Below are 144,179 nucleotides of genomic sequence, written 5' to 3' on the forward strand. Positions count from 1 at the left end.
AACTGAACACAGATCAATTGAGAAAACAGGAAGAAGTTGTGTGGAACTGTGAAAAAAGAAGCAAAATATACAAACTGAGTAGTTGATGGGAACATATGCAACATTAAGGACAATAGGCTCGGAGGAGCGCCATGGTCTCGTGGCAACGTTAGCAGCTGCGGAACGAAAGTCCTTGGTTCAAATCTTCTATTGAGTGAAAATTTTTATTTTTTATTTTCAGTTTATGTCACAAACTCTTATGTTTTCAACACTTTTTTGGGAGTGATTATCACATCCACAAGAGAACCTAAATCGGGCAAGGTAGAAGAATCGCCAAGTGTACAAGTTAGGTGGGTCAACAACATACTCCTGTCACGTGACGCACATGCCGTCACCAGTGTCGTATAGAATATATCAGACGTGTTTTCCTGTGGAGGAATCGGTTGACCTATGACCTTGCAATCAAATGTTTTCGGTTCCCATTGGAGAGGCACGTCCTTTCGTCTACTAATCGCACGGTTTTGCGATGCGGTCGCAAAACACAGACACTAAACTTATTACAGTGAACAGAGACGTCAATGAACGAACAGACAGATAATAACTATGCAAAAATAAATAAAGTAAAATTTTCACTCCAGGGAAGACTTGAACCAAGGACCTCTCGATCTGGAGCTGCTCACGCTACCACGGGACCACAGTGCTCCTGAGTTCACATTGTGCATGATGTTGCCTATGTTGCCCATGGACTACTCAGTTTGTATATTTTGCTTATTTTTTCACAGTTCCACATAACTTCTTCCTGTTTTCTCAATTGATCTGTGTTCAGTTTATCAAGGCCTATCCACTGTGCCAACTTATAACTAAATCTGAGGGGGGTGCGATGGGGAGGTTCCCTTGTTAGTTCAGCCACCGTCCAAGAGGCTCTCTGTGTCTTAGGGTGTACGTCGTCAGCTTCTGAACAAAGGAACCCATTCTTATAAAAATGATGCGCGCCAACATGTTTTTCTTACTCTCGTTAAACATACATTAACGTATCTCATTTACGTCATTAGCGTGAAACTGAAGCAGTGTAAAATGGCGCAATCGGATTCTGTTCGTCTGATTACCTCAACAAGCATGGCTTGTATAAAACCATTGTTCCACACTAGCGCATTCCTTAAGAGAAATAATACTTACATAACAGTGAGAGTTAATTTACAGAGATAGACATAAGAACAAAAACTTGTATTTTAACATAACAGGAAATCGCTTACCTCTTAGAACCTAGAGATCAAATATTAGAAGAAATAAAGACAAAATACACTCTTCCTTATTGTGCCGAATCTGGCAAGTAACGGTTTCTGCGTTCTGTATGCATATCTGTATAACTGAGCTTCAGATGGCAGCACCGATCAAAAAGACTAGCTCTCGCAGTTAGACATACTGACGTGCGCCATTTTTCCCGCTGCGCCAAATTCTCTCACTTGTAACGCCGGAAATGCATATCCTCCTAATTCCATCTATTGTACTATAAATTTTTTTCCTTATTTTGTTACCTGAAGATATGACATTTCTGTGTCTTTATATATTGTAATTGTTTTACTATTTGTATATATATATATATATATACATATATTCATGTATTTATGTTGGTTTGTTTCGTAAATACTATTTGAATTTTTACGCTGGGTCTTGCCTAGGGAAAACTATGCTATCGAACGAATAAATCGATAGGTCGTGTGGAGAACCAAAGTGTTTAGGATCTTTGGTAGTGTGAACTCGGCCGCGTGGAGCTCGGGCAGAGCGGGGTCTGGCGGGAGTAGTGCGGTTGGGCAGGTGTGTTGTGTGACGCTCCCGCGAGTTGCCGCGCTTTCGGGGTTTGGCAGCATGTAATTGCTCGACTTGTTATGATAGTTTCTGACACGGTCTCGCGGACGGGAAGCATTAGCTGGCGCACATCAAGAGCCCGTTTCGCCTGGTGACCGTGTCGAGAAGAAGGCGCGCCAACATCCAGCTTCTGCAACAGCGGCGGCCGACAATGAGTGACTGTCGCCACCTCCTCGATCGACGGCTTCAAATCGTCAGTCAACCAACAAGGAAGACTGGAAGCACGTAAAGTTTTAGAACTGTATGGCAGACCTCAGCTTTTAAAACTGTTGCATCCCAAAAATACAGCAACTTAGCATGAACCTTTGTTGCTCATAGTCCCAATTGCATTACCAAGCAGGGTCCCTTCCTTTTCCGGAATGAACCCGAGTATCGTTGAAATTCAAACGCCAGCATTAAAGTAATATCATTCGATTTCACTGCTTTAATTTCAAAGATCAGTTAAAGTATTCGTAGCTGGCTACAATATTTAGATTACACAAGCACAAATTAAAAGTGCGAGTTTTGTTACCATATTTTAGCTTACCTGTGACTGCAGCTCAGCTTGGTACGTACTAAATTTTACTACTGTTAATTGTTCAGAATCATTTAATTCAAGTTCAAAGTTAAATCTCTTATTTCTAAACTGCGTAGATTCAAGTAGCTTTTGAAATGATTGTTGAGGTAGCCCAAGACTAACCGTATTTTACTGAATTTCGAAGTGCTTCAGAAACAAAGCTCACTATTAATTTCAGTCACTAAATTAACTTTCAATTTTCCGGTTTTATTAATTCTTTTGCTATATTAAGTCAGAGTGTAGCGAAATTTATTACTTCTGACAAACATTCAGTTTTCACACTACACGTGTCAACCTTCAGTTGCCACGCTTCTAGTGCTAATTATATGTGCAATAACCTTTCTTTTCCAGTTACTATAGTAATTGTCCATAGGATTGGCGACCGTAATTTTCCCCGAATCTCAAATATCTAATTACCGCTAGTTAATTGTTAACGTAACGGCCGCACATTTACTTTCTTTATTAACTTTACCCCTTCTCAAAATTAATTTCCGCCAGTTTCATTTGCATTTTTCCTTTCATTTAGATGTAACCCTTTCCTCCTCCTTTACCGACAGATAAACTTCGGTGACGATTGCTTTTCCCAAATTCCCATTAGATACACGCGGTTTAATTTTTCACTGTCATTAAGGTCGATAAGTGAGGGGGAGGTTACACGTTGCGACATGGTGACAGGACAATCTTCAGATTTGAGGTTGTTCTGGACACGAATTTTGTATGGTGCAAATCTCGTAACAAAGTATTGGTTACGAACAGGTCGTTATGTCAGCGAGATTAAGTAGTGGGAGGAATCCTAATTAGATTTGAGATCTGTCATTTATATTGAAAATTATTAAAATGAGTGAAGGCAACAAAATGGTTCAAATGGCTCTGAGCACTATGGGACTTAACATCTAAGGTCATCAGTCCCCTAGAACTTAGAACTACTTAAACCTAACTAACCTAAGGACGTCACACAACACCCAGCCATCACGAGGCAGAGAAAATCCCTGACCCCGCCGGGAATCGAATCCGGGAACCCGGGCGTGGGAAGCGAGAACGCTACCGCACGACCACGAGATGCGGGCAAGAAGGCAACAATTACCAAAATTTGGTAGACTTGGATACGGAACAATCGGTCGAACAGTGGGAAACGCGCACCGCGGTACCCATTGTTCAGGGGCAGGCGGCATGCATGTGAGACGCGACCGCCTAAACGCAACAAAGAGCAGAAACGGAATTCAAAACTTTAGAAAATGTTTTGGAATCGGAAGTGAAAACCAAATCTGAAACCCTTGATGACGAATACGGGGAACAATTAAAGAGGAAGCCGCTACGGAAGTAAAACCGGTAGTTTCCGGGAATTTAACTGATTTATTGAATGTTTTGATTAACGAAATCAAGAGTCAATCGGCAGAAATTAAAGCTCAGGCTGCCAAGCAAGAAGCTCAGTCTGCCAAGCAAGAAGCTCAGTCTGAAAAAATTGAACGGAAGCTAGACAATCAGAACAAAGCTATTAATGTTGTTAACAACAATGTTGGAGTTGTTAACACAAAGTTGATAAAATCAAAGAAGATATTATTGTAATTAATACCGAAATCGGCAATCTTAAACAGGAAATGATAGGCGTTCAGGCGGAAATTGCGAGCATAAATACTCGTTTTAATTCCGAAATTAGCAGAATCGAGAAAAGTGTAGGAAAAGCACTTGCTCGTACCATCGAGAATAAGGTGACGGAACAAATTCAATTAGTGAAAAAAGAGGATCAACAGAAGATGGAAACTTTAAAGGCTTTAGTGTCCGAAGTAGATATTAAAGTGAGGAAGCAGGCTAATACGTGCGAAGAGAAAAAGAGGGAAGTGGAAACGCTTGCGACAACCACTTGCCAAGTAATTACGAGAGTGTCGGAATTAGAAAAGAAACTTGATGAAAAACAGAGCTATGTGCCAATCTGTGCACATAGTTCGGAATTGTTGACGAAAGAGGAGCGCTTCGAACCCTTGAAAAAAGGCGGTATACACGCGACGGATTTCATTAAAAATTGTAAAAGAGTTTTACCCAGATCGTGGACTAATGAGAGAAAAATTAATGCGGTTATTGATGTGTTGGCTGCTGATGCCAAGCGTTGGGGCTTAAACCTCAACATTACGAACCTGCCTTTTGACGAGTTTAAAAATTTGTCTCTGGCTGAATACTGGTCAGAGCAAAAACAACAAAGTGTCTGGCGCGAATTTGTCGTATCGAGGGCTTTCGATGCGATTAAGGTCGATATGTGAGGGGGATGTTACACACTCTCCCCTGTATATGAGAGAGAAAATTGGTTTACGAAATCAAATTTTTCGTCTTCTGCAAAATGTGTCACAAGTAAAAGTTGTGTATATGTCAAAGTCCCTCGACATTTAGCGTGATGTTTGGCGAGCTATGGGAGCAGATCAGTGAAATGGCCGTTTAGTTCAATAACTGCAGCGTTTTTGTAAAGGTCGGTTTGGACTAACTTCTGGCAACATGAAGAACTGCCCGCATTCGTAAGCTGGCGTTTAGCGTACACTTCTCATACGTTAGATTTGTCACACTTTTAGCAGGAGAACCTAAAGCCCGGCATTGAATTATTTGATACATGTAGGATCTGAAGGCCACATTTCAGACATCAGTTTCCGAAAGCAATGTCATGATTTTCTCAACAACACTCGAAATAGTCAACTTCGAAATTTGAAAATTAGAGCGTCGTTTACGATGTATGACTTCGAGCCTTGCATTATACGACCTGCTTATAGATCGTTTTTCTTTATAAAAAATTTGAACAGATCATTCATATCATCAACAGAGCTATCGCTTGTTCATTCTCGTAACGCAGTGGAAATTCTTAATTTAGGATAAAAGTAAAATCCTGTAGCAATTTTTGTAGTTTTGCTGTTTAATTTCTCTGAACTACATTTAAAAGAAGCTCAAATAATATTCAACAAAGCATAAAGAAAATGTTTTGGATGAAAGACTAAAAACGTTTTATGATGTTTAAAACAAATGCTCCTGTGGATACAAAATGTTCACTGTTATAGTCTTCCATTTAATCGTCATATAAGTATTACTATTAATTCCACGTTTAATATAAGTAGTTTGAAGGATATATTGACGATGGTTAAGCTATGCACCAACATACTTAAAATCTTCTAATGCTTGTATTTAAATTCAATAAATGATTCAGTCTAAAAAAAATAGCTGTATGAATAGCGTTCACACTTCCTAATCGTGAGCTCACTGGTTCGATTCTGACTAAATACAATCATTTTCCTTTTGTTTAAATTCTATGTTTATTACTAAATTAAAATATTTATTGACAAATACAACCACAAATCACCAATAAAAATTATAATATTTTTAATTACTAATTACATGAAGAAGCGAATCTTCATAGTACATTAAAATCTGGTACAAAACTGCGAAACATTAGACACAAAATAATTTTTATTCCTAGAGACGAAAAATAAAGGTAAACATGATATGAAGTATTACTGACGTATAGATTTTTCCATTTAACAATAAGATATTCCACATTTTTGTAAAAAATTTTAATTTATTCTGAATACACGCATTTTCCTGCTATTAGTAACTAAAAGTAAACGAAGGTTTTTGATTAGAAAATAGTTCAATAGTTGTTAGTTATCATTTCAATAACATCATTCTATAAATTAAAGTTCCCCAGCGGGTCTTTGTGTCTGTATGTGAATGCTAATCTCAGAGACTATCCAAAGAGTTTTGAGACATCTTTGAATACTAGTAGATACACTATGTGATCAAATGTATCCGGACACCTGGCTGAAAATTACTTAAAAGTTCGTGGCGTCCTCCTTCCATAATGCTGGAATTCAATATGGTGTTGGCCCACCCTTAGCCTTGATGACAGCTTCCACTCTCGCAGGCACACATTCAATCAGGTGCTGGAAAGTTTCTTGGGGAATGGCAGCCCATTCTTCAAGGAGTGCTGCAACTGACGAGACGTATCGATGTCGGTCGGTGAGTCCCCATTCTGCTCTCTCACCATGTCTAATGATTACTGAGGTCGCTGATATGGAGTACCTGCCAGTAGGTGGCTGCACAATGGACGTAATATGAAAAACGTATTTTTCGGGGGGTGTCCGGCTACTTTTGATCACATAGTGTATACTGATTCACGTGGAAGGTTTGTATGCATAATTTATAAATATTTTGTGCAAAGTGGATGAACTATGATGATGAGTGTCGGTTAAGTCGTACCTCATGAGAACTTTCCTGGCGGGGGCTTCTTAAATCATTTCAGTTATACTAGAATTTGTGATTAATATTCACTTAAGAATGGAGAAATTGGTAGAAGCCGACCTCAGGGAAGATCAGTTTCAATTTTGGAGAAATGTAGGAACATGTGAGGTAATACTGACACTAAAACTTATCTTAGAAGGTAGGTTAAGGATTGGCAAACTTACCTTTTTAGCATTTGTAGACTTAGTGAAAGCTTTTGACAACGTTGACTGGAATCCTCTCTTTCTAATTCTGAAGGTAGCAGGGGTAAAACACAGGGAGCAAAAGGCTATTTTCTATCTGTTTATTACTTGTGTAGAAACCAAAGAGGAGTCGAGGGGTACGAAGGGAGTGATACAGTGTTGTAGCTTACCACCGATGTTATTCAATCCGTATAATGAGCAAGCAGTAAAGGAAACCAAAGAAAAATTTGGAGTAGTAGTTAAAGTTGAGGAGGAAGAAGTAAAAACGTTGAGGTTTGCCGATGACATTGTAATTCTGTCAGAGACAGCATAGGCTTGTAAGAGCAGCTGAATGGAGTGGGCAGTGTCTTGGAAGGAGGATCTAAGATGAATATAAACAATAGCAAAACGAGGATAATGGAATACAGTCGAATTAAGTCAGAGCTAAGGGAATTAGTCTAGGAAACGAGAAACCTGTAGTAGATGAGTTTTTGTATTCGAATAACAAAATAACTGATGATGGTCGAGGTAGCAAAGATATAAAATGTAGACCGTCAATGGCAAGAAAAGCGTTTATGAAGAACAGAAATTTGTTAACATCGAGTATAGATTTAAGTGCCAGGAAGTTGTTTCTGAAAGTTTTTGTACGGAGTGTAGCCATGTATGGAACTGAAACGCGGAAGATAAACATCTTTGACAAGAAAGGAATAGAAGCTTTTGAAATGTCGTGCTACAGAAGAATGCAAAGGATTAGATGGGTAGGTCGCGCATTTAATGTAAAGTACTGAATAGCATTGGGGAGAAAAGAAATTTGCAGCAAAACTTACTAGAAGAAGGAATGAGACGTCAAAGGATCACGAACTTAGTATTGGAAGGAAGCGTGGAGGATGAAAAATCGTAGTGGGAGACCAAGAAATGAATACATTTAGAAGATTCAGAAAGATGTAAGCTGCATTTGTCATTCCGAAATGACGAGGCCTGCACAGGATAGAGTAGTATCTAGAGTTGCATCAAACGAGTCTTAGGACTGAAGACAACAACAACATTCAGTTACCTATGTTGTTTCTGAATTTTAATCATAAACACTACACAGTGGCCTGCAGCTGCTGATAATGCTATGAGAACCCGATGCGGGTCACGATTATGATAATAAACAGAAAAATAAAATAAAAATAAAAAAATTATGTTCCAGTTTGTGAGATTGGAACTAGTGACCTTACGACTACAAGAAGGGATCGCTGTTCGATCATCTTCTAGATGCTCCTCATAAGTACGAGTAGTTGAAATCGTTAATAATTAGAGGCTGAAACACCCCCGATTAAGTTCCTTTATTGGGTATTGAGTAATTTGCCGAAGCCGCCAAACAGTTAATTATTATATGACCGTGTGCTTAATGGAAGAAAGGCTATCGGTTTTTCTGCTGTGGTTTCGGGAGTATTTCAACTGAGTGCGGCTGTTTTGCAACTGAATAGTGGAATGATTGAAAGTTTGTCTATTGTAAAGGACCACAAAGGTTGCGATGTACAAACTGCATTGTATTTTCTACGAACACACAAATTCTGAGGCAGTTGCTACCTTCGCCTTACACATCTAATTACGGTTCTATCTCTTATTGGTTGCTGATTTTAGGTATTTCGTCACACGCAATGATGATGGTTAACATCCACAACAATCCTCACTGCAATCCATGGTTGTTGCTGGCCGACGCGGTTGACGCGAAACACGAAATTCGGCACTTGTCACTTTTGGTTTCATATCACTCGCGAATCGGTATCGATGAGGGTCCACCCCACGACGATCAGGGGGACGCGCTCACTCGTCATACTCCGGTGAATTTACTCGACCACCATTTTTGCCCGTCACTCCAGCACTACCGCTTGCTCGACACTCTCCAGTGCTACTCCGCACTCAACATTCGTCTCACTGCCTCCTGCAGCGGTCGACAATCGACTCCTGTCTACTATCGACCTGGGCGTCGGATACTAGCATCTATGTTCGTGGGATCACGGATCCCTTACAAGGCACTCGTATCTTCAGATGTTTCGCAAGTCATATTTTTTGAGAGTGTTCTTAGAGTTGCATCGTTCAGATTTAGAACCAGATCGTTGACATCTCGTAAGTATGAAGGAAAGCTGAGAGGAAACTTCGTGAAGTTCCCCTGGTAAGACGCTTCCAGCGCGGCGTTGCGCGACAGCCACCGGTTAAACGGATGTATAGAGACTGAATTGGTCGACACTGGACGCCAAGCGCGCGCACGCCCCCACACAGTCACCTGAGTCCACCTGGTTCTGACGACCCAGGTGATTGCTTAAGGCAGCTACTGGCCCAGCTGCCCGCCGTAACCCAATTAGCGCCGCTCCACGCTTTTAATCCGATCGATGAAGCCGCCCAGTGTGCTCATGGCCTGCAGAGCATCGCAACGGACTGGGCCTTAACAGCTCCCATCCCCGACTCGAGTGACAGCCAGGCTATTATGCGAGTGCCTTCACTTCCTATGTAGTTTTCAATCATCTAGTCAACACGGGTTTCATCCATACACTGCACCGAAGATACCATGTATGAGGTGAACCGAGTATCAATGCTCGATGTTTCCGGAGCCCATGATAAGAAGAGATAAATTTTTAGTTTGTAGTTGTTGTTGTTGTGGTCTTCATTCCAGAGATTGGTTTGATGCAGCTCTCCATGCTACTCTATCCTGTGCAAGCCTCTTCATCTCCCAGTACGTACTGCAGCCTACATCCTTCTGAATCTGCTTACTGTGTTCATCTCTTGGTCTTCCTCTACGATCTTTACCCTCCACGCTGCGCTCCAGTACAAAACTGGTGATACCTTGGTGCCTCAGAACATGTCCTACCAACCGATCCATTCTTCTAGGCCAATTGTGCCACAAATTTCCCTTCTCCCCAATTCTGTTCAGTACCTCCTCATTAGTTATGTGATCTATGCATCTAACACTCAGCATTCTTCTGTAGCACCACATTTCGAAAGCTTCTATTCTATTCTTGTCAAAACCATTTAACGTCGATGTTTCACTTCCATACATGGCTACGCTCCATACAAACACTTTCAGAAACGGATTCCGGACACGTAAATCTGTACTCGATGTTAACAAATTTCTATTCTTTAGAAACACTTTCCTTACCATTACCAGTCTAAATTTCACATCCTCTCTACTTCGACCATCATCTGTTATTTTGCTCCCCAAATAGCAAAACTCATCTACTACTGTGTCTCATTTCCTAATCTTATTCCCTCAGCATCACCCGACTTAATTCGACTACATTCCATTATCCTCGTTTTGCTTTTGTTGATGTTCATCTTGTATACTCCTTTCAAGACACTGTCCATTCCGTTCAGCTGCTCTTCCATAATGAATGAGATTTTCACTTTGCAGCGGATTGTGTGCTGATATCACACTTCCTAGCAGATTAAAACTGTGTGCCGGACAGAGACTCGAACTCGGGACTTTTTCCTTTCGCGGGAAACTGCTATTTCAACTGAGTTACTACCTGCAGAACTAGTAGCTCAGTTGGTAGAGCACTTGCCCGCGAAAGGCAAAGGTCCCGGCGCCGGCATGGCGCTGGCACACTACCGATTATTTCTACGTGACCTGGACGCTCAGCCGCCCGCCCCTTAGACCCAGAGGGAACGCAGCACGATTAAGGCACAAATTGTAACGTTGATACGCCGTAGATTGCATCCCACCATGCATCATATCACCTCCGATACGAAAATCCGACGACAACTACTCATCACCGAGATCTACACCTGTCGCGCCCAGCAAGACACTTGCCAGGCCGAAATCGTCAATGCCTTTGTAGTCCACAACCGCACAATGTACCAGGAGGAGACTACCAACAACCGCGCTGACGAGTTTGTGTTACCACACGTAACTCGCACCCTCGCCAGCGACGAAGCGGACGAGCTGATGGAGCCACTTAAGCGTGACGAAGCCGGCCACGGTGGCCGAGCGGTTCTAGGCGCTTCAGTCCGGAACCGCGGGATCGCTACGGTCGCAGGTTCGAATCCTGCTTCGGGCATGGATGTGTTTGATGTCCTTAGGTTAGTTAGGTTTAAGTAGTTCTAAGTTTAGGGGACTGATGACCTCAGCTGTTAAGTCCCATAGAGCTTAAAGCCATTTGAACCATAAGCGCGACGAAGTCAACGATGCACCCGACAAAGGTGCTCTGAATAAGCCAACTGGTGTCGACGGTTGCCGATAGAATTTTGTCGCGCTTTCCTTGGCCTAATGGCGTCACGGTGGACGACGATCTTTCATGAACTGATGAGGATGGAGAACGCCGAACCGCCGTCCTTTGTCACGGGAATTATTATACCCATCCACAAACCGACACCAGGAGTGACGACAGCAATTACCGCCCCATGACTCTGCTTAACGCAGACTAAAAAATTTTTACAGGACTCCTGGCGATGCGATGCAGTAAGATTCTGCCTAGAATTCTATCCCCGGAACAGAGAACTCCGGGTGGCTCAGTTAATATACAAACAGCCACAGGAGAATGTCGTGATTTAATTGCACTGGCAGCGGCGTGCAGACTCCGCGCCGCGGTGGTTGCCATTGATTTTAACAGCTCATTCGACAAGGTGCGGTATCGTTATCTGTTATCAGTGATGAGCCGAATGGGTTTTCCACCCGCCTTTATCGATGCCATCCGGCGCCTTTACGGCACTGCAGAATCGCTGATTCAGGTCAATGGCCGTGTGACGGGACCGGTGAAGATCCGGCGATCCGTAAGGCAACGTTACCCACTTTCGACCGTAGTCTATGCCATAAACCTGGATCCTCTCATCGGGAGTCTGACGAGCCACCTTTCTGGTCTCACTTTACGACAGCACGGTTTTTGGTGTCGTGCGTATGCGGACGACCTCCCCCACTTGGTCCGCTCACGCAATGAAACACGAACGGTGCTTGATTTGCTATCAACGTACGAACTGCAGCGGGCAGTAACATGAATGTGGCTAAATCTACGTGAGATGTTCATTGGACGCGGCCTCCCACACGATGACTTAGCACCTCTCCTGTGTGTACAGAAACAACAATGCCCTGGTATCATTTCCACCTCCACCGTGCGCCGCTCGGCTGCCATCAATTTTCGGCGTGCACTCCAGATTACCCGCTCGGCGTCGCGACAAAATTTCCTCCGCCGACTCGATTCTTTACAATGTTTCAGATGCCTCAATCAACATGTGGCGTCCACAGGTACTCCCGCTCGCTGCCATCAACTATTGGACGCAGCCTCCAGGCTGCTTTCGGATACATTCTTACGGCCGGTACGCTCTTCAAGGTCCGCTAAGACGCGCTCCCGTCTCCCAACCGCTAGAGAGAGGCCTCGGCCTTGTTAATGTGAAACTCCGAGCGGCGTCCTGGTACATGTCCACCACGCACAAGCAGTGGAACGCGGGCACCTTCATTAGGCGGAGCTTGCTGGAAATTCTTGTGCCCGTGACCGTAACGCCACCAGTATCAGTAGGACATATCGCATTTCTGATTTCATCGTCGACTTCAGTTATGCTCACACACGCTTACCAAACACGTGTTCTCCTCGACCTAAAGGTCTTTACACCCCACTACTTCGTTACATATCCAGCAACAACATCGAACTCAGACATCTATCCACTCGGCGACCCACGGTTTGGCGCCATACCCACCAGCTTTTCCTTCCCTCCAACGTCTGGGCAACATGGAACCACATCGGATGTGGAAAATTCGCCACAAATCAACGTCTTCACGCCATCGGACTAATTGACTCTTCGATTTGTTCCATTTGCCACCTCATGGGTGACGATATCCACTAACTAACTTGTGCTCCCACCAGTGACGTCTGGAAATGTGGTCGACAGTTCGTTACCTGTTACCTCCGTGTTCCGCCGGATTCGATTGATCCATCGACTTTTATCCATCCTCAGGACACTCATTTCCCCGCCACAAAAAAATAATGCGATTGTATGGGTCCAGGGGTGGACGATCACCTGCATGTATACTGACGGTGACACATCACGCTTTGACTTCTGGCAGAACTTACAAAGCGACCACAGCGAAGCGAGCACCGACAGCGGTACCGCGCCTTCTTCGTCAATTACCTATACGCGATCTTCACGTCACCCCCGCTCAGCTAGACGGTGCCACACGCCGACGACACTCCCGTCCCTCCTGCTGAGATCAGAACCTCTCCGCGCTATTTTCTTTACCGTAATCCACAGTGGGGTAGGTGCATGGACACGCGTTTGAAAAGTCCGTGCAAAGTCCGAGAGATGGCGCCACCGGCGCGTAACGAGGTCACATTTAGTTAGTAGCATCTGTGTAAAGGACGCACACCATGTTTCAGCCATAATGATCTATTTCTTTGTGTTTGGCATTCATGTGAATCGAGGAAGTCGAGTGATTGTCAAAAAAATCGACGAAAAAGAATTTCGTGTGGTGATTAAACATTACTTTATGAAAGGAGACTACAGAGAAGCTTGATAAACATTATGGTGACTCTGCACCTTCGATTACAACAGTTTATATGTGCTTTCAAAATTTTCGGAGTGGTCATATGGGCACAAGTGATGCCGAATCTTCTGGACGCCCTGTAGAGGTTACGACTCCAGAAATCATTGATAAAATCCGTGATATGGTGATGGATGACAAAAGAGTTACTATGTGTGAGATTGCTAGTGCTGTGGGCATCTCGAATGAACTGTACATAATATTTTGCATAAACATTTGGACATGAGAAAGCTATCCGAAAGATGGGTTGCAGTTGCTCACGGTTAACCAAAAACGGAATCGTGTGAAGTGTTGCAAGGATGGTTTGCAGCTGTTCAGCTAGAATACGCAGGACTTCAAGCGTCGTTTCGTCACTGTGGATGAAACATGGATACATTACTATACTTCTGATACCAAACAACAATCTAAACAATGGGTGACCAAGGGAGAATCTGCACCAAAAAAGGCGAAGACCATTCCTTCGGTCGGAAGGGCTATGGCGACTGTCTTTTGGGATTCGCATGGGAAAATCCTCATCGACTATCTGGAAAAGGGTAAAACTATTACAGGTGCATATTATTCATCGTTATTGGGCCGTTTGAAACCGGAACTCCAAGAAAAACGCTGGCGATTGGACCGCAAAAAAGTCCTCTTCCATCACGACAATGCACCAGCACACACCTCAGCAGTTGTGGTCGCAAAATTAATGGAAATAGGATTCCAACTCGTTTCACATCCCCCCTATTCTCCAGGCTTGGCTCCCTCGGACTACTATTTGTTCTCAGACTTGAAGAAATGTCTGGCGGCACAAAGATTTTATTCAAACGAGGAGGTGATTGTGGCAACTAACAGCTATTTTACAGACTTGGACAATTCCTATTATTTGGAAGGGATCAACAAATTAGAACAGCGTTGGACGAAGTGCATAAGTCTAAAAGGAGACTATATCGAAAAATAAAAAAGGTTTACCCCAAACACGTAAGTAGTTTTTATTTTTGCACGGACTTTTCAAACGCCCTCGTGTATCGGAGCACGCTGGTCACTCTCCCAAACTCTACTGTCTATTGCTTCACACCTCTTAGCTTACTTCAGTATTATTGTTCTTATTTTTTTCGGACACCTTGTTAATAAAGACTTCTGCTAGCACTGTTCGAGTGTAATGTCTCGTGTTGATTCCGCCGGAAGGATGGAAATTCTGTTGCATTTATGCATGTACAAATAAAGATATTTTGTTCATTTGCCCTGTTCCCGGTAAAAAGAAACTAGAGGGGAGTGATTCAGGCATGGGAAGGGGCAGGCATTGTGGCCAGGCCTCGGGTTATGACTCCTGCCCGTCTTGTCTCCACCAGCTCAGAACTGACCACTCTACTCCTTTACATAAAAAAAGTGTATGAAGCGACTTTTGGACTCCTGCTCAGTACTTTATTTTTGAAGAAGTGTAAATTCTGCAAAAAAGAAAAACAAAGAGCTCTAATGCGCTGCTTCTTGGACTCGGGTAGGCGCGCCGGCCCCAGCGGATTAACGACGAGGGCCAGTCTGCTTTCTCGCTTCCCACGCCCTGGTTCCCGGGTTCTATTCCCGGTGGGGTCAGGATTTTCTCTGCCTCGTGATGACTGGGTGTTGTGTGATGTCCTTAGGTTAGTTAGGTTTAAGTAGTTTTAAGTTCTAGGGAACTGATGACCATAGATGTTAAGTCCCATAGTGCTCAGAACCAATTGAACCAATTGAATTGAGCCAGCCTGCTGGCCAGCCTGGATGTGGATTTTAGCAACCAACCGGTCTGCATGCTAACGCACTGGACCTATACTGGATTTTAGGCAGGTTTCGTCATCCTGCTAGTTGAATACTGGGCTGGTCCCCACGTTCTGCTCCATTTACACTACTCAGACACTTGAAAACGTACGCACTATTTCATGGCTTACACTAGACACAGACAACTGGGATACACTACGTACGTCCCAGGGGGTTCGGGGAGGTGGCAGGTAGGGCGTCCGGCCACCCTCTGCAACTAACACTGACAAATCTGTAGTAACAAGGTTGGAGCGGGACAAGGCCCAAAGAAATAAAGAAATAGATAAGGGGAAAGTGTCAATATCTGAAAAGAATTTTCTCGGTATACTTTAACGTAATTCCGCACTGCTGGACGATCTTTCTCGTACTGAGTCCTCAAACGCTTCTCAACTTTCAATGTTGCTGGAAGACTTACCAGGCGTCTTCCGTGGTCGGACACGACTGTGCACCTCTAGGGGAGCTTGACGCATTCAATTACTGGGTCGTCAAAAGATCTCTGACAGCTGTTCAAAATGTTTAAATGTGTGTGAAATCTTATGGGACTTAACTGCTAAGGTCATCAGTCCCTAAGCTTACACACTACTTAACCAAAATTATCCTAAGGACAAACACACACACCCATGCCCGAGGGAGGACTCGAACCTCCGCCAGGACCAGCCGCACAGTCCATAACTGCAGCGCCTCAGACCACTCGGCTAATCCCGCGGCTATGGCAGTTATTTTCCGAGCTTTCAACTCCGTAGCGCTAACGGCTGCAGGAGAAACAATATTCATCTATAGAGCTGCGCCGGCCGCGGTGATATAGCGGTTCTAGGCACTCAATCTGGAACCGCGCGACTGCTACGGTCGCAGGATCGAATCCTGCCTCGGGCATGGATGTGTGTGATGTCCTTAGGTTACTTAGGTTTAAGTAGTTCTAAGTTCTAGGGGACTGATGGTCACAGATGTTACGTCCCATAGTGCTCAGACCCATTTGAACCATTTTTTTTTTATATAGAGCTGCGACAACACTGTTATTCGTTTACAAAGCTGTGAGAACATTGAAATATCACACCAATGTAACTTTTCATGTGCGAAACATAGAACTTGAAGAGATGAACATTTTGACACACAATACGTCTTCCTAGTGCCTTCTGTGGTCGAAATATTATAAATTTAGTACTTCATTCGATGAAAGCGTTTTTATCAGTTGGATATCACACCAATGCTACTACTTATGTGCAAAATAGCAGGTCTTGAAGAGGCGAACTATTTGACACTGTTCGTGAATTATTTCACTTTCCCCTCAAATCACTAACTAATTTTATCTTCAGTACCCTGACTTCTTTCAAGCTATTAAATCTTATTTTGCAGGACTAGATCATGTGCTTCTGTATTTGATACATTTGTCCATTTCACCACTCTCCGTTTGGCTTTGAAAATGCGGAAAAAATCCATTTCGTAATTTACAGGAAATTGTATTTTCACTTCGCTCAGACACTTGACTAAAGAGGGAATAACAATAAAAATTACTGCAGGCAAACGCCAAATGCCCATACAAATTCATTAATGGCTAAATCAGTTTAAACTGATAGATCATTTTCAGTTATCCCAAAATGGTGAAGAAAGATTGCTAAACATTCCGTCACGTGCTTACAGAAACTTAGATCTGATTACTGTGTTATGCACTATAAGCCACGTAAAGTTTCAAAAATATTTGAAATCTATGCACGAGATTAGGAAAATGCTTAAAATAATACGATGAACACAATCAACCGTGAAATACCATAGAAATCAAGAATATTTTGTAAAAGCTTCCACTTTACATTTCTTACGGTTTACGACGGGTAGTTACGTGTTGCGGATTGTGATATGGAAGACACTATAGCTCCAGACACTACCGAGGAGCAGAATCGTTATGTACGTAATGTAGCTACGTATCAGGCAAAGAAATAAAAAAAAATCCCTGATTTGTCCAGGCCTTAGCAAATTAAATGAAAAGTACATCTGACAACATGCGCAGTACAGTTGCTTTCTTGACAACTGGGTACTGAATTTTAAAGGCACGTTACCTTCTTTTTGTACATTTTGGAAGAGAAATGAAAATGTTGTCACCAACAACAGTCGACAAAAAATTATGCAGTCTACTATATTGGTGAAGTGGATTACCGCAAAGATTGTGGAAATCGTCACTACGTGTTTTAATTCTTTGAAATCGTATGTTTATGGCACACAGCAGGTTGCAAGTAACTGTACTTACAACATGAAGCAAATGATGCCCGTACAGTGGGTAGTCTATCAGGGGTTGCACGAACCTGAAAAAGAAACAAGGCTAGCTAAGAACATTGTTATAATGCCATAGACGAATGTGGCTAACCCTTACACATTTAAAATTAACTGCGAAGGTAAATACAACACACCGACCATTTGTTTGCTAGGCACACGTGGATTATTATTCATGAGTGGTAACAGACAGTCCTTAGTTACAGGTGGTTGCACGCGGAGGGTCAACCGGAGTCCATCAGAGGAGTCCGTACTGTGGCTGTTTCACACACACACTCGTACTGTAAGCACGCAGTCACCTTTGCTCTTCAGTTTCTTTACCTCTTTGAATGTGCACACTGATGGCGTTGAGACAATATCTTTGACAAAGTTTTGGAAATACGAATTCCGACAAAAATAGAAGTAAGGATGAAAGAACAATAACTTGAGTCCAAAAGTAGGAAGGTCGATAGTAGACCCAAATTTCGGTGTAAGACAGCTACGCTCAAACATATGACCACAAAACGAGCAGCAGGAACGATCGCTAAAGTGTGACATAACAATTATTATGTGGTTTGCACGAACCATACTGACCTATAAAGTAGAACAACATAAAGGAACAAAGTGAAAACCCACCATAGTGTAGTGAAGGCCGAAGTGGCGTTAGATGGGACTCGCGGTGACGTGAGCTGCCTGCTTCTGCGACAGCAACTACACAATGCGATTCAGCTGCCCCTATTGTTGGGTTTTATGCAGCCCGCAGTATCTTCAAATATCACATGCAAGATTTTCATACTCTCTGACTAGATGCAAATTATTAGTCCTACAGAAAAAGTGACAGGACCTTTTGGAGTAAATTTAGTTTAGTTAAATGTTGTTCTGGTATACGTTTCCGTTGGAGGCCATGGTTTTTTAGATACTTAAGAAAAGCATTTTTTAAGATCACTTTCGTACGTTTTTCTTGAATAATTAGAAAACTATGGCCTCTAGTAAAAACGCTTTCCAGTACAAAATTTAACTAAATTAAATTTCTCGCAAAAAGGTCCTGTTCATTTTCTGTAGGAGTAATAGTTTTCAAGTAGCAAGCGAGGGAATTTAGCAGGACGGTAAGAACAGTGAAGCAACTCAGAAATGCAGTACGTGAAGAAAAACCACTTAAAGACGTCTATAAAACTTAAACTGAAATAGTATAAGCTTTCTTCAAATTTTAGGTAAGTATTTTTGCCAGCAAATTCCATTATATTCTATACAACAGTAACATGGATACGTACTTCTGTTTCTGTCGAATGTGAGGTATTATCAGGTAATTATTAATAGTTGATTACATTATGCTACTTTTCTAAGTTTTCAAACATTTCGTTGTTTTGTTACCACTCACATAATACACTTGTCCCTTCTGCACCAAAAAGAATATTTATATAACACGTTTCTTATTTTGTAACTTAAGTACATATTTTGCCTGATGCAATATGTATCACGCAAAATTAGTACTTAAGATAAAAAATGAAAAACATGTTGAAATCGTTTTATTAGAAAAATACATAATTAAAAATTATAGTTTATGTCAATTAATACAATTTAATAAAGAACATCAATTAGGTAAAATGTAAGGAAATTAATTTATGAAAACATGGAGTCACAAATGGGCTTATGTAATGTAGGAATACTTTTCACTGAGAAGAGAGATTCAGTATGAACTTCCGTCATAGGAGAAATTTTTTCTTGTACAATGCAACACACGAAATTTCGTAATATTTACAAAAGCTGTAATCGTCAAAACAGTGTCTATTCAAAAAAAAAATGGTTCAAATGGCTCTGAGCACTATGGGACTTAACATCTGAGGTCATCAGTCCCCTAGAACTTAAACCTAACTAATCTAAGGACATCACTCACATCCGTGCCCGAGGCAGGATTCGAACCTGCGACCTTAGCAGTCGCGCGGTTCCAGACTGTAGCGTCTAGAACCGCTCGGCCACTCCGGCTGGCTGTGTCTGTTCTTTCACACATACTCTCAGTTCGCAAGAACACTGTAATGTAACATAGAGACGCTGTATAAGTACACACGTTGTAATAACCAATGACATTAAAAAAATTACATTTAACTTTCCTTATAGATTAAAAAAAAATTACATTTAACGTTCCTTATAGATTAAAAAAATTACATTTAATTTCCTTATAAATGAAGTGTCACAACTCAGAATGTGCTACTCTTCTCGAATGACCCACGCACACCTCCGAGCAGCAGCGCCGTAGTGACACTGTTCTCGCCTTAACGAATCGTGAAGTTGTTGTTGTTGTTGTTGTTGTGGTCTTCGGTCCACAGACTGGTTTGATGCAGCTCTCCATGCTACTCTTTCCTGTGCAAGCTTCTTCATCTCCCAGTACCTACTGCAACCTACATCCTTCTGAATCTGTTTAGTGTATTCATCTCTTGGTCTCCCTCTACGATTTTTACCCTCCACGCTGCCCTCCAATACTAAATTGGTGATCCCTCGATGCCTCAGAACATGTCCTACCAACCGGTCCCTTCTTCTTGTCAAGTTGTGCCACAAACTCCTCTTCTCCCCAATTCTATTCAATACCTCCTCATTAGTTATGTGATCTACCCATCTAATCTTAAGCATTCTTCTGTAGCACCACGTTTCGACAGCTTCTATTCTCTTCTTGTCTAAACTATTTATCGTCCACGTTTCACTTCCATACATGGCTACACTCCATACAAATACTTTAAGAAACGACTTCCTGACATTTAAATCAATACTCGATGTTAACAAATCTTTCTTCTTCAGAAACGCTTTCCTTGCCAAGTCCAGTCAACATTTTATATCCTCTCTACTTCGACCATCATCAGTTATTTTGCTCCCCAAACATCAAAACTCCTTCACTACTTTAAATGTCTCATTTCCTAATCTAATTCCCTCAGCATCACCCGACATAATTCGACTACATTCCATTATCCTCGTTTTGCGTTTGTTGATGTTCATCTTATTCCCTCCTTTCAAGACACTGTCCATTCCGTTCAACTGCTCTTCCAAGTCCCTTGCTGTCTCTGACAGAATTACAATGTCATCGGCAAACCTCAAAGTTTTTATTTCTTCTCCATGGATTTTAATACCTACTCCGAACTTTCTTTTGTTTCCTTCACTGCTTGCTCAATATACAGATTGAATAACATCGGGGAAAGTCTACAACCCTGTCTCACTCCCTTCCCAACCACTGCTTCCCTTTCACACGCCTCGACTCTTATAACTGCCATCTGGTTTCTGTACAAATTGTAAATAGCCTTTCGCTCCCTGTATTTTACCCCTGCCACCTTCAGAATTTGAAAGAGTATTCCAATCAACATTGTCAAAAGCTTTCTCTAAGTCTGAAGTGAAGTAGCCTACAGCAAAACTGACAGGTGCCTTCAAGTAGACAAATTGCTAGTTAGAGATGTAACTTTCTTCGTGCACGATTAGTCATTTCATACAAATGTTTCAAGTGATATAGACTACAAATTTCCTTTTTTGACTTTCGTGACTTTTCTTGCCGGGGTGCCATATTATAATCATGCGCGTGGTATTTCAGGGCTTTGCGGGTTGCTTAAAACCCATCGGTAGGGGCGGCTGAACCACCCTATATCACAACAAGCACATGGAGCCATATTTTCCCCTCTGCTGTATCTTGTTTATGACGTAATACATGAACTGAAAATAAGGTCACAGACCGCACGTGAGCGAAAGTAAGAGATACAAGAACGAACTGCTGTGTGGAACTGAAGAGCTGTCTCCAGCTTCCACAGCACGTCAACAACCACGAAGAGGAAACGTGACGAATGCCCTACGCTCAGACAGTCGCGGACTCTCTCGTTTCAAGTCGTCGGGGAATATTAAATGCCAATTTGTTTGTTGCAGCAACGCCGTAATTCACGCTGAGGAAAACAACAGGTAGTAAAGGCAGAGTGGGTACCAGGCGGTGCACGTAAAGCGGAGGCCTTTATGAAGGGTGCGTCGGCGGGCAGCGCAGCAGGAGGCGTAAAGCCCGCAGCAGTGTGGCACCGGCGACCCGTCGTTAGCTGAGGGGCTTTAGTGCCGCTGCTGCGCCGAGTCCAGATAGCGGCGTGAATTGCTGCTAGCAGCACGTTTCACGCTTTACGACACTTCCTCAGTGCTGCGATGCAGCGGACACGCCACGTAGAGCTATGCACGAAAAGAAACAATGCGCACTTTTGCAACACTGCTTCTGACGTAAATGTAGATGCATAGTCCTAATCTGAGTAATGAAACTGCGCGTGAGGAGCTAGAAAGGATTTAGCATACCCTAGGAAAATCTGGGGAAAATCTAGATAGCCGTACAGAAATTTGAGTTTTTTTTTTTCCTCCTTGTTGTTGTGGTCTTCAATCCTTAGACTGGTTTGATGCAGCTCTCAATGCTACTCTATCGCAAGCACGCCTCTTCCGGAGACAGGTCTGATGCAGCTCTCTGTGTTACTCAAGCCTCTTCATGTCCGAATAACTACTGCAACGCACTTCCTTCTGAAGCTGCTTGCTGCATTCATCACTTAGTCTCCCTCTACGATTTTTACCCCCAGACCCTTCCCTCCAGTACTAAATTGGTGTCCTCTTGGTGTCTCAGAATGTGTCCTACCAACCTTCCCCTTTTTATAGTCAGATTGTGCCATAAACTTGTATTCACCCCAATAGTAATCAGTAACTCCTCACTAGTTATGTGATCTACACATCTCATTTTCAGCATTCTTTTGTACCACCATAATTCAAAAGCTTCTATTCTCTCCTCGTCTAAGCTGTTTATCGTCCATTTTTCACTTCTATACATGCAAATACTCCATGCAAATACTATCAGAAGAGAATTCCTGACACTTAAATCTACACTCGATGTTAACAAAATTTCCTTTCTTCAGAAACACTTTTCTTGCCGTTGCCAGTCAACATTTTATATCCTCCCTTCTTCAGTCATCACTAGTTATTTTACTACCACTTTGTGTCTCGTTTCCTAATACAGGGTGTTTCAAAACGGACATCACAATTTTAAAAATTCATATAAATTTATCGAAAGAAGATGCAGATCTGGGTTTAGTGTTGTTTTGTAGGGAAACACATCAAGCTTGTTTTCTACCTTAAACTAAAGACGTTGTATGTAGCTACTGTTGGTTATCCAGCACACATCCCATTGGAAGTCAATTTCTTCCCAAACGCGCTGCAGCATTCCAGTTGTAACTTGCTCAGTCGCGGGGTAAATTCTTGCTCTAAGTTCAGGTAGAGAAGCCGGCACCTGAGGTACAAACACGATATCCTTGATGAATCCCCATAAAAAAATAGTGTTGTCAGGTCTGGGGAACGTGGAGGCCTTGCTAATGGCCAATCCACTGACCTGGAACGCGGTCACTGAGAGAATGCCGGACGTCAGCCCGGTAGTGGGGTGGTGCACCATCTTGCATGAAGTAAAACATTTTGTTCTTGGTCATCCTCATCGATCTGTGGTATCAAAAAACATATCCAGGTACACTATCCTGTTGATGGTTCTCTCACGAAAAAAAAGGCCGTACACTTTGTTCTTGCTCAATGCACGTAAAACTTTCAGTTTACGACTATCACAAACATAATTGTAATTTTTTATGTGGATTTTCACTCTGCCAAATCCTACAGTCATGTGTGTTAACCTTGCCCTTAAGTGAAAAGTCGACTCGGTAGAAAAGATGATTTTATTGTAGACATGTTCATCCTCATGTAATCGATTTACACAGAAGTTCTTGCGAGCAATTTTATCAGTGTCTTTTATTGCTTATACGATCGTCAATCTGTACGGTTTCAAATGCAAACGATATCTCAACACTCGAAACAGTCGTATGTGGGATATGCTCGCGAGATGCACGCCGGATCGTTTTCGTAGGGCTCTTGACAAAACGTCCTCTCACTCGCTCAAAGACGTCGTCAGGTGTGCTTGACGACCTGATGATTTCCCATGTCTTACCGAACACCCTGTTTCTATGAAACATTTATGCCACTCATAAATTGTAGGCCTACTTGGAGGATCTTGGTATGGAAATTACGCTGAACTGTTGTCGCCGACTTCGATTCTTCTAACCAAAAACACACAGCTAACATGCTCGGGTCCTTTTGAGGCAACTATCTTTAACGTGACTGCCGCTAGCGCTCCTTACGGTGCGATTCGGCACTAGCGAACTGCATGACACAAAATTTGATGTATTTCCCTACAAATTGACACTACAATCATCTCTGTAAGTACTATGAATTAATTTACATGAATTTTCAAAGCTGTAAACTCCTTTTTGAAACACCTTGTATAATTGCCTCAGCATGACTTGATTTAATTCAAATAAATTCCATTGTCATGTTTTGCTTTTGTTGATCTTATATCCTGTTTTCGAGACACTGCCCATTTCGTTCAACTGCTCTTCTAAGTCCTTTGCTGTCTATGACAGAATTACAATGTCACTGTCAAACCTCAGAGCTATTTTTTCTTCTTCCTGAAATACGCCAAGTTTTTTTGTTTCCCTTCCTTAAAAAAAAATAAAAAATTAATTAAAATGAAGTGGACCTTAATCTTCATACACCATATTTTAATAATTCTGTGCTTCCGCAAGTGATGGCACAAGTAACGGTTTTAACAACTAATTCATCACTCTATTATTTTTTGGTTCGGTCGAATGAAACAACCAAATGACAGTAGTCTCTGTGGCCACATCAGCTGTGAGGATGTTTTCATTCTCCGAGTTTGAGTGGTTTCACTCAATGCGAAACGTAGGACTGTTTCACTCAATCTCCTCGTTCAGTTACACATGTACCATGACTAGGATTCTTAACTTTTTGTAGACAAAAAACATAACTTATTTCAAGCGGAGGTGGATAAAAAGTTCGTTTCTAAAAATGAGGTATTTTCAGAATTTATGTATCTGCTTACTTAAATACATTTTATCGTACTTCTGACAAATATGGATTTTTTGTTGCTTTTAAAAGACTAACAAATGTTGTTAGATTATAAATTTATGTTTAAACAAAGGAACAAACTACTCCTTTATTTAAATTTATGGCAGCTCTGTCTGTCGTTTCTCGCTGGTTTGCATCCATCACCAATAAATGTATTTTGCTAAATGCTTAAGTGTCAGGAACAGAAGACTTATAAGCTACATTTTTTTGATTGTTTGCTGACTGACTCAGTTGATTTTTAAGCGTATTCTGTCACTTGTCTGTAGTATATTTTGCGAGAAATTTTTGACAACATTTTTTTTAATTTTCTTCGAATTTCCTTAACTGATATAATTTTATAACATGCAGATTGTTAATATCGCACTGAATTTATCTTGAGGATTATTTATTCTTTATTCTAATGATTTCTTCTAATCCCTCGCCACAGAGAGTTTCGATATTCTATTCCAGACACAAAGTACACTATTTAAAAAACGACAGTTTATAAACATGGACGATGAACTGAACTAAAAGTTACTTACTGGCACTCAGTAAAAGGAAGTTATCGGAATGACTAAAACCATCGCGACTTGAGATAAAGCGCAGTAAACAGTAATGATTTGACAACAGCAAAACAATCGAATATTTCCGTTCAGAACTGAATGCACCAAACTCCTTCGGTACTTCTAATTTGGCTGCTCCCACAGACCGGTTTCACCCAAGGAACATGGATAAATGCTCCAACTCATACGTAAAGCTGAAACCGACTAGATCGATTGTTTACATGCGGTAGTTCCCATCGCTAGACTCCCACACTGGAAAGGCTTTTACGTTTTTGAGGAAGTAGAGGTGAAGTGATTGACATGCAGATCATCTTACAGGTCACTTCAAAAAGATTCATCCGATTTCACAGAACGGTTATCTTCTACGTGAATGACTATAAAAACATTGGATAATTTTTAACTTAACGAATCTAAAAGCTTAACTTGGGATTTTTAACTTAACGAATCTAAAAGTTTACATCGGTGCCAGTTGTAAGTATCCATTCATGTGATACCAGCTAGCCCACACGCTCACTGTGTTTCGACCACAGATATCCATACAACACAAACAGGAAGCGTTTTGCATTCGCCGTTTCAACAGGCGCTGTTCAGTTGGAACTGTGCTGAGTTCTTTCCCTTGAGACAGCAGCACTTCACGGGTGAACCCAAAGTCTCAGCAAGCTAATGCTGTATGTAAGGGGAAACACAGAAGTCGCCTCCATGTGCTACTTTAACATGCAGAGCGCATTCAACAGATCTTGGAATGCAGTTTACACAAGTCTACTCATCGCGCCGGCCGGGAGTCAGCCAAACCTCACGATTTTATCCAGCTCGTTTTGCAGTGAGTTTCGTGTGCAAATTACACAGGATTTATTGCGACAACCTCTTCTTGATGGTGGTAAACAACAACACGAAGATGGTGTGGAGATAGAAGATTGCAATTTTCTTTCGTGTTTAGCGTGCAGGGACGAAACTACATTCTGTTCAAGAGCAAAAGTGAACTGCCATAGCGTAAGAACGTGGGGAACACAAGAGCCACGTGCCACAATCGAGCATAAGAGACATTCCAAACATTCGTGTTTTCTTTGTTTTTCGGAGAACATTTTTTCAATAGAACGGATTACCAGCGCCCTGCCAACTGCATGTAAGGGCAGATCTTGACAATGAGAAACGCGAACGATAGATCGGCCGTAAGATGCATACAGATGTCGCAGTACACGATTCACCTTTCAGGGTACATGACTTTGTTTTCGTACCCTTTTTAGTTCAGTAAGGACGCTAATGATCTCACTGATGAGGGTCCTTACAAACCACCACAACCAACTGATTTTTTTGCCTTTTTTCGTTGCTTCTGAAGACTCTGTCCATATGCCACAGCAGTAGGGTGTTGGCGATTGTAAGACACTTTTGATATCAAATTGCCACGCAAATTAATTAAATTGATCAATTAATCATCTTCACCCTCGCCCCGACCACCCCCAGCCCCACCCCCGCCAGCGGATGACGTTACGTGTTTTCTCAGCTGCACGTGTGCCTTAGACCCCTCCTCCCCGCCTGCCTCCATCACTCCCCAAACTATCCTATTGGTGGGAATTTCAAATTTCGGCAGGAAATTAAAATTGGCGGATCCTTTCTGGTACTCGAACCCTGGTTCTCCTGGGTGGAAAACCCAAGAGTACCCCCTTAACACAATTAAACCGCCAAAGGTTCTTGGAATTGTCGGGAAATTAAAAATGACTGTGCACTTTTCGAGACTCGAACCATGGCCCTCCTGGGTGGAAAGCCCAAGTGCACCCCCCCTAACGTAATTAAATCACTAGAGGTGCTTGGAACTGACGGGAAATTAAAAATGGCTCTGCCCTTTCCAGGATTCGAAACTTGATTCTACTGGATTGAAAGCTCAAGTGCACCGCCTAGCACATGGGAACTGTCGAGATGCAGGAGAGGAAGGTTAGGTTAGTGTACTTCATTTATTTTTGGTCGGGAAACTGACGCAAAGATCGATCGTAATTATGTAATTAATCACAAAGATTGAGCCTATTACACAACTATATGCATAGCGTTACACAAGGGCGGCATAATAATGCAATAAATCTCAAAATATGATGATACCATACCACTGGTGTTATGCTGCTGGAAAAAAATTCGCAGTACCACTCGAAACTAACGACAGACAATCAAACTTTATCCTACACTTGCAATCTGATGGGAATAAGGCATGAGTATAAGGTACTATCTTTATTTTTTTGGTGGGAAACACGTTCAACTGACGACATGCTGGTGTTGGACAGACAGGCAGCAGCCCGCCGTTCGGCGATGGAGAACAGTTGTATTTGACGTCAACGCATCTATAATCAAGCTTCTCTTATAAAAAAGCAAAACATATTTGGGACCATACTAAATGTCCCCTTTCCACGAAAATAGGTAAAACCCATTTTCTTTTAGTTTTATGAGCAAAATCGGTATAGTTTTATGTCGACTGCACTCGCAACACATTATTTTGTAATGTCCAGCTAAGTGTACCGCCACCGATCACAAATCATCAGCAGAAACATGCCCACCCTGCGTAAAATCAGGAAAAAAAAACTTCGACTATATTGATACAAGAACTACCGATCACCGCAGAATAACCTTGTTATTTCGAAACTGTCATCAGATTACAGAAAAATCAAGAATTTAAACTCTAAAGGAAGAAAATCTGTGTTTAGCAATTTCTTCCAGCTTGTTGAACAAATGATACGACCTGAGAGCGTCTCTCGCATTCAGTGTCTGTAAATAAACTGTCATGCACATTTCATACAATCTTTCACGCCATTGGCACACATGTCGGGAAAAAGGACATTCATTTTACGTCTGACAACAAGAAGCTATCATTCGAGAGAACGTAGCTGTTTTGTACACTATGACAGGGCTCCTTTCACCAGTGCGATGCTATATCAAACTAGCGTTTAAGAAACTAATCGTGAGAGCTTGTCTCGCCCTCTGTAGGTGGGAGATCGAAATTTCGTTAAGCGATACCGCTACAGTGAGAAAAAGAAAGAAACGCTTGTCAAGAATCATTCCGTGGTGCCCTAGCCATCTCTTCCATCCGTCAGGCGGCATGTCATTATAAATTTCATAGGCCAATTAATTAAATTGATCATGAGAGTCACTTTGTACGGTGAGTATATTTTTTTTCAGCAGTCGGATTACACTCACCAAGTAGGACAACTGGCAATCCATGGAGGGAACACGATGTTCTTTTCGAGGAACACTAATGAGAAATGTCATCTGAAGCTGACCACAGAGGGAATCTACAGCCCACAGCATACATTTTACGTAAGGACCGCGCTATTGAAAAACATGATCATAACGCCTTTGTTACTATCCCCCTGCATGAAAAGCGGTCTTGAGTCTGCAGGCACACACGATTGCTGATAGTGTTACGCTTTCAGGCAGAAATGCTGTCAGCAATTTGGAATCAAGTCTATCCATTCAATCACATATTTTCGTTGGATCCTGTAGAGACGTCTTTTAATGATTGTAGCCACTGGTTAATCATATCCGTGCCACCCTCGTATCTTTAAACGAGTCATCTGTTTTTAGACAGTCCCTCTGCATCTTGTAACTGCTACCAAGTCTCCGCCCCGCCCTCCCTGCAGCTTAGTGCATGTGATTGTCTCAATTTAAGTCTGACCTCTACAGAAGTTGGGGAGCGCTATATGTAAGACCTTCTGCATCCTGTGGGGAAACAGGACGAGCTGAGTTCAAAAGACAGGAGCGCGTTTTCACCACTTGGTGGAAATGGGAACACATTGTCATAGCTCTGCCATCAGTGTACAGTGTGTAAGGTCAGCGCCAAACGAAGCTTTCCCCTGCAACACAAGGTAGTAGGAGAGATAATACGAGCAGTTATGGTGGTGTTTCTTGACGGGAAGATTAGGAAGACTACACATCATACGTGGCATGTAGGAAAGATGAAGATTTTGCAACACATCTCCAGACTACATACAGGTAGTCCGAAGGAGATCTGTCTCTCTCAGGGTACATTCATGTCCATCACCCAAATATATGTGGCGATCCTATTAAATATAAAGGTATTGGTTCACTGGAGCAGGTAGCTCGTGATCGGAGTCGCTTCCACAGACCGGTGTAAAGTTTCATCACCTGTACTGTAGGATGACCACATCCAACAGACTATCAATCACACGAGAGGGTTTCTGTATTACTCCTTCATAAGCAGTTCAATACAATGTTTTTTCGGTTGTAACACATCCAATCAGTGTATACCGCCATACTCTTTGTTTTTTCTAGAGACCCATGTCAGCTGCTGCTAAACCGATGTTAACACGCTTCGATCCGCTGGCTCTCACAGAAAACTGAACACCGCATGGCATAAAATGTACAGCTACCACACCACAGGCAGGTAGAAATAAAACACAGACGCCATGTTTCTCACTGACAATAATGTGGAAGACATCGCAACTTATGGAAGCTGGAAGAGTGTGGCTGTCGCCTTTACTCTACAGTATGGCTGACGCCTGCGATCCTAATACCATTCTTACAGCTGTGTACCTCGAGAACGCGGCTTCCTCACCTTCTCCCTTCATGGGCTCTAGCGATCTCAGGTAAACAGACCGAATTTCACATAAACAGGTAGCAATAGATTTGCGCTCTACCAAAACTACGCTTTGGTAGTCTTGATACAGTACATAAATGAGTTGGTAAATTGTAGGATTATCGGTGGTACTGGTAGCATTGATAATGGGAAAAAACATAAACGAATGTGTAAGAGAATAGCTGAGAGTCTGTTTTTTCTTTGTTTTATATATAATTAGAAACGTACATCGTTTAGTGATAATCCTCTATGTATTCTACATCCTTATAAAATACCAACTGATTTTATAAGCAATAAAAATTAGTTGACTGCGTCACTTTTGCACATTTATGTAACCAAAGCAATTACTTCTGATGCAAATACGGTTTACAAACATAAAGTGTATAACTACTGCTGTTATTTTATACTGAACGGAACATTCTTCGTCATGGTCCAGTCCGCAGCTCGTGGTCGTGCGGTAGCGCTCTCGCTTCCCACGCCCGGGTTCCCGGGTTCGATTCCCGGCGGGGTCAGGGATTTTCTCTGCCTCGTGATGACTGGGTGTTGTGTGCTGTCCTTAGGTTAGTTAGGTTTAAGTAGTTCTAAGTTCTAGGGGACTGATGACCATAGATGTTAAGTCCCATAGTGCTCAGAGCCATTTTGTCATTGTCAAAGGCAATAGCTTCCTGTTATTACCAATAAGTGTGAAAGCTATTTATGAATAACAGAAACCCATATCTTCTGAGGTTTCGAAGTATCGAACCGATGATTGGTGTTTCTGTTTCACGTTTATTTATTTTTTAATTTTACCTTTGTTTTTTAGGACAAGCCTATTTCTAGCACTTCACTATATACGCGCTCTTTTTGTTATTTTTGCTACATCCGTCTGTTTCATGTTACAAATCAACAATTTTCGAATAGAACCTGAATTCAACGTTGAGAATTTCAGTCTTGCTATAAAGAGTTTCTACTTTTAAGTACACGAAACAGACAGAAGGATAACTATGTAAAAGAAAAATGTTCCGAAGGTTACGCGGCCGTTTACATATAGCAGTTAGTTTCTAGACGGTTCAGCGTTTCCACTTTCTAAGTGAATCACGTAAGACTCTGATCGCATACGCTAACAAAGCGATCGAATTTAGATAACTTTCGACACGTATGCAACACACTTAACGCACAGGTAATGTGGGTAGGATCTTAACTGAAAAAGGCTACAGGACAACTGGCGTAGTCTACACTCACATATGACAGCCTACAGTGGTTTTGCAGCTCTACGTGTAACTGTTTTCTTTCTAGTCTTCTGCAGTCGCCTCGCAATCTGGTGGCCAGAGGCTTGCCAGGACGGCAGTACATAGCTGCCGCCAGCCACGCGCCCTCCATGTGCTCTCCCCAATATTCATCCGCGACCAGTGCTTTTTTAAAATACTATAAATAACATAATATATAAAGATTTCTGAGGTTACAGCGAATTGAATTCTTAACAGCTGTTAAAATGGTTCCATATAATTTGTTACTACTTAGTTGATGAGAATATAATTTATACAATGCAAATGTAAAAGAAAAAGAAAAAAAAGAAAATGTAACACAATGAGCGTGGTTAAGAATAATTTGTAATATACAGAGGGAAGTGATACGCTGTGTTTGGATGAGTAATACACTCTAAGTAGCATGTTGGTTAGTAATGGCCTATTTCAGATGAGAAGGTCTCGGTACAACCTCGAACTATTCTCATCTGAAATGGTTTGCGCTAATGTATGTTTAAACAGATTATAGAGATTAAATGCTGATTGAGCGCTTCATACATGGAATACATGAAGTTTAGCTTCACACAAGAAGTACACTTACGTTTGTAACTTGTTAGCTGACATAGAATATAGTTCATAGCTACTTGAATGCATTATTCCTTAAAATAACTTAATACATTTCTGATATATGAAATTCATTGGTTATAGCTTTGAATAGAGAAGAGAATATACTTCGGTCTGCACACAGTAAGACGAGCAATACATTACTGCTTGTGTGCAGTATACTTCAAACACTATGCAGGATGCCATTGTTATGTCTATAGGGCAGGTCCCCATCACAACGCAAAGTGCCTCTAGTGACGTAGGTGCTTATCGTCTTAATAGGCAATTTATACTGAGTTGTGTTTAGTCTTGGTAGTTTGTGTACAATTTTGGAGACTTTGTCAATTGTCAATTTTATATGGTGGTTGAAAGTCTGTTTTTCGTCTAGATGCAGTCCGAGATAACGTGTGGCTTGCTTCTTCTGTATGCTTGTATTGTCTAATTTTAGAATTGGAATCCTCTGTAGTGTCCCTCTGAGCAGTAAATATATAGTTTTGTTGGGAGCCATTTTTAATTTATTTTCTTTGCCCCAACTGTTAATTTTCTGAAGCTGTTGCGTGCCTTTTGTCTCTAGTGCTGCTCTGGAGTTGGCTGACACCACTGTGAGCACGTCATCTGCGTAAGCCGCCACACCTCTTACCCTGTCGTCACTGTCCAAGGTGTTCAGCAAGGGCTCGATTGCGATATCCCAGAATATTGGTCCGCAGATCGAGCCCTGTGGACATCCCTTTGTTATTCTCTTGACAACCTCCACTCCGCCACTCTGCCTCTGCAGTATCGAAGAGGCTATTGTAGAGGGAAGCTGATAGCCTCATTTCCCTTAACCTGGCGAAGAGGGATGGCCACCACAAGTTGTCAAAAGCCCCGGCTATGTCGATTAGAATGGCGGCCGCGTATTTGTCGCATACGCTTTTTGTAACTGTCAGTGCTTGGTTGACGGCGTCTTCTATTGATCTACCTTCCCTGAAGCCGAAATGATGGGGCGTTAGGCCGAGGAGGCGCCTGTGCGATTGTAAACGGTCACAAAGGAGCCTTTCCTGTACCTTGCCGAGAGTGTTTAAGAGACAGATCGGTCGGTAGGTGTTGTGGTCTGTTGGCTCTTTGTCTTGTGATTTCCTGATTATTACTACATTAGCAGTTATCCAGAGGTTTGGAATTCTGCCTGTTAGTAGTGCCTCGTTGAACATGTTAGTAAGAAAGAGTGTGATCTGTGTTACTGTTTGTTTTAATGTTTCTGAAAGCATTTTGTCTGGGCCGGGTGCTTTTCGGTTTTTAAGCCTGCTGATTGCCGTCGCGACTTCTTCTTGTGCGAATCGCACGGTTACACGGTCACAGATGTATGGTTGCCTTGTAAGAGGTCCGAGCAGATGTAATTTCGATGTATTGCTCACGCGCTGCCTGCGATATGCAAGGTATAAGAGAATCTCAGACCAGAGAGCAGTGTTGACTGTAGTGGGAACTGTGTAGCTGTAGCAGTAAGTTGTTGCTAGCGAGCAGTCTGGTGTATCGTGTTGGCTGGGCCGGTCGCGGTGCAGCGATGGCGGAGCCTGAGCATTATTGTATAAGGTAAAAAGCAGCCTCGCGCGTATGTAGTATTGTTATCTCAAGTTCCATGTAAATGTTTTAAAAAATCTCCTAATAATAATCTTTCTCATAAAACGTAACTTTTAACAACCATTCATTTCAATTTAAAGAATTTACTAATTTCTCCAATCCATGATCATCCCGATTATTGCAAAAGAAAAATCAGTTGTTTCCTTTCATAAATGACAAATATATCGGCCAGCAGTGCACAGGGCTGTGCCAGAAAAATTTATTGTAAGAGCAGATATATATGCGTTATCCGGCGACTTCATTGAGGTAAGAATTTTTCTTTTTTTATTCAGAATAATCTTTCAGGGCCATGACGCAGCACTGCTGACGTCCAAAATTTACCAGTTTAAATTCACAGTCAATTATTGAAAAGTTATAATTGAGCGACAATTCAATTGAGAGTTTAGTTACATTGTATTATTACCAGGTTACTGAATTTATTTTTTGTTAGGACGTTACACTGTATGTGAACAACATAATTATAATTTCTTACCGTTGAGAGGTTAAGGAATTTTTCTGTTTTGAGGTTACACTAAATTAGAACATTATTCATATTATTTATTTTATTTTGTGGGGAGGTTACAGCCTCATGCTCTCTCTTAGGTCAGCGTGGTGTCGCTCGTCTTGTGTGGGGTCGTCATCCGGGAGGAGCCTGTTCAGAAGATATTCTGCTGTGCTTCTCCATCCTCTGGTCACTGTGCCGCCAGCTTGTTTTAGTGTCGACAGAACTGTCGGTGTCTTAACTCGTTCTGTTTCTGTTTTGAATGGTTGTCCCCAGATGTCGTTCTGTAGCTGGGTTTTTACAAAATTCGTCCAGTGGCCGACCGTCCGTGGTCTTTCAGTACGGAACTCCCTTCATCGATCGCGGCGGTAAGTTGTCGCGCGCCGTTCCGGGAGCAGCGCCGACCTCTGCCGATCATGAGGAAGCATCTCACGGCGGATCTCGACCAGCACTGACCCTGTCGATTGTCAGAGTCATCTCTCGTCGGATCGCGACCTGCACTGACCTCCGTCCATCGCTCTCAGTGGATGTCCTCATCTGTCCACGAATCGCGATCACCTACAGCCCTTCTAAGGACATGCCACTGCACAGTGACGAACTCATACCCTGTACCAGGACACTACTGTTATGTTTGTTCACTGTGCACCATGTTGCGCCCGAAGAGACTTTTTTTCTTAGTGCTTATTGACTTTATAAAGTTCACTGTTCTGCCTACCTGCCTTCATATCCAGTAGAGTGTCGTTCCCACACGGTAACGAATATTAAGTTCTGAATGTTCAGTCTGTGTCCGCTTGAAAGAATATTAAAGATGTACGAAGGATAAACGGAGAATTCGATCCAAAACGTAATTGTAAAATAAAGTACCTCGAGATTTTACGTGCCCAGTGATTAGCACACTGGACTCGCATTTGAGAGGACGACGGTTCAAACCAGTTTTCAGCGCTCCAGATTTAAGTTTTCCATGATTTCCCCAGATCACTTTAGTCCAATGCTTGGATGGTTCCTCTGAAAGGGGACGGCCGCCTGCCTTTCCCATCCTTCCCTAATCCAATGGGAGTAATGACCTCGCCGTTTCGTCCCCTTCCCCAAATCAACCAACCAACCAACAAAAATTTTAAGTGCATTCATATAAGTGGAACTTACTACTGCAAAATCTAACAACAACTTTATAGAATAACGACTTTGTAGTCTTACCTGTAAATTTATATTCTCTCGAAGTTTCTATCTCCGTTCACGTGGAAGATACAGTCTTGGGAACTGGACGAATATTTTTGAGACACACAGTACTTCCGAGTTACTTTATTCCATATCTGGTCAAGCGTATCCAGACATCCCTATGAAATGCGGAAGTCACCGTTAACTGTTCCGAGAGGCAGACTTGCCGTTAAAAAAGAAGACAGGGAGTGTTGTGTTGCTAGCACAGAAGAAGTAACACAGAATCGGCCCATCAGTAGAGATCAGTGAATTCGAACGTGGATTAGTCATTTAATGCCACCTAAGTAACAAATTCATCAGGGACATTTCAACGCATGTGGAGCTGCCCAAGTCGATTATTGATGATGCGAAGCAAAAACCAAAGATAAACAGGGACCACGCAGACCTTATGAAGTGACGGATAAGGACCGTCGATGGTTGGTTGGTTGATGGGGGAGGGGGGGCGGGGGGGGGGGGGGAAGGGGGGGGGGACCAAACAGCGATGTCATCGGTCCCGTCGGATTAGGGAAAAATCTACATCTACATGATTACTCTGCTATTCACAATAACGTGCCAGGCAGAGGGTTCTATGAACCACCTTCAAGCTGTTTCTCTTCCGTTCCATCGTCTCCGATGGGGAAGGAAGTCGGCCGTGCCCTTACAAAGAAACCACCCCGGCATTTGCCTGAAGCGAATTAGAGAAGTAACGAGAAACCTAAATCAGGATGGCCGGACGCCGGTTTGAACGGTCATCCTCCCGAATGAGAGACCATTGTGCTGATCACTGCGCCACCTCGCTCGGTAGGACCAACGAACTACGCGGAAGTTGTTTGTATAAAATTCCATGAAATCAGCGGAAGGAATGATTCGTGAATTCCAAACTACGACGAGCGGTATAGCTAGCACATGACAGCGCCTAGGGAGTTATAAACAATGGGATACAGTGGTTGAGCGGCTCCTCGTAAGCCACATATTTCTGAAGTCAGGGCTAAGCAACACTTGAGACAGAGTAAAGAGCGACGCCACTCGGCCCAGTATGACTGAAAACCAATGCTCTGAAATGACGAATTACGCTATAACCTGCGGCAATCCGATGGAAGGGTTTGCGATTGGCGAAATCCTGGAGAACATTACCTGCCGTCAAGTGTAGTCAGTAGTGACAACAGTGAAATACTGAGGAGCCAATTTTACAATATTGCGGTGTTTTCCGAAGTCAAAGTATGATCCCCCTATTCCGCTTTTAAAAAAACGCTAAATGCAAAAAGATACGAACATATTTTACAGTACTGGCCACGGTGGCCGAGTGGTTCTAGGCGCTTCAGTCCGGAACCACACGGCTGCTACGGTCGCAGGTTCGAATCCTGCATCGGGCATGGATATGTGTGATGTCCTTAGGTTAGTTAGGTTTAAGTAGTTCGAAGTTCTACGGGACTGATGACCTTAGATGTTAAGTCTCACAGTGCTCAGAGCCATTTGAACCATTTGTGTACTGTGTACAGGAAGAGTTCGCAGACGATGTTTGTTTGCATTAGGACAACAGTGTACGCTGTCATAATGCAGTATTTGCGACACAAAGGTTTTGCGGGCTGGGTTGCCGAGAGTCTCAACCTGAATGCAGTGGAACACTTTTGGAATGAATTAGAACGCTGACTTCGCTCCACAGACAAGTGTGCACCATTTACTACCTTCTGTGGTTGCGCTTCTTGAGGAACAGAGGGCCGCCATTCTTCCACCGACATTCAGACACCTCACTGAAAGTGTGTCCAGCAGAGTTCAAGCTGCCATAAAGGCTAATAATAATAATAATAATAATAATAGCTGTCTGATTACTCTTGAGTATATACTGTAAGCTGCTGGTGTAGGCACTGTTTACGATTAGGTCCATTACCGCAGTACGTGGGAAGAGGAAGGTATACACCAGCAATAAGAATGGGGTTCGTCTGAAAACTTCCCGTTACAAGTTTCTCGACATACTGCGTGGTATACCCAAAACCTAAACGTCCAGTTGAACACTGGGAACATTAATCTAAGGAGAACGACTATGACAGTATGGAACAACTACGTCAAAGATGCGACCCGATAGCCATTCTGGCATGGTTGAAGGAACATCCTAGCGACCTGAAGTTTGTGTCAGCAAAAAAATGGGAGTTACGAACGCTACATTCTTACCGTGAGCGTTCTTCTCACTAGTGGACAATATTCACCAATCTGATCATCGATGAGTTGCTTCAGATGCATATGGTATACCTGAAGAAACCTGAGCAGTCTTTTCCTCGCCTAATTGATGCCGTTATTAAGAGGTGTTATTCGGTATTAACGTGACATCTCCAGAATTTTTCTGACTTTTCTTTTGTGTCTCTACAAAATGGTTCAAATGGCTCTGAGCACTATGGAACTTAACTTCTGAGGTCATCAGTCCCCTAGACTTAGAACTACTTAAACCTAACTAACCTAAGGACATCACACACATCCATGCCCGTGGCAGGATTCGAACCTGCGACCGTAGCAGTCGCGCTGTTCCAGACTGTAGCGCCTAGAACCGCTCGGCTACTCCGGCCGGCCGTGTCTCTACAAAAGCCGTTGGAGTGCACTGCTGTGATAGCATCATAATCTAAATAAATAGTGACGCTGTGCTGTTTTATACGCCCAACGAGCTGCGTATTATAATATGTCGAATATATGTGATAAAATTCTAGTTGATATTGCAGTTTTGACTACCTCGAATATGAGAATGTAGTTTTTCGCGGCGTCAGTCTTGCACAAATGCTTCTCGCATTTCTAGTCAGGCCAGTGCGGGTCCTCCATATACTAACATGGATGACGTCGATCACCGTGAAACGAAAACACGAGATAGTTAGTCATCGTAAGATAATCAGTATATATAACTCCTTACTTTCGTCAGAGCTACAATGAATAGAAATAGGCCCTACAGACGCGGTCTTCAATCCATTTACCGACCACTGAAGAAGTTAAAGAGATACTGCACACAGTAAAACACACCCTTGGTCTCGGTAGCAGTTACGTTTGTCGGTAAGTACGAGCGGTTACCGAATGCTGCGCAGAACACCGATATCACATTAAAAACTGCAACTTCCACTAATTTGGCCTTGTCGAACACAGTCTCATGGGCAATCACACGATTATGCTAGATGGAACGGAAATGTTATTCCAGGCATCTACATACTTGGATTCTGTCATCAATGACGCCATTGAGATAACAGCATTCAACAAGAGCTTTGACCGGGACAGCAGCTATACTCTTGATGGTGGATGGAAACTGGTGGTCGATGCTGACAGGCTACAGAGAAATACGTTGAGGTACTACCATCTACTGGACTCAGTATTGCTACCAATGTTCCTCCGTATCAGAGACACCAACATAATCTCCGGTAGCATATGGAGATTCTTTGATTTCGTGACGTCTCCATGATATAATTCGCTCAATTACATGAAGTACCACATTGTCTTCACATAACTCCTGCGAAAGACGATAAAGATAGTAGTCGAAAGCATGCGGCTGAAAAGTTCGGTAAACTGTCTCAGAAAATAAAGAACACAGGAGTTACAAACAAAACAGCTTTACTGGGCTTCATAGTAACCACCATTAGCTACAATACATCTCTCAAATCCGATGTAACGCTTTTCTAAACTGTTAACAGACGCTTCATGTGGAACCGCTCGAAGCGCCGTAGTCACACGCAACATCTGCGAAGCATAACCCTTTCTGGGCTAATTTAAGGCGGACAAACAGAAACAACCCTGCTAGCGCCAATTGTGGCGAATATAGAGGATTCTGTAGAACAGCCACTGCCGTTGAGCGATAAAGTTGATCACACAGATCACAGTGCCTGCCAGGGCGTTGACGTGGAGGAATATTCCGCTGTCCACCATTCCTGTAGAGTTTTGAAATTCCCTCGTAAACGTCCGAGCTCACAGTTTGACCCTCGGGTAGAAATTCGTGACAGACCAAGCCTTTGCTGTCGAAAAAGGCGATCAATATGCTCTTAATATTAGATTTTATCAGTCGACGCTTTAGAAAGCGGAGAACACTATGAACACCACGTCATCGCCAGTCGCTTGGTCTCCGGATCGTATTGCTACCACGAGGTTTTGATGTCCTGTAATGATTGTTCCCGTAATCTACAGATTTCTGCCAAACATGTCGATGAAATCTCCAGACATATGAAGCCAAAAGTGCTTTACGAACTGGGCACAAATCTTTCACTTTATTTTCAAATTTTCGTGAACAATAGTGCTTACACTGTTCCTGCTTATCCTGAACACTTGTACTATCATTCTCAAAGGCAGCCGCTGATCATTTGCAAGCATACATTGCACTCGTTTGATGTTGTCTAGGATTGTGTGTGTCGACAGTCGACCGGATAGCGACTTTTCTTCGACACCTACCTTTCCGTCTCTAAAGCGTTTGCACTACTCAATCTAATACTTAGTACTCACTGACTGAGCACTGTACATTTGTACTAACATTCTATCAGTCTCCACGCCCATTTTACCAGATTTGAGCAAAACCTCATGTTAATGCTTTGCTCCAGTTTGCAATGACGTAAGTCCTCACACTGAGTCCGTTAGGTTGGTCGCAGTGTGCACCACACTTCCCTTCACAGATACGCGTGATAAGGTGGTAATATTGGTGCAAAATAGATTCTGGCACACTTTTGATACCAAAGATTTATGCTCCCTGGGGATAATCAGTCCTTCTGAGGAACCCCCGCTCCTCCCTCTTCTATTTGCCCACCCTCTGGGGAAAAGAACACTTTCTTTTATCATCCCTCCCCAGTTCTGTTCTGAGCTTCTTTCAACACCCCCCCCACCCCCTGAGAAATGCTCCAGCTCTCCTCACCCCTGCCCCACTTTCGCTCCCCTCCCCCACCTGTAAACTGGTGGGAAAATGTCTCAACCTGTGCTGAACTGTTGGAGAGGAAGGATACCATGACACAAAATTCACATCAGTGTCAACTGATATAATAATATATTGTTCAGTGCAATTTGCAAGAGAGTTGAGCACCACTTTATCCCACAAACTGATTAATTAAAGAACATGCAAACTGAGTCAGTTGACATTGATTTGAATTTTGTGTCATGAGAAATTTCCTCTCCAGCAGCTCAGCACATATTGAGTGCTTTTTCCGCCAATTTCCAGATGGGAGAGGAGAGGAGGGAATGGCGGAGGGGAGAGAAGAGCTGGAAGAATCCCAGGAGGGGGGAAAGAGGATCAGAACTTAACTGGGGGGGGGGGACAACAAAAAGAAGTGTCCCTTTTCCCAGTAGGGTGAGGGAGGAGAAGGGGGAAGGGAACGGTTGGGGTTTCACAGAAGGGCAGATTATCCCCAGACGGGTCATAAACCAAACCTGAGGGAGCCATAAACCATTTATCAGAAAAATAGGTTACAGGGAGGGAGAGGGGAAGGGGGAGGTGCGGTGTAATTCATCAATTTAAGTAATTAGCACATCAGTTTGATATCAAAAGTGTGCCCGAACCCCTTTTGCCTCAATAATGAGGGCGCTTGTTGAGATTTCTCTCTGTGCATATGCGCAGGCATCTCATCCTAACCGACGCAATTTTTAGCGTATGGGGATATTCGCGGAACATTTCAGACTCACCTTGTACGAATGTGAAGAAGCAAGAAATCCGCGAAGCATTAACCAAACCTGAGTATGAGCTCGTACAGTATCCTAGCACAGCCTACGAGGAGCGCTACGTGCGTCAAGGGACAATCTCTCGACAGTGGCGCACTTAAGGAGGAGAAGCGTTAATAAATAAGGCTCACAGGTTCCATTACGAAGCGCCAGGCTGTGGTAGAGCGCGGAGAAAGCGCTAAAGCGCCGCGAAGCCGCGGCCTTTTACGACGCTGGGGCCCTTGCCACCCAGGCCGCCATAAACTGTGTAGCAGAGGCGATGTCAGTCCATGGTCTCTGTGTCGTAGCTGGGTCGAGGCAGGCTGGCTCAAAAATCCAGCTCACTGATCCACTCACTCAGCTGCCCTGGGTACGAGAGGGGTGGGCTTTCTGGGGAGACGCTCTTTGCTCATTACAGCACGGCGCTGGGTTGCAAATTACGCTCCATCCCTCTTCATTCCACTTTCATACCACTTGTTGCATAATAGCCTGCTTACACACAGAACTTAAGAATATGTCGCTTGGTACAGAAGTAAAATTTTATTGGTTAGTTCTTTGCATCTAAATTGTTTTAGAGCTACCGAGAGGTAGACTTCCGCACGAGTGTACACCATTCAATCCGTTTGTGATTTTGAGTGATTTTCAGAAAAATCTCGATATTACGTGTGAGACTGGCGCGTACACCCCCCCCCCCCCCCCCACAGATTTATTTGTGTTACTCAGTATACATCCTCTTTTTCATTCGTAACCATAATGCCCTCTTATTGTCTTTTATTACGAATGTCTGGTCACTTTTATTAAACTGTTTACCTTGCTACAACCTAGCCTGCCTATTGTAACGTATGAGAGCTTGCTGAAAAGTAATGCATCCGAATTTTGTGAAAACTCTAAATGTTTTTTTAAATAAAGCACACTCTAGCAACATTATACATGTTTATTCTTAATTTCTACATATTTTTTCTCAATTTAGTCACCATGGCAACAAACACATTTCTCTGAACGAGAGTCCAGTTGGTTGATACCGTCACTGTAGAAGTATATTGACGAAGCGACAACATCACCTCTGTTTGTACCGCTTCATCTCTATGAAGGTGAAGTCCTCGAAGCTGCTCTTCATGTTGAACCCGGATGGGTGGAAGACGCGATCATTGAGAATGATGGATCGCAGTGAACCCAAAGGGTCAGATGGTTGCAAATGTCCCATCCCTCGGGTATGGTCTGGCAGTGTCATGCTGAACTAGAGGGTGCCCCATGTGTGGACGAACTCTTTCTGTGGTTAGAAACTGGATTACAGCAATGTTTTTCTCACGAACCGACGTAGTTACGTTAAACACCTCCATGTTACTCGCTACAATTCAGAGCCATTTAGTGGCTGAGGTTTGCAACTTTCGTCAGCGAAGCGCGAAAATCGACAGAATAAAATGCGTGACATGTAGGGTAAGATGGGGAAGCTAACTTTAAACCCTTACAAAAGGGACAAACATAAACAAATTCAAGTAGGTTTGATTATCATTTGTTTACTTAACCATTGAATTACAATAGTATGCAAAGAAACCTGCAAACTTGTTACATTTAGTTAGAAATATCTCGATTTGAAACATAAACTACCAATTCCTCGTCTTGCCCCATATGCGGGGTGAGATGGGAAACTAGCATGAATACATCTCTAAAGCATAAATAAGGACTGGAATAACGAAATCATGTGAAAATAAGGTTTCGAAACATGGTTCTGCGAATTGTAGAATCAGGTATTACGTTTTATTTAGACCTCTTACTTTCACATAGTACAAAGTGTGGACAGCCTCGTCATCATCACTTTGTATCCCTGCACAAGTGTCGTGGGCCCAGCGTCCGCAGCTAATATAGCGTATCCAGCCTCCTTCAGAGAAGTCACAGCAGTGCAAACATTCTACACTGTCTTCCTCGTTGTCATTCGATCTCAGTTTATTATCCCTTGAGCATGAAGAGGTGGTTAAGACGTCAGTAACGTTCGTCACTTTTTCGTTGTCATTATGTTTTTATGGTGGTATCCCAGGTTCATTAAACGTCTTTGAGAAGAGTTTTCGTTTGCATGCAGCACGTTTGGGGACTCCTTTTCGTTTAATTTCTTCAGATATTTCACTCCTATAAGGAGATTCGGTTAAAACAACAGGTTTTCCACGCCTCTTAGATGGTTTCCTTTTAGTTTTTTTTTTGTCTACTTTTGGAATAGCTAACACCATCTCAGAGCTGGTAACGTGAAAGTTAGACGAAACAGAAGCTTGATCGTCAGTTGTTAATTTTTCAGGTGTCTTACGTCTTGACAACATCTCTGGTATTTGGTCTTCCGTTTCTGTACCTTCAGATGTGTGAGCTTGATGAATGTCTGTAGATGAACAGGGAAGGTAATCACTTTCTTGAAACACATTTCTGTTTACAAGCTAAATGCCTGTTTTCCGAAACCTGTTCACTGCTGTGGACATTGTAGCTGAATGAATGCAGGCTTTGCCGAACAAACTTGCGATCTGATGCAGCGTAACAACTTTTCCAGAATTAGTGCGACGCCACGACCTTACCTCATCTTCGTAAAATTTACTGAGAGGTTTCATAAATGCCACGTCCAATGGTTGAAGACGGTGTGAGCGGTGTGGTGGCAAACACAGAAAGAGAACCCCATTTCCGCGGGCCACATCTATTAGTTCTAAATTCTTGGTGTGCGTTTTGTGGCCGTCCAATATGTGGAGTATTGGTCTTTCCTTTGACGCTCCAGTAAATGCAATAAACTTCTTAAACCAGGTCAAAAGTAGTTCTTTCGTCATCCAAACAGTTTCTTGGACTTCTGCCCAGGCACCAGGGGTCAGGCCAGTCTCAAACGCTTGTTGCATTCGTTTTCGAGGATAAATTAACATAGGTGGTACGTAGCACCCCGATGCTGAAACACAGATTTCTGCAGTCACAGTCTGGCCTCTTTATGCTGAAGTAACTGCTCCCACCTGTCTGCGCCCTTTCAAAGTAACCACCTTTGTGTGACCTTTTGGAATGACTGTTAAACCAGTCTCATCGCAATTGAAAATTCTGTCTCCCGTAAACTTGAATGTGTCTAATTGACTTTCTAACAGATCGAAAAACCGATCTACAGCAACTCGATTAAATCCCAATGCTCGTGTGATTGATGTGGCCTCTGGTTTTCGTATTGTTAAGGTAGGATTTCGTGCAAGAAACCCATTTAACCAATCTCTTCCAGCAGATTTGGCTGCATTATTAAGTGGATGTTTGATATTGTTTCGTTCAGCTAGCTGAAAAGCAAGTTCACAAAGTTCTTTAAGTGTTAGGCCAAAATACTGTCCTTCCATCTTTGTTAAGTAGTCTTTTACGTTCTGCCTCCTGTTCTGGGGTAAACACACTAGTGATTGGTCTTAACCTTTTCACAACTGTGTAGCCAGGATTAGCACGTTTCTTTGCCACATGTCGTTCAATAGTTGTCTGTGGCACGTTGAACTGTCGAGCAGCCCTGAAAGAACCATATGACCTTCTATAACATCATTTACAGCGCCTTCCATTGACTCTAATGACCGATCTTGCCTATACGTTTGTCGCCGATACTTGCAAACCATATGAAATAAAACACGTGGAACGTACTATTGAGTCAGATCATTCCTGGTAATTTATATTATACAGTAGATACCATATTTCCAATAGTCAGTCGTTAATGCATAGCAAGAACACTAACTTTGCACTTTTTGTGTATTTGTATTCACCATATAGCCTAAGGCATACTTTGTAATTAATTAGGAAACGTTGGAATAAAGAATACCATTCTATTTACAATTGTATCCAACGTATAATGTACGTGTTCAAAACCCTCAGCGAGGTAAACACATGAGACGATAAGAACTTAATGGTTGGGCAAATAGTAGGGGCAAGGCGGGGAAGCTCCCCTTCTTGTCCCACCCCGTCTTGCCCCATACCATGCTGTCAGGTTATGTTACGCCTACAAGAACACTATTTAGTGAACATTGACTATTGACACAGCAGTTCACTGTTAATACGACGTACTATTCAGTGCTATATACAGTGTGTTTCAAAAAGGTACGGCCAAACTTTCAGGAAACATTCCTCACACACAAAGAAAGAAAATATGTTATGTGAACATGTGTCCGGAAACGCTTACTTTCCATGTTAGAGCTCATTTCATTACTTCTCTTCAAATCACATTAACATTTTGTTACAGGAAATGTTCAAAATGTCCTCCGTTAGCGAAGATACATGTATCCACCATGGAATCCCTGATGCGCTGATGCAGCCCTGGAGAATGGCGTATTGCATCACAGCCGTCCACAATACGAGCACGAAGAGTCTCTACATTTGGTACTGGGGTTGCGTAGACAAGAGCTTTCAAATGCCCCCATAAATGAAAGTAGAGAGGGAGAGCGTGGAGGCCATGGAATTGGTCCGCCTCTACAAATCCATCGGTCACCGAATCTGTTGTTGAGAAGCGTACGAACACTTCGACCGAAATGTGCAGGAGCTCCATCGTGAATGAACCACATGTTGTGTCGTACTTGTAAAGGCACATGTTCTAGCAGCACAGGTAGAGTATCCCGTATGAAATCATGATAACGTGCTCCATTGAGCGTTGGTGGAAGAACATGGGGCCCAATCAAGTCATCACCAACAATGCCAGCCCAAACGTTCACAGAAAATCTGTGTTGATGACGTGATTGCACGATTGCGTGCGGATTCTCGTCAGCCCACACATGTTGATTGTGAAAATTTACAATTTGATCTCGTTGGAATGAAGCCTCATCCGTAAAGAGAACATTTGCACTGAAATGAGGATTGACACATTGTTGGATGAACCATTCGCAGAAGTGTACCCGTGGAGGCCAATCAGCTACTGATAGTGCCTGCACACGCTGTACATGGTACAGAAACAACTGGTTCTCCCGTAGCACTCTCCATACAGTGACGTGGTCAACGTTACCTTGTACAGCAGCAACTTCTGTGACGCTGACATTAGGGTTATCGTCAACTGCACGAAGAATTGCCTCGTCCATTGCAGGTGTCCTCGTCGTTCTAGGTCTTCCCCAGTCGCGAATCATAGGCTGGAATGTTCCGTGCTCCCTAAGACGCCGATCAATTGCTTCGAACGTCTTCCTGTCGGGACACCTTCGTTCTGGAAATCTGTCTCGATACAAACGTACCGCGCCATGACTATTGCCCCGTGCTAATCCATACATCAAATGGGCATCTGCCAACTCCGCATTTGCAAACATTGCACTGAGTGCAAAACCACGTTCGTGATGAACACTAACCTGTTGATGCTACGTACTGATGTGCTTGATGCTAGTACTGTAGAGCAATGAGTCGCATGTCAACACAAGCACCGAAGTCAACATTACCTTCCTTCAATTGGGCCAACTGGCGGTGAATCGAGGAAGTACAGTACATACTGACGAAACTAAAATGAACTCTAACATGGAAATTAAGCGTTTCCGGACGATGTCCACGTAACATATTTTCTTTATTTGTGTGTGAGGAATGTTTCCTGAAAGTTTGGCCATACCTTTTTGTAACACCCTGTATACAGTCTGGACAAATGTTCACGAAACACATGTTTTAGGACCTCGAAAGGTGTGAAACATTGCAAATCAGCATAACAATTATACGTACCTTGCAAAGTTCACAGAAACCGCCGCGAAACTAAGGTTCAGCAATGTCAACACACTGGGAGCTGTGTATTAATTATGTCCACAGATGGCAGCACTCTAGCTGTTGCTTATAGCCCTCCCCGTCTTACCCCACCTCCCCGTCTTGCCCCGCCTTCCCCTAATCCCTCAACCAATATTGAGAAGGGAATAAAAAATTCTGAGGCAATGTTTTTCAGTACGCCGTCATGTATCTTCGGATTCACTACTGAAATCAATAACATTAACACTCTGAATACTATTTTGTAGTAAACTAAACTCGCTTACTAAAGTTAACCGTGTTTGAATTTGTGTGAATATTAATTAGGCTAATGTATTTCTTCCAGAGCGTTTAGTGGACTAACTAGAGGGTCGTTGTATCCAGAAACACAGTAAACATTTCACTTCACTGTTACCTGTAATTATCGTTCTGCCAATTAATATTTCCCACTAAAGCACAGTGACAGCATTTATCATTGGATCAGTGATCAATACTAATTCACTTTGAGATTTTTCCTCCTGAAGATCAATATTTCTATTTGCTAACACCAGGCGCTATGTCCTGAATGGACGTATTTTGAAAGTAAGTCTGTTTATTCAACTAGAATATACAATGAATTTATAATTCTAGAAATGGAATTGTAGCTTTTTGTACAAGAACGAAACTAACTACATCTTAAATGATACCTTTTCAAAAATTACTTTCCGAAGTATGTCAAGACAAAATGAAGTTAATAACTGACATTAGTCTGGTGATACTTTAATCTTGCGACATTTAGTTACTGAGAGGGGGGTGGGGTTGCGGATACGGTCGTTCGTAATATTCCTTCCAATTCTGTGACTGTACGGATAATGCGCCATACCACAGCAGGAAGTTCGTCAGAACGCCTAATAAACATGATTTCAGGATTACGTTGTTAGAGCTGTTTCAAGATCTGCAAATGAGCTGCAAAGCCTCATTGGGGAAGGCTGAACTGTGTCTACAATAAAGGAAAGCAAATCAGCAGCCGTGAAAGTGGGCGTCCTGTATAAAATCGCTGAGAGTAGAGGCCACAACGCAGTGCGTTTACCGCCCTACAAGTGCGATCTAAATCCGATAGAACTGGCATAGGCTAAAATGAAACACAATTTCAGGGAGAACAAAGTCGCTGGTGACACGTCGAAGGGAAGATTGCAGAATCTTCTTAATGTTGCTGTCCTTTCAGTTATTGCACAGTATTGGCAAGGTTACTGCAGGAATGTGCAGCAGCTGAAGCAAGAGTACTGGACACGAGATGGAATAATGCAAATGGCCATCGACGAAGTTATCATCAATACTGTGCCCTCGAGGGAATGAAGAAGAAGATGATGATGATGTTGAAACAAACATAAATGACAGTGATCTTTAGTGAACATCATTTTGACAGTTCTTTCAGACACAATTAATTACAATTTTTAAACATTACTAGTTTCTGCGTTTAAGAAATGCAGTGTGCAAACACATTCCAAAACTCAGTTTAAAACTTCAGATTCATAGTGTCGTAAGTCGTACATTCATTTTTCATTGTTTTCGACATATAAATAATACATAAGTTATAGGCAAATCTCTCGAGCATGAATATGTCAACAAATTAGGTGATTTCTGATCCGACGAAAGCGTCAATTACGCGGGCAATAGTTCCACGAGTGCCGAATGCGACTTCGTGTTAAGCGCAAAACACAGGCAGTGGTGTCAGCACTGCAGCCTTCCCCTCACCACCCCTCACCCCTCACCACTCGTACACCGTAACGCGGGGTCGCGACGCCTCCCAACAGCCAACACGCCAATCGTCAACTTATCGCGGACAAACAGCACTGCTCGTAGTGTTGTACACCATCAGGACATTTCAAGAAAACCTTCTTCGTTCCTGATGTTAGTGTGTTTACTTCTGTGAATTTGTCTCACTGTCTTTACCATCGCTGCAATGCATGAGCCTTAGGCTAAGCGCAAATTGAGACGCGTATAGCGCGTGTGGCGCGACGCAGCGCAGCGCGCGTTTTTGTAACATCACAGGTTCAAATGGGACCGCGCAAACTGCGACGCGACGCGACTGGGACGCGACACGCGCCTGCGCCAGGTCGCGCGGCGTTGTGGTTGAGGCACAGTTTCTCGCGCCGCGCGTCGCGCTTGCCTCGCTAGCACCGTGGAAAAGAAGCCTGGCCATATGCTCACATCGGAACGGCGCATATGAGCAGTGGTAGTATTGCCCATATGATCAATTTTGCCTTACTGTGTACTAAATTTTATTGCCTTAGGGAAGTGTTTCGTTTTTCGCCATGTAAACATTCCAGCCTTCTTCGTTAGTACATTATACTTTTCCGTTATTTATATCTGTATAGTTTTGTTTTGTTTTTCTTCTGTCAGGAAAAATGCATACTTCAGTAACTGATAAGCCGTTGGCGCTGGAATTGTATCATATGCCTCCGCGATGTTTTCAGATCGCAAGAAGGGACAGAGGGTAGTGAATAAAGAAGCAAGGAATATTATAAAATCATGTGATTAAGAAGCAAGGCAAGAAAGTAAAACAAGGTTATCTTCTCGCTGCCTAGTATGCTGGCGTATCTGTACGATCTGTTACAAACATTTAAAAAGGGATAATCTCCACAGGTGTGATCCCTTTGTGCTCCTGGTAAAAAACGTGCAAGATCTGAAGTATAGAAATCTCACTGTGATTACTTGGATACGGATGTAATAATATAATACGACACACTGCACTACATGCATGTGAACATCACATTTCCACTGCAAGCTAGAAACAGTCGAAAAGCAGTCACAAATAACAATGTTTTAATTGGTTCACCGTGATGAGAAAAAGCATTTCAATTAATGCATGCACATTATCAGCATTAATAAACTAACTATACAACAGGCTACACACACGAAGAAAATGGTCGGTATTATTACGGAAGTAGGAATATCCTAAAAGAGTGTTATGATTAGATATATTTAATTTGTTGAAATGTACTGCTGACAAAGGCAGATCTACTTCCTTGACAATGTTTTTTGAACTCCAACTCACAAGGCACACATGGCTAGCTTGTGCATTCCTGTAGCGCGCATTATCCTCCGATGCTGACAATACAATGACCATTGTGTTGTGCAACAGATCAATTGATTATTTTTATCAATAACAACTATTTTATTCGCGATCATACATTGTCAGTTTGGCAAGTCGAAGGTGAGTAACCAGTATCTGGCATGGGCCTATCATACCGCCTGAAGGAACGCTCGTCATTATTTTAATACTGCTCAGATCAAGAGAAGGAATAAAATCCTTTGGTAAGTTTCCATTCCAGTCGGTCAGAGTTAAAAATACGAAGGGTTACGGGGATTCCACCAAAATTCCAACAGAATTGGCAATCTATTTTTGTGTGAGTTGTTAACCTTTTCTCATTCGAAGAAGCATCACCGTTTGTGAGTAACGGCCACATTTCTCTTGGTGACTGGTTTAATTGTACTTCCTTTGTCACAGTGTAATTTGCCAAACTCATCTCCCAGCAGCTATTGAGACAGAATTCCGAAACGGAGTGCCTCATTAAACAAGTAATTGGCAATCACAGAGCTCAATAGCTAACGAAAAGCCTCATAGTGTCGCTTTGCAGTAACATAAAAGAAGGAATTTCATGTTTATTTTCATACTAGGAAGCTCTTGTTAAGCTAGCTGTCGATAACTCAAAAAATTACAGTCACTGGAGTGAAATAAATAAAAAGGGAAGTATAACTACTGATATATCGCCATAGATAAGAAAGTTCCGTGTGTTTAAGAATTGGAAAAACACACTCCTCCGTGTGTGCCTATCATTCGCCAAACTTTCGTTTCGACGTCTCGAGTGGTTTAGGAGATACGAGAGATGTTGCGAGTATTTCATTCTCGCGGGCGTGAGATCGGAAGTGAGCGCGCTACGTGGGATCCATTTTCTCGAGATCGGAGGCAGATTGAGACCTCCTCCGAAGTCCAAACAAAAATTCAACATGTTAGCTCAATTTCATACGCAGCAACATATGGTGTAATACGCACCAAACGCAAAATCATAGCGACCCGTAATTTTCGTTGCATACTTTTTGAGTTTTGCGTAGTGTCTTACTAAAATGTGTACATCACAATAAAAATGGTCATTAGCGAGATGATGGGCACTTCGCCACGAAGCTGACATATAACGCTACAAGTAAGGCAAAAATCAAATGTTTTCAGTGAATAGTTTCTGTAAGATCGTTTGAGGAAGACGACAGTTTGCGCGCACTTCGGTTCTGTCAGCCCAGAGCGTCGCCAGTCGGCGCGTGCGGAGTATGGTGTACTCGTCGCGATATGCGCTGCACCCGGGCGACACGTGCGGCACGTGCATGTCGCACTGTAGTATCGTGCCACGCCACACGTGCTATAGGCGCCTCAATTTGCGCCTAGCCTTTCATGTAACCGGCATTAAGTTTGGACAAAATAGATTAAGCGCTTTCCCCGCTTTCAACCAGTGTACACCAACATCATCCTATTTTACGCCATCCGACCATAGTACCTTAAGTCCATCATTAACAAATTTAGCAGCTGTTGGACTGTTTGCTGCTTCCGAAAGTTTACAATAAATCCAACAGGATTTAGATGCAGCCTCGGGGTCCAACTAGCGCACAAGCGATGAAACTGTCTATAGTATTCGTCGTCTCATCATCAGAAATCCGTATATGTGACTTTCCAGTGTCAGCCCTGCTTTTTCTAATATATCAACATAGAAATAATCCAACTAATTCTTCCTGAGAGCGTTAAAGTTGCAGTATTCGTGTGAAAACTGTTTAATTTTAGGTACCTGAATTTTGTTCCAGGATATGTTCCCTGCAACCAATGCAGACACAGTTCTTTGTAACATTCACTATTAGATAGTGTAGGCTGCCCTTCAGTTCAGTAAGCAGAACGTGTTTCTTTGGAAAAATCCGTTTTTTGTTCCTAATATGCAGATTTCTTCATAATTGTCTTTGAGATAGAGATTTAGTCGTACATCCTGTACGTTTACCACAGGTTTGGCAGGGGACTATTATACCATCAGTATTCAAAGGTTTGTCAATAGAAATCTAGGTTTTCAGCTTTGATGACAATGAAGATGCAACCGGCGGAGTGGTTAACTTGAATGCAACTGACTGTTACACATTGTGAAGGAAAGCATTTAAAAAGAGTCCTTGTCCCCATCGAACTTGCGCAGTTTAGCTTTGAGTAGATTGACAACAATATGAGAAAGATAATAATAAAACTTGAAATTTTTTCCGTTCTTTCTATGTAAAGAAAACGCATGGCACTTACGAAAATGCATAATTATTACGCAATAATATTAAAATGTGTAATATTGTATAGTATAGTGTGAAACACCTACCCCCATAAACCATGGACCTTGCCGTTGGTGGAAAGGCCTGCGTGTCTCAGCGATACAGATAGTCGTACAGTAGGTGCAACCACAACGGAGTGGTATCTGTTGAGAGGCCAGACAAACGTGTGGTTTCTGAAGAGGGGCAGCAGCCTTTTCAGTAGTTGCAAGGGCAACCGTCTGGATGATTGACTGATCTGGCCTTGTAACACTAACCAAAACGGCTTTGCTGTGCTGGTACTGCAAACGGCTGAAAGCAAGAGGAAATTACAGCCGTCAGTTTTCCCGAGGGTATGCAGTTTTACTGTATGGTTAAATGATGATAGCGTCCTCTTGGGTAAAATATTCCGGAGGTAATATAGTCCCCCATTCGGATCTCCGTGTAGGGACTACTCAGGAGGACGTCGTTATCAGGAAAAAAACTATCATTCTTCGGATCGGCGCGTCGAATGTCAGATCCCTTAATCTGGTGGATAGGTTAGGAAATTTAAAAAGGGAAATAGATAAGTTAAAGTTAGATATAGTCGGAATTAGTGAAGTTCGATAGCAAGAGGAATAAGACTTCTGGTCAGGTGAATACAGGATTATAAATACAAAATCAGATAGGTGTAATGCAAGAGTATGTTCAATAATGAATTAAAAAATACGAGCGCGGATAAGCTATTATGAACAGCATAGTGAACTCATTATTGTAGCCAAGATAGACACGAAGCCCACGCCTACCACGGTAGTACAAGTTTATATGCCAACTAGCTACGCAGATGATGAAGAGAGTGAAGGAATGTATGCGATAAAAGAAATTATTCAGATAGTTAAGGGAGACAAAAATGTAATAGTCATTGGGGACTGAAACTCTATTGTAGGGAAAGGAAGAGAAAGGAAAGTAGCAGGTGATTATGGACTGCAGGTAAAGAATGAAAGAGGAAGCCGTCTGGTCGAATTTTGCGCAGAGCATAACTTAATCAGCTAACACTTGGCTTAAGAATCATGAAAGAAGGCTGTATACGTGGAAGAGGCCTGGAGATACTGGAAGATTTCAGATAGATTATACAGAGTGAGTCACAAACTACTGGCACCTAGAATAACTCCGAAAGCATGATAGTAGGAGAAAAGTTTGTGGGTCAAATCTTGCATGGGACAGTGAGGGCCATAATATAATGTTTGTTTTTTGTTGCTAGGTGTGATCGTGTCAGAGATATGGAGGTCAGCTTTGTTTTTTTTTAATGGGCTTCTATAGTTTGGTGATTATTTTCTGATAGCGGCTATCGAGACGAATCCAATAACGTCTAACAGTAAGGTCTTTGAAGGTCAGAAAGGTGGCATGAACGTCCATTTACAGAAGGTGTTCGAAGTGATGACCATTGGTATCAATACAGTGCTGCAATCTTCCTATCATGGATTGAGTGGTATTCCTTATCACTTCGGCATTATCGAAGCACATGCCCTGAGAGTTATCTCTCGTATATCGTACAAATAGTAAATATTCGCCGAATACGCCGTATCCATCTAACGCGCCATTGACATGTGAACACCATTCGACGGTTTCGCAATACAACTCTAACAGGAACGGTAAGACTAGTATCGTCGAATTAAGCGAATGTGAATGATGTATTCCTTCGAAGAAAAAGTCTGTTATTGGTCTGTTATTGGAAGAAATACCTTTAGGAACAAGGAAGAGAATGAGGTATCAACACAATGGGTGTGCCGCACATTTTTCACTGATGGCTAGAAATGAGTTGCAGAGACAATTCTCAAATGGTTCAAATGGCTCTGAGCACTATGGGACTTAACATCTATGGTCATCAGTCCCCTAGAACTTAGAACTACTTAAACCTAACTAACCTCATTTACGGAAAATGCCAACGAAATTCAGTGACAGCTAGAGACTTACACGCTGAAATATATCCTCAACGTACTCACCCTACACGTCGTACATTTAAATGTGTGTATGATAAATTGACAACAACTGGATCTTTAACGATCGGGAACGTATCCGGCAAGGGAAAGCTACTAACGAGGAAACGGCAATTGGTACTCCTTCCGCTGTAGTTCGAGATCCTTGTGTCAGTTTGCGTCAAATCGTAAGGGAATCTGGCATCAGCCAGAGTAGTGTTGTTCGTGTTCTGCATCACCATAAATTTCATCCTTACCACATCAGTCTCCACCAAGAATTAACTAGTATGGATTTTATGCGTCGCATTTAATTCTGCCGATGGACTCAACTTCAGATTCAGAGGGATGACACATTTATTAATTTGATTTTGTATACTTACGAGGTTACATTCACGAACCTGCAAGTTGCACGCCAAAAACCGTGGTCGGTGAACGTATGGTTTGGGATTCTGGAGGGCAGAATTATAGGCCCCTGTTTCATTGAAGGAAATCTTAATGGTAGGAAATACACCACATTCCTGCAAGAAACATTAGGTCTGTTATTGGAAGAAATACCTTTAGGAACAAGGAAGAGAATGAGGTATCAACGCAATGGGTGTACCGCACATTTTTCACTGTTGGCTAGAAATGAGTTGCAGAGACAATTCTCAAATGGTTCAAATGGCTCTGAGCACTATGGGACTTAACATCTATGGTCATCAGTCCCCTAGAACTTAGAACTACTTAAACCTAACTAACCTAAGAACATCACACACATTCATGCCCGAGGCAGGATTCGAACCTGCGACCGTAGCGGTCACGCGGTTCCAGACTGAAGCGCCTAGAACCGCACGGCCACACCGGCTGGCACAATTCTCAAATCGTTGGACTGGACGCGGAGGAGATGTGTCGTGGCCGGCTCGTTCGCCAGACTTGACACGTGGATTCTTTCTTGTTGGGATTCGTAGAAGGCATTGTTTACAAAGACCTTCCAACTACACCTGAAGATATGGGAGAGAGAATTGTCAGAGCATGTGCTTAGATAGGTGCCGATGTGACAAGCAATACCGCTCAATCCATGATAAGAAGATTGCAGCACTGCATTGCACTTCAACCACTTAAATGCGAACTGTCCAGACTGCGGACATTTAAGTGGTTCTCTGTGCATCTTGGGCGTGAACGTCGTGTTACTATTTCTTGTTCATTTGAAAATGCGAGTTGCGCAGATAAGGAACAGTGATTTTGTTCTACTTTCTAATGTTGTGGATCTAAGTCTGTTAGTTAGATTTCTGATATTTTATTTTTCAAGCGTTATACTGCAGTAAATTCCCTGTTGGTTCTTTAATTGGAATAACTGTTTTTTTTTTTTGTGAACTCGACTTCCATTTTATGAACCTTACTTCCTACAACTTTTCCCATTATTTAACAAGAATGATCAGGAACACTTTAAGATGTTGTTCTCAATGCGATGGTGTTTATGTTGTACACAGAGGCAAAATTATGAGCTGAATGTTGCGTTTATTCAAAGCTGCAGACTGTGATGTCGAGTGAGTAGCCCTTGAACGTTTATTTCAGAACAAAAACTAGTTACTAATGCAGATTAGTTTTGAAATATACATGGTTTGAGTAAATTGTTCTTTGGAGGGGCCACGACCACTTTGACCCGCACTGTATCTGCTCCTCACGCTTGGGAAGAGGACCGTTGAGAGCCATTATGGTCTATTTCCTTCATTTCATTGGAGAGGCGTGCTAGTGGGGGCCTCTGTCTGATGTTCAGCACATTCTCGGACTTTCCCTCACAAGAGCTTCAGAGAGGCTGTGCTGCTACCGTTTTCTGTTGTCACAGTGTATTAACCCAGTGCAGCTCCAGGGTCGTTGATGAAATCCAGCAGCTGATGAAGTGCTGTCTGTTGACGTTGAAAATGGCTGCACAGTACAGCAACCTGCCATATTTTCGAAGTTAAGTCTCGAATTCGGTAGAGATTCGTGTCTGTATTGGCTAGACGATAAATGAATTAGGCCTTAGACCTGTTTCGATTGGCCGCCTAGTGCCATAAATCCTCCAATGGGCTCACAAGGCTGCGTAGATCCCTTTCTGTTACTCGCCTTCCTCAGAAAAATCCGAGGAGAAGAAAACGCGGGTCCTTCTGCACAGAATGCAGCTACGCCAACTAATTTGCTACGAAGGCGGTATGTCCGGACGATAGTATGTAAGTCGTTAATGACCAGTTTATCGCAGTTACTATAGGGTTAATTGAGACGTAAAAAAAAGCGATCAAAACTATGAAAAAAATTTTATTCGCTCCTCATTTACTAAATGGTATTTAAATCGCAATTCCTGAACATTACGTACCAATTCCACTCATAAGTGTGATAAAAACAGTAATTGGCAAATGCTTGCAAGTGGGCATGCACTTTGTTGTTCTGTACTTCCTCAGATTATTTATTCCTGCGGCGTTTCCTTCCAGTTTTATGTAATCGCAAGGCATGGATTGTGTATGTTGTATAGCGTTACTGCCGAAGGTGTTTGTTTATCTGGCCATCAAAGGAGTAACGTTTACGTAAGTTGTGTGTGGAACTATTATTACAATGTACACCATCCCTCGTTACAGTAAACTGTTTAAAAAGGTTAGGAAGTGTCGTTGTTTCGATGTCAACAATGATGTATATCATATCAAGGTGCAAATTCGAGAAAGCTGAGCAAGATGGCAACTTGTGTTAAAAACAGTGAAACCAACATTTATCTCTTAAGCAAAGCCATAACTTCGACATAAGTGTGAGCATGAAAAATTCTAAACCCTAACGAAAGTTAAAACTCTGGCATGGAAATGATGGCCCAACGCAACATTCATTTCCACAACTGCTGTTGAAGTTGCAGCATATGACGCTCGAAAATTTCAAAATGTTCAAATGTGTGTGAACTCCTAAGGGACCAAACTGCTGAGGTTATCGGTTGGTCCCGGCGGAGGTTCGAGTCCTCCCTCGGGCTTGGGTGTGTGTGTTTGTCCTTAGAATAATGTAGGTTAAGTAGTGTGTAAGCTTAAGGACTGATGACCTTAGCAGTTAAGTCCCATAAGATTTCACACACATTTTTTTTAGGTTATCGCTCCCTAGACTCACACACTACTTAAACTAACTTATGCAAAGAACAACACACGCACCCATACCGGAGGGAGGACTCGAACCTCCAGCGGGAGGGGCCGCGCAGTCCGTGACATGGCGCCTCAAACCCCGCGTCTCGTTAATTTTGAAACTATGGTAATGTTAACAGACTGAGAACTCTACGGAGGGTATATTATGACTCGGAAGCTTTCACACAGTCGATATTCGAGGGTCGAAAACAGGAGAATTGCTGTAACTGAGGAGGAGGAGTAGATTAGTGTTTAACGTCCCGTCGACAACGAAACCATTAGAGATGGAGCACAAGCTCGGATTAGGGAAGGAAATCGGCCGAGCCCTTTGAAAGGAACCATCGCGGTATTTTCCTTGAGCGATTTAGGGAAATCATGGAAAACCTAAAGCAGGGTGGCCGCATGCAAATTTGAATGGTCGTCGTCTCGCATGAGAGTGCAGTGTGCGCCATCCCGCTGGTGCTGCATATGACATTGTTGCTATTCAGTTTGAAAGTCAGGTTAAGAAAAGAAGACAAGTAAAGGAAAGACTGCTTGGGGATGAAGGTAAGACCTAATACAGACACTGTCACATCGTTGATTCAGGTTTCCTGGAACTTACATTTTGGAAGCTTTATGTACCTTTTCCCCACAAACCACTGACTTACAGTACTTAAATTTGTTATGCAACTAGTCAGCACTATAGTGAAACATCCTGTGGATGGAATTTTCATCTAATACAGTAGTACTGCATTTGTGTAAGGGAAAAGAACTATCAAGTGGTGCCACTTTTTCACAGATATTTGAAGAGCTGTAAAACTCGAGCAAAAGACTTCAAAATTCTGTTCCGCAGATATTTTCAATAATGATCAATCAAACTTTGAACAAAAATGCATTAATATTGTTGTGGGAGATTTTTTTAAAAAAGGAATATTTCTATTCACCTCGTTTAAAAAATTTCAGTTGCTGTTATAATTAAAAACGTATGACGTCAATAACCATGGAAACTTAACTTTGTATGCATACACACTACTGGCCATTAAAATGGCTACACCGAGAAGATGACGTGCTACAGACGCGAAATTTAATCGACAGGAAGAAGATGCTGTGATATGCAAATGATTAGCTTTTCAGAGCATTCACACACTGTTGGCGCCGGTGACGACACCTACAACGTGCTGACATGAGGAAAGTTTCCAACAGATTTCTCATACACCAACAGCAGTTGACCGGCGTTTCCTGGTGAAACGTTGGGATGCCTCGTGTAAGGAGGAGAAATGCGTACCATCACGTTTCCGACTTTGATAGAGGTCGGATTGTAGCCTGTCGCGATTGCGGTTTATCGTATCACGACACTGCTGTTTGCGTTGGTCGAGATCCAATGACTGTTAGCAGAATGTGAAATCGGTGGATTGAGGGGGGTAATACGGAACGCCGTGCTGGATCCCAACGGCCTCGTATGACTAGCAGTCGAGATGACAGGTACTTTCTCTGCGTGGCTGTAACGGATCGTGCAGCCACGTCTCGACCCCTGAGTCAACAGATGGAGACGTTTGCAAGACAACAACCATCTGCACGAACAGTTCGACGACGTATGCAGCAGCATGGACTATCAGCTTGGAGACCATGGCTGCGGTTACTCTTGACGCTGCATCACAGACAGGAGCGCCTGCGATGGTATACTCAACAACGAACCTGGGTGCACGAATGGCAAAACGTCATTTTTTCCGATGAATCCAGATTCTGTGTACAGCATCTTGATGGTCGCATCCGTGTTTGGCGACATCGCGGTGAACGCACATTGGAAGCGTGTATTCGTCACCGCCATACTGGCGTATCACCCGTCGTGATGGTATGGGGTGCCATTGGTTACACGTGTCGGTCACCCCTTGTTCACATTGACGGCACATTGAACAGTGGACGTTACATTTCAGATGTGTTGCGACCCGTGGCTCTACCTTTCATTCGATCCCTGCGAAATCCTACATTTCAGCAGGATAATGTACGACCGCATGTTGCAGGTCCTGTACGGGCCTTTCTGGATACAAAAAATGTTCGACTGCTGCCCTGGCCAGCACATTCTCCAGATCTCTCACCAATTGAAAACGTCTAGTCAATGGTGGCCGAGCAAATGGCTCGTCACAATAGGCCAGTCACTACTCTTGATGAACTGTGGTATCGTGTTGAAGCTACATGGGCAGCTGTACCTGTACACGCCATCCAAGCTCTGACTCAATGCCCAGGCGTATCAAGGCCGTTATTACGACCAGAGGTGTTTGTTCTGGGCACTAATTTCTCAGGATCTATGCACCCAAATTGCGTGAAAATATAATCACATGTTAGTTTTCGTATAATATATATGTCCAATGGATACCCGGCCGGCCGGAGTGGCCGTGCGGTTCTAGGCGCTAGAATCTGGAACCGAGCGACCGCTACGGTCGCAGGTTCGAATTCTGCCTCGGGAATGGATGTGTATGATGTCCTTAGGTTAGTTAAGTTTAATTAGTTCTAAGTTCTAGGCGACTGATGACCTCAGAAGTTAAGCCGCATAGTGCTCAGAGCCATTTGAACCAGCCAATGAATACCCGTTTATCATCTCCATTTCTTCTTGGTGAAGAAAATTTAATGGCCAGTAATGTAACATTTCTTAACAACAGTGCCAATTTTAGTCATATTGTCTTAAAAAATTAGGATTTTCATAAAGTTTTTTTCCAAAGTATAGCAATTTCGCATACGCATCGATGCCCTTAACCGTAGGTACCATGAGAAACTAACAGACGTAAAGAAGAATGACACATATAGAGCGCGGAGCGCCGGGGCGTAATTGCAGGCTGCACTTTTAGGAGGCAAGCGTGTTGGAACATGGTGCACACCGCAGCGTGCGTTTTGTGCCCTTCAGTTTACTAGATGTGAGTCAAGTGTGATGGTTCAGTGACACTTTCGTAACAGATATCACGTAAAAGCTCCGACTGATTGAAAAACCGATGGTTGGTACGAAAAATTCCGTGAAAATAACTTCTTATGCTGTAGAAAGAAAATAGCCCTGCCAGGACGGTCATCAGAGAAAGTGTAGCGTGTGCGGGAATCATTTGTCGGGAGCCCGAGGCAATCGATGCGTGCGAGCAGAGAAATACAGACGCCACAATCAACTGTCTAGCGCATTCTACACAAATTGCGCGAAAAGGCACACCTGCTGCAACTGTTAAATGTAATGACTACTCGGGAGAGGAGCTACTGGAAGCAAGCAGTTTTTTACGGAGGGGAGAAGCCACCTCTCGTTTGTCTCGACAGGTGAACCGTCAGAATATCCCTGTGTGAGGCACAGAACGTCCGCACGAGGTTGTGGAACACATTCGCGTTTCACCTAGTGTGTTTTGTGCCGTGTCCTCTTCAAAAATTTGTGGACACTTTTTCTTTGCGGAGAAAGCTGTGGCTTGTTTCGTGTACCTGGACACGCTGCATCAATGGTTTATACCACATTTCCGGCAAGACAGTGGAAACTCCCTTTTGTAAAAAGGCGGTGTTCAACCACGCTTTCTTTGATTCGTTCCTGATCACCTCAGTGCCACCTCAGGAACACGCAAGCAGCTATAACGATCAAATCATCTGCGAAGGAATTGCTCTTGAACACTCTCCGACTCCGAAATATCTGGGCGTGACTCTGGACCGTAAGATTACAAAGTGCGGAAACTGACAGGTACCACATGAGGAGCCTCTCCCACGCACCGCGAGAACTAGCGTGGTAGTGCTGTGTAACTCCAGTGCTGAACATACATGTTCGTCATGGTACAGGTCCAGTCACTGTAACGTTCCCTGGCAGCACACACACTGTTAATAAACTGAAATGACGTTTAATTGCACTATGTACGCCGCTATGAAGCAATTTGTATGTACTGTAATTGTTTAACAAAAATATTAATTAATTTTGTATAAAGTACGTTGGTTATTATTGTAATATTTTCTGTAATAGTATTCTCGATGTATTTATGATTGTAATATTTCTATACTGATAATATAATTACGAAATATGTTAATATCTACGATGAAAAAATGTAAAATATAGCCACAGAGGAAAAAGAGATATTAATAATCAGCAGTAGTATAAATAGCAGTACATAATGTGCATTCTTTGTCGTCTTCCTCGAGAGCTGAGAGAGAGAGGAACCTGTGACGTAGCATTATATGCATGAGTAGACTTCTTTTGTCTGTATCTGTCTTTAGCTGCCATTAGAGGAGAATTTATAAAGGTGTGTAATTTTAATTATTGTGGTGGTCTAAATACATTATAATTTATCAAAATTGTGTATTACTAATGTAAATTAGCTTGCCCATGTCATCTATAACATTTCTTTAAAGAATTTTCAGCACTTTTAGCGATTATCGTTGGTGTTGCTGGGCTGTGCCACGACCGAACGATATGCAGCGGCGGCACATTTAAAAAATTGTTCCGCTATAAAATTAACCACACCCGTAAATCGGGAGCAGGTAAAATTAGCAGTGAATTACGAAATATTTTTCTTTTACAGCGATCCTGAGGCTGACTGAATTTATTACTGGTTTTACATTTGTGCATTCATAGGCGGACAGTGAACGTTGAAGTTGTTAATCTGTCGGTTCTTTCAATTTCTAAAGCAAATAACTTAAACGTATAGTGAAGTGTGTTTTGTCAATGATGATTAAACGTTCAGGTCGGCTTGGCAATATTTAACCATTTTATGCTAACAGAGACAGTCTTGTGTTCCATAGCTAACGCCGGGAAAGAATTCAGTAAATATTTAAAAACCCACTGCATTTAGAAAATGTGTGCCAAGGCCGAAATACGTAAGAAATTTAATTTAAATAATTTTCAAAGTCATAAATGTTATTAATACGTTAGTTTGAATTTATCAGCATGAGAGGGTTGCTAAAGTTCACGTAATTTTAAATGTGCTTAATTCTGTCTAAATGAATTTTTATTACCACACGTAAAAAAAGGGGCCTAAAACAAAGTTCGTACTGAAAGAGTAAATAACAAAAGTATTTAAAGCCATTTCTTCCCCATTTTCATCCATTCATTTTACATTATATATATATATATATATATATATATATATATATATATATATACAGGGTGTTTCAAAAATGACCGGTATATTTGAAACGGCAATAAAAACTAAACGAGCAGCGATAGAAATACACCGTTTGTTGCAATATGCTTGGGACAACAGTACATTTTCAGGTGGACAAACTTTCGAAATTACAGTAGTTACAATTTTCAACAACAGATGGCGCTGCAAGTGATGTGAAAGATATAGAAGACAACGCAGTCTGTGGGTGCGCCATTCTGTACGTCGTCTTTCTGCTGTAAGCGTGTGCTGTTCACAACGTGCAAGTGTGCTGTGGACAACATGGTTTATTCCTTAGAACAGAGGATTTTTCTGGTGTTGGAATTCCACCGCCTAGAACACAGTGTTGTTGCAACAAGACGAAGTTTTCAACGGAGGTTTAATGTAACCAAAGGACCGAAAAGCGATACAATAAAGGATCTGTTTGAAAAATTTCAACGGACTGGGAACGTGACGGATGAACGTGCTGGAAAGGTAGGGCGACCGCGTACGGCAACCACAGAGGGCAACGCGCAGCTAGTGCAGCAGGTGATCCAACAGCGGCCTCGGGTTTCCGTTCGCCGTGTTGCAGCTGCGGTCCAAATGACGCCAACGTCCACGTATCGTCTCATGCGCCAGAGTTTACACCTCTATCCATACAAAATTCAAACGCGGCAACCCCTCAGCGCCGCTACCATTGCTGCACGAGAGACATTCGCTAACGATATAGTGCACAAGATTGATGACGGCGATATGCATGTGGGCAGCATTTGGTTTACTGACGAAGCTTATTTTTACCTGGACGGCTTCGTCAATAAACAGAACTGGCGCATATGGGGAACCGAAAAGCCCCATGTTGCAGTCCCATCGTCCCTGCATCCTCAAAAAGTACTGGTCTGGACCGCCATTTCTTCCAAAGGAATCATTGGCCCATTTTTCAGATCCGAAACGATTACTGCATCTCGCTATCTGGACATTCTTCGTGAATTTGTGGCGGTACAAACTGCCTTAGACAACACTGCGAACACCTCGTGGTTTATGCAAGATGGTGCCCGGCCACATCGCACGGCCGACGTCTTTAATTTCCTGAATGAATATTTCGATGATCGTGAGATTGCTTTGGGCTATCCGAAACATACAGGAGGCGGCGTGGATTGGCCTCCCTATTCGCCAGACATGAACCCCTGTGACTTCTTTCTGTGGGGACACGTGAAAGACCAGGTGTACCGCCAGAATCCAGAAACAATTGAACAGCTGAAGCAGTACATCTCATCTGCATGTGATGCCATTCCGCCAGACGCGTTGTCAAAGGTTTCGGGTAATTTCATTCAGAGACTACGCCATATTATTGCTACGCATGGTGGATATGTGGAAAATATCGTACTATAGAGTTTCCCACACCGCAGCGCCATCTGTTGTTGACAATTGTAACTACTGTAATTTCGAAAGTTTGTCTGCCTGAAAATGTACTGTTGTCCCAAGCATATTGCAACAAACGGTGTATTTCTATCGCTGCTCGTTTAGTTTGCATTGCCGTTTCAAATATACCGGTCATTTTTGAAACACCCTGTATATATATATATATATATATATATATATATATATATATATATATATATATATATTTTCATTAAACCACGCCAGAAACACATGTAGATGTTGCGAGTAATGAGACCTGTCCCATTATCACGGATTGTTCAAGGCCTACTCCCATGTATAAACTCCACTGTCGTGCTGGCAAAGTTCCTCCTGAGATTAGAAGAAAAATAGCTGCTAGGTGCGAAAAAAGCAAGGCTATGATTACAGAAGCACACACTTTATATGGCCGTCAGCCATCCCCTCCTCGGCTGAAATCAAGAAAGAGCTTCTTTACAACTGCTGAAGCTCTTACAGGAACACCATAGCAAGCAAGGATCACAAAGTGGCGTGGGAAATGTCAACATTTGAAGAAATGGATGGTTCCGAATGGAAAGCTGTCCCCTGGTTATTCAGAGCAGTGGACAACAAGGAAGGCTCTCAGCAGAATACGTTCAACCACCGCGATATGCAAGATCAACCTGCAGAAGTTGGGCATTCGTGTAGCGTTAATTTTTCGCAAGTGTGGTGCCGTGCAGACTAACCACCATCTACTGAAGTGATCATCTCCAGCCACATGGAACATGAGAGACCTGATGAGCGCGAGGCCAGTCGCACTCGATGTGACCAATTTCTGGTCGACCAATGTATAAACTAATGTCCGTGACCTATTTACTTTTGTTGATTACGTATAATCTGCACTCGATAATAAACAAACCTCAACGTCGAACTGCCCGAATGTCCGATAGAATGTGCCTTCCATAATGTCTCTCGTCTTCTTCAAATGTGCCCACGGTCACCTGACTTAACTCAGTTTCATTTCTTCTTAAGGGGTTACATCAAAGATCGAGTGTTCGCGCCTCCTCTACAACCACTAAAATTGGAACAGCAGAAAGAAGGCATAATTAATGTAGTCGCCGATATCCCCATGTCTTGTTGAACGTGTGTGGCAAGAGTTTGACTATTGTACTGACATTTGCCACGTGACAAATGGCGTTCATTTTGAGCACCTGTAGGGCATGGAGGAGGAGGAGATTAGTGATTAACAAGCCGTCGACATTGAGGTCATTAGAGACGGAACAGAAGCTTGGATTACGGAAGGATGGGGAAGAAAATCGGCTGTGCCCTTTCAAAGGAATCATCACGGCATTTGCCTAAAGAGATTAAGGGAAATTACGGGAAACCTAAATCAGAATAGCTCAGGATGGACGGACGCGGATTTGAACCGTCGTCCTCCGGAATGCGAGTCCAGTGTGCTGATCACTACGCCACCTCTCTCGGTTTAAAGCATGGGGAGAGGCTCTATTAACTGATGTGTATTTTCTGCATACCTTTTATTTTTCGCACAGTCGTCTTCTGAAACAACAGAGGTAGTTATGAATAACCCTGTATATTGTGTCTCTGTGAGTGCTTATAGTTTTTAGCGAGATTTAGCGAGTGATGAATTACAATCTGTAATAGCCAAGAAACGAGTGGTTACTGTGTAAATTAATGTGTAATATATGCAAGGCAAGGTACGGGTTAAGATGAGCAGTACTTTAATTTAAAAGTTGTTACAGAAAGGTGCAGAATTTCACGCCGCCTCAATGGTGCCAATAGAAGTGTGTCTGGGGAGGGGAATTCTCGCCGTTATTTAGGTTGGTTTGGCGCTCTGATTTGGTACCAGGCGCAAGTGTATTTTGGGAAATGTTTTTTACTTTATGCAGAAAAGAATGACGGCGGCGCACTTCCACGTAAATTCAGTTTCTATGTACATAATAGTTGCGTTTCAATTGGTCTATTGTAATAAACATATCACCTACTGAAGAACTAGATGTCTCCTTACCATCTCCGTAATGGAGAAAGAGCGTCACATGCACATTTTGCAACACTGAACTATTAGGGAGGTGTTTGGGAGTTCTAGTCCTCTCGTCAGCGGGGAGATAGCAGTACTAAGGCGGGAGCGTTCAGGAGGGGTCTCAGCTGAACACTATCTGGCATCAGCAAAAAATACGGTGTAGCTGTCTTCGCCCCTTGGTCCTAAATAAACATCCCCCACAGCCATAACACGCCACGGCGCCGCATGATGTCAGGTCGGTCACACTTCGCCTTACTTACACTTAAAAAAAAATACTTTTGCTTTCAGTGCACTCTAGGTACTGTCACAATGCGACCTGTAAGATTAAATCACGGAAATTTGATGATGACTGGGTCCACAGCCTTCGACTCATGGAACCAGAACGCATGATAGATAAATGTTTACAATGAAAAGTTCTAAGCTAATTTCTCTTCCACAGATCTTATGTGAAATGCTCGTCATGGACGTGGAATAAGTTAAAATACATTAACAATATTTTCATTTAAGAGATAACTATAAACTCGTTACAAAACGTGTAAATATATAATACACCGAGGTACATAAAATTCATAGGCAATTATAGCTATACATCATCAAGGAGAACATCAGTTTATTACACTTCTTTACATTGATCACTTTACTGTGCTGAAGATGTGCAGACATCAGATTTAATTTGATATTGTTTATATACAACAATCTGACGTTGTGATTCTGTCAGACACAAAAAAGGACTGATAAAAGCAGTTGAACGAATGGACAGCGCCTTGAAAGGAGGATATAAGATATACATCAACAAAAGTAAAACAAGGAAAACGAAACGTAGTCGAATTAAATAATGTGACGCCGAGGGAATGAGAGTAGGGAGAGAGGCACTAAAAGTAGTAGATGAGTTTTACTATTTTGGCAGCAAAATAACTGAAGACTGCCGAGCTAGAGAGGATATACACCGACAAGCCAGAACATTATGACCACCTGTTTAATAGCGTGTTGTTCCACTTTTCATCGACAGTACGACAGAGATTCTGCTTAGTATGCATTCTACAAGTCCTTAACAGGATTCCAGGAGTATGTTGCACCAGATGTCTACCCACAGTCTAGTAGTTCCCATCAGTTACGGGTTACTGTTTTACGGACGCCCGATACGTGTTTCAGTGGGTACAGATCAGGCACATCTGCTTTCCGAGACATGAAAGTGAGTTCACTTTAACGCCCCCCAAACCACTGTAGCACGATTCTGAGCTTGCAACACGGACAGTTACCCTGCTGGAAGATGTCATCGCCGTAGAGGGAGACTTCAAGCATGAATTTTCATCTAGTTCACTGCTGTCACGATGCATTCGGTTGCCACTGCAGATCCCATGGAAGCCCAACTCAGTGTACCCAATAGCACAGTTCAGCTCTCAACGGCCTGTATCTGTGGGGCGGTGCGTGCTTCGTGCAGCCATTCCCCTGCATGATGGCGTGTAAGAATTCAACCATCGACCTGGTGTAACGACAAATGCGGTTCATTCGACAGGCGACACGTTTCTTTCGAGCCACGATGAAAACTCATTGGTGCTGTGCCCACTGCAATCAGAACTGATGATGTCATTGGGTCAACACAGGAACACGTAGGGGCGTGAGATGTGGAGTTGTAGGGGTAGCGTGATGTGGAGTTCCATGTTCAACAATGGCCTTCGGACGGAGTGCTCCGAAACACTTGTGGCTGCACCAGCACTGTGCTCTGCCGTCAGATCTGCCACAGATTGCTGCCTATCCTGTATTACACAGTGGGGAACCCTGCAACCTCTGTGTGTTTTTTGATAAGACGCAGACGTCCAACACCATACGGCGTACTCTTTATTTCACCATCCGTCAACCACTTTCCACAGCTGCTCACGACAATAGTACGCACCGTTTCAGAGACTCCTGTTCCCAGCCGCAGCGCCACAACAATATGCCTTTTGCCAAAACCGCTTATACGAGGGTCACTCCAAAAGAAATGCACATTTTTTTAAAATCCATCTTTCATTCTACCCGTTTGAAAGTTTTACATTGTGTAGATACATCCTTTAGGAACAATATTTTCATTTCTCCACATAATTTCCATCCCTCTCAACTGCCTTACGCCATCTTGGAACCAGCGCCTGGATACCCGCACGTAAAATTCTGGACCAACCTGTTGGAGCCCCTGTTTGGCAGCGTGCACAAGGGAGTCATCATCTTCAAACCTTGTTCCACGAAGAGAGTCTTTTAGTTTCCCAAAGAGATGACAGTCACATGGAGCCCGATCAGGAGTGTAAGGCGGGTGTTTCAGTGTTGCTCATCCGAGTTTTATGATCGCTTTTATGGTTTTTTGACTGACATGCGGCCGTGCATTGTCGTGCAACAGCAAAACATCCTGCTTTCACCGATGACTCAGTCGAGCTTGAAGTTTCTTCAGTGTCGTCACATATTCATCAGAATTTATGGTGATTCCACTTGGTATGATGTCCACAAGCAAGAGTCCTTCGGAATCGAAAAACACCGTAGCCATAACTTTTCCAGCAGGAAGTGTGGTTTTGAATTTTCTTTCTTGGGTGAATTTGCATCATGCCACTCCACTGATTACCTCTTCGTCTCTGGAGAAAAATGATGGAGCCATGTTTCATCACCTGTCACAATTCTTCCAAGAAATTCATCTCCACCATTCTAGTACTGTTCCAAAAGTTCGCTGCATCTTGTTTCTTTGTGAGCCACTGTCAACATCCTGACAACCCACCAGGCACAAACCTTTTTTAACCCCAACACTTTCAGTATTCTGCAAACACTTCCTTCCCCTATCCCAAAGTAGCGTGACAATTCGTTCACTGTGATGTGTCTGTCAGCATTCACCAATCGTTAACTTTCTGCACTTTGTCTGGAGTGTGTACAGTACGAGGCCTGCCGCTGCGAAGACAATCCTCAATATTGCCGTGCCCACTTTCATCACGTAACCTGCTTGCCCACCGACAAACTGTACTGCAATCGACAGCAGCATCTCCATACACCTTTCTCAACCTCTTGTGGATGTTTCCCTCTGTCTCGTTTTCACAGCACGGGAATTCTTTGACAGCACGTTGCTCCTGACGAACGTCAAGTGTAGCAGCCATCTTGAAGACATGCAGTGACGGCGCCACTCACGGGAACAGGTTGAACTAAGTTTGAAAACAAGCGAGAAGTATGTATCTACACACTGTAAAACTTTCACACATGCAGAATGAAAACTGTATTTTTACAAAAATAGTGTGCACTTCTTTTGGAGCGACCCTCGTATCAACTGATTTTCGCATTTTCGGCCCTTATTTTCCCTGTAATGACAACCCATTCGCCTCTCTTCCGCTTACATTCTTCCCTTACTGGGTCACGCACCCGCAACACAGCCAGGAGGCATTCAGCCTCACGATGGGCATTGGTCACAGTGTCTTGGCTCGTGAATGCTAAATGTGGACCGGCAATGGCGAGAAGAGCATTTATGAAGAAGAGAAATTTATTAACACTGAATATAGATTCAGGTGTTAAGAAGTCTTTTCTGAGAGTATTTTTCTGGAAAGAAGTGAAAGTTGGGTGATAAACAGTCCATACCAGCATACCAGAAGGGAGTAGAGGCTTTTGAAAAGTGGTACTACAAAAGAGTGCTGAAGATTACATGAGTAGATCGCATAACTAGTGAATGGGATTGGAGACACAAGAAAGTTGTGGTGCGTGTGTGGCGAGGGTTGGGGGGAGGGGGGGGGGTGTAAAAATCGTAGAGGGAGACTAAGAGATGAATACAATAAGCAGATTCAGAAGGAGTAGGTTGCAGTAGTTATTGGGACATGAAGAGGCTTGAGTAACACAGTAAACCTGTCTCCGGAATGAAAACCACGGAACAAAAAACAACCATGCGTGCTGATGACCCCGCTTCCAGGACAGGGAGGTAAGTGGGGCCCCAGTTCGATTCCGCCTGGTGGATTAACGCCGATGTTCCAGCCAACCCAGATTTGGTTTCTATGTGGTTTCCCACATCCCACTAGGTGAATACCGGGCTGGCACATAAGTCCCGGCGTAGCTGGACGATGCGTGAACATTTACAAAATCCCACGTCAGGCTAGATGAATACTGGGCTGGCACCTGAGCCCCTCCTCATCTGGACGATTGTGAACGTTTAGAAAACTTTCGCTCACTCTTACATCAATAGCACAGCACACAGACAGTTATAGTACAACGGGGTGGCGACAGGAAGGGCATGCAGCCACACGCTTAACCCTTTGGGCTCCAGTGCTTATGCCTCAAACCATCATTTTGTTTTAATGTGTGTGTGTGAAATCCTATGGGACTCAACTGCTAAGGTCATCAGTCCCTAGGCTTACACACTACTTAACCTAAATTATCCTAAGGACAAACACACAAACACCCATGCCCGAGGGAGGACTCGAACCTCCACCGGGACCAGCCGCACAGTCCATGACTGCAGCGCCTAAGACCGCTCGGCTAATCCCACGCGGCCATTTTATTTTAATCAGGGCTTTAGTAACATACACTCCTGGAAATTGAAATAAGAACACCGTGAATTCATTGTCCCAGGAAGGGGAAACTTTATTGACACATTCCTGGGGTCAGATACATCACATGATCACACTGACAGAACCACAGGCACATAGACACAGGCAACAGAGCATGCACAATGTCGGCACTAGTACAGTGTATATCCACCTTTCGCAGCAATGCAGGCTGCTATTCTCCCATGGAGACGATCGTAGAGATGCTGGATGTAGTCCTGTGGAACGGCTTGCCATGCCATTTCCACCTGGCGCCTCAGTTGGACCAGCGTTCGTGCTGGACGTGCAGACCGCGTGAGACGACGCTTCATCCAGTCCCAAACATGCTCAATGGGGGACAGATCCGGAGATCTTGCTGGCCAGGGTAGTTGACTTACACCTTCTAGAGCACGTTGGGTGGCACGGGATACATGCGGACGTGCATTGTCCTGTTGGAACAGCAAGTTCCCTTGCCGGTCTAGGAATGGTAGAACGATGGGTTCGATGACGGTTTGGATGTACCGTGCACTATTCAGTGTCCCCTCGACGATCACCAGTGGTGTACGGCCAGTGTAGGAGATCGCTCCCCACACCATGATGCCGGGTGTTGGCCCTGTGTGCCTCGGTCGTATGCAGTCCTGATTGTGGCGCTCACCTGCACGGCGCCAAACACGCATACGACCATCATTGGCACCAAGGCAGAAGCGACTCTCATCGCTGAAGACGACACGTCTCCATTCGTCCCTCCATTCACGCCTGTCGCGACACCACTGGAGGCGGGCTGCACGATCTTGGGGCTTGAGCGGAAGACGGCCTAACGGTGTGCGGGACCGTAGCCCAGCTTCATGGAGACGGTTGCGAATGGTCCTCGCCGATACCCCAGGAGCAACAGTGTCCCTAATTTGCTGGGAAGTGGCGGTGCGGTCCCCTACGGCACTGCGTAGGATCCTACGGTCTTGGCGTGCATCCGTGCGTCGCTGCGGTCCGGTCCCAGGTCGACGGGCACGTGCACCTTCCGCCGACCACTGGCGACAACATCGATGTACTGTGGAGACCTCACGCCCCACGTGTTGAGCAATTCGGCGGTACGTCCACCCGGCCTCCCGCATGCCCACTATACCCCCTCGCTCAAAGTCCGTCAACTGCACATACGGTTCACGTCCACGCTGTCGCGGCATGCTACCAGTGTTAAAGACTGCGATGGAGCTCCGTATGCCACGGCAAACTGGCTGACACTGACGGCGGCGGTGCACAAATGCTGCGCAGCTAGCGCCATTCGACGGCCAACACCGCGGTTCCTGGTGTGTCCGCTGTGCCGTGCGTGTGATCATTGCTTGTACAGCCCTCTCGCAGTGTCCGGAGCAAGTATGGTGGGTCTGACACACCGGTGTCAATGTGTTCTTTTTTCCATTTCCAGGAGTGTAGATGGTTTCGTGCTGAAGCCACTAGTACTTCAAAACAAAATTAATAAAATGGTGATTTGCCGCAGAAACCCCTTGTTCTCAAAGGATTAAATTAACCATGCTAAATCTGTTCCTAACCATGCCGAGGTTCCGCCGTTGCGGGACAAAGACACAAGAAACAGATCAGATACGTCAATCGGTTGTACTAAGACATACTTCAGTGGAGTACGAGTTGGCCACTAACAAACCCTTTCGTCCTTTTGTAGCAGGCGTAGCCACCTAAACCTGAACATAACGTACATGAAAGCGCTTCCTCAGCACCTTGCACTAACTGCATACATCGCGTGAAAATGTCAGCTTTACTGTCGGCTACTTTAAACATCATCCATTTCCAGGCGCTCCCATTAGTTATTACATTCTCAGTTGTTATTTTATTGGTGAGCTGATAACAACTTTAATTACGTCTCTTGGCTCTTTATGTAATTATGGGTCATTTCAGAGTCGCTTGTGAGGTTAATTTCCACTTCGAAGTAAGTGTATGAACAGTACAGTACGCGTTTTTTTCCGTGCAAACAGGCACGCCCTTAATGCTGCACGCCAAAATGAAACGGGGGTTTGACATGCCTACCCTCACTTCACCAGGGCAGTTCCCCACGTCATCCCCGCCATATGACGTCACGAGAGGGCAGTAAAGTGGAAAACATCTGCAGACATTCGAATGCACGCCACCGCAGCCACCTCGGTAGTAGCGCAAACTAGTCTTCTCGTATAGAGAAAGCAGAATACTGACTTCCTGGGATGATTTTTTTCAAAAATGTTCAAATGTGCGTGAAATCCTATGGGACTTAACTGCTAAGGTCATCAGTCCCTAAGCTTACACACTACTTAACCTAAATTATCCTAAGGACGACCACACGCCCGAGGGAGGGCTCGAACCTCCGCCGGGACCAGCCGCACAGTCCATGACTGCAGCGCCTAAGACCGCTCGGCTAATACCGCGCGGCGATAATTTTTTAATTTCCCCTTCTAAAGTTAACTGTGACCAGAGAAGTGCACACGGTGTATGAGGGTAATTTTGTAGCATGCACAATCTGCGAGCGCTGCGGAGTAAATGACGCGTCGATATTGCTGGTTACTTTATTTGCAGCATAATGCTTGCAGAGGCAGCCTGAAGTTTCATCGTGTTTGTGTCAACGCATGTCAGAAATGACGTACTGTGACTGTTGAGGATCGAAGATCGTACTATGAGATCGAAAATTTTGATGGCAAAACCTGAACTAAATCCACAGTGCCTTAAATGAAATACGTGTTGACATAACAGCGGTACAGCTGCTCGTTGGACTAACCGTTTTCATGAATGTCATGTCAGTAGATAAGACTATCCAAAACCAGGAAAGTCGAAGACATCGGCAGACGAAGGAAGTGTAAAACTTGAGGCTGATACTCTTGAAAAAGATTGTTGTGAAACACAGGAGAACTTGCTACATTTAACAGGATTCTATCAACATCAGCACTCAGTGTTCTGACAGATGATTCGAACAAGAAAAAAATAATCTAAGCTATTCGATGAGTCCCTCACTGCCTGAGTGATGAACCGAAGTGTAAACGTGTAGAAGTTGCAACGTTGCTGTAGTACAGATTTGGTGTTGAAATTCAAATGCTTTGCATTGTTGGACGCCATTCGTGGAACGCTGGTTAACAGAATCTGAACCGGAGTTGAAGTCACAGTGGAACGAGAAGAGAAGGCTATCTTCGAGCTATAACAAAGGGCAGCAGAATGATATTCTTCGCTTATCATTCCATTGAATCAGCGTGTAACAGAGATGTATGTGGGTGAGTCAAATGAAAATCTTAAATATTTTTTTAAATATTATTTATTGTGCAGAAGTGGTACAAAGCTGTATCACTTTTCAACGTAATCTCCCCCACGCTCAATGCAAGTCCTCCAACGCTTACAAAGTGCACAAATTCCTTTAGAAAAAAATTCCTTTGATAGTCTGCGCAACCACTCATGCACTGCGTGGCCTACCTCTTCATCAGAACGGAACTTCCTTGCTCCCATTGCGTCTTTGAGTGGTCCAAACATATGGAAAGAAGTTCTTCACAATCATCAACACGTCTCTCTCATTTCAGGAGTCAGCTGCCGTGGCACCCGTCTTGCAGACACTTTGTGAAACTGGAGCACATCATGCACAATGTGGTGTGCTGACCCATGACTAATCTGTAAACATGCTGCAATGTCATTCAGTGTCACTCGGCGGTTTTCCTTCACTATGGCTTCAACTGCTGCAAAGTTATGTGGGGTCACAACTCGTTGTGTCTGACCTGAACGAGGAGCATCTTCCACTGACGTCACACCATTTGCGAACTTCCTACTCCATTGGTAGACTTGCTGCTGTGACAAACATGCATCACCGTACTGAACCTTCATTCGTCGATGAATTTCAATAGGTTTCACACCTTCACTACACAAAAACCGAATATGAACGCTGTTCTTCCCTGGTGCAAGTCGCAAGTGGGGAGGCCATCTTTATACTGATACTGCGGCGGTATGTGTGTATCTGTAATATGCTGCCACCTACAGACCATTCTGCACGCTGTTTGTAGCACGCTTACCAACTTACAGGATAACGACGCGAAATTTCGATTTGTTATTACAAATTTAAGGTTTTCATTTGACTCGCCCTCGTATTATCGGAGTCTCATTCAACAAAAGAACGGAAATAAGGCACAAAAACCTATTTCAGTCGCTTGAAGCTGTGTCATCCATTTTCTACGGAAACGCTCCTAAAATGGCAGTGCCCTGACGTGAGGCCTTCGGATGCTGGCTTACTACCAAAGCTGGAGGGGCTTCCTGCCACAGTTACGCGTGCTTTTCGTCAGCTGAACAAAGATGGCGTTTGAGATGAAATTGTAAAACTTTTCAATTGTTCAGAAGCGGTCACTGACAGAAAAGGAAATTATAATGAAGGAGTGTAGAGAGATAATGACGAAAAATAAACATAGAAAAAATTAGAAATATGTGTTTTATTTATGAAAGGACTCCAGAATCCTAATTCTGTAATACCAGGGTAAGTTTGTAAGTATCTGTACTTCCATTCTAATCGTTGTTAGGATGGCAGTGAGACTTAGTGCGTTCTCCAGCCATTGTATGTAACGGTTCTCTTCGCTTGTGACGAGTTGTCGCGTAAGCTCACTTTGTGCTGTTACGAAGCAAACATGGCTGCACAACTCTCCGTTTGCATCAGTGAAGAACAGCGTTCTATATTAAATTTTGTTGTGATTCGAAGTTGTACCAGTAGCTGAAATCCACTGAAGACTTTCATCACAATACGGCGCCAACGTTTTCTCACGGCGACATGTTGAGCATTGGATTTAACATTTCCGAAGTTGCCGTAACGAGCTTGGTGGACGAGGAAAGAGGACGACGTCCAGCACATCCAATACTGATACAAAAATTGAGTAAGTCCATGACCTGATTTTGAACCACCAACAACTGACTGTTGACAACGTGGCAAATAAAAAGCACATCAGTTATGATTAAGAATGTGATGTCATCCATAAGAAGCTCAACTTTCATAACGTCTGTGCAACATTATTCCAAAACAACACAATGAAGAACACAAGTGCAACCATGTGATAGCCTGTCAGCAGCTACTGGATCGTCATAATAACAAAAGAGAAATGTTTTTTCAAACAAATCATTACTGTAAATGTATGACGTGTTCACGGAAGAATGCATTTCCGCGAAACAGCCTAGCTTTACCACAAAACATCCTGTTTTCATTGCCCCAGAATTTCATATATTTCTACCGCAAAATATTAGATATCGCTACCGCAAATATAGCGTGTACAACAGTTGTCCTTTAAAACTGGCACCGCAGTAAACTGCTGGCTCTGGCGAAAGACTTAGCTGGAGTGCCATAGGGTGGAATGGATGTGGAATTCTATATATGTACTCCAGTAACGATAATCAACCTAGCTGATATTTGCCCTATAATTCAGTAGCAATTTGATGATTTTTGCAGTCACGTCTGTTGTTTTTCTTTTATAATACACTGTTTTAAAGCACAGATAAGTTTCACTTTGCAGGTGCTTCAAAACTTTGGTAACTCGTGGCTAGATGGATGGCGATTGTGAAATTGTAGTTTTAAATGTCGATGAAACGACTCTGTACCATTTGTAGTTCTGATTTCATCTATTGGTATACTGGCCTATACATTATAAGGAAATTTAGCATCTTCACTTACATGTTTCTTCTTTCTTTATTGTTATTTCATTCCCCTGTCACAGTGGCACAATACGCCACTCTTCAGCCGAGATATAGTACAGGGTGTACGTAATGTCCGGGAACACTTTCAATTATTTATTGCACAAGAACCAAACATTGCACAGATATCATACATATGTCATTTTGAAGAGAAACCCTGAAAGTTTTTTTTTTTCACATATACGCCACAGCGTAGTTTGGTAATTTGCCGATAGTCAGCGCTAGTTGCAAACATGGTGGGTTCAATTGCAGAGCGAGCTATCTGTGTGTTGAAGTTCGGCAAAAACAAGTGTGCTACAGCTGTTTAACTGATGGTTAGAACTACGTAAGGTAAGAAGCCACCAACAAGGAAGACCATTTACCACTGGCACAACAAATTCTTAATGATGAGTTGCTTGTGCCTGGCAAAGCAAAGCGGATGTCCCAGTGCGAGTGAAGTAAATGTGGAATATGTACAAGACACATTCATAAGGAGTCCAAAGAAATTGGTGCGTCGTGCATCCTGTGAACTCGAAATGGCTCCAATGGCAGTGTGGAAAGACCTGCAACATAAGCTGTCTATGAAACCAGTTCGTGGGTACCTGAACACGGAGCTGCCGCATCGATGGATCAGCCGTGCAACAGAAGGGGACAGGTGTTTCATGAAATGGCCTCCACAATCACCAGATCTCACTCCGTGTGAGTGTTTTCTGTGGGGACACATTAAAGATCTGGTTTATGTACCGCCTCTACCACGTGATGTAGCAGAGCTTTGGGAGAGAAGCGACTGCCACAATCCGATGATACCATGCTGGGACAGGTATGGCAAGAGTTCTATTACCGTACTGACGTTTGCTGGGTCACTCATAGTTCGCATATTGAATGTTCGTAAAAAAAAAACTTTGAGTTTCTATTCAAAATGCAATATTCATGTACAATGTTTACTTCTTGTGCATTAAATAATTGAAAGTGTTCCCGGACTTTATGTGCACCCTGCACAAGAATTAAAAAGATTACGTAAAACATATAATAAGGCGAATAAATATATATATATAGAACAACACAATAAGGGGGGAGACAATGGGGGTTAAAAGTATGCTGACATGGCGACGTTCATTGTGGGACACAGTTAAAAAAAGGTCCACATAAAGAGAAAAACTCGTTTGACGATGTGCATAGCACTTAAAACACTTTGGAGTCACAATCACAGGATAAAAGAAGGCCACAGTATTACAATCCACAGAACATCAAAATCACTGAGCTAGATGTAGCGCACACGACAAAGATTAAAACCGTGAAAAAAAAAAAAAAAAAAGACGGGAGTGACTTGCCGAAGGCGGGGAGGCCTGACACGATTTTCAAGTACATAGTCTACAACAAAACTGAACTGATAGCAGTTAGGAGCAATACTATACACCTCTACGAAAGCTTACTCAACGTTGCTTTGAGGTAGAGAAATCGGAGATGCATTACGCATATACTCCCTTTTTCAGAAAAGATTCAAAACAGTTTTTTTTTATTTCTGTTCAAAAATGGTTCAAATGGCTCTGAGCACTATGCGACTTAACTTCTGAGGTCATCAGTCGCCTAGAACGTAGAACATATTAAAGCTAACTAACCTAAGGACATCTCACACATCCATGCCCGAGGCAGGATTCGAACCTGCGACCGTAGCGGTCGCTCGGTTCCAGACTGCAGCGCGTAGAACTGCACGGCCACTCCGGCCGGCTTTTATTTCTGTGTTTGCAATAGTAAAAAAGGACAAATGTTGCTTTTATGTCATATGGTATGTGTACGTCCTTGAAATGACCTTGGCCGTTTCTCTGTGTTCACTCGCTGGGTTGCAGGTTTGGGTTCTTGGAGCATTAGTTACGATGACACAACGGATGCTGATTGTGAGCACGGAGTGAACATTAAGTTCTGCGTTAAGCTGTGGAAAACCCCTTATCAAACGTGGAAGATGGTTAAGCAACCTTACGCACGCGGAACACTTTCAAGAAGTCCTGAAAAACGTGTGGCACAAAAGGTTTCTTGAAGGCAGAGATTCAGTGTAATGCGATCCCACACCTTGTCGCCCGTCTTCAGCACATACCGATCTAAGCGCGGAGCGCGTAAGGCGGTTATTCCAAGAGGACCGTCATGTAACTGTGCGTGCGATAGAAGAAGAACTTAATTTCAACCGTGATGTATTTCATTAAATTTTACGTAAAGTTTTGTGGAAACGGAAACTTAATGCAAAACTCGTCCCTCAAACGGTAACAGACGAACAGAAAGAGGAAAGACGAAGAATTTCTGCTGAGCTACTGGACAGAGCCAGACGTAATCCCGCATTTTTCTCAATAATTATTGCTGGGGATGAAAGCTGGTGCTGCCAGTATGACCCTCACATGAGGCAACAAAGTGCTGAATGGCGGAGTCCTGGATCACCAGCCTCGAAAAAGGTCAAACTACAACCATCGAGAACAAAGACAATGTTGATCGAAATTTTTGATAGTAAAGTATTACTTTACAATGAGTATTTTCTTCCAGGTGAAACAATGACCCAAACTCTTTACATAGAAGTGTTGAAACGTTTCCGACAAGCAATTCGACGTCACCGTCCTGATTTGTGGCATTCTCAGGACTGGTTCTTACTGCATCACAATGGAAGAGTGGTTTATCTATTACCGAGTATTCCGCCAGCCATTCTGTTACTGCCATCCCACATCGGCCGTATTCGTGCACCCTCTTGCCTTGGGATTGTTTACGCGAGTGAAAAGGGGAATTAAAGAAAGCTTCAAGACATTACTGACATTCAAACGGGCTGTGACAAATGAACTTCGATGCGTCGCAGTTGAAAATTTCCCCTCTTGCTTCCAAGACCTCCAGGAACATCACAATTGTGTCTAGAGCGCCGAGGGCACTACTTCGATAGGAACTAGGGTCATTATTGGATAAGTGCAGTTTTGTATTTTTAGAAAATCTTGTCCTGGAACTTTTCCCACGAAGGGAGTATTTAAGAAATTTTCCGATTTCTGACTGATAATTCGTATACTCAGAACGAAGCCCACTTTCGGCTATCTTTCGAAATCATTCCTGATGAAGAGAAAACTGCAGCGTTTAATGTTAACGCTTGGAAACACTTAATTGTACCGCCACATGAACTGCAACTTCAAAATCTATGATTAATGTTTCAGGGTTAAAATTTTTAGTGCCCAAACTACTAATACCGTTTTACATGCTTTCTTAGGCTGATACAATTTTGGATGACATTAAACAAAAAGCAACTTGGACATACCCCAAGGTAGTATATATATGTAACGTGTAAATCTGATGAAAATGTTTTGCTGAAACGTAAATAATCCCCATCCGCTGATACAGTAAGCGTATTACTAACCAAAAATTGCAAATTTTGAACAAAAGTGAAAATACTATATTATTTTCCAGGTCTACGAAGCAGAATGTTTGTTTAGACTTGTTAAATATCTAAAATGTTAACTACGCTTAAACTGTTGTAGTATTTTCATAAAGTATTATTATGTCTTTTGTGTATTTAAAATGTTATAAATGTGTTTTAGCAGTATGAATAACGCGTGAGGGTGGTTTAAGGTTAATATGATATTTCGAAGAAGTATGGATGTGGACAAAGGGGATTTTTGTAGAATAGATTTGTAAAGTAAGATTATGGTAAAGGGAAAGTTAATTCAGGTATAAATAAGAATAAGGAATAACTTTATGCATAAACAAAACTTCAGCATATTAGATAATTACGCCGGTAAAATGTGTAGTCGTTATGTGTACTATTTTGCGATTGGTTATTGATGAAAAGCGCGGACTGACGCGGGAGAATGTTGTTGTGCTATTGGCTGTTGAGTAAACTGACCAATGGTAAAGCAATATTCTTCGCGCGCCTCTCTCTGATGGTAGAGAAGACTTAGAATATTCTAGGGAGGAGTCGGAGCCTAGCTATGAAACAGTTCGGAAGTGTGTCGTAGTAGTTCCGATGGAAATGTTAAGTTACCGGATCTAGCAGTGTTTCATACATCAAAAGTGTTTTAAAGCGACGACATAGTTATTCCGATGGGTTTGTAGAAATTTGGGAATTTTTAAGTACATTTTGTGACGAGAAAAGACATAAATTCCGCGTGGCGTATTGAGCAGGTCGGTGGCTAAAAACTGTGACTGCATTAGGTACCGACTGACTTAATATATGTCGAGCATTCTCAATCAAAAACAATCCGCATTTTTCTAGCTATTACGTTTCCGGAAAATGCAACACCATGAACTTGCTAACGCGAGTAAAAGGGATTGTGAGTGACGTATGTTAAGACTAGCACGGGATTGGCAGTGAACCTTGTTCACCTAAGTTTCAAAATATATTAATTAAAGACAACATTTCCAACATTTCATTTCGTGTGAACACTTTCTCCCGAAACGTAGATTAGTGACTTTAATTGCAGCCTGGCTCACGTCGAAGTACAGTAGGTTTTGCTCGGCTTCCCTACTGATGATCTGCTGAGACAATGTTCACAGGTAGGTGCAGGTACGTCGTAAAGGGACGGAAGGAACCGCGCCGCCACACTCCTTTGCAGTACGTAGGTGAGTAGGCATCTGTTTCACTCGAGTTCTGTACAATGATAAACGAAAATTAGTTATCTCCTGGTTTTTTTGTTTTTTTTTTTTTATTTCGTATTTAGCTGGCCTAGATTATGTACCCAGAATAGGATAGAATAAATGGGAAGTCCGAAAAGTTACGTACCCTGTAATTTGGAATTTAATTTAGCAATATTAAAAATTCACTTTTTGCGGTAATGAAAATTAAATGGTTCGGTTGGCTCTGAGCACTATGGGACTTAATTCTAAGGTCATCAGTCCCCTGGAACTTAGAACTACTTAAAACTAAGTAACCTAAGGACATCACACACATCTATGCCCGAGGCAGGATTCGAACCTGCGACCGTAGCGGTCGCGCGAACGAAAATTAGTTTTTGCAGAATTAGTTTTACATTTGTACGCACTTTCTATGTGCGGTATCGGCCGCTATCAGGTCGGCCGCTCTTTCAAATACGCGCGCCGCCAGTTACGCCGGCGCGTTCCTTACAGCAGCGACCGTGGCACGAGCGATTACACCGCTGCCATTTGAGATCAAAGTATCCACTCTCCGGAGCTCTAGCGGCGGGTGTGCTCAAGTTCGAACATTGATGCACTAAGAACATATTGTGTGTTTGCCAGTTGAATAACATTTACAGACTTTCTTAACGGCCTGGGCTCGACATCTTCTGTACAGGCATTGTATTGAAGAGTGACAGATTTAAAAATCCTTTGCATCTGTATATTTTCCTACATTTATATCTATTGTGCGATTTATACAGAAAACAGATGGCAGTTATAAGAGTCGAAGGGTATGAAAGGAAACCAGTGGTTGGGAAGGGAGTGAGACAGGGCTGTAGCCTATCTCCGATGTTATTCAATGTGTATATTGAGCAAGCAGTAAAGGAAACAAAAGAATAATTTGGAGTAGGAATTAAAATCAATGGAGAAGGAATAAAAGCTTTGATGTTTGCCGATGACATTGTAATTCTGTCAGAGACAGCAAAGGACCTGGAAGAGCAGCTGAACGGAATGGGCAGTGTATTGGAAGGAGGATTGTAAGTAGACTGTTTAGGTTTTTATGTTGGTGATGCCACGTAGCGCTCTGTATTAAAATCGCTGACTGCGCTGTGTGCAGTCTGTGGCTGGTTGGACTCGTTGTTGGAAGTTAATCGTGCAGTGTTGGGTTGTTTGATGTGAACAGCCAGAAGTGTTGGGCAGTTGGAGATAAGCTGCCAGCAGTGGTGGATGTGGGGAGAGAGATGTCAAAGTTTTGAGAGGTTAATATGAGCGGACGATCTGGACGTGTGTCTGTCAGAAAAAGGAAATCAGTCAAACTGGATGTCAAGAATATATATTTATGTGCCAGACAAACGTGTGGTTCCTGAAGAGGGGCAGCAGCCTTTTCAGTAGTTGCAGGGGCAACAGTCTGGATGATTGACTGACCTGGCCTTGTAACATTAACCAAAACGGCCTTGCTGTGCTGGTACTGCGAACGGCTGAAAGCAAGGGGAAACTACAGCCGTAATTTTTCCCGAGGGCATGCAGCTTTACTGTATGGTTAAATGATGATGGCGTCCTTTTGGGTAAAAGATTCCGGAGGTAAAATAGTCCCCCATTCGGATCTCCGGGCGGAGACTACTCAGGAGGACGTCGTTATCAGGAGAAAGAAAACTGGCGTTCTACGGATCGGAGCGTGGAATGTCAGATCCCTTAATCGAGCAGGTAGGTTAGAAAATTTAAAAAGGGAAATGGATAGTTTAAAGTTGGATATAGTAGGAGTTAGTGAAGTTCGGTGGCAGGAGGAACAAGACTTTTGGTCAGGTGAAATACAAAATCAAATAGGGGTGAAGCAGGAGTAGGTTTGATAATGAATAAAAAATAGGAGTACGGGTAAGCTACTACAAACAGCATAGTGAACGCATTATTGTGGCCAAGATAGACACGAAGCCCACGCCTACTACAGTAGTACAAGTTTATATGCCAACTAGCTCTGCAGATGACGAAGAAATTGAAGAAATGTATGATGAAATAAAAGAAATTATTCAGATAGTGAAGGGAGACGAAAATTTAATAGTCATGGGTGACTGGAATTCGGTAGTAGGAAAAGGGAGAGAAGTAAACGTAGGAGGTGAATATGGATTGGGGCTAAGAAATGAAAGAGGAAGCCGCCTGATAGAATTTTGCAGAGAGCACAACTTAATCATAACTAACACTTGGCTCAAGAATCATAAAAGAAGGTTGTATACATGGAAGAAGCCTGGAGATACTGACAGGTTTCAGATAGACTATATAATGGTAAGACAGAGATTTAGGAACCAGGTATTAAATTGTAAGACATTTCCAGGGGCAGATGTGGACTCTGACCACAATCTATTGGTTATGAACTGTAGATTAAAAATGAAGAGACTGCAAAAAGGTGGGAATTTAAGGAGATGGGACTTGGATAAACTGACAGACCCAGAGGTTGTAGAGAGCTTCAGGGAGAGCATAAGGGAACAATTGACAGGAATGGGGGAAAGAAATACAGTAGAAGAAGAATGGGTATCTTTGAGAGATGATGTAGTGAAGGCAGCAGAGGATCTAGTAGGTAAAAAGACGAGGGCTGGTAGAAATCCTTAGGTAACAGAAGAAATATTGAATTTAATTGACGAAAGGAGAAAATATAAAAATGCAGCAAATGAAGTAGGCAAAAAGGAATACAAACGTCTCAAAAATGATATCAACAGGAAGTGCAAAATGGCTAAGCAGGGATGGCTAGAGGACAAATGTAAGGATGTAGAGGCTTATCTCACTACGGGTAAGATAGATACTGCCTACAGGAAAATTAAAGAGACCATTGGAGAAAAGAGAACGACTTGTATGAATATCAAGAGCTCAGATGGAAACCCAGTTCTAAGCAAAGAAGGGAAAGCGGAAAGGTGGAAGGAGTATATGGAGGGTCTATACAAGGGCGATGTACTTGAGGACAATATTATGGAAATGGAAGAAGATGTAGATGAAGATGAAATGGGAGATAGGATACTGCGTGAAGAGTCGAAACAAGGCCCCGGGAGTAGACAACATTCCATTAGAACTACTGACAGCCTTGGGAGAGCCAGTCCTGACAAAACTTTACCATCTGGTGAGCAAAATGTATGAGATAGGCGAAATACCCTCAGACTTCAAGAATAATATAATAATTCCAATCCCAAAGAAAGCAGGCGTTGACAGATGTGAAAATTACCGAACTATCAGTTTAATAAGTCACGGATGCAAAATACTAACGCGAATTCTTTACAGACGAATGGAAAATCTGGTAGAAGCCGACCTCGGGGAAGATCAGTTTGGATTCCGTAGAAATACTGGAACACGTGAGGCAATACTGACACTACGACTTATCTTAGAAGCTAGATTAAGGAAAGGCAAACCTACGTTTCTAGCATTTGTAGACTTAGAGGAAGCTTTCGACAATGGTGACTGGAATACTCTCCTTCAAATTCTGAAGGTGGCAGGGGTAAAATACAACGAGCGAAAGGCTATTTACAATTTGTACAGAAACCAGATGGCAGTCATACGAGTCGAGGGGCATGAAAGTGAAGCAGTGTATGAGAAGGGAGTGAGACAGGGTTGTAGCCTATCGCGGATGTTATTCAATCTATATATTGAGCAAGCAGTAAAAGAAACAACAAAAACATTTGGAGTAGGTATTAAAATCCATGGAGAAGAAATAAAAACTTTGAGGTTCCCCCGACGACATTGTAATTCTGTCAGAGACAGCAAAGGATTTGGAAGAGCAGTTGAACGGAATGGACAGTGTCACGAAAGGAGGGTATAAGATGAACATCAACAAAAGCAAAACGAGGATAATGGAGTGTAGTCGAATTAAGTCGGGTAATGCTGAGGGAATTAGATTAGGAAATGAGACACTTAAAGTAGTAAAGGAGTTTTGCTATTTGGGGAGCAAAATAACTGATGATGGTCGAAGTAGAGAGGATATAAAATGTAGACTGGCAATGGCAAGGAAAGCGTTTCTGAAAAAGAGAAATTTGTTCACATCGAGTATAGATTTCAGTGTCAGGAAGTCGTTTCTGAAAGTATTTGTATGGAGTGTAGCCATGTATGGAAGTGAAACATGGACGATAACTAGTTTGGACAAAAAGAGAATAGAAGCTTTAGAAATGTGGTGCTACAGAAGAATGCTGAAGATTAGATGGGTATATCATATAACTAATGAGGAGGTATTGAATAGGATTGGGGAGAAGAGAAGTTTGTGGCACAACTTGACTAGAAGAAGTGATCGGTTGGTAGGACATGTTCTGAGGCATCAAGGGATCACCAAATTAGTATTCGAAGGCAGCGTGGAGGGTAAAAATCGTAGATGGAGACCAATAGATGAATACACGAAACAGATTCAGAAGGATATTGGTTGCAGTAGGTACTGGGAGATGAAGAAGCTTGCACAGGATAGAGTAGCATGGAGAGTTGCATCAAACCAGTCTCTGGACTGAAGGCCATAACAACAACATCTGCTGTTATTAACTGCTGTTTTTATATTTGATATTAGATGTAGAATAAATTAATATCTGGATTCTCTGTTCAAGAACAGCATCTGCTCCTGGTTCCTTTATCCACTTGAGAACCACACAGCGTGTATAAAAAGACATCACTTTGAACGAGAGGAAACGTCGGTGCATGAAATGGTAAGTGCCAGATCTGAAGCCAAAAAAAAAAGAGTCAACCTTGTGCAGTAAAAGTGATCCTTGTAGTTCATTTCGATGCGCAAGTGCCTTTTCTAGAATATTACCTGGAAAAGAGGTAACAGTACATTGTCAACGCTACAGTGATACGTGTTGCAACGAGTTCAAAATAAACGCTAAACTCTATTATCAAACGGCACATTTTTCATGCACGACACCATTCAGATTCTTGAGAAGACGCATTTCCAGGTGTTGGAGGATCCTCCATAAAGTCCTGTTCTCATCCCGTCGGATTTCGGTTTGTTTGAAACACTTAAGGTGTAGGAAGCGGTGCAGTTGTGGCTTGCTTCTATTCTAAGCGTATTGTGGACAGATGAACCATATGCAATGAAAAGTTTGGTGACTATATTAAAAACTGGTGCTACTCTAAACTTTGTACTTTTATAATGAATTAGAAAGTAGTACAGTGCAAATACTTTTTGACTTACTCCGGCAGTTATGATAAATCTTATGCCTAGTCCACATATATTCTACTCTAAGCCTTTTTCACTCCCAATGCCATCATGGAATTTTAGTTCTCTTCCCATGCTTGCAGAAAAGAATAACTAATTACGTCCATCCCAGTGGTCTTTACGCTAACTGGACGGTGAACTATTTTGTTTGCTGTTAGGCGAAAGGTTTCGGTCGGTCTGTATGTGATAAGGTTTATTTATTTATTTCTGGTTATAAACCTTACGTCACTGACTGCAATAGTGTCCGAAACAGGGAAATCTCATAAAAGTACCTGACTCAAATACTTCATTATAAGCTGCCCGTTTGTTCAAAATAATTCCTTTCTCTGCATAATGCACTAACTTTAGTCCGTCTTGTCGTTTCGTTCCTGCAAATCGGAACAAAAAATTTGTACTCCACATAGTGATAGAGGCTTCGAAGAATAAGTTACACAAGTTAAGACCTTTTGCGAGTCCCTTGTTGAACGTTCGCAAACGGCAGTGCTAATTTAATATTATAAAACTCGTCGAGTATTGTTATTCACTGGCAGTGAAAATTCCAATAATTCTGCGTGACGATAGTCTGCACTTTCAGATTTGATTCTTGGTTATAGAGCAGATCGCCATATGTGTAGTAGTGCAGCAAAATAATTAGTGAATCATGCTCTGTTTATGTTTTCGTGAGCGACTGCAAGAAGAAAAAATTGTTGCCATCGAAAATATATTTTTTCTATAGTGGCGTATTTCTTTTAAGGTCAGTGTGCAAATGAGCTTGATTATTTTACGTTGGTTAATAAGTCTATTAAGATTAAAAAAACTGTACACTGCCATGAAATAATTCTTCACAGTTACTCAACATAAATTTTATTTCGCAATATTTGCTAGGACAGTACAGATAATTAACTTTAGAACTGTAATTCCTACTCAGCTTTCCCTCTGAGGCCAATATAACAGGCCAATATTACAAAGCAGGATTAATGTTATTTAAAAGAAAAAAATCGTTAAATTACTTTCTGTATTTTCTTTGAGACAAACTGTAAAGATTACAAACCATTCCTCCATGCATAAAATGAAATGAGTCAAAACCAAACCAGACTTTATTTAACATTAAACACAAAATTATTCTTTTGACATTAACCAACAGTAAAGCCTCTCAGTTTCCATTCTTTTGTAGTGGGTGATTCTGTGATGGTGTTTAAAACGTTCAGGGATGATGGAGAAGTGTAAATGTATCCATTAAAGCTAGGGGACCATGGTCTGGAAACGATCGAAAGTTATAAGGGAAAATCGTTCTGATACCTATGACAGTGGAATACACGTACTGGTACTGTTGTTGCTAAGAACGTAGGATAGGTAGCTTTCAAAGGAAAAAGTATGAACAAAACAAGAAAAAAAGTCTGGTAAACATAGGCTCTAAAATACTTACCAAAAGAGCTAGTCGCACTTTTTCAGTAGAAGAGAAGTGGTTAACAGTAGCGAAAATGAAAATGTACTCATAGCTCTAAAGGTCACGCCCTTTAGAGCCCTTGTTGACTGGTCACTTTGTTCTCGTGTTGGTGCTTGCTTCCTCAGGCAAAAATATGGAAACCAAAGGGTTTATAGAAGAAGAGATGTATTTCACAGTATCGAAGACGAACAAGTGCTTATACTTCTTAGGATATTGAGAAGTGCCTTCCTTGAATATTAAGATATTTCTACGGAAAGTTTCTCAATTCGCGACGATATATAATAGTGCTAATGATATAAAACTTCGTATAAGTTAATTACCGCGACAAGAAAGAACGTTCCAATGACGATTGGAAAAATTCTTTTCATGGAAGCACCGTGAAGTACAAGTGATGGATAATCTCCGAAAACAGAATTCATGAACATGTAAATACACCATCGACGAGTGGGACCGCATCAGGCTATGCATTGTTCGTCGTTGTTCGATGATGCGTGACAAATCACTTCATAAAAGATCTTACGCGGAAAATTACGTAAGGTAATGAGAAACGATCAGAAAATTAATCTCGGGGTGTTCTGTCTTCACGACAGAACGCGAATCGTGTTCGACCGTTTCATCATCGCACAATCCGCTTTCTACCTTTCGTCCCAGCCACTGAAATTTACAAAAATACTTTGAATATTATGTCCATGACAAAGGAAATAAGAACGGTAATCGATTATGAAATAATGAAACCACTAAGTATAACAAACAGGTCAATTATTCCCAGCAAATAGGAATATAATACATTTGGATCTGATCTCTCCGAGCCTTCGACCATAGATATTAATAGACTGGGCAAGCAGTGCAGCGGCTATACATCTGGCGTGGCTGCAACATAGAATCACGTGACTGTTGGCAGAACGTCGGCGGGAGTTCAAGGCAGCATTCTGATTCCTGATTTCACTTCCAGTATTTCTCAGTGGATTTCCTGCTAACTTCACCACATTAAATGTAGCTTATGTAAACACAGCTAGAAGTGATAAATTATTGCGTAACCACTGTACAAATTTAGGTTTACAGCCATTATTTCACAATGAACTTTGTGAACTGCTGAAACACTTTCGATGTTCGGCAATATATTCGCCGCGAATATTTCAGTGTTACCAATTATGAGATGCATTCTCTACTAACAATACGCGTTATGCACTGCATAAAATGTGAATATTGCGTGTGTGTGTTTTAGTGCCTTGGTTGTAGAAAGTGTTATAGACTTCATAAATCGGCATAAACAACGAAACCTGTAACGTAAACACACGTGTTGACATCGAATGTAACGAACTCAATTGTGTCGTTCGCCCACAAAACGTAAAGCAGTTTCATTTGAAAGCTCTTTTTTGGTTTAAACAGTTTGTTTCGTAGATGTATCAAATAAGATATCTACAAAATCAGTACCTACTTACATGAATACTTGTTCCACAGATCATGAATACGATACTTCACAATGATGTGTCAGTTTAATGAAAGTAGACCTATCATTACATGACAATTCTTCCAATCACTTATTTATACCTAAAAAATCGTCTACTGAGTAGGAGCTGTCATTCATAGATTGTTTTAGTTTGATTTTCTGTCAGGCTTTTAATGCTTTTTGGTAAATGACCAAAGATTTTTGTAGCAGCATATTATTTATCCCATACATTACAGCTTATTATCTGGAATTTAACATAGGCCATACAACTACCTTTTTGCAAATGGTATTCAGTATTTGTTTCTGATATTCGTATCTTTTGTAACTGGGAAGTACAAAATAAAACTAAACCCTGATGAGAAATCAAACCCCTAACTTGTTTTTGCAAATTGTTCTTTAAAATAATACCAGCATAATTCACCCCTTTTTGTACCAAAGTCAGATTTAATCCAGGATAGTAAAAATCATCCTTTCTTCTTATGTAGTAGCAATGCACATTGCCATTGCTTTTGGAGTGGGAAGGGTTATTGTTAATAAATCTCTCTCTCTCTCACACACACAAACACACAAACACCCTATGTGCGGATGGATATATGTGTGTGTGTGTGTGTGTGTGTGTGTGTGTGTGTGTGTGTGTGTGCGAGTGTATACCTGTCCTTTTTTCCCCCCTAAGGTAAGTCTTTCCGCTCCCGGGATTGGAATGACCCCTTACCCTCTCCCTTAAAACCTACATCCTTTCGTCTTTTCCTCTCTTTCCCTCTTTCGTGACGAAGCAACCGTTGGTTGCGAAAGCTTGAATTTTGTGTGTATGTTTGTGTTTGTTTGTATATATATATATATATATATATATATATATATATATATATATATATATATATTCTTCAAAGTGCTTCGAACAGATGCGTGTGTGCGCAGTAGGCTTGAAATCTTTTCGTTTCACTGCCTGTATCCACATTTGCCTGCGCCCTTCATCCTTTAGAAACCCATACGAAAGAGAAAAAGCAGCTTTGTAGCGTACCATTTCAAGAAATATATACGATTGCAATGTGCGCCTGGAAACACACACAGCACTTCAAACCGCCAATTTACGTAACTGTGGCGTTCTGGGTAAGGATATGATACACACAATAGTTTATCAGTATTCAAGAAATGCCGCTAAATTATACTAAACGTCAAATTTAATGTTACTTCCCTTCACAAAACGCTCGGTACAACCATAAGCACAACAGGATACCACCATTGTTTTGCCAATAGTCACGTGGTATAGCAGTAGAGATGTTGGTGCCACGAAATATACGTCATGACCAGTCTACCAATATCTATGGTCGAAGCTCCGAGCTCACCAGCGAAAAGGTGCAACAACATTTCTTAGACAGATGAATTTATGTACATTCATTTGTTACAAACAACATAGTGCACCGATAGGACCCATTTCGCTTCGTTGATAAATATTTACTTCGATTAGGAAGACAAAAACAACAGACTGGTTCAAATAGAAAACAAAAAAAGTGTAACGCTTCAATATTCGTTTCAGAGCCCATGTTTACTAGACTTTTTGCCGTATTGGGCCACGCTACAACCTCTGGAATTTTAACAAAAATAATACTGGTACATGTATTCCACTGTCAGGGGTCTCAGAAGGACTTTCGCTTATAACTTTTGACTCGGCCGTTTCCAAATCTGTTTCCTTATCTCAAACTGATAGATTTACCCTTCACCATCATCCCCAAACGTTTTTAAAATCATCACAGAACCACCCTGTATGAAGTCTTTTCTTTTCTTTTTCACCGAATGTTGTCCACCATCGACACATTGCTCTTTTTATCATAGTACAGCTCATTCCCTTAGTGTAGCTATATGCTTTTAACTTCGTATTATTTATATCGCCATGTTAGATATTGCCATCTATCCGCCACCGACAACACTCTATCGTGTAGCAGTTGCAATCTTTGCTGATGTGGGGCGCCGCCAGAACGTCTTTTGTTTCCATAGAGCTGGTCCGGCGATAATCACGTGGTTTTATGAAAGAAAGATAATGCCCGCATACCAAAATCTGGTCTTGTAGGCAGAGAGGGAAAACCATAGGCTATCAGCACGAAAATAAAAAGCGTCCTCCGCAGCCAATTGCAGGAAATGAATATTTGAAAAATTGGCCAGGAGGGAGCAAGGCTCGCTCTCTGAGGGCTGCATACATACATCATACATACAGATAGTTCATCCATCCTGGGAATTGAGAATCTCTACGACTTTTTCCTGTTATCAACACTGATACTGGCAAGATATCGGTCGTAGGAATTTCAAGACTTTCGAGAAAGTTTTAATTTTAAGTTTGAAGTCGGATAACAAATGAGAAAACACTTATTTTTTCGTGTAATAAATTACAAATTCGCAACTTTTGGATTTTTTATTTAGTTGTATTGTTAAACCTTGTTTCTTGCCAAATTTCATGATTCTAGGTCATTGGGAAGTGTCCTGCAGGCCCTGATGAGTGAGTTTCGCGTATGAAAATGTGTGAAGTAAATGGACGTATCTTTTGATTCATTGACTTAGAAGCCAATGTTTATTACAGCACCAAGGGAGCGTGCATTTCAAGTATATACGTCCACCCGTTCCTGAGAAAAAGTATTTTTCAACGATAGGACAGACAGACAGACAGACAGCTAGGCAGGCAGGCAACGGAGTGATACTATAAGGGTTACATTTTTACCGATTGAGGTACATTCCGAAAACTGCGGTACCGGTAAAAGAATAAAATGTACGTATGGCATTTTTTGCCTGGAATCCCTATATCTGGATCTACATCTATATAGACACTCCACAAGCCACCGTACGGTGCGTGAAAGAGGGTACGCTGTAACACTGAAACGTGGTAATGTGCTGTGCACGAATGACCACCCTTCAGATAAGCAATAGTTTTAAGTCGTTTTAATTAACAGAGCGCCGATTAGAATGCAGCGGGATGACAGACGGACGGACGGCAAGAGCGGAGGTAGCGTGCCGAAGAGTTACGATAAGAGCCGAGTCGGCCTCGGTAGGCCAGCACGGTGACTTGCAAGAATGTGAAGGCGGAAGGACACAGAAAAGCCAGGGGTAGCTTAGAAATACGACGCAAGCGGGCACCCCTTGGGGATGGAGAAGGCGGACTGGTCCGACCAGAGGCTGCTGAAGGGTAAAAAAGTAGATCGTTGGTAAAAACTTTGAAGTACAGCAGAGGGACAGAGTAAAATTTGTAGAAGAGTGAAAATCAAAAGTGTATTCGTGCAGAAAGCAACAGGGAAAATATAAAGTAAAATGTGTCTGTTTTAAGGGCACAGATGGTTGCTGCTCGCCATTGTTGGGACTAGTGGTCAGACGGGGGAGCGTTCCTCTCCAAAACCTTTATATTACGTATTTACTAAGTCCAGAATCCACCGGGTGCCGAATAACGGACGAGGGGCAGGTAAGACCACATGTCGAGAAAGTGCGGAGGCTGAATACGCTGCCACCGCGCAGGTAAGTCACAAAAAGGACCTGCTACCCACCCCTGTGTCCGCCCCTCGTGGTCTCGCGGTAGCGTTCTCGCTTCCCGGGCACGGGGTCCCGGGGTTGATTCCCGGCGGAGTCAGGGATTTTTCCTGCCTCGAGATGACTGGGTGTTGTTGTGTCGTCTTCATCATCATCATTCATCCCCATTACGGTCGGAGGAAGGCAACGGCAAACCACCTCCATTAGGACCTTGCCTAGTAAGGCGGTGAGGGTCTCCCGCATCGTTCCCTACGCTCTGTAAAGAAGCATGGGACTTCATTTCCATTTTTACCCACCCCTGTAAATCTACCGCTTACTGTACCAGACAGTCCAAGGGATCCAGTACCGGTACGTTATAACTTAGGGTTTGTCATTCCGCATTCACCCAATAAACCGAAGACAATCATTCACCTTCCCTACCACAGTCCTCGCATACTCGTTTTGTTTCATACGGCTTTGCGACGTTACGCCCAGATAGGTAAACGACGTGACTGTGTCAAGCAGGGCACTACTAACGCTGTATCCGAACATTTCGGTTCTTTTTCCCTACTCATCTGCAATAATTTACATTTTTCTGCATTTAGCCCTAGCTGCCATTCATCATGCCAACTAGAAATTGTGTGTACGTCGTCTTGTATCTTCCTACAATCACTCAACTTCGACATCTTACCCTACACTACAGCATCATCAGCGAACAGCCGCTGATTGTTGCCCACCTTGCCTGACACATCATGTGGGTATACAGAGAACAGCAGCGGTCCTACCACGCTTCCCTGGGATACTCCCGACGATATCCTTGTCTCTGATGAACACTCGGCGTCGAAGGCAGTATAGTGGGTTCTATAACTTAAAAAGTCTTCGAGCCACTCACATATCTGTGAACCTATTCCATGTGCTCGTCGTACGTTCGTTAACAGCCTACAAAGGGAGACCGCGTCAAATGCTTTCCAGAAATCTGGAAATGTGGACTCTGCCTGTTCCCTTCATCTATAGTCCATAGTATACCATGTGAGAAAAGAGCAAGCTCGAGCGATGCTTTCTGAAACCACGCTGATTCGTCGACATAGGCTTCTCGGTCTCCAGTGAACTTATTGTACTCGAACTGGGGAGTCTTCTTATTGAACGCCACTTCGGCGACTCGCGCATCGATGAAGATGAAGGAACAACACATCAACCCGGTCCGAAGTGGAGAAAATTCCCAATGTGGCCGGGAAGCGAACCCGACGCCCCGTGCTTGAGAGTAAGCAACGCTAACTACAAGACCGCGAATTACTGGCAGGAGCAGCACAGGGTTGACTGAAATGGCGTGTCTTCTGGAGACATACTCCAAAGTTGAAGTGCGCGGTACGGATGCCAGTCTTGTGGGGAAAATGCGAAGAACAACGGTCATGAAAAATTGAGTGAAGGTAGTTTTCTTCTCCACGACGACGCTTCCCAGCGTCCGGATGTGAGGTTTGGAAGCCTCTATCATACAGTTCCGAGGCTGGAGAATGGATTTATATCGCCAGGGATTGGGTGGCTGTCATTGCGGGGGTTTAGAAACGGTATTAGAAAGCTGAGTACATCGTGTTTGGCACTTTTTATAGTCTTGTAGCCCAAGAAATACAAATCACCTGCGAGAGAGCTCGAAATACTTAGAACTCTAACGATATGTCGTGTAGCCGTCGAGAGTAAATTTCCTTGTCATGTAAATGTAATGAAGACAGTAACATTTATCTTGTGATTTGATGACAGTATCTGTATCGATGTTAGTCTCAGTCTACGTACTAAGTGTATGTTCCCGGCAGCATTAAAGGTTTCGGAAATTAGTTGAATTTCAACGACACAAGCAGTGTCAGTTAACTAATTATCATCCCCAAACTAATGTAAAGGACTCGAGAATACATATTCTTAGCGAAAAAGTACAGAACAGATTATTTCTTTAAACAGTGAATGATTTACTAGTGTGGCTGTAGACTACTCCCCCCCCCCCCCCCCCCCCAACAGAATTTTCTGAACGATGTTTGCTGGATGCTTAAACGGCTGAATTGAACTTTCGGTCATTTACTCTTTGGGAAACATTATTGTCCCGATTTCTGATTGGTGAGATCATACACTGCCATAAAGGTCAACCAAATCTCATCGCAGAACTGTGCTTGCACTTATGCAGACTCTGTTGATTCTATTAGACAAGTAAAGCATATTTCTGGACTACAGTCGACCGAGGAAATTTTAGCGGAGTCGCTGCTGAACTACGGTATCTCCGAAACCCAGCACGGCGATTTCAAGCAACTTTTGATGCCTGTTGCCGTCAGCAAAAGCAGTTCATTACTCACGATATGAGTGTACTTTAACTAAACGATAAAAAAGACTTAAATAATGAACTAGACTCTAAATAAACTCTAATCAAGATAGTAAAAAACTTTTAAATAAATAGTAAATGTTTTATTTTAACCTTCCATAACAATGTGTTATTCAATCTTTTCAAGTCCCTCGTATTTCATTTGATTTGTATATTTATTGTGTATAGGAAACTGATAAGCATTTGGAAAACTGTTGAGAAAGAACATTATTTTACGTTGTACATTAATGTCCCGTGTCAGAATAGAACACGTGTGGCACCCAGATGTGCAGATTATCTTCCTAAAATACTGTTATTTAAGCCCTGTCGAAATAGCCACATGTAGCATTTACAACACATTTACCTATGAGACCGAATAGAAACATAGGTACTGGTAAGAAATGAGTGATCTTAGGTACGAAGTATACAAAAATGTGTTTCGCTTTAGACTGACAAGTTTGTCCCACATTTTAATATGAATTTATGCTTAACAAATGTTTCCATAGTTCACTGGAGATTTTTTATCATCATTACAGTCTGAGCAAACGGTGTCAACTTTGTTTAAGACACTTCTCCACTGTTTACGACACCAGGTACTGAGAATTACAAATACTTGAATGTTTGGCTAACATAATACCTAATTTGGCAATTTCTATTGCATCTCGTGGTGGTGTGTTGCACGATAACGGAATGTGGGGCGTCAAATTTCTAATCTGCCTGTCAAGCTTCAAATCGTAGGAAAGTTATGACGCGATACAACAAAAAGTCAGTTTTCTGTACTAGTTTTGAAACACTTCATTTTATTCTTCTATACAAATTTGTAAATATTCCATATAATATGGTTATATGGGTGACGAATTGGAAAGTATCTGGACATCCCTTCATAATGTCCAAATGATGGGTAGACGTAACAAGAGATGGAGATCACCGACATAAAAGGAGGCGGGGGGGGGGGCATCGTGTTATCCGTAGAGAACCAACAGCAGAATGGGTCGGCCACGAGAGCTCTGAGATTTCTAACGTGGACTAGCCGTCGGACGTCACCCGAGTAACAAATCCATTAGGACCACCTCAACTCTTTTAAAGTTGCCCAAGTCGACTGTTGGAGATGTGACTGTGAAGTGGAAACGCGAAAGAGAAACGAAATAAAGACCAGGCAGACCTCATGTACAGACGGATAGGGACCGTCGAGCATTGCGGGACGTCGTTGAAATAACTCGAAATCAGCGGCAAGAATCACTCATGAGATCCAAAGTGTTACCAGTAGTCCATGTAGCTCACTGTGCGTTGGGAGATAAAAAGAATGGGCTCAATGGTCGGGCAGCTCCTCATAAGCCATACACACACTGAAGCTCGAAAGAAACTGGTGTAGGCATGCGTACTCAAATACAGAAATATGTAAACAGAATAAGGCGCTGCGGTCGGCAACGCCTAAATAAGACAGCAAGTGTCTGGCGCAGTTGTTAGATCGGTTACTGCTGTTACAATGGCAGGTTATCAAGATTTATGTGAGTTTGAACTTGGCGTTACAGTCGCCGCACGAGTGATTGGATACAGCATCTCCGAGGTAGCGATGAAGTGGAGATTTTCCCGTATGACTTTTTCACGAGTCTACCGTGAATATCAGGAATCCGGTAAAACATCAAATCTGCGACATCGCTGCGGCCGGGAAAAGATCCTGCAAGAACGGAACCAACGACGACTGAAGATAATCGTTCAATCGTTCAGTGTGCAGAAGTGTAACCCTTCTGCAAATTGCTGCAGATTTCTACGCTGGGCCATCAACAATTGTCAGCGTACGAACCATTCAACAAAACATCGAAACATCATCGATATGGGCTTTTGGAGCCGTGTGCCCTTGATGACTGCACGGGACAAAGCTTTATGCCTCGCCTGGGTCTGTCAACACCGACATTTGACTGTTGGTGACTGGAAACATGTTGTCTGGTAGGAAGAGTCTCGTTTGAAATTGTATCGAGCGGATGGACGTGTACGGGTATGGAGAAAACCTCATTAATCCATGAACACTGCATGTCAGCAGGGGACTGTTCAAACTGGCGGAGGCTCTGTAATGGTGTGGGGCGTGTGCAGTTGGAGGGATATGGGAACCCTGATACGTTCAGATACGACTGTAAAGGGTGACACGTACATAAGCATGCTGTCTCATCACCTGCCTCCATTCATGTCCATTGTGCATTCTGACGGACTTGGGCAATTCCAGCAGGACAATGCGACACCCCACACGTCCAGCACCAGGAACACTCTTATGAGTTTAAAAGCTTGCGCTGGCTACCAAACTCCCCAGACATGAACATTATTGAGCATATCTGGGATGCCTTGCAATGTGCTGTTCAGAAGAGATCTCCACCCTCTCACACTCTTACACATTTATGGACAGCCCTGCAGGATTCATGGTGTCAATTTCCTCCAGCACTACTTCAGACATTTGTGGAGTCCAACCCACGCCGTGTTGCGGCACTTCTGCGTGCTCGCGGAGGCCCTACACGATATTAGGAAGGTGTACCAGTTTCTTTGGGTCTTCAGTGTATGTCTAATTAATGTTAAGCGACGTTTGAGCTGGAGTAAAAAGCGACTCACTAGGCAGTGGATGACTGGAAACGAATGATTTGGAGCTATGAATCACGCTATATCCTCTGATAACCCGATGGAGGGTTTGGGTTTGGTAAAACCCTTAGGAACGTTACCTGCCACCAGGTGACAAAGCTGAAATACGAAGGAGGTGATTTTACAATATGGGGATGTTTTTCGTGATTAGTGCGTGGTCTCTCATTCCACTTACGAAAACGCTAAATGAGGAAGGATGTGAACACAATTTACAGCATTGTGTTTTGATTACAGTAGGTGAACATACTGGAGACGGAAATAGTTTGTACCAGGATGACAAAGCAGCTGTTATTAAACAGCATCTGTGAGACAATCGTTTTTGAATGGTAACATTTCTGAAATGGACTGACCTGCCCCGAGTCGTCACTTGAACTCGATGGAACACCTTTGAGATGAGTTAGAGCGTCGGCTTCGCTCAGACCAAGTCCAACTTCAGTACCTTTTCTGGTTTGTTAGTCCTAGCTAAGAGGTGTAATAAGGATTCTATCTCCAAACGTTTCTCAGACGCTGGATTTTTCTTATACAACCGAGGCAGCCGGGGGAAGTGGTTCACTGGCCTGCTTGCACTATCGGTGAACACGAAAACAGGTGCATTTTTATTACGCGTGGCTCTGCACACAATGCCCAGTTTACGACTCCACTGTGTAGATGCGTTACTTCAGAGTGTCGTCGTAGCCCAGGTTTCTGCTGGCGCCGCAGAAGCTAGCGCGGCATTGTTCTGCTGGAGCTTTTTTCGCGAGCGTCTGCCCTGTCTGCCCTGTACGGCTGTGGGCCTGTCTGTCAAGATTTACTAACGGATGGGCTCGCCGCCAATTGCTTTCAGCTCCCAACAAGCTGTTTCTGCGAGTTAAGAACCATACAAATATCTCATGCCTCAATGTCACACTTCTTAAATGCAAGACAAATACCGTCATGGCTGCTGGTAAATCCTACTCAATAAAACCAACTGTGTGCTCAAGCCGTTGCAAGGGCTGTGCCCAGTCGTTTGATAAAGCAAATGCAAGCTCAACATTACAGTCAGGCACAACACTACATAATCATTGCAAGCGACAGCAGAAACTGCATTTCTGGTCTGGTATGAAGGTTTGCTGGTAAAGTTATTACATTACTTGACTACCAGAAGAGAATAAGCGAAATCGAAAATGAAGCGGACTACCAACAGTACTTCCAGCATGTTACAGTATGATAAGACGACAGTCAGTTAAATACAGAACAGCAGTCACCATAGAGTGGTGAGTGAAATTTCAGTATCTTCCTCAGAGGGCAAAAAGACAGATTAAAAGCGCTTGAATGAAGTGTTCTGCGGGAAGATCGGAGGAAGGACGATTAGCGTTTAACGGCCCGTCGACCAGGAGGTCATTAGAGTCGGATGTTCTGCAGAGAGGCACGTAATTGTGCTCTGAGGCAGCTGCGTCTAAGTACTGTGAACGGCGCTTTAATTACCAAGTCCGCGCTTTGCCGCGAAGTGCTTAACGCTACGGACAGGAAAGAAACAAAAAAGCAAGTTTATTTTCCCACTCAGATACCATTTTAAGATGTGTTTTACTATATTTTTTGTGTCAGGGGAAACAGGTGGCGAAGTTGTCGGTCTGGATTTTTATTTTCAGTGCAATTCAGTACACATCTTTTGCCAAGTGAAATATATTAATCCTCTACGTCGCCCGCAATGTCGCCTATATTGAAATCCTGTAATTATAAATAATCAAACTCTGATTACCACCACGGCCTAACACCTTTTTAATGAATTAATATCTCTGACAGCTGCTAATTTTTCTAATATTTTCGTACTACTGAAACACTTCAGCCATAGGCCATCCCTCATACCATCTGAAAAGTTTTTTATTTATTTAAAAATTGTATTACGTGTTGAGTAAAGAACCTTTACTTAACCCTCCTTCGGTTGCACCTGTGCGAAAAAAGCACAGCTATAGTTTTTTGGTTGGCTCTCCTGCTTAAAGGCGAACCGTGGCGCACCCTCCCCAGTACCCTCTGGGCTCACCGACTTCCCATCATTGTTGCCGCTACGTCGTCAAGGGAGACGGAGCCAGAGAAATTGGCCAAAAAAGCACATTGCGATCGAAGACGTCACACTCCTTGAGATTCGTATTTTGAATTTTTTTCTTGCATTCATCTTTCTTCTTTATATTTGATGAGTTTATAAGGTTATTTTGTCGTATTTCTGCATAACAATGGTGTTCCATGAGGTGTGCGAAATTTGCACATTGCGACTTAACTCGTTATGGCGAAACTAATTTATTTCGTTTGTCCTCTGTTCCAGATTTTTGGACAATATGGCGAAGAGAACGTTCGACCTGAGTAACGAGAAAAATGTTGAGGAAGTAATAAGACTTTTGATAGCTGGTAATGATGATGATCCAATGCTAACAGAAGATTTACGTGAAGAATGCGATATTGCGTCAGAAGATGGGGTTGAAGAAAGAAAAGATGATACGGCTTCTGAGCAAGAGTTTACTGACAATCCTGACCATGAAGAGGCTTGTGATACTGAAAAAGAAGAGGCACTATTAGAGACGTATAAGAAGACCAAATGGACCAACAAACCACCGAATAGGGGAAGGAGCAGAGGACCAGCAAATATTATCACTCACCTTCCAGGAGTCGTAGGAGACGCTAAACTAGCGAAAACTCCAGCTGAGTGTTGGAATCACTTTTTCACTGATGCCATGCTTCAAATGATGGTGAAATACACCAGTGAGTATATCGAGAGCATCAAGGGGAATTTTGCTCGAGCGAGAGACACTACGTCAACAGATACGACTGAAGTTCGGCATTTATTGGTTTACTGTACCTTGCAGGAGCCTATAAGGCCAATTTTCAAAGTTTAGAAGAGCTTTGGAGTCGTGAAAACGATTGAATCGAAAAATCTGGCCTGGTTATGAGCCAAAGACGCTTTAAAACCTTGATCAGGTGCCTTCGCTTTGATGATCGCAATTCTCGAGAGCAAAGGAAAAAGATTGACAGGCTCTGTCCTATTCGTGAAATCTTACAAGTATTTGTCGAGAATTGTCAAAAGAACTATTCTGTTGGAGACAACGTCACCATCGACGAAATGGTCCCAGGTTTCAGAGGAAGATGCCCTTTTCGTCAGTACATTCCTTCGAAACCCAACAAGTATGGGATCAAACTGTTCGCCCTCGTGGACGCAAAGATGACCTACACATACAACTTGGAAGCGTGCACTGGTACGCAGCCTGAAGGTCCTTTCAGGGTGAGCAACAAACCACCTGGCGTCGTCAAACGAATGGTTCAGCCCTTACTGGACGAAATATCACGTCAGACAACTGGTTTACCGGCTTTACGCTTGTTGATGAGCTCAAAAGCCATAAGCTTACCAATGTTGGTAAGGTACGGAAAAACAAGTGAGAGTTGCCTCCAGCCTTTGTGAATGTGAAAGGAAGGAAGGCCGTGGTGGCCGAGCGATTCTAGGCACTTCAGTCTGGAACCGTGCGATCGCTACGGTCGCAGGTTCGAATCCCGCCTCAGGCATGGATGTTTGTGATGTCCTTAGGTTAGTTAGATTAAAGTAGTTCTAAGTTCTAGGGGAATGATGACCTCAGATGTTAAGTCCCATACTGCTCAGAGCCATTTTGTGAAAGGAAGAAAACAGTACGACAGTATGTTCGGGTTCAACGACTGGAAAACTCTGGTCTCGTACATTCCAAGAGAGAAAAAAAAAATGTTCTCCTCGTTTCTTCCCTTCATAACGACTATGCTATTGATCCTTCATCTGGACAGGTCAAGAAGCCAGTGATCACAGCATTTTACAACTCCACAAAAGGTGGAGTGGATACTGCAGACCAGATGTGTTCAACTTATAATGTATGTAGAAACAACAAGCGTTGGCCAATGGTAATCTTTTATTAGATGATGAATTTGGCCGACCGCTACGGTCGCGGGTTCGAATCCTGCCTCGGGCATGGATGTGTGTGATGTCCTTAGGTTAGTTAGGTTTAATTAGTTCTAAGTTCTAGGTGACTGATGATCTCAGAAGTTAAGTCGCATAGTGCTCAGAGCCATTTGAGCCATGAATTTGGCTGGGATCAACTCTCTCCTCGTCTATCTTGGCAATGATCTTGAACCATTGAGCGGGAGGGTGTTTCTCAAAAAGTTTGCCCACGAGCTTACTCTCCCAAAGCTGCAGAGAAGGAGCCAGAAGAGGCATGGAATCCCCTCCAGTCCCCAAATCCGCCTGAGGAAGTTCAACCAAAAATGAATTTTGATGATGATGACCATAAAGACGAACCACCCGTCAAGAGGCGTTGGTGTGTGCCTTGCACGACTGAAACTGGTTTGAGGAGGCTTACCGTGTCTAGGCGTCTGTGTTGCGCCAAACCGATATGCAATAAACACGCAAACGACGTCTGTAATGAGTGCTAAGTTGCCATTCTTCCAACTTTTTCTGAGGAGCCTAAATCCAGAGAATCTGAGGAGGACTGAGCTCACTAGGAACAGACTGAAGTGTCTATGTGGTTTTGTGTGTTTTCTTTTAATGGTTATGTCACCATTCAGTCAAAATTTTGACAAGTACAGTGGAGGGCTAAAAAACGGTTGTTTTCGAAATCGTATGTTTTAGGCAATAAAAATCTTCATTGCTTCAATTCTTTTTTTAATCTCTTAATCTAGGTACTAAAGAAGGTTAACACAAAGGGATATCCACCTAATCCAAAACGAGATGAGAATTTGACTTTTTTATTTATTTATTTATTTTTTTTTTTTTTGGCGCATTGCGACTGAACGAAGTTACGAAAAGGTTGCGACCGACGGAGGGTTAACGTTGAAAGCAATGGCTAAACACAATAAAGTGTGAGAGGTTTAGCAACTTACAAGATACATTCGTTAGCTGTTTAATCTTAAAAAAATTATTTAAGTTCGAAATTATGTAACAGTAAGAAACTAAAAAAAAATTTGCGGTTACAGGTGGCACTGATTCATTCAAAAAGACTATGTACCCTAGTTAACAAGGCGCGATATGTTTCCAACAGCAAAGGTAAGGGTTAAGTGATAGGCAACAGTGGAGTATATAAAATTGTTTTCCCATGACCGTTATCACTTATGTATTTGTCTACCAGACAAAGACATAGCATCCAAATCGTCGTAACATTTGCGCTGTCGGAAATAACACAATTATTAGTCCACATGTACTGAGCAAGTTCTGAGGGCAAATCACAGCTAGCATCCATAATTCCATGTCTTTTCCTTAGGAAATAAATGGCGAAAAGTCGTTCATCTCCTAAGAGAAAGAGATGAAGCTAGACTATTGTAAGTTTTTCGTTCGCTAATTGTAAATCACTGAGTAATCCCACCGTTGCTCGCGCGTTTGATAAGAGTCATCCACATGATTTTCCCGCTCTGTTTTGTTCGAGTGGACTGGATTGAGTTCGCTTCTTTCCGTTAACTCTATATCTGTTAGTTTCAACCGTCACTGAATTTCAGTTTCGCATCTTGCATGTTTGTAATACATTATTGTAACCAGGAGGACTCTGGTCATACGCTAGAGCTCTACTGCTACAATCTGAAACAAAGTAGCGTTGGTTACATTATTTTGTTCCCATATTCAACACAACTATCGTGTACGAAGTTTTGGGCATACCTACACTAATTACAGTTAATCCGCTTTTTGCCTAGAATACTTACTTATGAAATATAAATACTCTCTATACTTCTAGTTTGTGAAATAAATGACAAATGCAAAAACAAAAACAAAAAACTAGGACATAATTTACAGAGATCCTGATATGTGACAGGGATGCTTGCATAAGCTGAGCGATGAAGATTCTTACAATAATCTTGCTGACTATAGCGTCCCCAGTGAAATAATAAGAAAAGACTTAAAAAACAGTATTTTTAAAAAAACGACATTTAATATTTGAATAATAAGTGGACACTAGCCGCTCAGGCGAACATATATTTTTCTCCGTATCATATTAATTTCTCTGTGTAAGTGTCGAGGGCAAAGAAATATAACAGAATTATCTAACGAGACGACAAGATACGCTCTTTTCTTAATTTTTTAGTCGTCTTTACTTCTTCTCTTGTCTTGGTTGCGTGTAGACGGACATCTTGCGAGTGCTGACAAATGTAAGCATATTTGTACTAATTAAGCAAATAATATATTGATTTAATATTATTGTGCACTTTTAATTTGTAAGAGGTGATACCGATTTCATGTCCGCCTTCCCTGAATTAACCTGCATTCGAGTAATTTACAGTGCAACAATCGCAGCGGCCGATGCAGCCAACGGCGCCATTACGTGGCGATATTAACTTATAAAAAATTTAGCTGAAGCGAAAAACTCGCCCGTTATTAACATAATATACAATTTTCTCCACAGCCGCCCGACGTTGCAGAAAAACGGAGGTAAGATGATATACTCTCGCGCGTGTGTGGGTCGCAATTGTAATTAATAACTAAAGATTTTTTGCTTTAAAGTGAACTGACTAGCGGAGGAAATTAATATGAAAAGTTTATTCCATTGTTCAACTTATATGTTCATGCTTTAAGATTCAGTGAGTCTAACGTTCTTTAACGTAAAAAACAATTTACACTCAAGTTTAATATTGTTAAAAAAAGAGAACGTGACAGAAGCATTTAATTGTAAATCAAAACTGAATGAAATTTCTTTTTGATTACGGCCCACCACGTAAATCAGCGACAATCAACATTACCAATCAATTCCTGTAATTAAATTACGACTGCCGACGAACGTGAGATGACTCACAGGAGGAAAAGTACAACCATGTAATACTATTACGCATTTACCAGGACCCAATAACGAGGCTCATAAAACACATTGAGAAACAGATACTACGAAATTAATCTCTGATGAAAATATTATACCCATTATTGCAACATTTATTAATATTTACATCAATGATGTTCGTGGTAAATTTTATAGGGAAAAGGATGGTAAGGAAACAGTTGTTATAGAGGTCAGTGCTTTCATTGGTTTGGAAGGAAGGAAGTCACATTTCGTTTAACGTCCGTCTACATCGACGTCATTAGAGACGGAGCACAAGCTCAGGTTGTGTCAATGATGAGAAAGAAAATCGGCCGTGTCCTTTCAAAGGAACCATCCCAGCATTTTCCTGGAGCGTTTTAGGAATATAATGGAAAACCTAAATATGGATAGCCGGAGCCGGGATTGAACCATCGTCCTCCCGAATGTGAGTCCAACCTTGCCTTTTTTTTTTGAACAAAAAAGAAGTTTCTCAAAGCCAAAATCAAATTTCTTTTTGCTTTAAATACAAATTATGAGGAATAAATAAGGATTTTTTTTAAAAATTAAAAGTCGTCGTGCGACTTGTAGTTAAAGTCCAGTTCTTACAGGAGCTCCTGAAGTGTATCCGCCTACAGCATGCCAGCTCGTCCAAACGTGTCTTCTCATGGCGTAGGCGTGGGTTCTGGGTAGCAGATCTATTCAGTTCAGTTCGGTTTATACAGTTTTCAGCTTCTCAGGGCTTGGACGTTCCAGCTACTAGGTGGGTCATCGAAAGTGCTCCGTAAGAAATTGGAAAAATATTGTTTACAGCGTGGGTTGCGTATCAGGACGCAGTGTCGTTCAAAAAATGGCTCTGAGCACTATGGGACTTAACATCTATGGTCATCAGTCCCCTAGAACTTAGAACTACCCGAACCTAACTAACCTAAGGACAGCACACAACACCCAGTCATCACGAGGCAGAGAAAATCCCTGACCCAGCCGGGAATCGAACCCGGGAACCCGGGCGTGAGAAGCGAGAACGTTACCGCACGACCACGAGCTGCGGACGTTGAGATAAGTCCAATATCCTAGCGTAGACTTGTCGCCAGAAGTAAAAAGATAGCGGATCGTGTGGCCACAGATCCAATTCACAGAGTGAGTTTTGGCGGAGGGGAAGAAAGTCTTATCGGGGTACAAAAGCATGTGGACGTCGATCTGAGCCGGTGTCTGGCGAGTAAGAAACGCCAAAATTCGCCGCGCAAGTGTCCAGACGTCGAACGCTGTGCCACAGTGGAACCGGTGGACATCCGTGTCATCCACTCCACAGTGGGTGCAGAGGGATGAATCGGCGAGTGGATGCCGTGCAGACGATCTCGGTTAACTTGTTTGCCATTCACGGTGATGTACCACGCTGATTGAACGTCTGATTCAATAAAACGCGCATGGATAGCCTTCCATATGTGTCGCCACACGTACTGTGGATTCTTACGTTCGATGGAGTTGGACGGGCGGCACTGCTGTAACAATTCGGAGACTGTTTTCGTGAGGTACAAACGTGTAAGTGTTAAGGACCGGTAGATAAAACTGAACTCCAGGAAAAATCGTTGGATGTAATAAAAGGGGTTTGGAATGGTCGATACCAGTACTGGGGCGGACAAGGAGGCCGGTGCAAAGTTGTGAAGCAGGAGGCTAGTAAGGCTCTGCGGGCAACAATGCCAAAGTTTTAGTTGGGAGCTGACGTATAGTGTCTTGACACGAGTCGGCACGTTGATGAGTCCCACCCCGCCACGATCTCGTGGCAGTGCAAGGGATTCATACTGCACCTTGAATAACATCCCCGAGCTGACGAAGGAGCAGAAAGCCATCAACAGTCGTCGCGCCAGGAGATTTGGGACTGGTAGGACTTGAGCCACGTGTGGTATACGGGAAGCAGGATACATGTTCATGTATTGCGCGTTGGATAACGTCGAGAGCTCGTAGCCGGTGATCTGCGAGATTTGCTCTGATTGTCTGTAGCAAGCGTCTACCATTGATAGTCGCTGAGCGGCGCAGGTCTGCTGTGAAATCAAGTCCAAGACACCGTATGGTGGCGGCGACACTAAGGGGGGGCAGCGCATCTCTCCGGCAAGCCCTCACCAATGAGCAGGACCTTGGATTTTGGCGCGTTGAGACAGCTCCCCGACGCTTCGCCGTAAGTCGCCACCCATGTCAGTGCTGCTCGTACTTCATCTTCACTGCGCAGATATAGTACTAAGTCGTCTGCGTAGGCTGTACAACAAAAACGGTGGCCTTGCACAGCCATGCCTTCCAAACGTTGGCGCATGCCCTGGAGCAGGGGTTCCTAGGCGAAAGCATACAAAATCGTGGAAAGAGGGCAGCCTTGTCGTACAGATCGTGCGATGACCAGGGACGGTGTAAGGCGACCATTGTACATGATTTTAGAGGTTGCACTACTCAACAGGCGCATAACCACTGTGACGATACCGCCAGAAAAACCCATATGCTGAAGAACTGTCCGTAAATAGAAGTGGTCAACACGGACGAAAGCCTGGCTAAAATCCAGTGAAGCCAAGGCGCCAGGGAGACGCTGATAATGCGCTAATGCTATCATGTCTCTGTAATGGCAAAGGGCCGTACGGATGTTGTTGTCGCCTCCTAGGGAAGTCTGGTCGCAGGATGTGACGTAACGTGCGACCTTCTTGAGTCGCGATGGCCGTAGCCGTGTGAATATTTTCATGTCGCTGTTGAGCAAAGTAATTGGTCGATAGTCCTGGACCCTCGATAACCCGCGCGGTTTATGTGCGGGGATAATAATGCCTTCTAGAAAGGCGCTCGGGACCACTGTCATTGGTGACATCAGCTCTTGTGCGATTGCCGTCTACGTGGAAGCCAAAAAATAGTGAAAACTTTTATAAAATTCGATGGGTATACCGTCAGGTCCAAGAGATCTGTTATCGGAACCCGCCTTGATAGCATCTACCACTTCATCTGTGGTTACGTCGTCTTAGAGGTCATGCACTGCATCCTCCGGAGGAGTGTTCGTAGTAAGCTGAGCGACTTCTGTGATCAGTGCTGCAGAATGCGGTGCGGCTGCGTATAGCCCGGCAAAATGAGCATGGAGAGTACGACAGATGCTTTGTTGGGTGTCGTGCCGGCGCCCTTCAACATCAGTGAAGACTTGGATCAGAGCTCGTCGTCGTCGTTGTCATTCCTGAAGGAGGTGGTACATCGACGAACGTTCTTGAGGGATTCGATTAGAAGCTCGAGAACGGACTACAGTGCCTTCCAAGTTACGCAGCATGATCAAGGAGATCTGCGCCTTCGTGCGATGGACCATCGACTGCCGGGCTGGCGAGAAAGGCATAGTAGCACAGTCACGTACTGTGGTGTAGTAGAAGTGCAGGGTATTAGTTTGCCACGCCTTAAATTCCTTCCCATAACTAATCAGTGTCTTCCTGAGGGTCAGCTTTGCACAGGAGAGCCACCATGATAAGGTGGAGTCATAGGCTTCTCGACGATGGCGGCAGCGTGCCCACGCTTCTTCGACCATACGGCGACAGTCTGAGGAGGTCAGGTGAGCGACATTGAGTTTCCACAGACCACGACTATGCCACACTTGCTGTCGGGCGAGAGTGACGTCAGAGAGGTACGCATCATGGTCTGAAAAGGCCAAAGGCCAGACTTCCGCATGACGTGTGCCATCAGCAAGGGAGCGGGTAACGTAGATGCGAGCTATGCGGCTTGACGAGTGAGAGGTGTAGAATGTATAGCCCCGTTGAATTCCGTGGAGCTTCTTCAATGTGTCAACAAGTCGTAGACGGTCGATGACCACTGAGAGAGATGCACAAGGGGAATGTCGCGGGAGTTGGTCCGCGGGCTCTTGTGTCGAGTTAAAATCCCCACCGAGTACCAAATCGTCCTGCGGACTGGTGAAGAGGGGTGGGACGCTTTCGGCAAAAAAAGTTTGTCGGTCATGACGGCGGCCAGTGCCGGACGGAGCGTAGATATTATTAATAAGCACGCCGAACAGTGTGAGGGCCATACCTCGCGCAGTGGGGAGGTAGATGACGTCCTCTGCAGGGAGTCCGTCGCGTAGCAGGATGGCGACGCCGCTACCGGTATCGGATGCGGGGGAAACATGGGCGTTGTATCCGGTGGGAACTAGGAAGTCAGCCACAAACACCTCTTGTAAGGGTGCTATATCCACATCCGCAGAGTAAATAGTGTCTCTGAACATGGCCAGTTTATGGGGGGCACGAATGATGGCAAGATTCATTGTGGCGATACGATATTGGTGTGTACGGCCATCCTCAGTATTTGCAGAACGTGCGGTAGAAATAGCCGGCAGGTGGAGACCCGCCGGTGGTCCCGCAGTGGTGATAATTATTGGCGGGGCGCCAGCCCCAGTGTCGCCGAGGTGGACTCCTGTGCTGACACGCTGGCAGTCTGTTCCACTTCTTCTTCAACGTCATCGGCCCAGGAAGCTGACGACGTGGACATGTGACGGTCACCTACTTCTGGAACGAGTGTTGTGGATTCCGCATCATCAGTGGCAGGGGGACCGCCGTCATCATTCGTTGACAACGGCGAAGACATGTCCCGAACCGGCTCAAAAATGGCTCTGAGCACTATGGGACTTAACATCTGAGGTCATCAGTCCCCTAGAACTTAGAACTACTTAAACCTAACTAACCTAAGGACATCACACACATCCATGCCCGAGGCAGGATTCGAACCTGCGACCGTAGCAGTCGCGCGGTTGTCCCGAACCGGGAGAGGAGGCGTCACAGGAGGGGCGCCTGTTGCTGCTGCATCGCGTGACTGGACGCAATGTGGGAGATCACCGTCAGACAACAGGTCGACATCTCGCGGGGCCGTCTGAGAAAGGGCGTCATCGGAAGGCGTTCGTCGTCGTTTCCTGTGTTTGCGAGGCGACCGCTGTTTTCTGATGTGGCCTTCTGAATCAGAATGTGGTCGCCCGTCGTCTGACGCCGAACCCGTCTGGACAAAGGCAGACGTCGGTACGACACTGAGGTCGACGCCCATGGTTCCAACAGAACATCGGTTTCGGTGTGCAACCCGGACGGTCCTGATGGTTCAAATGGCTCTGAGCACTATGGGACTTAACATCTAGAGTCATCAGTCCCCTAGAACTTAGAACTACTTAAACCTAACTAACCTAAGGACATCACACAACACCCAGTCACCACGAGGCAGAGAAAATCCCTGGCCCCGCCGGGAATCGAACCCGGGAACCCGGGCGCGGGAAGCGAGAACGCTACCACACGACCACGAGCTGCGGACCCGGACGGTCCTGAAGCGAGCACTGGAGGCGACGCCGTGCTTGTGTCGTCGGCGCGTTGTGCTGCGGGGGTGGCGTTGACGATGCTGCTGGCGCAATCGAGATTGGTACGACGGGGTCCTGTGCAACCTTGGCGTAGGTGATGGGTAAGGACGTGACCGTCAAAACCTGGGTCTCTTCACGTAACGGTGTCTGTATTAAACGGCGGTGTAAGCAATCGGAACGTACATGTCCCTCCTGGCCACATCCTGCGCAAGTTCGTGGCTGTCCATCGTACATGACGATGGCCCTCACACCGCCAATCAGCAGGTACGATGGGACATGTTTCGTCAGCTCAATTTTTATTTGCCGGACGCCATTTAATACGGGGTAGGTCGTAAATGCCACTTCTCCGCGACGTGACCCAAGACGGTGCCATATGGTTGGAAAGCGGCAATGACAATGATCACATCCTGAGGCACCTCGAACGGCAGCTCAAACACCCGCAATGTCCGGAGACCGAATCCAGCATGGGCGACTGTCACAGCACCCATATGTCCATCAGAGTGTTTAAATTTCAGTCCGGTGGCATGACGGTGAATTATGTCATTGCAAATTTCCTCCGTCGACATCTTGATGTAGACAACACTTCCAGTGATGGAAAAATGTATGCCGATTACGTCCTGGGGGTTCAAACGTAGCTCCTCACGTATGGACTGTTCGACTTCGAAAGCTCTGGGTCGTGGATGTTCGGCCTGAAACGTTACTTTGATCGTTGCACGGCGGTACGAGTGCGCCATGGTGTACGTTAGTACTGGACTCGATAGACACAAACACCGCGACGCGGAAGTAAACACCGCCGAGTGCGGAGCGTCGGACGGCGCGCGGAGCAGCTCCGCACGCTAACACGGCTGCGAGCCGACTACTCTTTGGTCGTTGGTTTGTAATATCTGTGTGGATCTCGAGGACATTCTAGAAAGCGTTTATCAAAGTTATGGAACAAGGGCAAAGGACTTGAATCATGCTACTTATGCGTGAGTAAAAACCGTTCAGGTCTCATTGGATATATCTGAAGTTTGACAGTATCCTTGATAGAGATGTTCGTAAAGAGAATGACAATTTGTCTATCAGAGAGCTACTGGATCTATTTACGAACAATTGTCAAAAATATTTATCACCTAGTGTATGCCTTACTGTATTTGTATATTAAATGTATTAAATTCGGATTTAAATAAAACGTGTGTAAAACAAATTCATACACATCGTTCGGAGTGTCGAAACATACCGTCTGTGATGTGGATGTCACCTGTCATTTGCGCTAGTAAGCATGTCAGGAATCATCGGACAATTCATGTTAAGTGCTATGGACAAGGGATTTCAGATCGATTCCGCATTTCTGGATTTCCGGAAAGCTTTTGACACTGTGCCACACAAGCGGCTTGTAGTAAAATTGCGTGCTTATGGAATATCGTCTCAGTTATGTGACTGGATTTTTGATTTCCTGTCAGAGAGGACACAGTGCGTAGTAATTGACGGAAAGTCATCGAGTAAAACAGAAGTGATTTCTGGCGTTTCCCAAGGTAGTGTTATAGGCCCTTTGCTGTTCCTTACATAAACGGTTTGGGAGACAATCTGAGCAGCCGTCTTGGCTTGTTTGCAGATTGGCTGTCGTTTTTCGACTAATAAAGTCATCAGAAGACCAAAAAAAATTGCAAAAAGATTTAGAAAAGCTACCTGAATGCTGCGAAAATTGGCAGTCGACCCTAAATAACGAAAAGTGTGAAGTCATCCACATGAGTGCTAAAACGAATTCGTTAAACTTCGGTTACCGGTACACGATAAATCAGTCAAATCTAAAGGCCGTAAAATCAACTAAATATCTATGAATTACAATTAACAACTTAAATTGGAGGGAACGCATAGAAAATGTTGTGGGGAAGGCTAAGCAAAGTCTGCGTGTTATTGGCAGGACACTTAGAAAATGTAATAGATCTATTAAGGAGACTGCCTACACTACGCTTGTCTGACCTCTTTTGGAATACCGCTGCGCGGTGTGGGATCCTTATCAGATAGGACTGATCGAGTACATCGAATAAGTTCAAAGAAGGGCAGCACGTTTTGTATCATCGCGAAATATGGGAGAGAGTGTCACTGAAATGATACAGGATTTGGGCTGGACATCATTAAAAGAAAGGCGTTTTTCGTTGTGACGAAATCTTCTCACGAAATTCCAATCACCAACTTTCTCCTCCGAATGCGAAAATATTTTTTTGACGCCGACCTACATAGGGAGAAACGACCACTATGATAAAATTAGGGAAATCGGACCTCGCACGGAAAGATATAGGTGTGCGTTCTTTCCTCGCGCTTTACGAGTTTGGAATCATTGAGAATTGTGAAGGTGGTTCGATGAACCCTCTGCCATGCACTTAAATGTGATTTGCGGAGTGTCTACGTAGATGTAGATGTTTATTGATGAAGCCTCTTCCATTCGTGACTGTAACCATAACACCCGTAACTCACATCGGTGCCGGCCGTGGTGGCCGTGCGGTTCTAGGTGCTACAGTCCGGAACCGCGGGACTGCTACGGTCGCAAGTTCGAATCCTGCCTCGGGTATGGATGTGTGTGATGTCCTTAGGTTACTTAGGTTTAAGTAGTTCTAAGTTCTAAGGGACTGATGACCTAAGATGTTAAGTCCCATAGTGCTCAGAGCCATTTGAACCTCACATCGGTGGACCGACGAAAACTCACATGCCTTTGTGAAGACACGTTTTCAAGTACGTTTCTGGAGAAATGTGTGGTATAGTATAATAAACCTTCGGTTGATTTGGCCTGTTTGGTTACCACATCATCTTACAGGGACCTGTTATTTTGACTTTTTTTTTTAAAAAAAACGAGCTTTCAGCGTTATTGGAAGTGGTTCATCTAGCTAGGAGTACGGCTATATTCTTTCAGTATGACGGAACTCCTGCTGATTCTGGTCATCAGGTTACATCATCTAAACCTAACATTCCCCGGAACAAGGATCAGCAGAAATGGTCACGTTTCTTGACCACCAAATTCCCTAGACCACATCATATGCAGATTTTTGCCTGTGACAATGGTTGGAAGGCGACGTCTACGAAGGAAAAGTAAACACAAGAGACGGCCTGATCTTTCGGGTTACGAATAATTCTAAGTTAAAGAACGCCATACTCCGAAGAGCTAGACGTGGTTCTGTCAGGAGTCGTATGTGAAATATACGAAAATCAACTTTGAACGTTCTGTGAGAATTTGTCTGGGTTATATTCTAATATCTGAATCTTTGTAACCAAGACAAATGGGCCACATATTATATGAAACGTTTTATTTAAGTTAGGTTACATTATACACACTCTATGTGGCCGCGACATTGCTAAAATGTGTCTGCAAGCAACGACAATATGTGCGTACGGGCCCGCAACATCGCTGGTGGAGCAAGATGTATCAGTTACTTCGTTATTGAGGAGTTGTGGCCGAGATGTTGCCGGTGTTGTCCGCCGGGGGCGGAGAATATTTCGTATGGCCGAGACATACGAGAAAGGTCTGGACAAAAATATGCAAACACCGCGGGAAATGAATGCTTGACGAAAAATGCGAATTTTATCCAAGCCTGCAAGTTGTGCTGTTGCATTTGTCCATGAAAGGCAACTGTGCAAAGACCTCCAATAGGTTGTACGCGTCAGTCGTGATTATAAAGCTGTTCGGTGTATTTGTTAATGCATTAGTCGGCACTAAGTGAATTCGAATGCGGGAAAATTGTTGGTGCCTGTATGGTGGGTGCTTTCTAACACAGGTAGCCGATATTTAGTGTTTCAAGAGGCACCGTATCGAAGATTTACATCGCATACAGGGAAAGCGGGAAAACATCGTCCACTACGTCACAAAGCGGACGTAAGTGGGTGTTGAGTGAGCGTAACAGGCCGTCATTGAACAAAAAAATGGTTCAAATGGCTCTGAGCACTATGGGACTTAACTTCTGAGGTCATCAATCCCCTAGAACTTAGAACTACTTAAACCTAACTAACCTAAGGACATCACACACATCCATGCCCGAGGCAGGATTCGAACCTGCCACCTTAGCGGTCGCGCGGTCCCAGACTGTAGCGTCTAGAGCCGCTCGGCCACTCAGGCCGGCAGGCCGTCATTGAACAGGATTATGACGAAAACTAAGAGGACGACAGCTGCAAAAGTCACTGCGGAACTGAATGTCGCACTCGCGAATACTGTCAGCACCAAAACAACACAAAAGGATCTCCATAAGCAGGGAATTGCAGGCCGACATGGAATTCCAAAACTACACATCAGTGTTGCAAAGGAAGGATATCATCTGGTCTGATGAGTCTTCTTTAGGATTGCCATCCGTCCCAATACATCGGAACCGTCACCGTTATGGACCTTCTTGTCTCGTCACCCGATAACCCCCGATTTTGTCCCGACTTTGCAAAATGCTGTTACGAGCTGAAGTAACGCCATCTGTTATCGCAACATGTGAATGCAGCCACAGTTAGTTTTGTCAACAGGTTTATGTTAACAAGGTCTTCTCATAGATGGCGTTTCATGTTGCGTGTTCTGTATCGCTGATGTAAGTACCTTCTAAATCTAACGCCAAAATTCGAGAAAATGGCTGTTTACCGTCTAATAAACTTATCTTATCATGGCGTACGAAAATGCCTAATGGTGGAAAGAGAAGGAGTCACTCTTTCGTCTACAAAGGACGTGCGGCTCAGGAAATGTTGTCGGCTGTTTCATCTCAGTAACTCACGGAGGTAAGGCAGATATGAAGCACCACATTTCTACGAAGCACCATACAAATAGATACGCGGTAGCGTAGCTTGTTTCTACATTCATGATTAAAGAAGATACCCAGGAAGAATTTTTCGTTGCTGCTGCAGAACTAACAACAGCTTATAAAGTTGTCAGGCATCATAAATCCTTCAGTTCTCTTGACTGTACCGCAAAACTGAATGACGCAATGTATCGTGACTCCAAAGTTGCCGCAAAGAAGCCTACCGCTAGGTTCAAGGCTACAGCCATTGTTAAAAATATTCTCGCACCACACTCCGTTTCAGAATGCATAAAACAATTGCAAGAAGTTTCATTTTACGGAATAGGCACTGAGGTATCGAACTACATGGCTGAAAAGATGTTTCCTTTAGTTGTTCAATACTGTACTGAAACTGACAGAATCCAACAGAAGCTGCTGATGTTTGAGTCGTTGTATAACGCAACATCGCAGACAGTTGCTAAGCCTTGTCTCTACACTTAAAAACAATTGCAAATTCCATTACATAAATTAATCGCTTTCTGTGGAGACAATACGAATACCAGCTTCTCAGGGCTTCATCGACGCGGCCAGCGGAATGTGTTTCACCCAATTAAACGAGAACTAGGAAGAAATGTAGAAAGAATTGGATATCCTGCTCATATTCTTCACAATACTATATCAAGCACCTTTTCAGTGTGCATAGTTAGGATACTGAAGCTGAAAGAGTTCTACTTATATGTTGATGTCAGTCATCAGACTCTTCTATCTCATTCAAAAACAAGTTGCTGTCATTAATGTCCGCAGTTGAGCGATTCTAATCGTTGGATACTACTAAAACAATTTTTTGACGCCGAAAACAAGACACCTAAAATAATTTCAGATTTTTTCAGTAGCCTGGTCAGTGGAATTTACTTCATGTTTCTGCATTCAAACTTGGCTCCGTTTGAAAAAAATATAAAGAGCGTCGAGAAGAATCAAGTCTCGATAACTGAAATAAGAAACATATTAATCGACTCACAAAGATGTCTAAGCGAAAGGTAGACATCTAATTTTATTGGCATGCAAACCAAGATGAATTTGAACAAATCAGTGAATGACAACCCTAACAAAGAAATAATTAATTTGATTTCGAAATTTGAGGAAGAGACAATGGCTTTCTATACGAGAGCATTTGATTACTTAGAGAAAAAGGATATTTCTATTAATAAATATGAAGTATTTTATTGGCTGAAGTTATCTGAAATCCCATATTGGGTGATGATTGAAAACGCCATTATATATTTCAGGCGACAATTGTTTATAGGAATACATGTATCTGAAGAGCTTCTTAGAAACTAAACGTGACTGGGAAGAATGGAGGCCCATGGAGCTCTACCCACTCCATGAAAGAAAAGTGGAATTACTTTCTTAACAACACCGAAATTCCTGAAAGCAAATACCAACTTATAAAATTATACGAGTATTTGTATCCTGCTTCCTCAAAAAAAAAATTAAAAAAAATGGTTCTGAGCACTAGGGGACTTAACTTCGGAAGTCATCAGTCCCCTAGAACTTAGAACTACTTACACCTAACTAACGTAAGGATATCACACACATCCATGCCCGAGGCAGGATTCGAACCTGCGACCGTAAGGGTCTCGCGGTTCCAGACTGTAGCGCCTAGAACCGCTCGGCCACTCCAGCCGGCCCCTGCTTCCTCACACAGAGCCACTGTAGAAAGAGTATTTTCGCTGATGTCGGCTCAGTGGACGGCTGAAAGAAACCGACTGCTGCCAGGGACTGTGGAATCAATCTTGTGGTGCCAGTTGTAATTAATCTGACTTGCATGGAGTTTTATAAATGCGTAGAAGGGAAAAAAGGCTTGCTCAAAAAAGGTGAAATCTTCCGAACAATATGGTGTACCAACTACTTCTGCAGCAACAAAATCCATGTAATTGTGTTCTAAAAAAGTACTCATATTACATAAATTTTTTACTTCGTTTCTACACCCCGATCTGTGTCCCGACGAGGTCCCAGCTAGATAAGGCAAGCCTAGTCTTGTTTCACGCTGTTTCCAACTTCCGGAGGAGTTTACGTTCCAAGAGTGAAATATAGCTGGGTTCGTTGATGATCTGGGCAGCCACATCGTGGTATTCCGTAAGTCTCAAGGTCACTCGTTAACTCGCATTACTGCCAAGGATTACGTAACGATTTTGGCTGGTCTGGTCCGTCCAACGGAATAATGGTTGTAGTTATTGTTCATCAATGGTGGTGTTGCTTTCCAACACGAAAGTGCCCCTCTTTACACAGCTCATATCGTTCAGGATTGGTTTCGTGAACAAGAAGACGAATTCCGTCCTACGGAACAATGATCGCAGTTATTGTTCATCAACACTAAAGTGCCCCTCTTTACACAGTTCAGGCCGGTCGGTGTGGCCGAGCGGTTCTAGGCTCGTCAGTCAGGAACCGCGCGACCGCTACGGTCGCAGGTTCGAATCCTGCCTCGGGCATGGATGTGTGTGACGTCCTTAGGTTAGTTAGGTTTAAGTAGTTCTACGTTCTAGGGGACTGATGACCTCAGATGTGAAGTGCCATAGTGCTCAGAGCCATTTGAACCATTTGAACACAGTTCACATCGTTCAGGAATTGTTTCGTGAGCACGAAGATGAATTGTAAGCATCTTCCCTTGCCTCCACGGTCACCAGATCTCAATTAATATAGAGCCTTTGTGGTCTACGTTGGAGAGAAGATTGTGTTATCGATGCCCGCCTCCATCGTTGTCATATGAGGTTGCAACTATTTTGTAGCGAGAATGTTATGAGATTCCCCTGAAAGCCATTCAAGACTTGTATTTATCCATTCCGAGATGACAATAGAAAGCTGTTTTGAATGCCGATGGGTTTTCTACACCGTATTAGGTATGCCAATATGTTGTGTTTTCGACATTTCCACATTTCGTCCACCCCCTGTAGGTGCCTCTGCCTGTGTCTGTAAATACTTCCCTCTCACTCTCGGTCTTACTTCCTCTTTCACATGCAGACCGCGTTCTGTGCTGAGTCACCTGATGCAATATGATTTCACTTTAATTCCAAAGCTGGTTCGCGTAGAGACATTCATTTTGTTTGTTGCTTGCTGGGATGGAGAAATGGACGAAAGAGACGACCATGAATTTCGTAAAAGCGGTACATCGACGGCCAGAATTATAGGACGAATTAATAGCAGATCACAATCTGAAAAAGGCCAACTGGCAAGCTGTTACCGATGAGAACGGTATCATTCGCGAAGAAGCTTACAATGTATATTTCCGAGTCTTCGAATCTATGCAAAATAAGACAAAAAACTGCGCTCCCGTTGCAGCTGACGTAGTAGACTTGTTACAGTCAGCCATAATTGATTTCCACCGAAGTTCTAAGGCTACTTTTTTTTTTTTTTTTTTTTGAAAGCTCCGTTTCCGTTCTCAGTAACAAAACTTGTGAACACTCCTTTTCTTCATAGTATTGCTATTAACGTCCAATAACTCTGGTCGTAAATGTATCGCATATATGATACTTATATGTATCTCTCTATATTGAAGAACCGCAATGAATTAAAAATTTGAATATTTGATTTTTTAAATTTTTTATCTTAATAAATACCTTGAGTCCTCCTATCGAAGCGTTGCAAACTTATGACACCAGGAGCGTATCGATGAAAAATGCACTTGAAGTAGGTACGTCAACTAGTTATAACCAACCTGGTTATAACTAGTGTACAGTCTCTCATATTCGTACCTGCCTTACCAGTTATCCGACCACTTACAATTACAATGTATTCAAAATTGCGTTTTGACATTGTGGTGAAGTTCTGGGAAACATATGCAGCTATCATTAGTTCACGAGTTGAATAAAGTTTCGGAATCACTTCGCTTTCTTAGAGAACAGCGCGTTCGCGAAACCTAGTTTGTCTTTCTGCTCCCAACTTTTTTCCTTGTGCAATGTAACAGCAGTGTAACGACACTCATTTCCCTTATATCACCTTGTCCATTTCGTGGCTGCAGTGTCGCCGGCTAAACATTTTTGGTCCGAAGATTAATTGCTGCAAACTTTTCTGGGAAGGAGCTGTGAGAAATGAACTGCAATTCGTATTTGCTCGGCTCTATTGTCGGTGGTATGATGATGCCCTGGAAACGATCACGCTGTGCAACTTTCACAGCTACTGCAAAAATCTCAATTATTGCTACCAGTTTAGATTGTTATTAAACATTATCAGGAATAAGACGTTTTCACAGTCATAATTTATGTGTGGATGCATACCTTTCTATAGAGCGTGTTACAATGTCACTATCAATCCGCTCAGATACTGCAACTGATAAACATCTCGTTCCTTGAGACGGTTAGTGGCAACCGAAAGTGATATCTAAGACGGGTTTCATACCAGGAACGCTGGTTCAGTAGGATTTTAGCTGAATGCCTGCAAGATGAGGGGCACCAGCTATTTCAAATAATCTCTGGATTCACAAGGTTTCATAAAACTAATGTTTTTGGCTGTAATGTAATAACATTCGAAAACTTTGTACTCGTGAGGCAGCCGATTCAAACCGTCACCCGGTCATTCACATTTAGTTTCCTTTGATTTTCGTAAATAGTTTAAGGCGAATGTCGAGAATGTTCCTTTCAAAGGGCACGGTCGATTTCCTTCCCCCATTCGAGCTGGTGCTCCGTCTCTAATAACTCTTCTGCTACTCCTTCTAACATTAGATACAGGGGACAATTATTTTACTATATGAAATAAAATCGTCATAACTTCTTAATGGTTTGCGTTAGGACTTTAAAACTGCACGGTTCGACGAGGGGCACGATGGGAATTAGTGTGCGCTGTATGGTTTGGTTTAGTGACGAAGCCCACTTCCATTTAGATGGGTTCCCCAATAAGCAAAATTGGTACACTTGGGGGACTGAGAATCCGCGTTTCGCGATTGAAAAATCTCTTCACCCTCCACGCGTGAATGTGTGGAGTGCAATGTCGAGGCACAGAATAATCGGTGCGATATTCCTTGATGGCACGGTGACTACCCAACGGTACGTGAAGGTTTTGGAAGATGATTTTTCATCCACATTATCCAAAGTGACCCTTACTTCGACAAGATGTGGTTCTTGCAAGGCGGAGCTCGACCCCATCGAAGCAGGAGAGTGTTTGATGTCCTGGAGGAGCACTTTGGGGACTGCATTCTGGCTCTGGGCTGCCAGAGGCCATTGGCATGGGTTTCGATTGGCCACCATATTCTTTGTATCTGAACACATGCTACTCTTTTTTGTGGAGCTATATTAAAGACAAGGTATACAACAATAACCCCAAAACCATTGCTGAGCTGCCGGCCGGGGTGGCCGAGCGGTTCTAGGCGATTCAGTCTGGAACCGCGCGACCGCTACGGTCGCAGGTTCGAATCCTGCCTCGGGCATGGATGTGTGTGATGTCCTTAGGTTAGTTAGGTTTAAGTAGTTTTTAAGTTCTAGGGGACTGATGACCTTAGAAGTTTAGTCCCATAGTGCTCAGAGCCACTGCTGAGCTGAAAACAGCCATTCACGAGGTCATGGACATACACCGATGTTCCGACACTTCAGCGGTTCATGCAGAATTTAGCTGTTCGTCTGCGCTACATCATCGCAAATGATGGCAGGCATATCGAACAACTCATTATTTAAAAATCAGAATATCTGTGGTGACATGCTGTATAAAGTGTGCCCATGCCGTAGTTTGTAACTAATTTACATTTTTTGCATATAGTTCAATAATTGTCACCCTGTAATTGCTTTCCAGTTACACTTTTTATGTCAACCGCTATCTTTCAATGCCTCTTCTTATCCTTCTTTTTACTGACACTGGGAAGGCATGAGTCAGTGAGCAATGTGTTTTTATACAATGCCAAACAGTTATTCCTTCTCTTTAAAATCTCCTGCAATATTGGTCTTTTTTCAAAATCTGTTCATAACACTTCTTTATGTTTACCTCTTTCTGTTCACCTTATCCTTTCCACCCTCCTTCATATCCACGCATTAAAGCTTGCAAGGTTTAGAGGCCAGAACAACAACAGTGTAAGCTGTAAATATTTTGGGTTTAATGCTGCAATCTTATCACAGAAATACACGCATTTACACAGATTACAATGTGACAATGTTACGGCAGTTGTCAAACGAATGCCTCTCATCCTCAGAAAGTGAAATAATCCTAATGACAACAACGGTAAATTTTAACCAGTAGTTTCTTTACAAAATTATTCTTACGACTACATCATGATGTTGGACAGTACTACGATAAATCATCCGATTCTGGTTCAAAGTTCGGTACTATTTAGGATGACAATCAAGTCTACAGAGGATGGTAGTTTTGCGACAAAAGATTAAGCAGGGTTACTCGAGTTTACAGTGGACGCAAGCTGGTGAACAAACAAGTTTACGACTCTGCTCGCGGTATTTACCTGCTGCAATGAGCTGTCATCTGCATGGCTGCTCTTGTCCTCTGAAATTCTCATAAAAACAAATTAAGCCTTTGCTGATTTTCCAGCAGAAACTCTCCCCATGTTTCTCGTTATGCGAGAAAACATGTACTCCTCCCTAGTCTTGGAATATGGTGATATGCGCATTCACGGCTGGAGCAGCGTGCATATTAAAATGCACTCTCAGTCCTCACAAGGACAATTAAGTAACTGGCTGGATCGTTTCTCCACAGTTGGAGCTCAATGACACTACAGCTAATGGCTTGGTTCAAATGGCTCTGAGCACTATGGGACTCAACTTCTGAGGTCATCAGTGCCCTAGAACTTGGAACTACCTAAACCTAACTGGCCTAAGGACATCACACACATCCATGCCCGAGGCAGGATTCGAACCTAGGACCGTAGCGGTCGCGCGGCTCCCGACTGTAGCGCCTAGAACCGCTCGGCCACTCCGGATGGCACTACAGCTAATATCTAGCTGAATGTCAGCCGCAGTCAATGCAGTGTTCACACAAATTTCTCCTCTGCGTCGTACAGAGCGTTATGCGTCCCATTCTGCACTTGACGCTAGTTCAGAGAAGAGTCCCCAAAAATTTCGCTCTTGTCTTTCTTGTAGCCGAACTGTCTACCCCCCTGGGTTCTTTCGTTCTCCACGCCACACCTTTTTTCGACCAATAGGAGCGTTCCTCTTATTTTGTGGAAACACTCTCTGCTAGTTGTAAGGGCCTTACCATAAAACTGCATCGAAATCTCGGCACTTTACTCCTTCCTAGTTTGTTTCCGCCAATCGGCCATTTTGTGCCCGCTCCAGAAGCCTAGAAGTTACAAGAGTATGTCACACGTGTACCACTCGCTGTTAACGTGATCAACTGCGTCACTGGTTTTGTTCGTATCCATTTGGAATTCCGAAATGCAGTTTTCTAAAGCTTCTTTCTGTCCTACTTCTGGTGGCCCGCTGCTTGCTCTCCAGTATGCGTCACCTGTCCGGTCGCTGACTCCTACCACGGGACGCCCCCTAAGAGGTGATTGCGGTGCCTCCGGTGGTGCGGCCTCTGCTTCTGCCCTCAACTGCTTCCAAACAAAACGTTTCCTCCCGCTGCCTGTTCCACCTTCTGCTCATTGACATGCATTATATAGGAACGGTGTGTTAATACCGTCGATTGAGTGTCATCCCTTTTGCATTATATACTTATAGGCAAATCTCCTCATTACTGCCGAATTAAGTTAGGTGTCATATTCATCTTCCCGTTATGATGTATAAAACTCTTATGCTCAGTCCGGAACCGCGCGACTGCTACGTCGCAGGTTCGAATCGTGCCTCGGGCATGGATGTGTGTGATGTCCTTAGGTTGGTTAGGTTTAAGTAGTTCTAAGTTCTAGGGGACCGATGACCACAGATGTTAAGTCCCATAGTGCTCAGAGCCATTTGAACCATTTGAAGCCATTTTTCTTATGTAAGGTGCGAAAATGACCTTCATTTATTCTGCCACCTTACAAGCTCTCCAATCCTTTTTCGTCTTCCTTCCTCATAATCCACATTCCACGCTCCACACAAAGCATTTTAACCATTTTTTTCTATATTCAGTATCCTCTTTCCCATATAGTAGCATCTTATACCCAATGAATCCTTGTTTATCCATTTCAGTTCTGGCCGTTATTTCTTGAGTGCCTGTTATTTCCTCTTTTATTAAACCTTAAAATAAGGCTTAACTTTGTCCGGAACTCGCTGGGATGATGTTATGGCAACCCCCTAGGGTTTATTTTTTTTTAACTCGCTGGAACAAGTAAGCACCGAAATTTAGAATAGCGCACGTGTATTAAATCGCAATTTGCCGCTGTGCCAGCACGTGATGATTGTTGATATGCAACTCTCATCCACACTCACAGCCAAATAACGTCTTTTCTCGCGCTGTAAATAATGCTGGCCAAGCGCGCCATCAGGCAACCACAAAACAATAGTGTTACTTTTGTTCAACTATTACACATAGTGTCTCAAGTTAAGTTAATGGTAAGGAGATTTCTCTTTGACTAGTAGCATAAAGACTGCTTATTTAATTTGCGCCGGCCGGGGTGGCCGAGTGGTTCTAGGCACTACAGTCTGGAACCGCGGGACGGCTGCGGTCGCAGGTTCGAATCCTGCCTCGGGCAAGGATGTGTGTGATGTCCTTAAGTTAGATAGGTTTAAATAGTTTTAAGTTCTATGGGACTGATGACATCAGCAGTTAAGTCCCATAGTGCTCAGAGCCATTTGAACCATTTAATTTGCGAGCTGCGAAAACACACATTCCCAGTCAGACAATTATTTATTCACTTATTTATTTATTTATTTCCTCCTTTTTGACTTTTAAATTAATGTGAACCTATTCATTTTTCCTCTTACACAGTTTGTTTCACAGCGTATCTGCTTAGCTAAATAATTTTGGGGCTCACAATAATTTGTAGTGGTTAAACTATAAAAAGTGTAAAAATTGTCAGATATTTTTTATTGGACTGGTTACATTTTACGTTTAGAAACGCACGCGCCACGCAAAGATCTGCTGCTATGGTAGAAATGGCACACTGAATGAACGTCTCGTACAGACATATTATAGGGACATCCGCGTTCAGATGTTTTGCTTATCTGTGGTAATGAACACGATCTTAAATAATTCCAGTTGTAATACAACTCAATGAGAAGAATGCAAATGACGTTTAAAGCATTTACTAAAAATCTAACTCCGTGTCTCACGTCACGTAACATTTTGTCTTTCCTAACTCTTCGGGAAGCTACATCTGTTCAGCGAGAACTGTTTGAACGTTGCAGCGGGCAGCAGTTGAAAATATGACAGCATAGTCACGAAGACTACCAACTTTTGCCGATATATATCGGGCAGAACTAGGGAGCAAAGTGATACAGGGACAGACGCTAGAAACCCATTTTTTTGTTACGTCTTATCCTTTCATTGTTTTGACTATAACAAATTATGTTCTAAAAAACCAGAATTTCGGAAAAGTATTTTGTAAAATAATGATTTCCCATTCTAAATGTTCCGGCGTAACATCAAGCGCGGGGACGCCGGCATGGAACGTAACCACAGAGAAGGCCGTGAGACGACGTACGCTGACTCGGACCGCTCCACGACATGAAAGGCCTCTACCCGAAGAGAATAGACGGGCCGCTCCTGGCAGCAGCGACTTATGAACTTGTGTGATTAGTGTGCTTGGCAATTGCATACTTCGAAGGACACTGATTACTTGCATGTCGCCAGTTGCTTGCGACCCATCATGTAGAAACGAAAGGTAGGTACTGTTAATTCAATTACTGTAATAAACTCCATTAATATGATTTGTTTGTATGTTGTCTAGCTATACAAGAAAACTGCTTCCCATGCACCCTATAAGAGACGGGTGGGTAGGATCCCACGTTAAGTTTTATCACAAGTTTTCAAAAATCGAAACATGTGATTTTTATGGCTTCTGGAGCGAGTTGTATGGTTGGAGAGAAGCGTTCTGGCACATAAAATTTTAAAAATTAAGCACTCACTTGAAGTGACAAAAGATTTTTTTTTCAGCGTAACAATGAAATACATACCAGTGTAAACTCTTTGGAAACAGCAATGAATATAACTGCATAATTCATTACCTATTTTTAAGTCTGTCGTGAATTTTCGTGCCGGCCGCGGTGGTCTCGCGGTTCTAGGCGCTCAGCCCGGAGCCGCGCGACTGCTACGGTCGCAGGTTCGAATCCTGCCTCGGGCATGGATGTGTGTGATGTCCTTAGGTTAGTTAGGTTTAAGTACTTCTAAGTTCTAGGGGACTGATGACCACAGATGTTAAGTCCCATAGTGCTCAGAGCCATTTGAACCATTTGAATTTTCGTGCGGCAAATACACTCCTGGAAATGGAAAAAAGAACACATTGACACCGGTGTGTCAAACCCACCATACTTGCTCCGGACACTGCGAGAGGGCTGTACAAGCAATGATCACACGCACAGCACAGCGGACACACCAGGAACCGCGGTGTTGGCCGTCGAATGGCGCTAGCTGCGCAGCATTTGTGCACCGCCGCCGTCAACGTCAGCCAGTTTGCCGTGGCATACGGAGCTCCATCGCAGTCTTTAACACTGGTAGCATGCCGCAACAGCGTGGACGTGAACTGTATGTGCAGTTGACGGACTTTGACCGAGGGCGTATAGTGGGCAAGCGGGAGGCCGGGTGGACGTACCGCCGAATTGCTCAACACGTGGGGCGTGAGGTCTCCACAGTACATCGAATTTGTCGCCAGTGGTCGGCGGAAGGTGCACGTGCCCGTCGACCTGTGACCGGACCGCAGCGACGCACGGATGCACGCCGAGACCGTAGGATCCTACGCAGTGCCGTAGGGGACCGCACCGCCACTTCACAGCAAATTAGGGACACTGTTGCTTCTGGGGTATCGGCGAGGACCATTCGCAACCGTCTCCATGAAGCTGGGCTACGGTCCCGCACACCGTTAGGCCGTCTTCCGCTCACGCCCCAACATCGTGCAGCCCGCCTCCAGTGGTGTCGCGACAGGCGTGAATGGAGGGACGAATGGAGACGTGTCGTCTTCAGCGATGAGAGTCGCTTCTGCCTTGGTGCCAATGATGGTCGTATGCGTGTTTGGCGCCGTGCAGGTGAGCGCCACAATCAGTACTGCATACGACCGAGGCACACAGGGCCAACACCAGCCATCATGGTGTGGGGAGCGATCTCCTACACTGGCCGTACACCACTGGTGATCGTCGAGGGGACACTGAATAGTGCACGGTACATCCAAACCGTCATCGAACCCATCGTTCTACCATTCCTAGACCGGCAAGGGAACTTGCTGTTCCAACAGGACAATGCACGTCCGCATGTATCCCGTGCCACCCAACGTGCTCTAGAAGGTGTAAGTCAACTACCCTGGCCAGCAAGATCTCCGGATCTGTCCCCCATTGAGCATGTTTGGGACTGGATGAAGCGTCGTCTCACGCGGTCTGCGCGTCCAGCACGAACGCTGGTCCAACTGAGGCGCCAGGTGGAAATGGCATGGCAAGCCGTTCCACAGGACTACATCCAGCATCTCTACGATCGTCTCCATGGGAGAATAGCAGCCTGCATTGCTGCGAAAGGTGAATATACACTGTACTAGTGCCGACATTGTGCATGCTCTGTTGCCTGTGTCTATGTGCCTGTGTTTCTGTCAGTGTGATCATGTGATGTATCTGACCCCAGGAATGTGTCAATAAAGTTTCCCCTTCCTGGGACAATGAATTCACGGTGTTCTTATTTCAATTTCCAGGAGTGTATTTATACGAACGAATCAGGAGAAAATATGCATACAAGCAAGAGACAGACACATCGATGAATAATTAGTTTGCAAATATCTTACGTATCAACTAAAATTAAGCCTTGTAACAATGCTGATTTTCATGGCTCCATTTGTAACTCAACAACTAATAAACATTTTGCGTTTACTCACACTTAATTTTATAGCTATAATACACAGGCAGAACATTCACTAGCTTCATCAAGTCACTCCATGTGGAAATTATTTTATAATAAATTGATTTCCTCAACGACGCTTTGTATCAATTTTACATCCATTAAAAATTTGCATCTTAACAGGTTTTCAGTCTTCTGCCAAAATTTTAGTGTGTGTGTGTGTTGTAGGTCATCAGGAGTAGAATATCCATCGAAAATTTTAAGACGATCAGTGCATTAGACAAAAAGTTAAAGGGGTACCATTTTGTAAATATGCGAACTGAGAAAATCAACTTAAATGTTTTAAAACTCCGTACTGGGCCTTAGGATAACTTCTGTGAACGAAACCTGCCCAGGCGAATAGTATGCTACTTGTTCTTATTCCTCGCCCGCTTCATTTTGTAGTTTCAGCCTCTTTCCTGTTGTCCTTGCCTCCTTGGCGGATCACTCTGCCCTTTTCTTGTAATAGATTAATTCTCCGCATGTCTCCAGTCTTCAAACATTTCATCATAAACTGCCCTTTACGTATTTTAAGCCTTCAATAACTTTCAGCCTGCCATCCATTCTATCACTGACAGTAATCACAGCTCAAATGTCCCTGTTTGCACTATTCTTCTTTAAAAAAAACACTAGTCCTTGGATATATCTTCAAAATTTTGGAACGGAATCACTGATCAGCTTTCTGAGTTAATGCACCCACACACTTCTTTTACTTCCTTAATTAAAATTAAGTATTGAAAATAACATTTACACTATTTGCTGAAGATACCGCGAGCCTGAAATAAGTATTCACTTTTTTTCATAGTAGAATTTGCTGAGTAGTTACAATTATTAGCATCACCTGTAAATTACGCCTGCTTCCCTGAAAGCATGCCTTTTTCGCTTTATAAAATGCTTTGAGCTTTCCCAGTTCTAATTCGAAAGGAATCGCCTCATAAATTGCACTAAAAGAGTTGCAGAAATTAGTTTACACACTCGATAACACAACACATCTCAACCAAGAAACAGTCCTAAGGCCAACACTGAACGACTGAACTATACCAACAGGTATGGTATCCCTATTGTAGTGCCTTTCTGTGTCACAGAAGTAAGAGTAATAGATGTCAAAGTAAAACTGACTGTCAGAAAATTAACAGGTAGAAACTAATGGATGAAGTGGGCATGGAATGTTCAGACGCGCACCAACATATAAGCTCTTCGGACAACAAATTTGTCCCTCCTAGAGAATTCATTACACGTATAATTTAAAACCATTTCATTCCGCCCCTCGACTTGCCAATCGCCTGGATTCAGTTAGGAACTGAATCTACGAGGTTGCACAGGTGTGTCGCATCTAGGTTAGGTCAGTCGCTGAGAATTTTAGCGTACATTTCCACTAAATTGTGGGGATGCTGATATCGGCGTTTTACCTGCAGTTGCAACAATGTCCCATAGATTTTCTGTCTTCTTCAAATCAGGTGATTCTGCAGGGCAATGAAGGCCTAATATTGTGAGAAATGTTCATAAAACCAAGTGACACGTTCTTCCAGGCAGAGGAACTCTGCTGTTGTCGTCTTTAAAAACAAGGCCATCAGTGGCATACTCATCATGCAGTGTTGACTGGAAGGCAACACCTGATCATTCAGAATGTTCAGCTGAATATGCTGGTTCATTTTAGTTGTCATGCCAGTGATCGGACCCAATTCACGATAAAAGAAAAGCACCCCGAAAACATCATAGATTCACCTCCGACTTGAACCAGACTTTGCACATTCCGGATGAAATGCTTCGTTCGGCTTTCGATCCACTCGTCTCGTGCGTCATTTTAATAAAGGCAAAAACGTGATTCGTCAGGCCACATTACATTCCGCCAGTCAGCTACTGTCCTTAGTCAATGATTTCGTGCACTGAAGACGCGCAGATTTATGTGACCGACTCCAAACGTTCATTCCCTGCAGTTACCGTCGCAAAGTTCTCTCGTTAACCGCTTGGGATGGACCTTCATTCCCTGCTTGCAGCAGTTCCTGCCGGGTTTAGAAGCGATTTTGATTCTCAGGCCGCGAAACGCGTCTTCGGTCACTCTGAGCACAATCTGAGACGGGTTTCGTGGCCACCAGTGTTACACCACTGCTTGTAGACACGTTAAACACTCCGCCACGAAACACCAACAAATCCAGCAACGTCACGCACCGTGGCTTCACGAAATATAAATTTGTCTCACTGGTTGCTACTTCCTTACGCTCACGTAGAGGCAGCGCGCACGTGGTTGAGCACCTGACTCGCTCGTTGCGCCATCTGTAAATACTTAACGATTCATCCACGCGTGCGCAGTAGGGTGAGTAATTTTTTTGTCCCGTGAGCTTACATCCCGCTGTAACTCGGGAACCAATAAAAACTTTGCGTCGAAATCTTCATGTTCGTAGAGCTAAGGAAACGAAGAATATTTTGGGATGAAGTTAGAAAATTCGTTTTTTGAGCCAAAATAACTCTATCTAGTCCCGCAACACGTCAGCAATGTAACGGCTGCTCTCAGACTTACCTGCTATGCGAACCACAGATGATCGTGTTGTGTCCCCATACCGTCACTAACAATAAATCCGTATGACAATGACGAATGCAGTCTATAAATTTTCGTTCTCGTTGGCACATGCCCTGCGTGTTGCTGTAAGGAGAAACAGTAACAGACTGAGAAGATGACCTGGGAGGCACACCTGTACCAATTGTTGACGTCGTACACACATCTCTCGGCATGCCTTCGCCACAAGGGAAGCGGCAACAACGCTCGCCATGCTAACAGTCTGAGGTGCTACAGACGCCATCGCACTCTGTTTGCGAATACTCGTCATTCTGCAAACAAGCCCAATTCCTACCACGGCGTACGTGCGTTGTTGTTCGATCCTGCACAGCCAAACTAATAATATGACTGCCCTCTCGGGCGCTAGTCGAACGAGTGCTGCTAAGGTTGGGTACGGATCTCCTGAACCCATCAAGTCCACATCCGCACGACAGTCGTGTAATTCCGAAACAACGCGAGCGACAACATCGCGGAACGGTAAAGAACGGTCTTCGTGTGCAGACATAACAACAAAAATTCAGACGCGATCTCTGAATGAGACACCGGCTGTGTAGTTTTTCTATTTGCAGAACGTAGGTGGCAATAATCCTATCTATTTTATACGGTTGTACTGAAATGTCAATCAGTTGCGTGGCAGTCTGACGTTTGGTGTACGGTGTGACGATTTTTGGAGGGTTTTTGCTTTCAGACGATACTCGCTGTGCACCCCAAAGGCCAGCTGTCCGATGAATCGTAAAACGTGAGTTATCTGAAACAGCCACATGTTGCCAATCAGTGGACGTCCAGTTGCGCCACTGGCGTGCAAATTCGTTCACGTCACCGACGAACAGCAGTCAGTATGGATACGTGAACCCATAGACTTACTAAATAAAAACTAGACCGCGCATTGGCGCTAGTGTCGCGTCCCCACATTGAACGTGATAGAAGCCGCCATTTGCAGGGAAACAGTGCGTAAACATGGTTCGTTCATGTGCTGATTTTAATTGTAACAGTATAATGGAAGCAAAGACGAAGACGGAAACAATGTTACATTTCACAGGTCAGTTATTTATGGTTGTTTGTTACTTTCTGTTACTTGTATATAGTATTTTAATGGAGAAATGATACATCATGAGCGTTTGTTTTTGTTTAGGTGTCCCCTTACAAATGATTTTCTAAATTGGAAACGGATAGGTGCTACTCGGAGAGAGAACTTCCAACCGACAGCAAATCATTTGCTGTGCTCTCTTCATTTTGAAGAGAATTGTTACATGGAAAATTATGTAAATAGACGTCAACTGAAGGACGCTGCTATACCGACAGTATTTGGATTTCCAACTCATTTGAAAAAGGTGTAGTGTCCAGGAAATCGTGCAATATAGGCCTAGGTTAAATAGTGTGGAAATACTGTCAGTGTGTATAATTTTGAACGTTCCTTTTCCAGGTTACCAAGGCAATAAAATATATATTAAGTATGAATCAGAGGTAGATCGAATAATTGCGTTTAGATACTTAACATGTGTTGTCAGGTGGTGATTATGCTTCGTAAATGGTCAAATATTTGATTAAATGTTGCAAACTCAACCACTTTCAGAGGTGCTATCAGTGTTAAAAACTAATGTGCGAATGAAATTCTTACGGTATTTAAAATGATATGGGTTATTACAATTAATCATACCAAAATTCGAGTGTAGACAATACTGTGCTAAACAAAAGTAAGCGTGCACGATGTACACAGTAGTCTGCAAAAAGCAAATAGGACCTGACAGGAAAATACGTGAATTAAATAATAATCGTACTGTCTGCTACTTTAAAAGTTTCATGTAATTATCTAATGCAAATAACTCGATGTAAACTCGCTCCACCTTGTCAGGAAAGAGCCTTACATTCTTAAATTTCGCGTCTCTATGCAGACGTATTTCGGAAATTAGGAAACTTCATTCATTCAAGTATACTTTTAAAATAGACTCAAATACTCAGTACTTTTCTAAACAAATGTGTGTTTAATTTGTGCTTCAATTTGCTCTTGTTGCGTCTCATATACGTCAAATCACAACCCCAGCACTAGGATTCATCCCTGCAAATGGCGGCGATCAGCTGCTTCAATTGGGGGACAGTTGCCTCGCTTCCCCGCTACGGCGTGGTAGTGGCTTGCGTGAACCAGGCCGCTGCTGTGGGGGCCCAAACGCACCAACGTTCGCTGAGGAGACGCCATTGGTAGCCCCCTGGTTCATCTGGGCAGCTGCTCGACAGTTGCACATCTGTTCGCGTGTACACATCCCCACAGCCGTCGTTCACCCCTGTGTCTGTGGCCCACGTTACACAGCATTTTGCTATGCACGGTATACTTTAACGACGGGGACAAACGAACTGTTCACAGACTTGGCCGTTTCGGAAATGCTTCCACTACTGACCCGCAAGCCAATGATTGTGCCCTTTTGGACGTAAGTTAAAACACTCCGTTTGCGCATTACGAAAATGACTGCACTGTTTTGCGCGTCCCCCCGACACGCTTTATATTCCCTCTACTGTAACTACAGCCACCTGCCGTCTGTGAGTGATTTTTACACGATGACGTCGAACATAGGCGGTCGTCACGTGGGTGGTACTGGACGGCATATAAGCTTATTTTTATCAAAGCGTGTATACATTTTTTTGATCATTTTGTATGTCCATTCTTGTGACTGGATGTCTGGAGACTTTGGTCGTTCACTTATGTAGGAAAATAAAACAGCTACAGCCGTCCTTATGATGTCATTTATTGTATGCCTACCAGTTTCGGTGCTTCAGTGCACCATCTTTAGGGTTGGTTGGGTTGTTTTGGGGAAGGAGACCAGACAGCGAGGTCATCGGTCTCATCAGATTAGGGAAGGACGGGGAAGGAAGTTGGCCGTGCCCTTTGAAAGGAACCATCCTGGCATTTGCCTGGAGCGATTTAGGGAAGTCACGGAAAACCTAAATCAGGATGGCCGGACGCGGGATTGAACCGTCGTCCTCCCGAATGCGAGTCCAGTGTCTAACCACTGCGCTACCTCGCTCGGTGCACCATCTATAGGCCTTACCTTATACTTAAGGGGTTAACGCCATAGATATACACGATGCATCAGTGGCCAACATCTATAACTGGCTTTCGCAGACTACCTGTAACCGCGACGTTCTCTCTCCAAAAATCAACTATCACCCGACTGGGTTTCTCCCGTCAGTTGATAGCTGATGGTTGGAGAGACAACATCGCGGTTACTGGTAGTCGGCGTAAACCAGTCGTAGATGTTAGCCACTGATGCATCATGTGTACGGATGGTGTTACCTTCAGCATCAGCTAACGCCTGAAGATGGTGCAATGATGCACCGAAACAGGTAGCCGTACAATAAATGACGTCATAAGGACTGCTGTAGCTGTTTCATTTTTTTTATCTACCTCGTATATTTCAGTCCGTGGATATCAAAAATCCAGAATGATTGACATCTGTTGCAGTAGCAAAACAGCGAAGCCGTAATCTACTAGCATGTGACGCACTGGTACTTGCTCTAAGGTAGTTGGCTCGGTATCTTCCAGCGGTCTCTCTCTAATGGATTGCCTGAGAGGTTGGCGGCCGGGAGGTTACCCGAGGACATCTTCCGGAGGCGGCGAGACTTTCGGCGCGGCCCGGACAGCCCCCAGTCCCAGGAGGCGGAAACTCCGCCAAGAACTGGTCCGGCCTGTCAGCCTCTCCGGCGTCTCACTTGCTGGCCGCCGCTCTGGGAAAACAGTCCACTTCGAGATGATTACTCACACGTGTGACTTTGCTCTGAAAGAGGGTTATCTTCTTCAGCAAAATTTGCATGCCCTACACCAAAATTTTGTTTGTTTTTTCGAGTGGTAAAAGGAGCCACCAGTCTTCTGACCAGCTTAACCTGCCCTGCCACGTATTTCTCTTTCGTGCAGAGCCTTACTGAGGTGATACTGATTCCCTGGCCGAACTACAAAACCTGCATCCCCCCGTCACCGTTATACTACCTTCCTGCTATTCTTTTTAGTAAGAAGCTTTAATCAAAATGATGCTTTGTTGAATAATATTGCTTAAATGAAATACACAACATGACAAAAAATGAAGCTCCCAGAAGAAGAGGAAACGAAATAAAACTTTACAGCTTGAGAGAACATGTGATGTTATTTAAGCGATTACAAAATCGAGTCAGATTTACAAAAAACTTAGCAGCATTAGTTCACTTATGAGTATGACGTTGGACAGCCTCTGACCTGGATGCATACACTGATTCGATAGAGAAGGGCGTCCTGAGGCAAGCTGGCCCACAGACTGTCGTTAACTGGTGCTTGACATCTCGGATCCTAGCATGAGGACGGAGTTAACGTACGAACTGGTCCCGCACACATTGTATCAGGCACAGATCTGGGCAGCTGAATATTGCACGAGTCGACCAATCGGCCAAATGGAGGCCGACAATGAGACCCCTCTCAAATTCTGTCAGGAGCTGATGACGCTGTCTCGTAGGAGAGGCATCATCTATGTGTCCTTCTGACTGATCACTCAACGTCTGACGTTGTTCACGTCCCTTATTATACTCTACCAGGCCTGATAACAATGCTAACTACGAACAACACTACTGCACTGTGGTGGCCGTCTTACGTGCCCCATAGAATTGCGACTCTATAATCATTTACGTACTCTCCGGAGATGCGTACATGCACGAAGTAATACTGACAATGGACGATGTCTTCTTGGTACTCCACTTTTCTTGCCAGGAAGTGTGTACTGATAAGAAATATTGCTCACAAAAGATTACATGTATCGTTGTAGAAAATAAATTACGATCTGTACAAATTTCCTTAAAAGAAGCATTAAAACAAGGTATACATCGTAGGGACATTGTTTATGGACGTAACTGTGCATTTGTTTTAGTATGATGTATAATAAAGAAGAGGCGTTCTTCTTTACATATTGTTAATAGTACCTAAACTTTTACTTAGGAAGAAAAGAAAGAGGGCAATAATTAAAAGCTGAGAAAATAAATATTTCCAGGAATTGTGATTTTATTATAATTTTACTGTACATCTGAGTGATGCACACCCACTGATTGTGTCAGTGAAGTCAAACTGAGCAGCTATGTCACATTCTAAAGTCGACCGTCTGCTTGCACCCGTATTCGACCTTAAGTAGCTTTTTTATTGTCCTGAATACGGTGAAACTGCGTTTACGAGATACTGCAGTCACCGGTATTGTCATTAACATCCTCGAAGTTATTTCTACCTTTGGATAACCATCTCCGTGTACTTCGAAAAAACCTTTAGAATATCCAAATGAGGGAACCGAGCCAATGCTCTTCATCAGTTGTTTTAATTTAAACTTGAAAGCAGCTATTCCGTTAAGGAGTTCCACTATGCCCAAACTATATTCGTATATATGCGAGTTAAATTTTGCGTTGCAGTTATTGCCATATTAAATACGTTGAAGCACTGTAGCTCAAACAGTCTCGCTCTAGTCCTCAGTCGAAATAAATCGGCACGCATCGAAAGTCTTCGGTACAACAGCGCATTTTCTGCAGCTCTTGCCGGCAGAAGCTCGAATTCGCAGCGAAGGATTGCATTGTTGATCACGAGCGTGTTGTGTAGGCGACGGCTGTGAGAGCCAGCGCACTGTTGCCACATAAATCATGTTAGCACTTGATTTCTGTTGGAACATGACGGTTATATAACTCGCATACTTTTTCCAGTTATTTCTTGAACCGTCTTTTTTGTGCTTTAGCGTCCCTTCTGTGCCTGCGCCTTTGGAGGGAACCTATCAAATCTCTTCATTCAGAACTGTAGATCCATCTAGCACCCTCTATTATTTGTTACAAATATTCCAACCTTTGTGTCCCTCTACAATTTTTTCACCTCTGCAGATCGCTCTAAGGTCCGGTTGAAGTTAGTTGGCATTCGACGGCTACCGTGTTGGACTGCTCCCGCCGGCAATACAAAAATGACAGTTGTACTGGAACTGTCGGCTTACACTTTGTTGGCACTTCAGGAAAGCACGTTGCGCCTGCCTGTGTAATTTCAGATATTTTGCGAGATTTTTGAACGACTTAACCCTTTCGGGGGCGCTTTTTTTATAGCAACTCACCGATGATAAATTTTTTGCTATCGTATTGAATTGCGATCAACTCACTATATTTATTTTTCGATGAAATGAAATGATCGTATGGCATTTATTGGCCGTTGATAATTTCATTTTTGTGACTAAAAACTTTCGTGGTACATACTGTATGTGGTGATGGTAAAATGGAAATGGAAATGAGCGTTTGGCGTCATTGGCCGGGAGGCCCCTCGCGGGGCAGGTCCGGCCGCCATATCGCAGGTCTTATTACAGTCGGCGCCACATTGGGCGACCTGCACGCCGGATGGGGATGAAATGATGATGAACACAACACAACACCCAGTCCCTGAGCGGAGAAAATCTCCGACCCAGCCGGGAATCGAACCCGGGCCCAGAGGACGGCAATCCGTCACGCTGACCACTCAGCTACTGGGGCGGACTGTGGTGATGGTCTCTACGACTGACTCGTACCGCAAGCTCTTCGTTCTCTTTGCAACATCGTCACTCCATAGCAAGGAATTAAGTTGGAGAATTACTCTTTTTCCTTGTCCAGTTTGGTTTGTAATACCTCGTGTGTTTCTTCCATTTGTTGTAAAAGCGAAGATCAAGTTTTTAAATGTACAGATATTGCCTGCCAAGTCACTGATGCACAACATGAATACCAGGGTTCCCAACTCACGTCTGTGGGCCACGGCTACAGTTACTAATACATCTCTCGATGACTCTCCATCCAAGATAACATGCTACGTCCTCCCTACAAAGAAAACTTCTGTACAATCGCAGACTTTGGTTAACACCTCACAGCACCGTACTGTATTACTGACTCAAACGATTTGTAGAAGGCAATAAATACATCATGTAGCCCATTGCCTTGATACATGGCTTCCAAATGTCACATGAGAAAAGCCGCGAGTGGAGTTTGCATGACAGTATGTTCGAGGCACGTAATTACGTTTGAATTGAGAATATATTTTAAGTTTCTAATGCAGATGGGTGTCAGTGAGATTGGACGATGGTTTCGTGGAGCACTTCTGCTACCACTATTGTAAAGGGGTTGCTTGAACGGAGTCAGCACCGACTGCACTGGGAGCTCGCAAAACAAGCCATATTAGTTACGTAACTTAAGATGAAGACAGGCAGAAAAGTAGGCTTCGATTCATCAAGATAGAAAAGTAGTGGACAGCACATTTTTTTACATTGTGTTGTCAGTAATTGGGACTCGCCACCAAGTTTCCAAGGCTAGTCTATTACACTATTCAAGTGTTTGATGATGAGCACAATTGTTTTCGCAGCAACTTTGTTTTCGTTCTGACACAATAACCAGCCTCTTAGTCGCTACAGCTCTCTCAAATGCACTTATATTGGCAATCGCTACGTTGTGTGTACATTTAGTACAATCCGCGAAAGAAAACCCCTGACGGTCGCCGTAGGCTTGACGAGGGTCATTAGCGCTTCTGTCTCAACCAGTCACATAACGCGGCGATTTTCTAATGTCACTCCACCAGCACAGTGTTGTACAGCTCTGTAGACGACTTTTGTTTTCGCATGCAGCCCTTTGCACTGAAAACCAGCAACAGTGCTCCAGGGGATCGGGGATATTCTTTCGCCGATTTCTTTTGCCACGTGGGGCGAACTCGGTCTTTCACACTATTTCATTAATAGCATTGGTAAAGAAATTCTATGTTTTGATATAATAACAGCAAAATGTCAAAAAAATGGCTCTGACCACTATGGGACTTAACATCTGAGGTCATCAGTTCCCCTAGAACTTAGAACTACTTAAACCTAACTAACCTAAAGACATTACACACATCCATGCTTGAGGCAGGAGTCGAACCTGCGACCGTAGCGGTCGCGCGGTTCATGACTGAAGCACCTAGAACCGTTCGGCCACATCGGCCGGCGTAAAATGTCATTATCATAGAACGAAGGCTTTCATGACCGGATGACATAGCTGCTCGTAAACCTTCCGGGATGTGAGGTCGTAGTCCAAGAAACTCTTCTATTTCTGACGTTTCGTCCGTATTATGAACGACCGGTCAGTCGGCAAGACTAAGTGCTCAGCGGAGGAGCGCCTCTGAGGAGGCCCAGCGCAGTCCTGGACGATACGTCAGAAACAGAAGAATTTCTTGAACTACGACCTCACATAACGGGAGGTAAAATGTCTTTACAATTACCTCCTGAAATATCGCCACCTAAAGAAAGAAAGGAGAGGGAAGAAGGATAGCAAGGAAGACAGAAAGTAAACATTCAGTACAGTATACAGGGTGAGTCACCTAACGTTACCGCTGGATATATTTCGTGAACCACATCAAATACTGACAAATCGATTCCACAGACCGAACGTGAGGAGAGGGGCTAGTGTAATTGGTTAATACAAACCACAAAAAATGCACGGAAGTATGTTTTTTAACACAAACCAACGTTTTTTTTAAATGGAACCCCGTTAGTTGTGTTAGCACATCTGAACATACAAAGAAATACGTAATCAGTGCCGCTTGTTGCACTGTAAAATGTTAACTACATCCGGAGATATTGTAAAAAAGTTGACGCTTGAGTACCACTCCTCCGCTCTTCGATCGTGTGTATCGGAGAGCACCGAATTACGTAGGGATCCAAAGGGAACGGTGATGGACCTTAGGTACAGAAGAGACTGGAACAGCACATTACGTCCACATGCTAACACCTTTTTATTGGTCTTTTTCACTGACGCACATGTGCATTACCATGAGGGGTGAGGTACACGTACACACGTGGTTTCCATTTTCAATTACGGAGTGGAATAGAGTGTGTCCCGATATGTCAGGCCAATAGATGTTCAATGTGGTGGCCATCATTTGCTGCACACAATTGCAATCTCTGGCGTAATGAAGGTCGTACACGCCGCAGTACATCTGGTGTAATGTCGCCGCAGGCTGCCACAATACGTTGTTTCATATCCTCTGGGGTTGTAGGCACATCACGGTACACATTCTCCTTTTGCGTACCCCACAGAAAGAAGTCCAGAGGTGTAAGATCAGGAGAACGGGCTGGCCAATTTATGCGTCCTCCACGTCCTATGAAACTCCCGTCGAACATCCTGTTAAGAGTCAGCCTAGTGTTATTAGCGGAATGTGCAGGTGCACCATCATGCTGATACCACATACGTCGACACGTTTCCAGTGGGACACACTCTATTCCACTTCGTAATTGAAAACGGAAACCACGTGTGTACGTTTACCTCACCCCTTATGGTAATGTACATGTGCGTCAGTGAAAAAAACCAATAAAAAGGGTTTAGCATGTGGACGTAATGTGCTGTTCCACTCTCTTCTGCACCTAAGGTCCATCACCGTTCCCTTTGGATCCCTACGTAATTCGCTGCTCTCCGATACACACGATCGAAGAGCGGAGGAGTCGTACTCAAGCGTCAACTTTTTTACAATATCTCCGGATGTAGTTAACATTTTACAATGCAACAAACGGCACTGATTACGTATTTCTTTATATGTTCAGATGTGCTAACAAAACTAACGGGGTTCCAATTAAAAAACGTAGGTTTGTGTTAAAAAACATACTTCCGTGCATTTTTTAATGGTTTGTATTAACACTAGCCCCTCTCCTCACGTTCGGTCTGTGGAATCGATTCGTCAGTATTTGATGTGGTTTACGAAATATATCCAGCGGTAAGGTTACGTGACTCACCCTGTATTCCTTGGCAAGTGCAGTCGGCAATTCAGAGACGCTACGAGGCAGTGCGAAAGGATGCTGGTATTTTCCAGAGACTCTGGCGTTACTCAAGACTGGTTGCCCTCTCCACGCCATTAACCACAAGCTCACATGAACTTATTACATTACAATCTGAGTAACTGATTCCTGACCATTTGTTAAGGGGGTGTTTGGCTACATTAGTTTACACAAAACTGGATAGCCGCCACATCTTCGCATTTTGTGAAAATATACATTAACGGAACAACAGGATTCGTGAAACATAGAAATAACTATGTAAGATGAGTCAGAATCGAACAGTGTTGCAGGAGATGCATCTTCTGTCCTTGGACTTGTTCTTACAGATGGACGGTCAGTGTCTATACGACGGTGGAAAACCATGAAATATTACTGTATCTCATTGCTACCTATCGGAACCCCTCGGAGAGCATTAAAGATAAACACCAGTCCTAATTGCCCAATTGTAAAGTGACCTGTTTCCAAATTACATACAAAAATAACCACTATTTCAGTATACATATTATTCGAAAACGATGCTTTGCTGATTAACATTGTTCTTATGTGAGAAACATAATTTAAATGTGAAATCAATACTGTAACTAATCGAACGAAATGTAGCACATGGTCAGGATGTACCAGTAAACCTATCAGTATAAAATTACTACAGCAAATTAAATAGAACATATAAATAAAGCATGTTAATTGAACTCTGATATATGTTAGCACTAAAATTCAGGCACTAGTTGATTTGTTATAAACAAATTTAGAAATGTAATTGTTACCTGTATCATAATTAGTCAGAAAATGTTATATTAACTCATAACTAAGTTGAAAATAGGTTCACCTTGTTCAGCACTGTGATTGTAAATTTTTAGCAATGTGCATCTCATATTTGGTTTAACTTTTAATTGTGATTTTACATAAAATTGTAATTTTCATTGTAGGTAATTGTTAACAAAAGTATAAATAGAGGTCACGCAGGTGCCTTGAGGCACTCGTTTTTTGGCTAGGGTTGCGAGCAAATGTATTGTAGGCTCACTCGTTTGTTGATTGTTGTGAACTCTGTGTCGTTTGATGTTAACTTAGGGTACATGTGATATAACCAGAACAGTTCACCAGGCTCGGACACCAGAGTCCTGGAAATATATTGGTGTTAAAACTGCACTGTACTTTGGAATTTATTTGGGAGTCTTCCGCAATCCTTTTCATAGGCTGCACAGCGACGAGATGAATCCAGGAATTTTACAAAACCCCGAGAACTAAACAACTCTCAATGTTGGTAGAATTGACGTGAAAACAACAGCACATCGACTGGGCATTTCACTCAAAACATTTGCAGCGCGGAGGTGGGAAAATATAAACATCTCAATGGGATGGAGGAGCTGGGATCAAGTGGAAGAATGTGCAGAGGACGACTCGCAAGAATTCCATGTACAAGAGGCAGGAACCATAATCTTGTACGTTGCAGACTGCGCCACAGACGTCGCCAGGAGCAAAAGTGATATTCTGGAATGACATCGGGAATGAATCAGATAAGTACCCCTTTTAATTGTGTCCTACAATTTTCTGTTTTTGTTTCATTGTGTGCGTGTGACAATTTCACCTGATAGGTAGGAAAGTGTTTTGTCTAGTGTCTAGCCACTTTGATCAAAATGAGCGAAACTCAGTTAAATCAAATAGGCATGACCACGCGGTCAGGCCGTCAATTTCATGCTTCAACTCCAAATGTACACTTAAACAGTGAAGCAAATTCAGCGAGCAGTAGTTGTTCGCCTTTTCATGGTTTTTTGGGAGCAAATCAGCAACCGAATTTAATTGATCAGATATCTCAATCGTTGAATAATAAACTAGAACAATTGGTAACTCAAAATAACCAATTAGGTAGCAACATTAAAGAGGTCACAGAAAAGCTGGACCAAAATTTGAAATCATTGAGAGAAGAAATCAACGCAACAAATAACAAAGTACAAACTGTTGCATTTGACATAGAAAGGGTAGAAACCAAAGTTGACTGTTTGGAGGCTTTCACAATCTCCGAATTTAAATAAACAAACAAAAGCATTGAATTAGTTAACGAACGTGTCAAAAACACGGAAGTAGTCGTTTTAAATGAATTAGTGAACCGAAAAGACGAGTTAAAAATGTTGCAGGAACTCATTGTTTCAGAAAAAGAATTGGTAGGGGAAAGATTGAAATTAAATTCTGAAGTAGTTTCTGATAAGATGTCTCGTATTGACGAGAAAGTAGAAAGTGTGAAAGTGTAACAACAGAACTGCAAACTGGTCAAAGGTTTGCTCAAATGTGACAATGTCCCTAATTGTTTTTCACAAAATTCTCGCATGATAATTGCAAGACCTGTGTGATATTTGCTACCGTTAAGAAATTCGGATTTTATTCTTGCCTGTTTGTTTTTCGAGCAAAACTTTGCCAAGAATTGGCGTTCAAAATCGGCAAAAGACGTAGTATTTGTATCAATGTTTTGGTTCGCCCATGTAGGGGCTTCACCATCCAAAAAACGTTTCGCAAATTTAACTTTAGCAGACTCTGGCATGTTAGATTGGAAACTGTCTTTGCACTGATGCACAAAGTCAACCGGATGCAATTTCGCATCACTTGGGTAACATTTTAAACTAACATTGTTACAATTATGCACAAACATCTGGTATGAATCAAAATTGGGCATTATATTATTTTGCAATTTTGAAACTTCAGAGCCTAACCATATCAGAGAAGGTAAAAGAAGCAAATGACTTTACTGAGTCTGAAAAGCAGGAATTAGAAAATTTTCTCTGGGAAATCTGTAACACTTTTTGTAATCAACCTGGTAGGGTCAAAGATTATGAATGTCATTTGAAGTTAAAGCCACACAAACCGATTTTCATTAAGCCTTATGGGGTACCCTTCTGTAAAAGGAAAGAAGTGGAGGGGTAACTCCAGAAAAATGGAAAAATGGAGAATAATAGAGAGAAGTAACAGTCCATATAACAGCCCGATGGTCTGTATTTCAAAAAAGGATGGTGGTGTTAGGCTGGTATTGGATTCACGTCACCTGAATAAGTTTATAGAAAGAGAAACAGATCATCCTGAATCCATGGAGGAACTCTTGTACAAATTCAATGATACAAAATATTTTTCTAGCCTGGATTTGACCTCAGGTTTTCATCAAATCACATTAGCACAGGATTCAAGGCAGTACACAGCCTTTTTATATAATGGTAAATGTTTTCAGTATTGTGAGTTCCGTTTGGACTGAATGTGTCTGTAGCTGAGTTTATTCGAGCTTTGGGTCATGTGATTGGAAGTGAACTACTATCTAAACTAATTATTTACATGGATGATATATTAATAACCAGCAAAACTTGAAATGAACACCTTGATACTTTGTACAAATTAGCCAATAAGTTTAGGCAAGGCGGTATGACACTTAAAGTAAGTAAATGCAGATTTGGAGTATCAGACTTCAAGTTTTTAGGCCATACAATTAACAGAGAAGGCATTCTACCTGACAGTGATAAAATTTCTGCAAATGTCCAGTTTCCACGCCCAAAGAACAAGAAACAGCTGAGGTCATTTTATGGTCTATGTAATTTTTATCGTAAGTATGTCAGCACCCAAGCTTTAAACGCACCGTGTTTGAGAGAGCCATTAAAAAAGAACACCATATGGGAATGGACAGATCAGTGTCAAGCAGCATTCGATGAGATCAAACAACTAAATAACAGTCAATTACTTCACAGACCTGACCTTTCACTACCATTTTGCCTAATGACAGATAGTTCAGATTACGGATTGGGTGTACATTTGTTTCAACAGAAGGAAATTGATGGAAAAATGGAACATCTTTCAATCAGTTTTGTCAGCCGAGGTCTGCAGAAACATGAACGTAATTACACAGTGACTGAGAAGGAACTACTTGCCATTGTACGGGGTTTCACTAAATACAGGAACTATCTAGCAGGCCATAAAGTCATAGTTTTCACGGATCACAAAGCTCTATGTTATATTCAAGACTGTAAACTTTTCAATAGTAGATTAACCAGGTGGGCCATACTTTTACAACAATTTGATTATAGCATTCAGTATATAAAAGGGGATCAGAATATAATTGCTGATGCATTGTCTAGATTACCTGTAGGGGGTGGTCAGGAAGAAGAACTATTGGATAAAAAAGTGTTTAAAACATTGTACATGAGAGGGATTAAGGGTGAAAAGGAAAATACTAACATTTGCAGACAGCTTAGGAGATACCATAACCAGGATGATGATTTGAAACTTGTGAAAAGCCTTATTGGTAAAAAGGGTTATGAAAGGGTTGGCATGTATTATCAAAACTTTAAAGGTATTTTATTCGGGAGACATAACACTGACTCTGACATCTGGAAGGTTTGTTGGCCTATACAATGTGTTGATGTTTTAATTAAGTACACACATGAGAGCTATGGACACTGTGGAATCATGAAATGCACTGACGAACTTAAGGAAAATGTCTATTTTAATAATATGTTTAGAAGAGTAAGACAGGTTATACAAAAATGTGATCGGTGTCAAAGAGTAAAAGTCACAAATCAGAAATACCAAGGTTATTTACAAAGTATTGTGCCAAAAGGCAAATTGGAACTCATAGGAATTGATTTGTTTGGTCAATTGCCGAGAACTAAAGAGGGTTATACATATTTGTTTGTAGTTGTTGACTTACTACTGAACTAGTAAAATTGTATCCACTAAAGAAGTCAACAAGCAGGAAAATTTTAAACTGTTTCTGTAATGATTGCTTCACACAGATTGGAAAACCAAAAGCCATACTTTCAGACAATGGGAGCCAATTTACATCTAACGTTTGGAAAGATTTCATGAAAGATGAAGACATTAAGCACGTTCTTATTTCCGTATATTCTCCGACTTGCTACCCAATTGAGCACTATATGCGTGAAATAGGCAGGCTTTGTAGAACTTACTGCTCTAAAGATCATAGAAATTGGTAAAGTTACATATGTGATTTTGAAGATGTTTTGAACACCTTACAACATACAACAACTGGCTTTACGCCTTATGAAGTCCATTTTAACAAACACCCACCAAACATCTCGTATGAATTGATCAATTTTCCTGTCTGTAATGAGTTAACACCAGACGAGAGAATGGAAATAGTAAAGAAAAATATTGAAACACACTGTGCCAAGAGAAAGCTTAAACATGATTCAAAAGGAAAGTTTACACAGTACAATGTAAGTGATCTAGTTTTAACCAAAAGTTATGAGAAATCCAAGGCAATCAATAGAGAGATCAAGAAATTTTTCGATATTTACATTGGTCCATTTGAAGTTTATGAAAAACCACATCCAAACGCCTACCGACTTATCTATCCCAAATCAAAAAAGCTATTTGGTTTAAAAAATGTCACTCAGTTGAAACCTTATGTGCAATAATTGCAATCCCTCAGGGGGGGTACACAATCTTTGAGTACTATACGTGTGGCTTATGCAAGGTGCCCCAGCTAATGTGACATTTTCTTCTCGAAAACACTGATGCCACATTCTACGATACCTTTCTGACACACAAACTTCCGACAATACATACGTTAATTTTTTGTTCTATGTTTGCTTATATTTGTTATGTAAGATATTTTCATGTGATTTAATTTGTAGTATAAGATACATTTTGATTTGATTGAGTAATCTGCATCATCAGATGTATTGATAATTTGACATTTACATCCTACCGATTGTGACTATTACTGATATGTGAGGACTATGATTTGCCAGGAAAAACCAACATGTATTTTCTAGTGAGGAACAGTTACACATCTTTACAGACAACAGACCATACTGTATTTATATCAGCTTATGCAGAAATGAAAGGTAAATTGTGTGAAGATACACTAAGCTTATTAATACATACTTAAAGATTTTATGGTACATTTCTGCAGTTAAGAAGAACTATATACATCATTTCACTGTTATTATCTTATATAGGTTATCCACAAGGAAGGAATTACTCTGTTCTGCTTCTCATGCCGTTATATGATTGAGAACTGAATTAATGTGTTACTATATATAAGACCACATGAGATGTTGAAAGATGTTATGATTTATGAAAGGTTTGAAGTGATTTATGCTGTTAAGAAGGGACTATCGCCATGATATACTATATACATGTTTCACTCAGTTATGTACACATGAGAGAGATGTTGAAATTGCTATGAATTGTTGAGGATTGTTTTGAAATAAGGTAAGTGATGTTGTGATTTGCATTTGTATTAAGAATTTGAGGTTGCCGACTCATTCCTGTTTCTGATTCACATGAATTGACATTTACGGTTTATTGATGGAAGGTGGTTTGATTTAATATTGCATTTTCATAGGGGTATTTTGATGAGGATGATGATGATGATGATAGGTTTAGGTTATATGATATGCAATGCTGCTGAGGTGGTTCGGTGGTATTATTAATGGTTTTGATGATTAGTTTAATTGAGAGGATTATGATGATGATGATACTGTGCAGTCACACACAATAGAACTTATGAATGATTTGAATCACATGAAACAGAACTCTTATACATTTTGATTGGAGGAAATGCTGATGTGAAATTGCAATTGAGTTATTTTTGAACGACTATGACAATGCATAGCACACAAATCACATTGAAAAACTATTATTTTACACTACTCACATCTCACAAGACACAATCTACAGACTAGTTTGGTATTGAGGGGTAGGAAATGACAACTTTAATATACATACTGAGGACTTTGACGAAATGAAATATAAGATGCTATGTGACAAGGTTCTGGATTTTTTTTTACAGAATCTCCTTACTGCAAGGTTGCTAACATAATACTTATTTTGTCACAATTTATTAAATCTTGAAGCAGTTTCGCAGTGTTAATTTGATCTGACTTTCTGGATGTCTGGTAAACATTTTGAAACGTTATTGCATTTAATGCACAAAGCCAAGAAATATTGACTATACATAGCATATTCAGATACTTGTGACAACAACCTGGATTGGATATAAATGAACAGTTTCTATACTGTCACAATATAAATATACAAATATATTTTCGAATTTCATGTTTGATACGATTTGTAAAATATTTTATAGTATTGCAAACTGTTAGGATAAATTTTATTCTTCTGTCTTTTATATGATAATATTATTCTAGAACATGTCATATGGAAACTTTAAAAGTGCAACGTAATCAATCCAATCAAA

Source organism: Schistocerca serialis, chromosome 7, assembly GCF_023864345.2.
Source record: "Schistocerca serialis cubense isolate TAMUIC-IGC-003099 chromosome 7, iqSchSeri2.2, whole genome shotgun sequence".
Classification (NCBI taxonomy): Eukaryota; Metazoa; Arthropoda; class Insecta; order Orthoptera; family Acrididae; genus Schistocerca; species Schistocerca serialis.